The 140,931-nt window shown below is 54.9% G+C and overlaps 2 protein-coding genes and 6 long non-coding RNA genes across 9 annotated transcripts; 3 read left to right on the top strand and 5 right to left on the bottom strand.

Moving 5' to 3' along the window:
* Window positions 1–32,683: 32,683 nt before the first annotated feature.
* On the bottom strand, window positions 32,684–32,937 carry LOC135406436 (uncharacterized). Its single transcript, XR_010426249.1, has 2 exons — window positions 32,906–32,937; window positions 32,684–32,787 (listed from the first exon to the last, which is right to left on the bottom strand). It is a non-coding gene; the product is annotated as an uncharacterized LOC135406436 (long non-coding RNA).
* A 1,031-nt stretch (window positions 32,938–33,968) lies between these two features.
* LOC135406486 (uncharacterized) lies at window positions 33,969–36,180 on the bottom strand. Its single transcript, XR_010426287.1, has 3 exons — window positions 36,105–36,180; window positions 35,204–35,428; window positions 33,969–34,739 (listed from the first exon to the last, which is right to left on the bottom strand). It is a non-coding gene; the product is annotated as an uncharacterized LOC135406486 (long non-coding RNA).
* Window positions 36,181–37,274: 1,094 nt separating this feature from the next.
* LOC135405864 (uncharacterized) lies at window positions 37,275–41,657 on the bottom strand. Of its 2 annotated transcripts, XR_010426051.1 has the most exons (4): window positions 41,574–41,657; window positions 40,824–41,105; window positions 38,524–38,656; window positions 37,275–37,319 (listed from the first exon to the last, which is right to left on the bottom strand). It is a non-coding gene; the product is annotated as an uncharacterized LOC135405864 (long non-coding RNA). The 2 variants fall into 2 exon arrangements; XR_010426050.1 differs by lacking the exons at window positions 40,824–41,105; window positions 41,574–41,657 and adding an exon at window positions 40,330–40,467.
* A 161-nt stretch (window positions 41,658–41,818) lies between these two features.
* Window positions 41,819–44,179, bottom strand: LOC135405844 (ankyrin repeat domain-containing protein 7-like). Its single transcript, XM_064640431.1, has 6 exons — window positions 44,170–44,179; window positions 43,641–43,755; window positions 43,222–43,395; window positions 43,027–43,133; window positions 42,231–42,321; window positions 41,819–41,974 (listed from the first exon to the last, which is right to left on the bottom strand). Exons 1-6 carry the CDS (start codon window positions 44,172–44,174, stop codon window positions 41,834–41,836), a joined length of 633 nt encoding a protein of 210 aa, XP_064496501.1. The 5' UTR covers window positions 44,175–44,179; the 3' UTR covers window positions 41,819–41,833.
* Window positions 44,180–53,990: 9,811 nt separating this feature from the next.
* LOC135405843 (estradiol 17-beta-dehydrogenase 8-like) lies at window positions 53,991–123,376 on the top strand. Its single transcript, XM_064640430.1, has 9 exons — window positions 53,991–54,136; window positions 54,519–54,718; window positions 55,538–55,654; window positions 56,030–56,128; window positions 56,515–56,600; window positions 57,314–57,398; window positions 57,610–57,652; window positions 57,723–57,797; window positions 122,778–123,376. Exons 1-9 carry the CDS (start codon window positions 54,085–54,087, stop codon window positions 122,789–122,791), a joined length of 771 nt encoding a protein of 256 aa, XP_064496500.1. The 5' UTR covers window positions 53,991–54,084; the 3' UTR covers window positions 122,792–123,376.
* Window positions 62,821–63,536, bottom strand: LOC135405900 (uncharacterized). Its single transcript, XR_010426085.1, has 2 exons — window positions 63,354–63,536; window positions 62,821–62,961 (listed from the first exon to the last, which is right to left on the bottom strand). It is a non-coding gene; the product is annotated as an uncharacterized LOC135405900 (long non-coding RNA).
* On the top strand, window positions 71,746–72,474 carry LOC135405898 (uncharacterized). Its single transcript, XR_010426083.1, has 3 exons — window positions 71,746–71,775; window positions 72,172–72,241; window positions 72,334–72,474. It is a non-coding gene; the product is annotated as an uncharacterized LOC135405898 (long non-coding RNA).
* On the top strand, window positions 120,671–121,824 carry LOC135405894 (uncharacterized). The gene is made up of 3 exons (XR_010426079.1): window positions 120,671–120,810; window positions 121,492–121,524; window positions 121,643–121,824. It is a non-coding gene; the product is annotated as an uncharacterized LOC135405894 (long non-coding RNA).
* Window positions 123,377–140,931: the final 17,555 nt, after the last annotated feature.

The raw sequence follows: 140,931 nt of genomic DNA, 5'->3' as shown, positions 1-140,931 counted from the left end.
CGAAGCAAGAAAAAGCGTTCCAGGAATTGAAAAGAGCCCTCCAGGAAGCACCTGCCCTGGGACTGCCGGACCCAACCAAGGAATTTCAGCTCTATGTCTGCGAGAGACAACGAATGGCTTTAGGAGTCCTCACTCAGCGACTAGGATCCTGGAAGAGACCGGTTGGGTATTTCTCCAAACGGCTAGACGCAGTAAGTTGGGGATGGCCAGGGTGTCTCAGAGCTGTGGCAGCGACGGTCATTTTAATACAAGAAGCACGAAAATTGACTCTGGGAAAACACATGGTAGTGTACGTGCCCCACATGGTTATAACAGTTTTAGAACAAAAAGGGGGGCACTGGCTCTCATCTAGCCGTATGTTACAGTATCAAGCTTTATTAAGAGAACAAGATGATGTTGAATTGAAAATCACTAACCATCTCAACCCAGCAGAATTCCTTAGGTCTACACAGGAAGAAGAAGAAGGTATCCTGGAGCATGACTGTGTAGAGACCATTGAACAAGTCTACGCAAGCAGAAGAGACTTGAAGGACGAACCATTGACAGATCCTGACTGGGAGCTGTACACCGACGGATCTAGCTTTGTGGAGAATGGCACCAGGTATGCTGGGTATGCAGTGGTCACTGAACAAGAAGTGATAGAAGCAAAAGCACTACCCCCAGGTACGTCTGCACAAAAGGCCGAAATATGGGCATTGGTGAGAGCTTTAATATTAAGCCAAGGAAAGAGAGTTAACATATGGACTGACTCCAAATATGCTTTTGGGGTAGTTCATGTTCACGGAGCACTCTGGAAAGAGAGAGGACTTCTTACTTCTCAAGGGACAACGATTAAACATCGGGAAGAAATTTTACAATTGCTAGAGGCAATACACAAGCCCTCAGCAGTGGCAATAATGCATGTTAGAGGACATCAGAGAGATCCCGGACGAGAATTTCGAGGTAATCGACTGGCTGACCAAGCGGCTAAACAAGCCGCAAGAGAAGTATGGACTCAGATGGTTCTTTTGCCTGTTCGAAATAATCCAGCAATAGCATATATGGAAGAAAAACCACATTATTCACAGGAAGATGAGAAATTAGCTCAAATGACAAATGCAAGGAAAAATGTTAAAGGGTGGTATATTTCCCCCATAGGACAAGTGATTCTACCTGTCAGAATAATGAAAGCAGTGCTTGAAACAGAACACAATAAGTGCCACTGGGGTGCAGAAGCATTGGTAACATTTTTGAAAAATGAAGTTCTCTCAAACCAGATGTTGACACTGGCAAAAAGGGTAAATGCAATGTGTCCTATGTGTATAAAGAATAACCCAGTGGTCAGGAAGCAGGTGCAGATGGGAAAATTACAGATAGGTCAGTTACCGGGAGATTACTGGCAAGTAGATTTTGCTGAGTTACCTAAGGCCCAATCCTATAAGTATTTGTTAGTATATGTCTGCACCTTTTCAGGATGGCCTGAAGCTTTTCCTTGTAGGACTAATCAGGCAAAGGAAGTGGTAAAGACTCTCCTGAGGGAAATCATCCCAAGATTTGGAGTTCCTCTAGGGATGTCCTCTGATCGAGGACCGCACTTTATAGCAGGGATAGTCCAAGATGTGTCGGCTGTATTAGGAATAACATGGAATCTCCATACGCCATGGAGACCACAGTCTAGTGGACAAGTTGAAAGGATGAATCAGACATTGAAAGGTCAATTGAAGAAAATCTGTCAGGAAGCAAAGATTCCGTGGCCCCAAGCAGTATCCATTCCCCTGTTGAGAATTAGGATCAAACCGAGGGAGAGAATAGGAGTAAGTCCATACGAGATATTGTATGGCAAACCTTATCATGCAGCTACCTACCAAGGGGATCCTCATATAGTGGGTGATCAAGCAGTGTTTAATTATGTGTTATCTTTAAATAAGACTCTCACAGCCCTCAGAGGAGCGTTGCAGTGGAATCGACCTTTGCCCCTGGAGAATCCAGTGCATGACATTTCTCCGGGAGATCAAGTCTATGTGAGAAACTGGTCGGTGGAGCCGCTGAAAGAAACATGGGACGGTCCTCGCCAGGTGATAATGACGACCTACACGGCAGTAAAGGTCGAAGGAATCGACAGCTGGATCCATTATACCCGGGTCAAGAAAGTTCCAGTCTCGTGGTCAGTAGAACCTCTCTCAGCCACAAGGATGGTATTTCGAGCCAACCGTTGAGGATCGTAGTGTTCCTGGGGTTGATAAGTTTAGCAGAGACCACCGTGAGAATTGAGACCCCAGATCCTTATTTATTTGTACCAGAACACGCTGATGTAAATTTAACTTGTCTGTTTTCAGATGACCAGGGAGCTGAATTAAAGGATGTCCATGTCAAGTGGAGACGGAGAGGTCAAGATCAAATCATGACAGAAGGAGTGACAACAGTTTGGGATGCTACACAACAAAAAGGTTACACCGTTCTGCAGGTACCCAAAGTGTCCAAAGCTATGGAAGGGACATATATGTGTGTAGTTTGGATTTGAGAAAGTTTTGATTATGAACATATAGAAATACAGACAATAAACACAACTCAGAAAACGGTGACCAAAGTGCGAGTTTTACCCCCAGAAAACAATCAGACATGTGGGATGGTCCTCCCTTAAAAATCAATTGTACCTTCCAATTTGATGATTGTCGAAAATCAGTTAAAGTAAAGTGGTGGAAATTGAATATAGCAAATCAATCTTGGGAATCCCAAAGTCAAGGAGTTAGCTGGTGGTCAAATAGTAAGGGAGGCAAAGGATGGCTGAATATTTCTAATTCCAGAGTAGGAAAGACAGAAGGTACATTTCTTTGTGTGGTCTCATGTGAGGAAGAAAAAGATCACGGGATAAGGACAGCAGTAGCCGTACCACATCAAGGAGTAAGAGTCAGACCAGAACACAGTGTTTACCCGGCCCAGGAAGGAAGAGATCTGATTCTAAGTTGCAAAATCTCAGAAGAACAGTATTCTGAATATGGGTGGTGGTTTAAGGGGCAGAACTTGAAAGTTGGAAAGAGACATCAGATTGAAAAGAAGGCAGATACAATAGTTTTGAAGATCAAAGGAATTCAAAGAGGAGAAGATGAGGGCCAATATACTTGCTGGATAAGTAGAGATGACTGGTGGGATACTGGAATTACTGCTGTCCACGTGAGGACTGAAAGGATAACCCGACAAGTAAGTAACCTAGAGATTCCAGGTAGAGAAGTAGAACAAGAAAACCTAGTTGTAGGCCTAATTCGTGATTTTGGGAAAGTACAGAATGTCACAAAAATCACTGCATGTCTCCCTATGCCTCATGCTGCAGGAGACCCAATCCCATGGGGAATAATTCCAGTACCAGAAATCCCTAGAATGTTTAAGAATACTACATGGAATTGCAGATTTGTAACTAGAACATGGAAAGAAATGACAGATGCATGTTTATTGAGAGACAAAATGACTAAAAAACAATGTGAACAGATGCCTGGATATTTTAGTTGGGTGGAAAGTGGGAAAATTGGAAAGGTAGAAGGAAATTGTTTGATCTCAGGTCCAGTAACACACCCATGTTCTAAAGTACAAGTTCAAAGAAAACGAGAAAAACAAGAAGAAGTATGTCAAAATATTACTAGCTCTACAACCATGGAAGAGTGGCAAACAATTTGGGGACCCAGTCTATTAGAAACTTATAGTTATATTGGAAAAGTACAGTGGTGCATTCACTGGAAGGGGAAAAAGAATCAAACTTATTCTGCAGGAAATAGAGGAAATCATAATTGGAGGACAGAAACACGTGCAAAAGAGAATTGGAATTGTACTCGAGTATACACATGTGATACCCCAGGCGATGAAATAGGCTTAATGCCAGTTAAAACACTCTTGCAGTTAGGATGTGAATGTCGGGGATATAAACATACTATTAAAGGATCTGTGAAAAACATTGATTGCCATACCACCACAGTTAGGAGTCCAGGAAATTTGGTGTGGGTAATGGGACATGGTCAGTGGACCACCCACATGCCCATAGATGGCCCGGTTGTACCTGTCACACTAGGGATACCTACTCTCTGTCCATTCTGGAAGCAGGATAAGTTAACATCAGTAGAAATACAACCACGAAGGAAAAGAGAAATTAGTAAAGATATTGATGACCTGGGGTTGGGAGATTGGCATGAACCATCAGCAGGAGTTAAATTTGGATGGGCATTAGAGTCTCTGTTTACACCAATCTCAACATACCGGAACAGAGAAATGTTGTTTAAATTAATGGGACAAACTGAAAGGTTAGCAGCAGTCACCAAGAAGGGATTCAAAGATCTAAATTTACAATTACAAGCCACCTCTAGAATGACCATACAAAACCGCATGGCATTAGACCTAATATTACTTAAAGAACATGGAGTTTGCGGCTACCTGCATGCAAAGGACGAGCATTGTTGTGTACACATCCCAAATGTCACTCAGGAAGTAGAGAAAGATACTAGTCAATTAGAACAAATTGACGAGAATGTTCATGAACTGCAAAAAGAAGCAGAACACAATTGGATAGGACAATTATTCAGCTCCCTAGGTCTTCATGTGTCAGGATGGATATCTTCTGTTATCCAGTACGGAATATTGATTGTGATAATTATTGTCATAGCCATAACTGTTTACAAGTGTCTTTTAGGAATGATTGTAAAAGAAGGTCAACATACGAGACGCATCATGAAAGCTATAACAAGAAAAGAAGTAATTTCACCGCAAAATGGATCACCTCCTGCCCATCAAGAAACTGCAGCCTGAAGATTGCTGTATTTGAGCATCCTTGCAAGCAAAGCCTGAAGAATGCTCAAAAGGGGGGACTGTTGCAAAGCAATTTAAATTAGTAGTAGAATGGCTAAGGCTTAGTAGGAGAGTAGGCCTAGAAAGCAACACTCCAAAGTTAGCAACCTTGTTTGTGTGAGTGGAAACCATAATCAAAGGATCTAGTCAAGCATGTATATAACGATTTGTTACCTAGGATGTGGTAAAGGTCTGTTAAACAGTTTCTAGGGGTAAGACAACTTAAGCAGACTTATGATTGGAGTAGATGATTATTAATTGTTATTGGTATGAAGTATGAGCTTGTTTGTAACTGCACCTGGTTTGCTGTGGAAACTGTAACTGTTTTGCTGTGGAAACTGCACGTAAACTTGTTTGTGTATAAAAGCTGAACTGAGAATGAGGGTCTTCGGAATCCCGACTTGGGGCGTTAGCCCGCAGGTTCCCGGGGCCCCGAATAAAGCACCGCATAAACCGGCACTCTGTTGGTTTGTGTTTCTTTTGGATTACGGGCAACAGGATTTTTTCCCACCCTCTGGTTCCAAATGGATTTGGGGCCTGGCCGTTCTCCTCAGGCTGTGACCCGCAGGGAGGTGTTGTGGTGACTCCCAGAGGGAAAGGGGAGGAGAAAAGGGGGCCCTGTTCTCCCCACATTTACATCTCCCTTCCCAATTTCCTGGTGCCCTCGGCTTCCCAGAGTCCCTCAGTAGCTACACGAGGGGGAGGCAGGACCAGACTCAACAGGAGGTGTCTGTCCTGTTGTCCTGGTTTTGACTGGGATAATGGACTGGTTTACAGTCCCTGCCCACCACAGGGACTTGTCTCAGCACAGAATCCTGGAATCATGGACTGGTTTGGGTGGGAAGGGACCTTAAAGTTCATCCCGTACCACCATGTCCCTGCCATGGGCAGGGACACCTCCCACTAGCCCAGGTTACTCCAAGCCCCGTCCATCCTGGCCTTGGACACTTCCAGGGATGGGGCAACCACAGCTTCTCAGGGCAACCTGTGCCAGGGCCTCCCCCCTCACAGGGAAAACTTTCTTCCCAATATCCCCCTAAGCCTGCCCTCTGTCAGTGGGAAGCCATTCCCCCTTCTCCCATCCCTACAGGTCCTTGTCCAAAATCCCTCTGCAGCTCTCTGGGAGCCCCTCGAGGCACTGGAAGGGGCTCTAAGGCCTCTCTGGTGCCTTCTCTTCTCCAGACTGAGCAATCCCAATTGTCCCAGCCTGTCCCCAGAGCAGAGGGGCTCCAGCCCTCCGAGCATCTTTGTGACCTCCTCTGGATCCACTCCAACAGGTCCATTCCTCCTGATCTGGGCCCCCCGAGCTGGAGGCAGCACTGCAGGTGGGGTCTCACCTGAGGGCAGCAGAGGGGCACATTCCCCTCCTCCCCTGCCCCCGGGATGAGCCCCGCACACGGGGGGTTTCTGGGCTGGCTCGTGTCCCATTTGTCACCCACCAGCACCCCCAGAGCCCTCTCCAAGCAGGTTCTTCCATCCCTTCCTCCCCCAGCCTGCACCGATCCCGGGGGTTGCCCTGACCCGGCTGCACCACCTTGGTCTTGTCCAACCTCAGCAGATTCCCGTGTGTGCCGGGAAACGGGGGGAAGGGGAATTCACCCGACTCTTGGAGATTTGTTTGTCTGCTGGTGCCCCAGGGAAAAACAAAACCCTGTCAGTCCCATCTAGTCTGTCCCATATTCCATCAGGAACCCTCCACCAAACAGATCCACCAGGTGGGGGGAATTCCAGTGCCCTTTTTCGAGGACTGACACGTCACAACAAAAGGGAAAACCCCTCAGTGGATATTTCCACGAGTTACTCTGGAATCTCCCGTGACATCTCACCCTACCTCTATGACATCACATCCTCCCTGTGACATCACAGCTCCTCTATGAAGTCCCATCCATCATATGACATCATATCTCTCCTGTGACATCACATCCTCCACTGTGACATCACATCCTTCCCGTGACATCCCATCCTCCTCTGTGACATCACATCCATCACACAGCATAAAATTCTCATCTGTGACATCACATCCTCCCATGTGACATCTCATCCTTCCTCAGTGAAATCACATCTTCCTCTGTGACATCAGAGCTGGTCTATGTCATCACATCCATCGTATGACATCACCTCTCTCGTGACATCACATCCTGCACTGTGAATCACATCCTTCCTCTGACGTCATATCCTTCCCTGTGACATCACATCCTCCTCTGTGCCATCACATCCTCTTCTGTGTGATGCCGTGGAATGTTGGTGCTAAAGAAATTACTCAGGAGCAGTTAATTAGGGGTGAGATAAGCAAAGGGTTTAATTGTGCCAAGGCAATGGATGTTACAAGACAGGCGCCGCTGTGCTCGAGATGGTACATTTTATAATATTGTCTGTCCAATCCCAACTGTGTCCACCCCGTAACCTTTGCTCTGGTCCACCCTGGGTCCACCCCCTGAGAATTGAGTCTGGGGTGTATTTCAGGACCACCTCTTCATCATTCTCATCATCTTCAGAGCACAGAGGGTATATAGTCACCTAGTTCTTGACTCTCTTTTCTTGTTCAGGCCCTGATATGGCTGTTCTCTAAACAGCCTAGGCCTTGCCTTGACAAGACTAAACATTGCCACTGAAGTCAGGGGTAGATTTGATATGGGGAGCACAGAATGGGGTAAGAGGGTTAAGGAATGTGTAAACTACTTGTAATACAGGGAAAGGGAGTGAGGGATGCTGCTTTTCAAATCTACTTCTACTACTTATAAAACTAATAAAGCTTATAAAAATTAGAAAAATAAAAACTATACTAGGGGCTTAAGGCATCAGTTACATCACATCATTCCTGTGCCATCACATCCTCCTCTGTGACATCACATCCCTCATATGACATCACATCTCTGGGCCCAGCGCTGGCCCTCAGCAGGATGGCACCTTCCCGCCCCACTCTCCCTCCCTCCCCACCCGCCTCACAGGCCCCTCTGGGCTGGGACCCCCGTGGGCACAGATCAAGGACAGGCACTGAGCGGGGGCTCCCGGCACCTGCCACAGCCTCAGTTCTCCACTCACCTTTGCCCACATTTCTGCAACACCTTCCATCCTTACGGGCCCCTGACCACACACAAGAGACCATTGTGGGGCAGCTGGGAAAACATCTCAGCTGAATGACTTGACTATTTGCCTTGCATTTTCCCCAGGAGCCGACAGTGACCTGGAAGATTTTCCTTTTGCCCCTTTCTGCTTCGTGCCTCGTTTGTTGGATAATTGAGGAACGTTGACTGAGGAGGGGCCCAGGGGAGATGAAGCTGCTCAAGAAGGAGAAATTTACAGCCCCTGCACCCCAAGGGGATGTGATTGCCTCCAGCACAGGGAATTCCATCTCATCCTGGGCACCTCCTCCACTGGCAGTTTGCAAGATCTTTCTCAAAGCCATTCCCGTCCTTCCCTCTCTGCAGGAGACACCTCCAGAGGCTGAGGACTGCTGCCCCCTTCCCAATCCCGCTGTCCGTGCCCTTATCCCCAGCAAGGAATCCCCAGCTGGACTCCACACCCTCCAATTCCTCACTCCTGGCCCCAGTATCCGGCATCTTCCTTAATGATGGAGGCCAAGGGATGGAGGGCACCCTGAGCCCGTGACACTGAGCTGAGCAGGGCAGGTGACACACCTGAGGGACAGGATGGCATCCAGGGGGACCTGGACAAGCCAGAGAAATGGTCCCAGAGTGTGGAGAGAGAGATAAGGCTAAAAGTTAACCTAGAATAGGAATTAGAGAGGAAAACCAGCTGCTGCTTCCCGGACAGCAAAGAGACTCCAACTGCTGCTTCCCGGCTGGGATAAGGTCACGATGCCCCACAAAGCTCCCCAGGCACCCAGAAACAATTGTAGCACTTCTCAGTAGAAACCATCAAACTCCTCCTAAACCTAAAGAAAGAGCATAAAAGAGAGTTGGAAATGGGGAAAGAATTGAGGGAGATTTCCATTGAACCTGCTGGGATCAACGGAGGGGTTGAACCTGCCTTCCTCCCCCTCAGGGACGCCTGTGCTGGGTGGGAAGTGTCAGCTTTGCATGTTAGTCACTGCTTGGAAGGACTAGAGCTGGCTTTTGCTTCCTAATGTAGTTGTGGATTGGTTTGGTTTAGAGGTTGTGCTTTGCTTTGCTTTAACAACAATTTTGAGATTGTTCAAAGTGTGTTTTTGCAGCCAGACCCTGTCCCTGACCACCATGAACCTTTAACCTGTGCCAATTTGTATTAATAAAGAGTGTTATTCCTCAGACTGTTGGAGGGAGTAATTTACAAAGGTGCTGTCAGTTTTGTTGATGCTGGAGTAACTGGTGGAAATATCCACTGAGGGGTTTTCCTTTGGCTGTGACGTGTCAGTCCCCAAAAAGGGCACTGGAATTCCCCCCACCTGGTGGATGTGTTTGGTGGAGGGTTCCTGGGTGGAATATGGGACAGACTAGATGGGACTGACAGGGTTTTGTTTTTCCCTGGGGCACCAGCAGACAAACAAATCTCCAAGAGTTGGGTGAATTCCCCTTCCCCCCGTTTCCCGGCACACACGGGAATCTGCTGAGGTTGGACAAGACCAAGGTGGTGCAGCCGGGTCAGGGCAACCCCCGGGATCGGTGCAGGCTGGGGGAGGAAGGGATGGAAGTCCCTGCTGGGAGAGGGCTCTGGGGGTGCTGGTGGGTCCAGCTCTGGCCTGGGGACAATTGGGATTGTTCAACTTGGAGAAGAGAAGGCTCCAGAGAGGCCTTAGAGCCCCTTCCAGTGCCTCGAGGGGCTCCCAGAGAGCTGCAGAGGGATTTTGGACAAGGACCTGTAGGGATGGGAGAAGGGGGAATGGCTTCCCACTGACAGAGGGCAGGCTTAGGGGGATATTGGGAAGAAAGTTTTCCCTGTGAGGGGGGAGGCCCTGGCACAGGTTGCCCTGAGAAGCTGTGGCTGCCCCATCCTTGGAAGTGTCCAAGACCAGGCTGGACGGGGCTTGGAGCAACCTGGGCTAGTGGAAGGTGTCCCTGCCCATGGCAGGGGGTGGCACGGGATGAGTTTAAGGTCCCTTCCCACTCAAACCAGTCCATGATTCCAGGATTCTGTGCTGAGACAAGTCCCTGTTGTGGGCAGGGACTGTAAACCAGTCCATTATCCCAGTCAAAACCAGGACAACAGGACAGACACCTCCTGCTCAGTCTGGTCCCCCCCCTCTCGTGCAGCTACTGAGGGACTCTGGGAAGTCGAGGGCACCAGGAAATTGGGAAGGGAGACGTAAATGTGGGGAGAACAGGGCCCCCTTTTCTCCTCCCCTTTCCCTCTGGGAGTCACCACAACACCTCCCTGCGGGTCACGGCCTGAGGAGAACGGCCAGGCCCCAAATCCATTTGGAACCAGAGAGTGGGAAAAATCCCATCGAAGGGACTGCAGGAACAAGAGGAATTTCCCCAGGTGCTCCCAGCCCTGCTCAGGGGGAAGGAAGGAGACAGTCCAGGGGGGATCAGCTGCACCTCAGGCACCCTGCTCACGACTCTCGTCCATCTCTCTCTCAAACACCAAACTGGGGACATTTCCCTCTTCCAATGAGCTGCTGCTCCCACAGTTTGGATGGTCCAGAGTGGGACCTTTGGTGTTGAGGGACTGTAAATGCCTCCCTCTTGAGCAGCTTCACCTCCCCTGGGCCCCTCCTCAGTCAACGTTCCTTAATTATCCAACAAACGAGGCACGAAGCAGAAAAGGGCAAAAGGAAAATCTTCCAGGTCACTGCCGGCTCCTGGGGAAAATGCAAGGCAAATAGTCAAGTCATTGAGCTGAGATGTTTTCCCAGCTGCCCCACAATGGTCTCTTGTGTCTGGTCAGGGGCCCGTAAGGATGGAAGGTGTTGCGGAACTGTGGCCAAAGGTGAGTGGAGAATTGAGGCTGTGGCAGGTGCCGGGAGCCCCCGTTCAGTGCCTGTCCTTGATCTGTGCCCACGGGGGTCCCAGGCCAGAGGGGCCTGTGAGGCGGGTGGGGAGGGAGGGAGAGTGGGGCGGGAAGGTGCCATCCTGCTGAGGGCCAGCGCTGGGCCCAGAGACATATGATGTCATATGAGGGATGTGATGTCACAGGGAGGATGTGATGCCACAGAGGAGGATGTGATGTCACAGAAGAGGATGTGATGTCATATGCTGGATGTGATGTCACAGAGAAGGATGTGAAGGAAGATGATGGATGTGATAACACAGGAGGGATGTGATGTCACATGATGCAGACGATGCCACAGAGGGAGGATGTGATATCACAGAGGACTATGTGATGTTACAGAGGAGAATGTGATGTCACATGATGGATGTGAAGTCACAGAAGAGGATGTGATGTCATAATGTGGATGTGATGTCACTGGAGAGATATGATGTCATAGGTGCGATGTGATGTCATAGGTGAGATGTGATGTCATAGGTGAGATGTGATGTCATATGATGGATGTGATGTCACAGGGGAGATGTGATGTCATAGTAGAGATATGATGGCACAGAGGAGGATGTGATGTCACAGGAATAATGTGATTCCACCGAAGAATGATGTGATGTTACAGGAAGAATGTGATGTCACAGAAGAAGGATGAGATATCACAGGAAGGATGTGATGCCATCTGATGGATGTGATGTCTTAGAAAGGATGTGATGTCATGCAGAGGAGGATGTGATGCCACCAGAGAGATGTATGTGATGTCATATGATGGGTGTGATGTCACAGACAGAGGAAGTGATGTCACAGAGGAGGATGTGATGTCACAAGAACGATGTGATGTCACAGTGGCGGAAGGATGTGATGTCTCAGGAGAGATATGATGTCATATGATGGATGCGACGACATAGAGGAGCTGTGATATCACAGGGAGGATGTGATGTCCCAGGAAGGATGTTATGTCATATGATGGATGTGATGTCACAGAGGAGGATGCGATGTCATATGATGGATGTGATGTCATAGGAAGGATGTGATGTCACGGGGAGGATGTGATGTCACAAAGGAAGGATGAGATGTCATGCAGAGGATGTGTTCTCACAGGAAGGATGTGTTGTCAAAGGATAGATATAATGTCATATGATGGATGCAACATCCTAGAGGAACTGTGATGTAACAGAGGAAGGATGTGATGTCACAAGAAGGATGTGATGTCACAGAGAAGGATTTGATGACACAGAGGAAGGATGTGATGTCACAGGTGAGATGTGATGTCATACGATTGATGGGACGTCATAGAAAAGCTGTGATGTCACAGAGGAGGATGTGATGTCATATGATGGATGTGATGTCACAGAAGAAGGATGTGATATCACAGAGGAGGATGTGATGTCACGGGGAAGGATATGATGTCAGAGGAGAGATGTGATGTCATACGATGGATGTGATGTCACGAGGAGGATGTGATCTCACTGGAAGGATGTGATATGATATGACGGATGTGACATCATAACGAAGGTGTGATATCAAAGGCGGGATGTGATGTCACAGGAGAGATGTGACGTCATAAGATGGATGTGATGTCATAGAGGAGGATGTGATGTTATATGATGGATGTGATGTCACAGAGGAGGATGTGATGTCAAAGAGGAGGATGTGATGTCCCACAGGAGGGACTGCAGGAACAAGAGGAATTTCCCCAGGTGTTCCCAGCTCTGCTAAGGGGGAAGGAAGGACACAGTCCAGGGGGGATCAGCTGCACCTCAGGCACCCTGCTCACATCTCTCGTCCGTCTCTCTCAAACACCACACTGGGGACATTTCCCTCTTCCAATGAGCTGCTGCTCCCACAATTTGGATGGTCCAGAGTGGGACCTTTGGTGTTGAGGGACTGTAAATGACTCCCTCTTGAGAGACTTCACCTCCCCTGGGCCCCTCCTCAGTCAACATTCCTCAATTATCCAACAAAGGAGGCACGAAGCAGAAAAGGGCAAAAGGAAAATCTTCCAGGTCACTGCCGGCTCCTGGGGAAAATGCAAGGCAAACAGTCAAGTCATTGAGCTGAGATGTTTTCCCAGCTGCCCCACAATGGTCTCTTGTGTGTGGTCAGGGGCCCGTAAGGATGGAAGGTGTTGCGGAACTGTGGGCAAAGGTGAGTGGAGAATTGAGGCTGTGGCAGGTGCCGGGAGCCCCCGCTCAGTGCCTGTCCTTGATCTGTGCCCACGGGGGTCCCAGCCCAGAGGGGCCTGTGAGGCGGGTGGGGAGGGAGGGAGAGTGGGGCGGGAAGGTGCCATCCTGCTGAGGGCCAGCGCTGGGCCCAGGGCAGGGCAGGGCCATCCCTGGGGACAGGGGCACTGGGGCAGCTGTGTGCCAGGGCCAGCCCTGTGTGGAGCCAGAGCCCTGCTGGGCTGCCAGTGCCTGGCCCCCCCTGCCTGGGCCAGCTGAGCAGAGCGGGGCCCGGCTGATGCGGGAGGACACGGTGTGCCCAACTGGGACAGGGGCAGGGCCAGCAAAGGGCATCTGCCCCTCTGGGCTCTGCTCGGGGAGGCCGTGGCTGGGCCTGCACCACTTGGGGGCTGCAGTGCCCGCAAATGGGCTGGAGCCGGGCACTGCCACCACCCCAGCACTTCCCTGGGCCCAGCCCTTGTGTGCCAGGCCCAGCATTGCCCAGTGCTCCCCAGTGCCTGCCCACACTGGAGATCCCAGTCACCCGCCTGTGCCCATTGCCCGTCAGCCCCTTTATCTCCCAGCTCCCTGTTTCCCTGATCCCGGGGTCCTGGTGCCCCAAGAAGGGGGGCAGTGCCAGCCCCAGGTTCAGTCAAAGAGCTGGAGGGGGAACAGGGACAATTGTGCTCAGACACGCCGGGTTTGGGGCTGGGCTGAGCTCTGGGGTGTCCCAGAGGGAAAGCTCTGGGAAGGGACGGGCAGGAGGACATGGGTGGATCAGGCTTTGGGGGCTGTTGGAGGGTGGATTGTGTTGTGTGGGATTGTCCCCACAGGGTATGCAGCTGCTTTCAGCTCCCTGCCCACCCCCTTGGCACCCCCAGGGGCCTGGGCCCTTCCAGGAGCAGCTGCCCCATGCAGGAAGCTGGAGGGATGCCGGGGAAGGTGGCTGGATGGGTGCCGCAGGCGGGATGGACTCTGTGCCAGGGCTGGGCTTGTGGCCAGGGCTGGGGGCTGTGCCCAGCCGGGCTTTGCCCCGGGGGCTCTCGGGGAGGGGGCAGGGAGGAGTCCCGGCAGGGATAAATGTGCTCCTACCCTTGTGCAGCCTCAGCCAGCGCTGCCCAGGCCCAGAGGAAGATGAAGGTCGCTGTGCTCAGCGTGGCCCTGCTCTTCACCATCCTGCTGAGCCCCCCGGCAGATGCCAAGGTGAGGCCCCCATGCCACGGCCATGGGCTCAGGGATGGGCCCCTTCCCAATCCAGGGGCTCCCCCAGCACTCCCCAGCACCCACAGCCCCCGGCCAGGCCACTTTCTTCTGGCCACAATTCCCTCTCTCCTTCCCCTTCCCACAATTCAACTCCTGCTGCTGCAGCTCTGCTTCCTCACAGGATGCTTGCACCCGACTCCGTCCTGGCACAGTCCCAATGCTTCCTGCTCTTTCTGACCCCAAATCCCACCTTTTTGGGCCTCCCCATCCCATCCTCTTGGTCCCCTGGGGCATCTCCCCACCATCTCCTCTCTTTCCCAGCCAAGGTAAAGGCCCAACCCAAACTGGGTGGAACTGGGCCAAGCCCCACTGGAGTCCAAGGAGGACAAACAGGCCCAAGCTCCACCCTGGGCTCAAGTGGGACAAGGCCTGGCCAGGCTGAACTGGCACCAACTGGGAAATGCCCTGCCATGGCCCCTTCCCAGGGCCTTTCCTCCAGGCTCTGCCCTCAATGCCTTGCCTTTCCCCCTGCACTGGTGTCCCCAACTTGCCTGGGAGCCGCAATCCCAAAGAGCCCCGCTCAGCCCGGGGGGCAGCCGGGGCTGGAGGGGGTGGGGACACCCGTGTCCCTCCCAGCCCCACAAGGCCAACCCCAACCAAGCCTTTGCTCTCCTCCTGCAGCCCGTTCAGGCCGGTGGCGTCCAATGTGGGGAGGTAAGTCCGGGAGTTGGGGGGCACCCAGTGTGGGAAGTGGGGGGCACTTTGGGCCCCCCATCCCTTCCTGGCACTGGGGACACCCCAGTGACCAGTGACGTCTCCTTGTCTCTCTACAGGGAGGCGTCATCGGCGGCCCGGTGGGTACCAGGGCTTGTGCTGGGCCCAGACCCTCCCCTCTGGTGGCCAACACCCTCCTGGCCATCCCAGTGCTCCCCAGTCCACCCCAGGGTGCACCGGGGAGGCCCTTCCTCAGGGCACCCACTCTATTCCCACACACCCCAGTCCACCCCACCACACACACACAGGGCATCATTCCCACACCATTTCTTCCCTTCTTTCTCCTCTAATGCTTCCCCTTTCCCATTGCCCATGACACTCGTGTCCAGAAATCCCCTTCCTTGACCCCTCAGTCCCAAAGCCCCTCCCAATCCCTTCCAGTTTTCTCCCCTTCCCCATTTCTCCTGCCCCCACCCCTACCCTGCTTCATTCCCTGGGTCCCCTCCACTGCAATCCCTTCCTCCTCACCCGCATCCCCCACAGTCCCATCCCTTCCACACCCCAATGCCCATCCTGTGGGATCCCCAATTCCCCCCACTTCAACCTCTTTGGGTCCCCTCCTTCTCCCCCCACCCTCCTGCAGGCCCTGAATTCCCCTGGCTCTCCATGTCTCCATCCCCACCCTGGGCCCTGCAGGAACAGGGATCCCGGGGGAAACTGGGTGCAGTGGGGCTGGGGGGAGCAGAAGGGATTTTTCCCCTCAGACCAGGGGCCAACCATGGGCTGGGGGGTCTGGGGACACCCGTGTCCCTCCCCCAGCCCCACAGGGGCCAATCCTGCTCAAACCTTTGCTCTCCTTCCCCAGCCAATCTCGGGACAAGGAGGAGGTGGATGTGTCGGGGTAAGTCCTGGAGTTGGGATGTCCCCAGTGTGGGAAATGGGGGGAAATGTAGTCCCCCCATCCCTCCTGGGCCTGGGGACACCCCAGTGACACCTCCCGCTCTCTCTCCAGGGAGGCATGGATGTCCATCGAGTGAAGAGGTCTGAGGTGGGTACCTCGAGTTCTGCTGGGCCCAGACCCTCCCCTCTCATGGCCACGATCCTCCCCGGCATCCCAGTGTGTCCCAGTCCCCCCCAGTGTGTCCCAGTCCAGCCCAGTGTGTCCCAGTACAGCCCAGTGTGTCCCAGTTCACCCCAGTGTGTCCCAGTTCACCCCAGTGTGTCTCTAACCCTGCCTTTGTCCCCAGCCCCCCGTGGCTGACCAGGTGGAGCTGATGCGCCAGTGACGCTCGGCTGCCTCTCTGCATGTCCAGGTGAGAAATATGGGAGGCTCCTCAGCCCCCCAGAGGAGCCTGGCAGGGCCCTGGGGGGTCCCTGAGCCCTCTGCAGTGGGCAGAGCTTGGGGACAGCAGAGGGACACGCAGGGGGCTGTCCCTGCTCCGTGTCCCGGGGCAGCTGGACACAGCTGCCCCCAAGCCTTGCCTTGCACTGGGGGCTCTGCAGACCCCCAGGCTCACCGGGAGGGCAGGGAGGGGCTCGGGGAGGTGTCACAGCATCCCGGGCTCAGGGGCTCTGGGGGCCACATGGATCTCAGCATCCAATTCCCTTCTCCTGCCCCAGCTCCCTGCAGACAGATGGGGTGGGGACAAGGCCCCTGCCATGTCCCTGTGGACACCGGGGGTGACGTTTGGGGCTCTGTCTTTCAGGACTGGAAGTGGTGGTGACACCCGTGTCCTGGCCCCCTCCAGCGGCATGAGGAGATGATCATCCCTGGAGGACCCCCCTGATCCCCTGGGTGCCCTGGCAATTTCCCTGCAAGAATCAATAAACCCCTGCAGCAAAACAAATGCTCTGTGTCTGTCTGGGTGTGTGTGTTCCCACATCCACGGATGCCTTCCCGTGTCCATGTGTGTTCCCACGTCCCCTGGGGCACCCGGTGGTTTGGGGGCACAGCGGGAAACAGGGTCTGACTGGGGCTGTCCAAGCACCGTCCCCAAGGAGCACAGCTTGGTGTCGGGGCAGGGGAGGGTCAGGGACAATCAGTCAAGGCCCCTCAGTCCTTCCCTGTTGTACTCGGACGAAGTTGGGATGTTATTTTTTGGCCTGTGTTTGGCCCTAGCCACCTGCAGTTAGTTTATATTTTCTCCTGCGAAGTCTACTGATAAAGCAGTGAACTTGGCCTTGGAGGGAGAGCTTCTGTGTAAACTGTTTTAATTGGTCCGTTGTGATTGGTCAGTTGCTCGTCAGGGGCAGTTGGAGGACAAAGTGATGATGATGGTGCTGAAGGCCATCCCCCAGACTCAATTGGGAAGACCCCTCCCAAATCACTGCACCTGTGTGGGGGACTTTCCAAGGTGCTCACGCACGCGCAGGAGGGGTGCACTTACACAACAGAAGGGGTGGGGTTCAGAGCCCTGACGGGGCGGTGCTGGCCACACCTCTCCGGGGCAGGTGCTCTCAAAAAACTTTATAAAAGCAGAGACGCTTCTTGGCGGGTGGCCGGCTCTTCACGATGGACCAAGTTGTCTTCAGTGGGGATGCCTGCTTGAAGTGGGAGCCTGCCACCCCCCATGAACCCGCAGCTGCTGCAGAGGGACTTCATTATAGTTTAGAGTGGGTAAGACTTGTTTACAGGTGACACCTGGGTGAGTATGGGGGGGAAAGCCTTCTTCCTAGGGTCTTCTATGCACTTCTTCCTCCGCCCCAATCCTTTTCCCTCAGGCACCTGTTTTGTTTTCTCCCTTTTCCTTGTTTGCCACCTTTTCCTAAAAAATAGCTATTATTTTTGCCAACTAGCAACGATGTTTGGTTTATTCACGTTCCAGAATCTCGCGAACCTGTGTTTTTCCCTTTGGTTTAGTCCCTTCCCTGTTACACCTGTGCTCTGGGAGGGATGGGAAAGGGGTTCAAAGGAGCCAGCGGGTGTCAAATGCCCCCAGATCTCAAGGGCCAGGCTTGGGGCTGAAGGGATGGAGAGCAGCCCTGCATCCAAGGCCATGGGGATAGTGGGGGATGAAAAGCAGGATGGGAGCCAGCAATGGGAGCTCACAGCCCACAACCCCCCCATGTCCTGGGCTCATCCCACAGCGTGGGCAGCAGGGCAGGGGGGTTCTGCCCCTCTGCTCCGCTCAGCTGAGACCCCTCCTGCAGTGCTGCCTCCAGCTCTGGGCTCCTCTGGCTGTCTGCAACGCACCCGCCCGCAATGGCAATGGCTTGGGGGGATTCCCCTGCCAGCCCTGGCATCTCCTGCAGCTCCATGGGCTCCTCAGCACAGCAAAGACACGCACCTCTTGGGGCACTTCCAGAGGAGGCCACCAAGGGCATCCCAGGGCTGCAGCACCTCTCGCATGGAGACAGGCTGAGAGAGTGGGGGCTCTTCAGCCTGCAGAAGAAAAGGCTGTGGGGAGACCTCCTTGGGGCCTTCCAGTACTTCAAGGCAGCTTTTTAGTGACATGTGGGCAAAGGGTTCAGTAGGGCCTGTCAGAGTAGGACAGGCAGTGAGGGAGTTAAACTAAAAGAGGGGAGGTTCAAACTAGAGAGAGGGAAGAAACATTTGATGATGAGACTGAAACACTGGAACACATTTGCAGGGAGGTGGTGGATGCCCCATCCCTGCAAACATTCAAGGCCAGGTTGGATGGGGCTCTGAGCAAGGTGATCTAGGAAAGATGTCTCTGCTCCCCCTCCAGGGGATCCCCCACCCTGTGCTCTTGGCTACCAGAGTGATGGGCAGCTCTCAAAGGATGCAAGTGCCCAGAGAGCAGAGGGAACACACAGGACCTCTGTTAGCAGGGACATCTTCAGGTGAGATGGGAATAGTTTGGATCAACACGCTCAGGCTCCACTGTTTTTCACAGTACTTTTGGAAGTTCTGTGAAACTGTAGTTGCACACAATATTTGGGAGTCTGATAACCACGAGGTCCCACAGTGTCACAGGGTCCCCTTGGTGACAGGAAGTCCTCAAGTGTCCCATGCACTTGTGGGGGTAGAGTTTTTGGAGGTGTTCTCTGACCCAATCTTCCTTAAGGAAGGCAAGATCTTCCTTCCAACATTCCTATAGCCTGGTCTCCTGGGCCAGAGATCCCTGAGGGTTGGTCTTGTCAGTGCAAAGGTGTTCAGTAACTCTGCCTTCTCTGCATCCTTGCCATGAGCAGAGCGGCTCAGGGGGCTCCTGGGGGTCTCTGCACACAAGATTCCCCCCACACTCTTAAGGGAACTTCCCAGGCTCACCATTCCCAAGACTCCCTGGCAGTGACTCTCCCACCAGCCCAGACTGGCACTGCTGACACTCAGGCCCCTTCCCAGCAGCAGCAGCTCCAGTGACCCAACGGGTCCCCTGTGACTCCCCACACCCCCCACTCTCCAGTCAGACCAGGTTTCCTCACTGCTTCCACCCCAGGTTTCCCGTGGCCGAGTCTCTGATATCTTAAAAACAGTAAAACAATTTATTTCTTGTGAAGAAACACAGATACAGGCTGAGCTGGTGCCTCAAGGAGGGACCCCCAACAAAAAACTCTGTGGGGTTTTATCCCCTCACACTCCAAGCACACAAACTGCTCTTCCTGCTGAGTCCTGGGCTCCTGCCCTGTCTCCAAGTGTCCTCTCCCTTGGCTGCTCCAGGGTCAGCAGCTCACGGCCTTTGGGCTGAGGCCCCTCACCCAGAGCTCATCCCACAGCTCCAACTGCAGCTGCTCCCTGAGCCACCTGCACCCACGGGATTCCTCAACCCTGGGCACCACGAAGCTCCTGACAGTGTCCCAGGGTCCCTTTGGTTCCATGGGCCCCCACAGTGTCCCAGGGTCCCTTTGGTTCCATGAGCCCCCACAGTGTCCCAGGGTCCCTTTGGTTCCATGAGCCCCCACAGTGTCCCAGGGTCCCTTGGGTTCCATGAGGCCCTGTGGTGTCACAGTGACCCCTTGATTCCATGAGGTTCCACAGTGTCCCAGGGCTCTAAACTGGACATGATGGGGGAGGGGCACAAGATCAGGCTTGTTCCGGGAAATCTGTGGGATAACATTAAAAACTTAGAGGGACAAGGTACCCGTGAGGGCCCCTCTGAGGTGACTCTGAGATGGAACAGCCACACTGGAGCACAGCTGATGTCTTACAGAGATGAGCCAGGGACTCCTGGGGTAATGGAAGCCAACAGGGAACCATCAGAGAAATCTCCTTGTAGCAAAAGGAGGCTCAAGAGGGAACAAACACCTCAATCAAGAAATTTCCCACTTGTCATGGTTTGAGATAGTCCCAAAATCCAATCCCCTAGTTCCATCCCCCCTCCCACATCTCAACCCAATGTGAGATGGGCTTTTCCAGACAAAACACACCAGACTCAAAGTGGGGGAAAGGGAAATATATTACAATGACTGTACAAATAAATACCATATCACATTTTACACACGATCACAACTATCTCTACCATGACATATGTATTTACAATGATCAGATCTCTTCTCCCCTCCAAATAAAAGTCCAGGAGGGAAAGAAGGACAGATCCCTTCCAGTCTCTGAGCAGCAGCATCTTCTGAGGCAGCAGGGTTCTTTCTGTCTTCTCCACATGCAGCAGCTGATAGCTGGTTTTCTGCCAGCACTCAACGAGGGAGATATCCAACCTCCCTCGGCCCCATCGCCTCACAACCGAGGGGTCTTCTGTGGGCTTCGTAACCCCAGACAAGGTCGTATCACCACGTCATATCACGAAGACACAGGGGAGTCTTCGTGACGGTCTGGTATCTTCAGGAGACTCAGCTCCTTCTTGCAGGGCCTCTGTGCCCTGCCTCTCAGGCTGCCACCGTGGCAGCAGTGCAAGGGGGGGAGCCAAGGTCAACTCCCCCCGCATTCCATCTGGCCGTCCCGGTCCAGCTCCCTGGACGCTCTGAGCTTCTCAGCTCCTCTCTCTCTCCGGTGCTGCATGTCTAAAACTCTTCTCCTAAATAGGAGTCCATGTCCCTCTTCTCCAAGAGGGTCTCCAAGGGAGTTTTGGGGGATCTGTGGTACAGTCTTACCCCCAAGAACTCTGTAGCTCTCAGATGCTGGCTCTCCTTTTCCCGGCTCTCCTTCCAGGAGTCCTTTCTCTGGTGCTGCATGTTGCTTCTGCTGCTCCTCCAGTTCAGGTCTTATCTCCTGGCTCTTTGCCACCTTCTCCGGCCAGTGTCGGCTGCTGTCTGTGCCCATGGAGAAAAAAACATCTCCCGGCATAACTACAGGCACCTAGCCCAGCTTTATGCTGTTCCAGGTCCCTGCAGCCCCCCCGCTGGGGGCTGGGAGGGGGCCAGAGGCCCCAAGGGGCACAGAGCCCCTACCTCGTGGCTCACAACATGGCCACCTCTTCTACAACAACCAAAAACTACAACTCATCTCTTCCGGTCTGGTTGTGAGATGTTGACATTTCTGCAGGAGCGCCCATTGGGTAGAATTTCAAAACTTCTAAGGGTTTCCACCCCTTGGGGTCTACCACTTTTCTCAGCCTCTGGGGAAAAGCAAGGTCCAAACCACGACACACTTCAGTCAGCTTGGTGCCAAACTTGTTTTCACAGACAGTTACTGTCAGAGTTTGATCATTACTGAAACTTTAAGTTTTGCCAAACTGACCGTGAGAAGCTTCAATGAAGAAATCCTGGGGGAACTAAAATCTGGACACTTGGAATCCAGAATTTAGAGCCCTCCAAGGACATGTGAAGTAACCACAAGATAAAGAAGAGACTAACAAAGACAATTCATCCTGTGCTGGAAACTCCCTGCCTGGTGTAAGTAATAATAGGACTGTTCTTGCAAAACTTGTGCTACGGTCCTAATTGGTTTAGCAGTAGATAGAAAGTTACTGTTTATGCAGCCTTTGACCCCATTTTGAAGCAGCCTTTGACCCCCATTTTGAAGCATCTGTATAGTTTACTGAGGAACAAGAGAACCCAGCAGCTGCAAGGGATAGGGAAGCCCCTGCTTTGAAGTTTGGTGATCAACTCCCTTCATTTGTGGCCAGAATGGGACAGTTCATTGGGTTCCTGAGACTGTCCAGAGACAGGCGAGAGGGGAAGAAAGGGTAAGGAAATGTCATAATCTGGAAAGGAGTCCACAGGGAAAGACTGAGGAATCTCATCAGTGAGTCAATGTGGGAATGGGGGGAAGCAAAAGGAAAATGCCCAAGGGGGACAAAAGTTCAGTGCCCAAGAGGGGCAAAAATCCAGATAGGGGATGTGGCAAAAAGGGTGACAACTCTTATATTCCTCCAGATAGTCCCTGAGGTAAAACGTTGGAATTTTGTGGTGATGCGTGGTTCAAGCAAATTTCTTCCATAAAACTAGAACATATGAAAGAAGGAGAGAACCAAAGCAAGAATAAATAGGAAATGAACTCAACTCAAAAGAGAGATTATAAATCAGAATAACAATTTAATAAAATAATACAATAAGTACAATTATACAGACAAACAATTGGTTTTAACCCACAAAACCCAAATATATAACCCAGCACCTTGGGGCATGAACAGAGTGGTGTTCTTTGGGCCCCCTGAGTCCAAAGGAAAAGGTGAGGGGAAAACCTGTTGGTGAGAGTGCTGGTGCAGTCTGGTCAAGAGTGGTGATTGCAGTCCAGCTGAGGGTGGTGGTCTCAGTCTGGTTGAGAGCGGGGAGCTGCAGTCTTCCTCTGGATCCCACGAGTGGTAAAAAAGGTTCCAAAACTCCAAGTTTATATATTCTCCAGTTCAGGCAGGAATGCTCAGTCCTTCCCTCAGAGCGGGGTATTCCATAAAAGGGTGTGAGGACAGGAACATATTCCTATCTTGCAGGCCTCTTAATGCCTAGTTTATAGCCTGAGGAGTCAGGCTCTGTGTGCAGATGGTGTAAATGCTCTATTGATAACAGTTTCTGGGAAATGGCATGGAAGGCTATAGAATACACAGTTTTGGGTTACACCCATCCAGTGATGAACTGCTCTCAGCTGTCCTAACTAGGACATCGGGACACTGCAGAAACTCCTGAAAACAGAGGAACCTGAGACTGTGCAGAACCTGAGGGCAGAAAGGAGCCATCGGGACACTGCAAAACCTCGTGGAATGAAGGGGCCACTGCTTCACATCTGGGTCTCGTGGAATCAAAGGAAACCTGGGACACTGGGGAAACTCATGGAAGCAGGGAGACCCTGGGACACTGTGGGGCCTCATGGAATCGAGGGGCCATGGGGACACTGCAGGACCTTGTGGGGCCAAAGGAACCCTGGGCTGCTGCAGAACCTCACGGAGGTGGGAAGCTGCTGTGTGGGGCCCCCACGACGAGTGGCTGAGGCTGCTGAAGGAGAAGGTGAATGAAGCCAATTTGCAGAAGTGGAAGCCGTGGGCAACGCCACTGAGCCCCCTTGCCACGGTCAGTTACCATGGCAACCATCATACATTCCCATTGCTGTGCTTGGTTACCATGGCAACCATCACACATTCCATTGCTACAGTCTGTTACCATGGCAACCATCAAACATTCCCGTTGCTACAGTAGGTTACCATGGCAACTATTCTACTTCCAACTGCTACAGTCAGTGACCATGGCAAATCATCATCCACTCCCATTGCTACGGTCAGTTACCATGGCAACCATCGGACATTCCCATTGCTACAGTCTGTTACCATGGCAACCACCATACATTCCCATTGTTACCATCAGTTACCATGCAAACCATCACACATTCTTCTTTACCATGGTCAGCTACCATGGCAACCATCAGATATTCCCATACTACAGTCACTTACCATGGAACCATCATGCATTCCCATTGCTACGGTTGGTTACCATGGCAACTATCATGCATTCCCATTGCGATGGTCAGTTACCATGGCAACCGTCATACATACCAATTGCTATGGTCATTCACCATGGCACCCATCAAACATTCCCACTGCTACGGTCAGTTACCATAGCAACCATAACACATGCCAGTTGCTACAGTTGATTACCATGGCAACCATCAGACAGTCCCATTGCTAAGGTCAGTTATCATGACAAGCATCATACTTCCCACCGGCACAATCGGTTACCATGGCAACCATCAGACAGTCTCATTGCTACGGTCAGTTATTATGGCAACCATCAGACATTCCTGTCACTACAGTTGTTACCATGGCAACTATCACACTTCCCACTGCTATGGTCAGTTCCATGGCAAACATCAAACAGTCCCATTGCTACCGTCAGTTACCATGGCAACCATCAGACAGTCCCATTGCTATGGTCGGTTACCATGGCAACCATCAGACATTCCCATTGCTATGGTCGGTTACCATGGCAACCATCAGACATTCCCATTGCTATGGTCGGTTACCATGGCAACCATCAGACATTCCCATTGCTAGGGTCGGTTACCATGGCAACCATCAGACAGTCCCATTGCTATGGTCAGTTACCATGGCAACCATCACACATTCCCATTGCTATGGTCAGTCACCACAGTGTCCTGGTTAGGGAGCAGAGGGGGCAGTTTAGCGCTTTGTGGGTGTCACCAAGTTATTTATCCTGTACCATCCGTGCCATCCCTAGGGCTGTGCTTCCAGCAGGAAAAGCCGGGGCTCTGCACCGCAACTGCTCCATCCTGCCCCGCTCTCTGCAGGGCAGGGACTGGCAGCATCACTCCTGCGCTCCTCGTCCTCTGCCCTGCTGCTCCCCCTCATGTTTTCCCCGGATTGGGACGATGGACCTTTGGTGCTGAAAGGGGAAACCACGACGGGCCGTGGTGCTGAACCAAAGCTCTGAGCAGGACGGGGCGGTTGGGGGGCAGCCTCAGCTCCCTCAGCCCTCGGGTTGGGAGGAGAAGAGAGGAGCCAGCCCGGGACTGAGCCCAGGGAGCGGCTGCGCCACACGGCCGGGACGACCCAGCTCCTGGGGCTTGGCTTGTCCTTGGTTCTCCTTGTTGTTGGGCTGAGGGGTTGGACACGTTACCCTTGGGAGCTCCCCCACCGCATTGCCTTTGTCCGGGGGCACCGCACGGACACGTCGCTTGGGGAGCACCCAGCATCTTCTCTGTGTGCCCGGTGGTGACCCCTTTTGGGAGTGAAACACCTTCTCTTTCTGGATACTTTTGTTGGTGATATTGCTGTTGTGACTGTGCGTGTCTTATTCCATTGCTCTGTGCTTTTAGTGAATTGTTATCTCCACCCAGAGTCTCTCATTTTTTGTCCCTCCCTCACCAGAAGGGCCGTGGGAAAGGGAGTGACTTATGTGAATTTTAATTTCCTGATGGTGCTAAAACCACCACACCTGCCATGCACCAGGAAAGATGGAATGATGCAGTGGGTGCTGGGACCTGCCAACATTGGGATGCACATTTAGCAAAGGCCACCTGGTCACTCAGCACTGGGGGATGTGCCAATCGGGCTGGCCCTGTCCAGTCCAAGTTTTTACGTGCCATGGAAAGGGATAAAGTTCCTGTAGTGCACATTAAAAACATCCTGAGAAGACAGTCTGGGTTATTCCTGCTTCAGGCAAAGGGAAGTGCACCCGTGGGATTCACGTGTCTCAAGGACACGGATGCCCTTGGTGGGGAAGGAGGGAAAGATGGGAAATCCAGTGTGTGCCTTGAAGGGACTGGATTTTGGGTGAGAACAGCCAGGGAATTCAGTTGTAATATGGTGGTAACTCTCTAACACTGCATTCTCACTGCTGTGGCCACTCTTTGCCGTGTCGGGGGTATTACAGTGAAAATCACTGAGAGAAATGAACAATGAGCTTGGAGGAGACCAGACAAGCACAGCGGTGATGGAACAAGAACTGGCTGCAACAGGCAACAATCTCACAGCAGACAGCATTTTTCCTGCCCTGAAAGAGTATTTTGGCAGATGGAGCCTAAAATCCTGGACTAAATGAACTCAACAGACTTTCATAGACTAAGCAATGAGATCTGTGGGTTTCTATCAAATGATAGGAAAGGTGATGGTGGAATGTATTGGAAAGTGTGGGATCTGACATGGTGTAAATGGTGTGGAATAAGAGGTGGACACCAGCCTTGTCTTGGCTGTTCTTCCTAGGAGATAATCTTCCTATAGATTAACTAGAGATTAATTCTGAGATAGAGTTAATTTTCTTCCTAAGCAGAGAGTTAATTTTCTTCCTAATACCTGGTGCAGGGCTGTGGTTTGGATTCCATGAAAGAACAATGTTGATCACACACTGATGGTTTGGTTGTGCTTACCCTCATCAAGGACTTTCCAGCTTCCCGTGCTCTGCCGGGTGCACAAGAAGCTGGGAGGGAGCAGGGCCAGGACAGCCGACCTGGACATTCCAAAGGGATATTCCACACCACAGAACATCATTCCCAGTGGATCCATGAGGAGGGGTTGTGCAGGAGGGGTAGATCACTGCTTGGGGTGTGGGGCATTAGGCAGTGTGTGTGAGCAATCATGCTGAGCATCACTTGTTCCTCTGGGGTTTTATTCCTCTCTCTCTTTCTTCTGTCTCCCTTTTCAATACAGTTATTATTAGTTACTACACTTACTGTTATTTTCATACTTTACTTTGTTTCAGTTATTACATTTCTCTTATCTCAACGCAGGGGTTTTGTCTTTTCTTGATTCTCCTCCCCCTGTCAGTGCAGGGGGAGGTCGGGGGACTGAGTGAGCAGTTCTGTGGCACTTGGCTGCTCACTGGGGTTAAACCACACGAAAAGGGAATGCACAGGAGTGGAGACCCTGCTGGGATGTGCTTTGTATTCAGGAACTGCCCAGCACCAGCTGGATAGAGAAGGGCCAGACCTTATGTCCCTGCAGGGCTGGGATTCACTCCCTGCCCCAAAGGCACCCAATGTGTCTGAGGAGCCCTGGGTGGTGCCTGTCCCACAACTGCTGGGAATGGGGACGGGGTCCCTGCACAGGCCCTGTGCTGTCCAGGGCAGCTGCTGCACTTGTGCTGCAGAGCCCTGGCACCTCCCCTGGCACTACAGGCCCCTGTTTGGGTATGAAATTCAGGTTCAGCTGCCCTGAATTATGTTCAGCAAGGAAGGGATGTCCAGGAGACAACTGCCATTGTACTCTAAGGATGTGTAGAAAATACCCTGATAAAGAACAGGAGAGAGACCTCCCTCCCTGCATTTGGTCAGCTGAGCACCTCTGTGGGCTGCCCTGGACAGGAGGAACAGTGACAGGTTCCCCTGTCCTACATGTGGGCACCTTCTGCCACTGAAGTTGGCCAAAGCAATGTCCCAGCAGCCTCCAAGAAGATCCCACAGCTGCTGCCCTGTGCCTAGGAACTGCTGCACTGGAGCCTGCAGTTCCCAGCAGGAATCTCGGTCACCTCTGGCCCCTCAGAAGTGACCAGGGATTTGTGTCCCAGCAGGTCACTCCTGGCTTTGGTCTTCATTCATTCCAACGGGAGATGGGACAAGGAGTCTAAGACGGTTTAAATAATTGCATGATCCACTTTGTGGGTACAAAGCTGAATTTGACACAACTCTAGCTATATATAGGGTTCAGGGAAGGGGGGACATACATTGTATTCACATTTGAGGTTGAGGGTCCAGGAAGTGCAGGGAGATATTTTTCTTCAAACAGATAAACAGATATTTCTTTATCACAATTACAACAGGAGATGGGGTAAACAAGGTGGTAAAAGGATTTTCATGGAGACAGCAAGTCTGCTTAATTAAAAGATAGTATAAAAATATTAGGTGGTATATGTAAAGAAGCTTTCCTTGTCTGTCTTCAAATTCCATGGTTTCTGGCTAAGATAATTTCTTATCTCTGCAGTGTCATCTGCCCCAACAGGAGTCACCTGCAGGTGCCTGTTTTGGGCCCCCTGAACTGGGGCAGGAGGAATCCCACCCCATGGGGGCTGTGGAGGGAGCTGAGTGTCCTTCTGGCCCCAGGTCTGCAGAGCCACAAGGAGACACCTCTGTTGACTCAGCTGAGTCCCTTCCCTCAGTGGGGGTGAAGGAGATCCCTCCTGGGCACTGTCTGGGTTTCCTGTCTAATGATGGGACATGAAAAGGGGACTCTTGAACTTAACTCAGTGTCTGTTTGGAGAAATGACCCTGCTGAAAGAAGTGTCTGTGCCCAGCTGAGAGAAGGAACATCATTATTTCCTTCAGCTGTGTCCCAGCAGGGTCCCCTGGAGCCCCAGGGACACTTGGAGGGATCCCTGAAGGGCAGAAGTGCTGCCTGGGGCTGTTGCTGTGCTGCTGAGCTGGGCCAGGCTCCTGGCACACAGGGAGCTCCTGGGAAGCTCTGCCCAGGAGCAGCTCCTCTGCACAGCCCAGCAGGGCTGAGGGCACTGCCTGCAGCACCCAGGGCACAGGAGAGAAGGCAGAGAGATGAGAGGCAGCCTGGGCTGGGAGGTGACTGAGCTCTCACTGTGGGAGAAACCTTCACGGGATTTGAATGAATATTTCTCTGGCTGCAGGAAAGTTCAACTTCCCTTCCTGAAGGCATCTCCTAAAGCTGCCACATCCCACAGCTTCTAGGATCTTTCAGCAGGACTCTCCCAGTTGCTGCAGTGCAGGGGAAGTGGCCATATGGCAGAGCAGGGCAGGAGCTGCAGGCAGCAAGGGCAGAGAGGAGAAGGGAGCAGGAGGTTCAAGGGATCCTGGGGTGGGAGGACAGGGCAGAGCTGCTCAGGGGAGGAACCTTCCCAGCCCTTTGCCATGATCAGGCTCTGGCTGCAGAGCAGGGCAGGTGAGTTCCTGCAAGTGCCTCTCCCAGCTGCCAAATGCCACCAGTGCCAGGAGCTGCCAGGATGGCTCTGCTGGATTTCCTGGGGTGCAGCAGGAGAAGCTGCTGCAGAGCAGGACTTGCTGCTGCCCCATCAGAGGCCCAGGGCAAGAAGGTTCCCTGAGGCAGGGCTGGCTGTGGGGTGGGAAGGTGGGGGTGCAGCCAGGGGTGCCCAGGGCTGTGGTGCAGAGCAGGGTCCTGCCCCAGGGCTCTGTGTGCTGGGGCAGGGACTCTGCTGCCTGCCAGGGTCAGCTCTCAGCCCGGCCAAGGAGCTGCCACGGGGCTGGGGGAGAAGGGGTGGGTGGAAGGAGTGACCCCTCAGGGCCGGGCAGGGCAGGGCTGGGCAGGGCAGGGCAGGGCCCTTCAGCTGCAGGCTCAGGGCTCCTCACAGCTTCAGCTCCACCTCCTCCATTTCCAGGGGCCCTTCTCAGGAAGCACATCCCCCCAGAACACCTCCCCCTTCCCAGCCACCGCAGGGGTCTGGGATCTGCTCTGCAGCCCCTGCCCAGGCAGAGCTGCCCCTGGGCACTGGGCTGGGCATGGCTCTGGCAGCACTGGCAGGGAGCTGAGCTGGGCACAGGCAGGGGCTGCTGGCAGGAACAGCTCCTCACCCAGAGACAGGCAGGCAGGGACAGGGAGCTGCTGCCACAAGTGCTGGGCAGGGGGATGTGGGCCCCTCCCTGCTGTCCCTGTGGCACAGACCCCTTCCCTGAGCAGCTCCTCCCTGGGCTCCTTTCCCAGCCTAAGCAGAGCCTGTGCCCTCAGGCCATGGCCCCTGGGCTGTGCATTGCCCTGCAGCAGCCAGAGCCCAGGCAAGGACAAGGCCCCCATTTCCATCTCTCTCTGTGTGTCCCTCCTCCCTTGGCAGCTGCATTGTGGCATTTCCCTGCCATCCCCTATTGCCTGGGCTGTTCTTCTTCTCATCATTGGCTTTTCTCAGGCAGTGCAGGGGCTTTGGGGTGGCAGGTTCCTGTCCAGACACAAACCCTTTGGGTGCTGCTGTGGGGATGTCTGGGGGAGCAAAATGCCCAAGTGCCCTCCAGGCAACTTCAGGACATTCAGCTGCTTCCCCGGGTGTCCTGCAGGGTGTCCTCCAGAAGGGCACAGCTCTGCCATAGTATCTCTCTGCTGCCTGGGATCCCCATGGAGAGGACACCTCGATGGTAGAGCCATAGAAATGCTCTGGGCAGCTGCAATGATCCCTCTGTGCAGCAGTCTGGGAGAAGAAAGAGGAGATCCTAATCAGGCACCCTGAGAAAAGACAAGGAGTCTGTCAATCTGCCCTTTGAGCCCAGATTCCTCTGCTCCCAGAAAGGCCCTGTCTCTTTTTAAGGGAGCTCCTTAGTGTGATCCTCCCTCAGCTCCAAGCTGCCAGCGAGGGGCGGCTGAGAACAGGAGTGATGGCCAGCGTAGTTCTTCTCTCTGCACTGAGACCATCCCTTTGCCTCCCAGGACCCACGAGATTTCACTTGGAGAACATTAGAAATGTCAGGGATTTCAGCCATCCAAATTAACTCCTAAACGTGCCAAGTGAAACTGTAACAAAACTACAGCAAATCCCCTCAGCTCTGCTCTGCAGTTGGGCAAACTGTGAACAGCAGGGCTGGAAACGCTTTGATGTGTCACAGGCACATTTAATCTCGGATCACCCCGCGTTCCGAGTTGCCTCTCACAGCAAGGAGGATTCCTCGGGAGCCTGTCACAGGGTCCCTGCTCTCAAAGCCCCCATCAGCCAGCAAAACCCAGAGCTCAGGGGAGGGGGATGCAGAGAGGTCTTCCTAAAAAGAGAGACACATTTTGCCAATAGAGTCTGACCTGACTCAGTCCTGCCTCTTCCTCCTCAACAGAAAACCACACCCTGAGGCAGCCCCAGAGCTGGAGGCAGCACTGCAGGAGGGGTCTCAGCTGAGCGGAGCAGAGGGGCAGAACCCCCCTCCCCTGCTGCCCACGCTGTGGGATGAGCCCAGGACACGGGGGGTTGTGGGCTGTGAGCTCCCATTGCTGGCTCCCATCCTGCTTTTCATCCCCCACTATCCCCATGGCCTTGGATGCAGGGCTGCTCTCCATCCCTTCAGCCCCGAGCCTGGCCCTTGAGATCTGGGGGCATTTGACACCCGCTGGCTCCTTTGATCCCCTTTCCCATCCCTCCCAGAGCACAGGGGAGGTCCAGGTGCTCCAGGGGCTGCCCCGTGTGCCCCTTGCCTGTCCCAGCCCCCAGCAGGGACATTCCATGATGCCCCAACCTGCACTGCTCAGGATGCACATGGAGGGGGTGAAGGGGATCTCGTGTGCAGAGACCCCCAGGAGCCCCCTGAGCCTCTCTGCTCATGGCAGGGGAGCGGCCAGAGAGGCACTGGGTGTGCAGGGGCTGGAGAAGGAGGGGACAGGGACACGGGAACGCAGGCACGGAGATGGGAACACACACATGGAGAGGGGAAAACACCCATGGAGATGGGAACACACATGGAGATGGGAACACACCCATGGAGGTGGGAACACACACATATGGAGATGGGAACACACACATGGAGATGGGAACACACACATGGAGATGGAAACACACCCATGGAGATGGGAACTCACCCATAGAGATGGGAACACACACATGGAGATGGGAACACACCCATGGAGATGGGAACACACACATGGAGATGGGAACACACACATGGAGATGGGAACGTACACATTGAGTTGGGAACACACACATGGAGATGGGAACACACACATGGAGATGGGAACACACACATGGAGATGGGAACACACACACACAAGATCAAGCAGAGTAGCTTTGCTGAAGGGATTTATTGATCATTCTGGGGAAATGCCCCTGGGCTCTGAGGGAAAGCATGGGGTTCTTCCAGGGATGATCATCTCTTCATGGTGCTGGAGGGGGACAGGGCACAGGTGTCACCACCAGTCCTGAAAGACAGAGCCCCAAACGTCACCCCCAAAGTCCACTGCAACACGAGAGGGGCCTTGTCCTGACCCCTCTCCCTGCAGGCACTGCTCACCTCAGACATCCAGGGATGCAGCCACGCGTTTCTCACCAACAGGACCCAGCACCTTCTCCACCACAGGGGGCTGGGGACAAAGACAGGCTCAGAGACACACTGGGTGCAGTGGGATGTATTGGGAGCCTGGGGGAAAAAATGGGATCCTTGGGGAAGGTGCACTGGGGTATACTGGGGCAGACTGGGATGGATTGGGAGTGTCATGGCCATGTGAGGGGAGGACCCGACTCAGGCAGAACTCCTGGTACCCAACTGAGCCGTCTCCAGGATCCCAACGTCCACTAAATCAATCTGGAGAGAGACCAGGAGCCCTGGCTGGTCACTGGGATGTCCCCGGTGCCAGCGAGGGATGGGGGGACCAAAGTGTCCCCCAGTTCCCAGACTGGATGCCCTCCAGTCCCCCCGGCCCACTCACCTCCCGCAGTTCATTTTGGGTTCCTGCCAAGAGTGCCTGGGCAAGGAGAGCAAAGGGTTAAGCAGGATTGGCCCCTGTGGGGCTGGGGGAGGGACACGGGTGTCCCCAGCCCCCCAGCCCAGGGCTGCCCCCGTCTGAGGGGGAAAATCCCTTCTGCTCCCCCTGCTCCCACTGCACCCAGTTTCACCTCCAACCCCTGTGCCTGCAGGGCCCAGGGTGGGGATGGAGACAAGGAGAGCCAGGGGAATTCAGGGCCTGCAGGGAGGGTGGGGGGAGTAGGAGGGGACCCAAAGATGCTGAACTGGGGGGAACTGGGGAGCCCACGGGACTGGGATTGGGGTGTTGAAGGGGCCCTGTGTGGGATGCAGGAGAGGGGAAAGGAATTCAAGTGTAGGGACATGGGGACTGCAAGGGAGAGGCTTGGTGGGGACAGGAGGAGGAGGATGGAGGAGGACAAAAACGAGGGCACTGGGAGATGGTTGGGAGTGGAGAGGGAGTCAAGGAATGGACTTGGGAGGTACCAGGGCAGTGGCCTGGGTGAAAGGCAAAGGTCTGAGGGGAAAGATGGAAAGAAAAGCTTTGGGAATGATCAATGGGAGGATGTTTGGGGACCCTGGGTAGGACACAGAGCAGATCCTGGGGAGGAGATGCCTGAGGGGACCAAAAAGGATGGGATGGGAGGCCCAAGGCGTGGGATTTGGGAGCACCATTAAAAGAAAGAGGTGGGGGCCCTCCCAGCAATTGACAGTGGACCTCCCTTGTCAGGGATTGTTGAATGGCTTCCTGCTGTTGCATCTTTCATTTCTTATCAAAAATCACCCAAATAGTTTTCAAACAGTGCCTGCCAATGGAGCTTGAAGGCACTCGTTCCATCAAAGCCATACCTGTAATTCAGAGGCATAAATAGAGAATGTAGATTTGTCTCTTAAGGTGCTCTCTCATTTCTACTAGATGTCAATTAGCATCATGTAAAACATGATCATTAAAATTGAAAACTCTTACCCTTCTATTTCCCTTTGAAAAATAATTCTGCTCTTAAAACTCTCACTTCTGTTTGATTCATTAAAATCCAAATGAATGTGTGTACTAGTGGACACAGACAGGGCTCCCTCACAGAGAAGCCCATGAAGTATGGGCTGGATGAGCAGACAGCAGGCTGGTTGAAATCTGCTGGCCGGGGTGGTGATCAGGAGTGCAACATCCAGCTGGAGGCCAGTGATCAGCAATTCCTGGTGAACATCTTCATTGATGATCTGGATGATGGGATATAGTGCTCAAGTTTATTGGAGCTGATGAGTTTACATTCCGACTGCAAGGAACATGTTTTCACATCTGAAGCAGGGGATGGGAAATCAGAGACTCACTGTGAACACCAAATGATTTCCAGAGCCTTTCCAGAGCATTTCATTCCAATCTGGGAATTTTGGATTAAAAAATCACGGTGCTCCTCCATTACTCTGGAAAGGGACCCTGGTCTGTTGTGAGTGAGGACATTGCTGAATCTGAAAGCTGGAGAAGACAACAAGAAATGTGTGACCCTCCAGAGGATGAAAGCCCTGGATGAAGTTGTCAAGAAGTTCAGACCCAATGCCTTTCGAGTTTTACGGTTGTGTCTTAACATTTCTTGTAGTTTTTCCCTTGTTTGTCCCCTGAAATTGTTTGATGAAAACTCCCCTTGATGTCTGTATCCTTAGACCCCGCTCCCCGATTGGCCAAAGTTTGCTGCATTGAAGTATTTCCCTTTTGGCCACCCTTTCCCTAAAATGGATAAACCCTACCCCTTTTTCCCTTATCTAGTTACACTTTGCATGCTGGGGTACCATCTGGGGTGCCAAGAAGAGCTGTGCTTTGGTACCAATTACCTCTGCAGCTGCTCGTGTGCCTTCATAGGCTGCTAAGATTTCCTTCTCCTCAGGGGTGGAATTGGCCTCAGAACCTCTGTAGCTTCGGCTCCAGAAACCCAGTGGTCGCCCTCACGTCTCACCAGGCACCTTTGGCCAGAGGCTCCAGGAGGGACCTTTATCTGCAGCTGCAGAGTAGAGCACATTCTTTACCTCTGGTCCTGTCCTGACTGCTCCAACAGCCACGGCATGTGCAATCTCTTGCTTGATCTGCCTGAAAGCTTGTTGTTGTTCAGGACCCCACTGGAAATTGTTCTTTTCACAGGTCACAAAGTAAAGAGGGCTCACCATCTGGCTGTACTCTGGGATGTGCATCCTCCAGAAGCCAATGGCTCCCAGAAAAGCTTGGGTTTCTTTCTTGTTTGTGGGTGGAGCCATTGCTACAATCTTGTTGAGGACGTCTGTTGGTATCTGGTGTCGTCCATTTGCCATTTCACCCCTAGGAACTGGATCTCTTGGGCAGGTCCCTTGACCTTACTCTTCTTGATGGCAAAACAGGCCTCGAGGAGAATCTGGATGATCTTCTGTCCTTTCTCGAAAACTTCTTCTGCTGTGTCCCCCACACAATGATGTCATGGATGTACTGGATGGATGGATGGGGGTCACAGCATCTCGGTTCCTCTGATACTGTTGCCTGTGTACAGTTGTCGTGGCCGTTGGCACTTCTTGTCCCCAAAGCTCCAGCGATTCCTTTCGTACAACAAGGGGACCAATGCAGCACCACCTCTCCAATTTTAAGTAGCATTTTCGCTGCCTTCACCACTAGGATCATTGTCGTTGAACAATGTAGGGATGGGTTAGAGCTGATCTTGGAGTCTTTGCTACCAAACCTTGAAGGCCACCATTAAGGAAACTGGCTACTAGGCCGTGGATGTCGAAATTAAGGAAAGGAAGCAATTTGTTCCATCCATCTGAACGGTCCCTTACAGGATGTCCTGGGACAGGCACAAAACCAGCAAGAATCAGGAATAAAATTAGTAAAAAGGCCATTGTTATTATTTTTCTTTCTCCTTGTTCCTAAACAAAGCTATGTTTAGATAAACAAAATCCTCCTTGGCAGCTCTCCCAGGAGTGTCCCAAAACAATGGTGGATGTTGACAAACAAACCTGCTCTTGGCAGCTTTCCCAGACAACGTTCCCACAACAAAACCAAAGGAACCAAAACAATCCCACTTCTGACACCAAAACAATCTGTAGCTGGTTGGAGTTGGCTTCCTGCCAAACCCCACAGACTACAGAAGATTACTACGTGTAAATTTAGGGTAGAACTTAGGTGGGAGGTTCCTGTGCCACAGAGCTCTTTCCCACAGTTTCTCTTGGAAAAGAATGGAGTTCCACAGCTCATTGCTTCCATTTCAATCTTTTTGGCCTTTGACCACTCTGGAAAATCTGTACCAACCTGATGAGCAGAAGTCTTGGGCTTTACCACAGGTGTCTGGGTGGTGTTCTGAGAGCCAGACTTCTGCTCAGTCCCAAACTGATGCCAACATGTCCCAGGCCAGGTGAATCCAGAAGTGGACTTGCAGCCAGAACTCCGCTGACAGCGCTGCTTGGGACCACAGATCTGCTTCTGTGGCGCTCCAAAAAGAGCTTGGTGTTGGCCACTGCAAGTCTCTCAGTAGCTCTGAAACATTCACAAGCACACACAGAGTCATCTCTGGCAGGAAGGCTTTTGCAAAGTTCCCCTCCACAGCCTTGGCTACTACTCGACTTCTAAAAGCCAAGGGCATGACGAGCGTCCAAAACAAGCACATCCTTTGATCTGAGCTTGTTCACAGGGCCTGTTTCTAAGAAATCACACCAAGTGCAAGGAGCAGCCAGTGTCACCTCCAGAAGAACTCTGGCCTACCCTGGCCTTCTCAAGGAAAGCTCAACCCTCAGACCCGCTGCCAAAACAGAAGCCAAGAAAGAGTCGCCTTATTTTGGATTCACAGAATCCAACTCTCTTCTCCCACAGGCCTCTCCTTATTCAAACAGGAAAGGGCACAAGATTCATCTTCTCTGTCACCCACGGCATGAGGAGAGGAGAGACTGGCAAAAAGACTGCCTGCTAAAACAACCTCAACTTGAAAAGACACCAATAATGCCACAGTGGTGCTGCTGTGGGGTTACTGCTGGAACTCTAAAGAGAAAGGAAGACAGGTCTGAGGAAGGGAAGGCTCTGAAGGAACTTTCCCCACAAAGATGCCACGTTCTGCTTTCACACCTGATGCTGGCCAGATGCAGAAAAGGGATTTCCAAGGAAAATGCAGGAGGAAAAAGGAGTCTGTTCTTACCAGTCCAAAAAAGCAGGGACTTACCTTTCCAGTTTCTTGGCGAGGCTTTTTCTGGTTTTGGCTTCCACCAGATACAGCTCTTTGTACTTGTCCACTTCTGCCTGGGTGGATTCTTTCTGAAAAGGTCTTTCTGCTTGGTTGCTTTTTGTCCTTCCCAGTGCACGTTCCAGATCTCTAATTCTGTCTTCTAATTGTTTTTTCAGTGAGTCCACATGACTGGTTCTGATTTCTTCTAAGGTGTCCTGGTGGGCTGCCTGTGCCTGAAGGAGACAGTGCACCTTCAACCACCACAAGAAAAAGAGAGCTCTGCCCAGCACAAAATTGCACACACCCAGTTCCAAGGGCCCAGCCTTACTCAGAGAGGCGGCTCTGCCTCCTCACTCCCAGCAGCAATCAAGGCAGAACCCAGGAGCTGCCAGGGCAAACAATTCTTTGCATTGGGAAAGAAGCCCAAATGAGCACTCTGCTTCAAAGCTACTAATGAAGAGACACTGGGTCTGTAGGACAGGGCATGTCCAAAAGGATTCTTCAAAGACAAGAAGAGCTTCCACATCCACCTCCACCCCCTCACCCACACCACTGGAATTTCAGTGACTCCTTTTCTGAGCACTTTCACCCCCTACAAGGACAAAGCAGCACCTGTAGGTCGGGTCATGACAGCTGCAAGTTGCCAAACCCATTCAAGGATGAGCAGTGAGAAGCAGAGCAGCGCACAGAGATCCCCCCAAGCACTGCAAAGTGGGAATCTGCCTTGGGCAGCCTTTGGATTCAGGGACCTGCCGCCACATTCCACACCCATGACAGCACTCCTGCCCAACCAGATTGCCTTCTGCCACTGCCTTCAGCAAAGACAGAAGCTAACCCACAGAATATAGGAGCAAAAGAAAAAGACCAAACACCATGGCCACAAGAGAAGTTTACGTAGCACCTGTGGACACTGGGGAGAAATTCACTTACTTGCAAAAACTCATTGACTTCCTGGAGTTTTTGTCTTATTTCCTGGTCTGCTTGTTCTTCCACCTCTCTTTTGCACTGTTCGAGTTGGCAGCGATCCACCACGTTGGTCTCCAAATGATGGTGGAGTTTTGCCAGCTCTTCTTGCAGCTGGCATTTGTCCATGGCCAGGTTCTCACACTCCCCACGCAGGGCAGACAGCTCTTCTTGCAAAGCCTGATTTTTGGCTTCCAGCTGCGTGCACTGTTCATGCTCCCTGTCCAACTGCTGGGAAAGTTCAGCAACCTGCAGACAGAAAATAAAAAAAAGGAACTCAGCGTGGTTTAAAGGCAGTGAATTCTGGGAAAACCCCAAAAGGGGGTGCCCAGGGAGACTTTATTCATCATCTGCTGGCTCAGGACTAGACACAAACTGCAACCAGGCTTTTCTTTTCCAGCAAGAACAGCTTTCCCATCATTTGCCATAGGATTCCTCAGCTTCCCATCCTTTTGGAGTTCCTCATGCAAAAATGCTCCAAGCTTCTGGACTCCAAAGGAATGACTGCAAAGGCAGGAAGCCATTCTACAGGGATGCCTTCAAACCCAAGCGTGGCTCTGACAGACGCCGCTTTAGCAACGGATCCGAGTGACGAGCGGAGAAGGGATCAGAGGTTCTGTGCCACTGCTGCACAGGCACAGCAGCCTCAAAAGCACTGCTGGGAACAGTCCTTCTGGCTCCCCGCCACAGGATGGGCTGAAACAGCTCCCTGTGAGCAAGAAGGGACAGATTTTCCCCTGGGAGGCCCCTGTCCTCCTTGGGCCCTGGGCAGCAACAACACTGTGCAGAAAAGCCAAACCTCAAGTGCCTCCTGCTCAGCTCGTGCCTGAGACAGGGCTCAGGGGCTGATGGTGCCCTGCCAGTGACAGCGCTGTTCCTCCCCTCTCTGCCAGGGCAGCAATTCATCTGGCACACCCAGAGGACGCTGTCACAGCCTCCCTCCAGCTGCAGCCAGGCCTGAGCTGGGCCCCACTGCTCTCAGCCCATGCACGTGATGTCCTTCCAGGACGGCAGACCTGCCCATCCCTCAGGCCCAGCCGGGGGATCTGCACTCTTGGCTGACCCCGCTCACTCTCAGGGGACCTGTTCTGCTCTTCTTGCTCAGGGCCTGTGGGACGGCTCCCTGGCCCCTCAGCTCACGCACCCTGCCAGGCTGGCTGCCACTCCTGGCTTGCCCCTCCTCTGCAGGACAGCCTGGCCTCCATCAGCCCTTACACCTACTGCTTTGCCCTCAACATTTGCATCTTTCCCCAGAAGGAGAACTACCTCTGGATTAGTTCGAGTCATCTCCCACTGGAACAGCAGGAGGAGCATTAAGAAAAGCCCATCACATCCAAAATGCAGCCAAGGGAAAAAAAATCATCAACATGACAAGAAATAGAGGGAAAGCATCCCCCAGCTTTCCAAAGAAGGAACACCACAACCAAAGAGCCCCACCCAGAGCACAGCTCACCTCTCTTTGGAATCTATCAACTTCCTTGACCTTTTCAGAATATCTCTTCTTCATTTCTTCCAGCTGGGACTGACTTCCTTTCTCTTCATTAACCCGGAGTTTCCTCCTCTCTATCCTCAGAAGCTTTTCCAGCCTGCACAGCAAATTAGTGAAGAAACCCATGAAACACAGGAAGAACCAGCCTTTCCCCCACAGTCTCACAGAAACAGCACAGACAGCATCCAAGCCTAGAATGGCTTGGCTTGGCAGGGACCTTAAAGATCATCCAGTTCCAAGCCTCCTGCTCTGGGCAGGGACACCTTCCACCAGACCAGCTTGTTCACAACCCCATCCAACCTGGCCTTGAACACTTCCAGCCATGGGGCATCCACAGCTTCTCTGGGCAACCTGTTGCAGTTCCTCACCAGCCTCACAGCAACCAATTTCTTCCCAGGATCAAATCTAAACCTACTCTCCTTCCATTTGAAGCCATTCCCCCTTGTCCTCTCACTACCTGCTCTTTTAAATGCACTCTCTTCATCCTTCTTGTGGGCTCCCTTTACACCCCAAAAGGCCACAATTAGGTCACCCCAAAGCCTTCTCTTTTCCAGGCTGAAGGGTTGCAATTGTCCCAGCCTTTTCTCCTAGCAGAGGTGCTCCATCTTTCCAAGCACCTTGGTGGCCTCCTCTGGGCTCAGTCCAACAGCTGGAGGTCCTTGCTGTGCTGAGGAGCCCAGAGCTGGATGCAGCACTCCAGCTGGGCTCTCCCAAGGGCAGAGCAGAGAGGCAGAATGCCCTCCCTCCACCCGCTGGCCACGCTGCCTTGGACGCAGCCCAGGACACAATTGGCTCTCTGGGCTGCGAGCGCACATCGCCGGCTCATGTCCGGCCTCTCCTCCAGCCCAAGGGCTTCTCGGCAGGGCTGCTCTGCCCCTCTTCATCCCCCAGCCTGCACTGATACAGGGGCTGCCCTGAGCCACGGCCAGCAGCTTGCACTGGTTCTTGGTAAACCATCAGCAGATTGCCATGGGCCCACTTCTCCAGCTTGTCCAGGGCCCTCTGGATGGCATCAGCTGTGTCAAACACACCCCTCAGCTTGGTGTCCGCTGCAAATTTGCTAAGGGCGCACTCCAGCCCTTCCTCTGGATCATTAGTGAAGACATTAAAGAACACTGGGCCCAATCCAGACCCCTGAGGGACACCACTCGGCACTGATGGCCCTCAGCACTCTGAGCCATTGATCACCACCTCTGCATGGCACTGTTCACCCAATTTCTTATCCATCTAACAGTCCACACATCGAATCCTTCTCTCTCCACTTTGGAGAGAAGGATGTTGTGGGGGACTGTGTCAAAGGCTTCCCAGAATGACAGGGAGATGACATGGGTAGCCCTTGTCCACTGAGGCAGTCATTCCATCTTAGAAGGCCACCAGGTCGGTCAAGCAGCACTTGCCCTTGGTGAAGCTGTGCTGGTGCTTCCAATCACCTCCCTGTCATCCATGTGCCTTGACAGAGCTTCTAGAAGGATCTTTTCCATCACCTCACCAGGCACAGAGGGCAGGCTGACAGGTTGGCAGTTCCCAGGGCCCTCCTTTCTACCCCATTCAAAGATGGGCACAGTGGGGTTCCCTTTTTCCCCTCACCTGGGACTTCCCCTGACTGCCACGACTTTTCAAATATCAAGGAGAGTGTCTTGGCAACTCCATCAGACCCTGGTGGCCAATGGAGGGCAATAATGCTGGCCAGATGTAGAAGATGGATTTCCAAGGAAAATGCAGGAAGAAAAAGGAGTCTCTCATTTCCACTCCAAACAAGCATGGACTTACCTTTCCAGTTTCTTGGCAAGGCATCTTCTGGTTTTCACTTCCTCCACATACAGCTCTTTGTACATTTCCATCCCTCCCTGTGTTGCTTCTTTACGAGAAGCACTCTCTTGTTGGGTGTTTTTGATCCTGTCCAATTCACTTTCCAGATCTCTAATCCTTTCTTCCAACTGGATTCTCATGGATTCACAATGACTGTCTTCAATTTGTCCTAGTGGGGCCTGGTGGGCTGCCTGTGCCTGAAGGAGACAGTGCACCTTCAACCACCACAAGAAAAAGAGAGCTCTGCCCAGCACAAAATTGCACACACCCACTTTCAAGGGCCCAGCCTTACTCAGAGAGGCGGCTCTGCCTCCTCACTCCCAGCAGCAATCAAGGCACAACCCAGGAGCTACCAGGGCAAACAATTCTTTGCAGTGGGAAAGAAGCCCAAATGAGCACTCTGCTTCAAAGCTCCTAATGAAGAGCCTGTGGACACTGGGGAGAAATTCACTTACTTGCAAAACGAGGCTGACCTCTTGTAGCTTTGGACTTCTTTCCTGGTCAGCTCCTTCTGCCACCTCTCCTGTACACTGTTCTCTTTGGCTGCCATCCAGCACCAAAGTCTCCAAATGGTGGTGGAGTTTTGTCATCTCTTCTTGCAGCTGACATTTGCTCTTCTCCAGTTGTTCACACTTCCCAAGCAGAGTGGACAGCTCTTCTTGCAAAGCCTGGTTTAGGGCCTCGAGCTGCATGCCTGTTCCAGGCTCCATGTCCAGCTGCTGGGAAAGCTCACCACCCTGTGCACAGAAAAAAAAAGAAAAGGAAACTCAGTGTGATCTAAAGGCAGTGAATTCTGAGAAAATCTCTCAAGGGGGTGGCCATGGCAACTGTATTTATCATCTACTGGAAACCAGCCTAGAAAACACTTGAAAGATTCCCCCACAGAAAGAAGAAACTTTACACCTAAAAACTTAAGAATTTGGGAGACACTTCTGGCAACAATACTTCTGGGTCCCTTGGAGCTCATGATGAAACTCCTAATTTAGAATCTAAGAATTCCTCCAGTGTCCAGCACACCAAATACCCTCAGGGCTTTTGTAGCAGCTGGGGAAAGGACCAGGCTGCTTTCTGAGCAGCCTCTGCTGAGGAGAAGGCAGAAACTGAGCTCCCCAGGCTCTCCAGGAAAACTTCATCTGGCAATTGCCCCACAGAAATAGGCAACTAGGCTCAAGAGTCACAGAAAGGCAAACTTAGCACCAGCTTACTGAGGCAGAGGCTTGCAGGGCTCTCGGAAGGGCTTCAATGCTCTCGCTTGGCTGCTGGACAGTGCCTTCCAATCCGCTGTTCTCACTGGCAAAGCTTAAGAAGAAATACAGCTCTTATTACCAGAAAATCCAATGCCAGACAAACTGTGCTAAGGAACAGAAGCCACAGCAGAAGTGTCCTTCAAAATCCCACTGACTCTCCCCCTGTTTCCACCCAATCCCCCAAAGCCACAGACCCCTCGCTTCACTGGGTTACTCTCTTACTGTTGCGCGTCTTCTTCCAGGAGGTCCTGCAGTTTCTGGGAAGAAGTTAATGCCTCTCTTTTCTTGGCATCCAAGGCAGTCTTCAAGTCAGGAACACAATGCTCAGACTGAAGATGCTTTCCTTCCTCCTCCTGCAGCTGTAAAACCACGGGAAGAATCCACAGTTGTCAGGGGAGCTTTTCCAGAGAGGAGCCAGCTGCTGCTGAAGAACTCAGGTGCTGCATGTCTGTGTGCATCCCCTCTGCCCAAAGAACTGCAATCCATTCAAGTCCCTTCAAAGCTTCACTTCTACTCCCCAATGAACACAATGAACACTGGTTTGTCCGTTTTCAGGATGGAGAGGAAGCAACAGGCACCCCCAGGTTTCTCCCTGTGGGGACAGGCTTTCCATACCTCCGCGTCAGCCCTGTCCAGCTCCTCCTGCAAGCGCAGATTATCTTCCTCCAGGTGAGCCTCATGGCTTCCAGGAACCACAAGAGCAGTCCTAAAGCATGCAAAATTTCATCGGAAACATGTCTGATCCTGCATCAGTTTTCCCCTGCTTGCTCCCAAAACAGCTCTTCCCCCCTTTCCTACAAGCTCCATGAAAGCAAAGCCAAGTCCATGGAAGCACTGGAGAATTTCTCTTTCAAGGGGCCTCCCTAAAGCAGCCTCAACTACCAGCTCAGGCCGTGCTGTTCAGGTCTCCTTGCACTGCTCTTCAAAGTTCCCCCCGATGTGGCTGCACAAACTCCCAGGGCAAGCCCTTCGACCCCCTGACCATCTCCATGGCAGGAAGTTTTCTCCTTCTGTGCTCGGAGCCCCTCGTGTCCCCTGGGACAGTGTTGCTTCTCTTTCCCCCAACGCTTCCCTTCAGAGCACTGAACGCCCCAACTCTGCCGTGCCTCAAACCCCCCTGGCCTGCAGAGCAGCCACGCTGCTGAGCTACTGGCAAGTTTCCCCGGGGCTCTGGCTCTGGGTGTGGGGAGGGCACCACAGACAAGGCTTTCTTGCAGACCTCAGCGGGCAAAGGACGAGAGCCCCTGAGGTACGAGAGCAGCCAAGGGCAGACCTGCATTTACCAGTCCCACGGGGAACTGCTTCCACGGGGCTGCTCCTTCTTTTTCCCAGCTCATTGCCACGCCCCTCGCCTGGGTCACACTTGCAGACTACCCAGAACACCCGGGGGCTGTTTTGACAAAGCCCTCACCTTTCCCCCTGGGCTTGAGCAGGCCTGTCAGCTGCTTTGTTCACAAGGCACTCCAGAATCTCCTCGTGCTGTTGCAAGGCTGCAAGTTTCAAGGGGGTAAATCCCCACTAAAAGGAGAAAGAATCCCCATTAGAAAGACACAGACAAGCTCTGCAGCTGTTGGAAAGAGCAGCTTTAGCCACGTGCCAAGGTTACCTGGTTCTGAGCATCACTGTTGGCATGATGCTCCAGTAACAGCCCTGCTACAGCTGTGTTTTTAGAGAGCACAGCCAGGTGAAGGGCAGTGTTGCCGTCAGCGTCTGCCAGATTGGGGTCGGCACCGTGTTCCAGCAGAACAGCAACACATTCTTCCTGCTCCTGCTGGACTGCCTGGCAACAACACACCAAAAGGGAAAGGCTTCCAACTTTTCCATCCCCCTCTGTCACAACGCCCTCAGCTCCTGAGTGCTGCCATAGAAGACCACCTTCAAAGATCAGCTAACAGAGGCTGTGCCCTGCCCATTGCAATAGGCGTGTTTCTATGGCCCTGCCCTGCAAGGAATCCTGCCAGACACCTCCCCTTTAACACCCCAGCACTGAGCCCCACCTCCAAGCTCAGAAGGCATTCCACACACCTTCATCAGGGCCGTTCTCTTGAAGCTGTCAGCGAGGTTGGGCTGGCTGTTCTTTCTTAGCAGATATCTGACGACATCTGCATGGCCATTGGCTGAAGCCAGATGCAGAGGTGTCCTAAAAATTAAACAGACACTCTTAACCCAGACAGACAAAGGACGAGCCCAAGCTGTGTCTCTACCCAGCACCCTGGGGACCCTGCCCGGACTCTGCTCCTCCTGCTGCTGCTGCTGCTGCTGCAACCCTGCCCTGATGAGCCAGAGGGCAGAAGAGAACAGGTGAGGGCTGAGCAGCTGCAGAACAGCCCTGCAGAGAGAGCACGGCCAAGGGGCAGGTGGGCAACACGCGTTTGCAGCAGCGCTGGAGCCCGGCCGGCAGCTCCGAGCAGTGAAAAGCTCAAGAGTTCCCTGTCCCAGCTGACAGGGCAAATGTCACTTTTCAAGCCTTGTCCCTAAGAGAGGGCTGCCGAGGACTACTGCAGCTTGGCTCAGGAGCAGCCAAGGTGTGCCATCAGCGTGGCCCAGAACTCACCGCATCTCCTGGTCTGGCCTGTCGACGCCGACTACCTTGACGTACCAGCGCCAGCGCCTCAGCCAGCCCAGGTCACCGCGGGCGGCCGCGCGGTGCAGCCTGCCCAGCCCCTGCTCCCGGAGCTGGGAGGCGCTGCTGGAGCTGGTGGCAGCCCAGGGCTGCCCACTGGGGCTGCTGGAGGGCGACTGCTGTCGCTCCTTGGTCAGAAGCCACGGCATGGCCCTGCTTGGAGCTCCCAGCAGCAGGAAGGGCAAGAAGGCCCCGGCAGGCTGCCGGGAGCCAAGTGGGGATGAGGAATGGGACGGGGCGAGGTTTAGGGGGAGGGTGACAAAGGGGACGAGAATAAGGACGGGCAGAGGGTATGAAGCACAAGGCAGACGAGGTCGCCCTGCGCAGTGGTCGTGGCCTGCAGCTGCCAAGACGGCGATGCAGGCGCGCAATGCTCCCCGAGCGGGATGTGCTGCTGCTCCCCGAGAGGCTACAGCAGCTCTGGGCGCCGGCTGCGGGCACCAACAAAGCCGTGCCCGACTGGCGCCTGTGGCGTCACAATGGCTGGTGGAAGGCTCAGCACGTCAGCGTGGGGTGTGACAGAGGCCACGGGGCAGGGTGGGGCCGGGCGGGACAGGGCAGGGCGGGGCAGGTGTGAGGGCGGCCCTGCTGGGCCTTGTGGGAAGGAGGCGGCCTGGGCCTTGTGAGGGCGGCCGGCGGGAGTGGGCACTGCCCCGCCTCAGGGCGCCCCGGGGCAGGGCCCGGGACGCTCCCACCGGGCCGCAGGCTGCGGTAGGCGCTGGAGCAGCTCCCGCATCACCCGCTCTGGCTTTTTGCTTCAGCCTGGAGCCGGGCTGCCTCTGGACACACTGCCATCAAATGAGGCTCAGGACGAAGTGGGGCCACCACAGCTCTCAAGAAATGCCCACCCAGCGCTCCAAGCCCGCCAGGCCAGAGTTCCAGGACAATTCCCCAACTCCTTTGTCTTGTCCCTCTTGAAGAGCAGACACCTCACCCCCCTTCCCCTCACAACTGCTCTCTCCTGCTGCTTTGCCAGATGCCAACAGTGAATTTCTGCTCTGCTGCTCCACCAGCCAACGGGCAGCACACAGCAGGGCAGGAAGAAACTTTCAAACACATCTTGTCCCACTTTGTCTCGATGACAACACCAACTGAAAGATCAGAGGTTCTGCACCAGCTTTCTCAGCAGAGGGACACTACAATGGACCACAAACAGGCTGAAGAAATTTCCCTTTTTCTTTATGGGCTATAAACTGATCTGCTTCCCACGGGATCAGGGATTTGCCTGTGTTTTAAGGCTACCAGGAGCTCACCCACTATCTTCTGCCCAGAACACAAAGAGGAGGGCTCGAAAGCACTGCAAGAGTCTGGCAACTGAGTAGCAGCAATAGCTCACCTGGAGGCCATGATCTTAACACCACTGTGCTTCAAGCCTTCCCGGAGGAAGGGCACACATTTGCCTGGCCTCTGGGACAGGCTGAAGATGCAGCTGTGAGCAGAGCTGAAGGGAGCAGAGGACAGCTCTGGCTCAGCCTTCAGGCCTGGCTTCTCTTTCAGCCTTGAAGATGTCTGCCGGACTCATTTGCACTCAGACCAAGGGCAGAGAGAGTTGGACAGGTCCCCACCTGTCCCAGAGGCAAGCAGAGGGAAGAAGAGGGGACAGCCTTGGGATGGGGGAATGGGAGAAGCAAAGCCAGCAGGGGGAACAGAAGAAAACGAGGACACATCCTGGAGTCTTGATGGCGACTGCCGTTGGTTCTGGCGGAGGAGCCCCTCTATGCTGTGTGTGCTTTGGCACAGGCTGCACTGTGGGTATGGCCCTGCTCTGCTGGTGGCCACTGCTCACCCTCTGCATAGAATCACGGAAAGACTAAGGTGCTCTAGTCCAAGGCCTGTTCTGGAACAGGGTTTCCTAGAGTCAGTTTCCTAGAGTCCAGTTTTCCTGGAAAAACCAGGAAAGACGTAGGCAAAGAAGACATTCAGTATTTCTGCTTTTTTCCTGTCCTGTGGAACAAGCTCCCCCATCTTGTTGAGAGATGGGCCCACATTTTCCCTGCTTTTCCTTTTGTCAGCTACAGACTTAAAGAAGTCCTTCCTGTTGTCTCTGACATCACTGGCCTGATTCAGTTCCATTTGGGCTTTGGCTTTACCAACTTCATCCCTGCATGCCCAGATAATATTTCTGTTTTCTTTCTTTGCGTCCACTCTCTGTAGAGATGGGGGGAAATACATTGGGGGATTTGTTCCCCAGTGTCACGGGTTTACTTGTTCTGAAAAACCAAACGGGAATTTTCTTTCCCCTGCTGCCTGTGGGGGAGGGATGTTGAATGGGGAGGACAGTTTTCTGCCTTGGGTGATTACCTACCCAAAGGAGCTGGCTGGCAGAACTACTTCCAGCCTGACAGCTCTCCCTGGGGCTGGGGGGCACTCGTGAGGAGTTTTTTTCTCCCCTCCTCTCCTTGGAAAGTGGCACTTCACTTTTTGCCTTAATGGAGGCAAGGGGTGTGTGTGTTGGAAAAAGCTCTGAGGCCGTTTTGCTCTCGACCTGGTCATCTGGCTGCTCTCCAGCCTCGGATTGCCTGCACGCTGCTCTGTCTCCAGCCCCAATCTGCTCAGATTCCATCGGAGAGTTTTGTGCTCACCAACGAAAAAAGGGGAGTCCTGACCACAGCCAGGCACAGACAGCGTGAGTTTAGTGGGAAAGAAACCGCCCTTCTTTCCCCTTTTCCCCTTCCCCTCCTCGTTGGGGGAAAATCTCCATTTTTGGCTTTTGCTGCGATCCGGGGCCCAACAGCGCCCCCTGCTGGCCAACACCGAGCACTGCAGGCCCTGCCCCTCCAGGGATCCAACAGCGCCCCCTGCTGGCCAACACCCAGCACTGCAGGCCCCGCCCCTCCAGGGATCCAACAGTGCCCCCTGCTGGCCAACACCCAGCACTGCAGGCCCCGCCCCTCCAGGGATCCAACAGTGCCCCCTGCTGGCCAACACCCAGCACTGCAGGCCCCGCCCCTCCAGGGATCCAACGGCTCCTGCCAACCGGGATTGGAATTGCGCCAGAGCACAGGGAAGTATCAAACTGTTTCCTTTGTTTGAAGGGGACTTTTTGGGCACAGGATTATTGTTTAGTTGGTTTTGTGTTCTTTTGCTGGTTTTGCCAAGACACATATATCCTTTAATAAAGGGCTGTTATTTCTTCCTTTTTTCCATACTTCCTCGATTGGAGCCTCTTAATTTTGGATTTACAATTGCTGAGAGAGAGGAGTTCGGTCTACTTCATAACTCATCCTCCTTAGCAAAACATTCCAGTCTCTTTACACTCAGACAGGAGGGTAGTGAAGTGGTTTCAACAGGCCCCTGGCATCTGGCCAGGGTCAAACCACGACACAAGGGGAACCAGGAGGATGTGGAGACCCCGTCACGGGAGAGTGGAAGGCTCAGACTAAGTCTTAAAAAGCAAAGCCTTGCCAGAGAGTCTGGAGGTGCAGAAAGGACTCCCTGGCTTTCTGAACTCCTTCCCAGGGAAGGGTTTGGGTGTGGTTGAATCCTCTCTTAGCCCTGGACTCTGTTCACAGTTTAAATTTAAAGGAATTAAAGAGCTCTTAAGCCACTTTGTCCCACAGGTTTTAATGATGGCAAAACAAGAATATTTATATAAAATGAATAATGTACCTTATACAAATGATCAGACAAAAACCCTTAATCAGAACTATTTACTGCACAACAGAAACACTAAAACAATATAAACACTAAAATTCTACTAGTAGAGTCTAATACAGCGTAAAGCAGTACAGGGCACTGGAACAAAGCATTTATTGAAGCAGTTCTATAAAAGCTGGAAAACAGAAATAATTATTGAGATCTGATGTAACTCACCCAGACCAATGCCTGTGGGGAGATCTTCCTCTCAGCCTCAAGGAGTGACCTTGGAGGGCGTCCCCAGCCAAGGGAGGAATCTCCACACACACCCCAGGGAGGGTTTTGTCAGAAAGAACCCGACTGCATGAGAGGGGACTGGACTTTTTATAGGATAAAGTGATTGAGTGCCAGGTCCACCTTTCCAGGCCAGCTTTCAGCTTATCTGTCAACCCAGACTTCAACCAGCAGGGTGTGTGTTCAACGCTGGACCAACCAGGATGGTTTGAGCAGAGTTAACACCAAGACAACAGCCTGGCTCCAGCAGTTGATCTTGCATGACAGCTTGATTATGAGCTTGATTGGACCTTGGGTCTGGCCAGGCTGGGACTATCCTGCCACAGTCCACCAGCCAGGGGTCTTCCCAAGGTGGGTCACTGGGAATGTGGGTCACCAAGCCTGTTCCCAAGGTGAGTCCTCCGACAGGTGATGGAGTTGGAGCAGCAGATGAAGCTCTTCCCGCAGTCGAGGCACTCGTAGGGCTTCCCTTACTGGTGGGTCCGTTGGTGTGTGGTCAAGGCAGAGCTGTGGGTGAAGCTCTTCCCACACTCCGCACACTTGTAGGGCCTCTCCCCGCTGTGGATGCGCCGGTGGGTGATGAGGGTGCACTTCTGTTTGAAGCCCTTCCCACAGTCGGTGCAGCGGAAGGGCCTCTCATCCGTGTGTGTCCGCTGGTGCCTGAGGAGATCTGAGCTACTCCGAGACCTCTTCCCGCACTCCCCACACTCGTAGGGCTTCTCCCCCGTGTGCGTGCGCTGGTGGGTGACGAGGTCAGAATTGTATGTGAAGCTTTTCTTGCATTCCCCACATTTGTAGGGCCGAGGCCCCCGTTCCCCAGTGTGGATCTGCTGGTGACAGATCAGGCGGGAGCTGACGCTGAAGCCCTTCCCGCATTCCAAGCACTTGTAGGGCCGTTCCCCGTGTGCACCCGGCAGTGGGTGAGGAGGTGGGAGCTATAGAGGAAGGTCTTCCCACATTCCTCACACTCGTAGGGCCGTTCCCCAGTGTGGACACGCTGGTGGGCGAGGAGCTTGGAGCTGCTGTTGAAGCTCTTCCCACATTCCAAGCACCTGAAGGGCTTCTCCCTGCTGGGAGGCTGCTCAGGGACCACCAGCTCGGAGCTCTGGCTCAAGCTCCGGCCACCTTCCCAGCACAGGTTGAGTCTTTCCTCCACAGAGCACCCTGGGCTGGCTTTGGAGCCCCTCCTCCTGAGGGATCTCCTGCCCTTTTCCTCCCCGCTGCCTTCCTGTGCCGGGGAGCCCTTCAAAACGGCCTCTCCCACCAGGGTCTGCCAGGGGGATTTCTCCTCCGTGCTCTCCGTCCTCAGCTCGGGGCCTGGGGCAGGAGGGAAGGACAGGGAGGGGATTTGCCTCTGGCCCAGAGGGAAGGGGGAGGAGAAGGAAGATGGAGAGGAAGGAGGGTAGAGAAGAAAAAAGGAGAGGAAGGAATATGAAGGGAAAGAACAAGAAGAAAAAGAAACACAGAGAGGAAGGAAGAAGAAGAAGAAAGGAAGAAGAAAGGAAGAAGAAAGGAAGAAGAAAGGAAGAAGAAAGGAAGAAGAAAGGAAGAAGAAAGGAAGAAGAAAGGAAGAAGAAAGGAAGAAGGAAAAAAGAAGGAAGGAAGAAGGAAGGAAGAAGGAAGGAAGAAGGAAGGAAGAAGGAAGGAAGAAGGAAGGAAGAAGGAAGGAAGAAGGAAGGAAGAAGGAAGGAAGAAGGAAGGAAGAAGGAAGGAAGAAGGAAGGAAGGAAGCAAGAAGAAGGCCCAGAACTGGACACAGTACTCGAGGTGTGGCCTCACCAGTGCCAAGTACAGGGAAGAACCACTGCCCTGGTCCTGCTGGCCATGCTGGTCCTGAGAGAAGGAAGGAGCAAGGAGACAAGGAATGATGAATAGGAAGGAGAAGACAGAACAAAGAAAAAGGAGAAAGGAGAGAAAGGAAGGAGAAGGAAGGAGAAAAAGGAAAAAACATGAGGAAGGAGAGGAAGGAACAAGGAGAAGGAAGAAGAAGGAAAAGGAACAAGGAGTGGAAGGAAGAAGCTCAGGGAGGGGATTTGCCTCCGGCCCAGAGGGAAGGCCAAGGACATCCCCCCAAATCCGGCCCTGGCAGGACGGCGGCGGCAGCGGGGTTGTCCAGCAGCCGGGGGCGATGCTGGGCTGAGAGATACAGGACAAGACAGGGCAAAGGGGCACTGACTTCCTCCTCACCTGCTTGGAGGGCCCGTGGCATCTTCCTCTTCCTCGCAGCCTCCTTCATCTGGCCAAGCTTTGGGAAGGAGAAATCCTGCTGTGGGGGGAAAAACAAGAGGTGAGCACATTGGGTTGGGGGTTCCTCCCGCCCAAGTCCATCTCTAGAAGTCACTGGGCACCCTGTGTCCATAAAAACCTCCTAAACATCAAGTTGCAAAAAAAAAAAACCCAGACCTTCAAGGTTCAGACCAAAAACACCCTTCCAGGAGTTCCCCCTCTCAAGTTCTCCACTTTGGGGTTCTGGGGGTCCCCCCTCTTTCAGCTGCTGGGGGTCCCACATGTATTGGGAGTCCCCCCTCTCCAGGGTCCCGCCCTCTCTGGGCTGCTGAGGGTCCCAAGAATCCCAGGGGTCTTCCCACTTTGGTATTCTGAGGAACCCCCTTCTCTGGGCTGCTGGGGGTCCTGCAGTTTCCCCCTCTCCACAGTCCCCCTGCTTAGGGATGAGGGGGGTTTTGGAGGCCCCAGGGTCCCTTCTCCCCTGACTCTGCTTTGGGGTGCTGGGGCTCTCAGGAGTCCCACCTCTCTGGGGTCTCGCCCTCTCCACGGTGCTGTGGGTCCCAGAAATCCCGGGGGTCCCCCTTTTCTGGGCTCCCCTTTCTCTGGGGTCTCCCTGGCTGGGCTCACGGGGGTCCCAGCACTCTCCCTTCTCCAGGCTCCCCACTTCAGTGTCCCAGAGCTCCCAAATCTCCCTGTCTCTCCAGTTCCCCACTCCTGCCTTATCCTGCAGGGTGCTCCTGGAGTGTCCCAGGGACCCCCTGAACGCCTCATTCCTGGACACCAGATCCCCCCTGCACCCCCTTATCCAGACCAGGACCCCCTGCACCCAATTCCCTGGCTACAGAACCCCCTGCACCCCCTTTCCCGGTCACCCCACCTCTCCCAGACTCCCTTTTCCTTTACCCTGGCACTCCCTGGACCCCCATTCCTGCCCATCAGGACCCCCCTGCACCTCCTCTCCACCACTGGGACTCTCACCCCCTTCCTCAGCTCCAGGACCCCCCTGCACCCCCTTTCCCAGCCATCCCACCTCTCCAAGTCCCCACACCCTCCCTTCTCCTTCACCCTGCCACCCCCTCCACCCCCACTCCTGCCTTTCCCACTCCCCAACCCCTCCTTTCCTCAACACCCGGCACCCCCTGAACTGCCCTTCCTGCACATCCCGGCTCTCCCCACCCACTGAACCCCCTTTCCCTCACACTGGAGGCCCCTGCACCCTCCTTTCCTGGACACAAGGACCCGAGAGACCCCCTGGGCCTCCTCTCCCAGTCCCTACAGCCCCCCTTTTGCCTTCCCTCTGGGACACCCCCAAACCCCCATTCCTGGCCACAGGAACCCCCCCTGGCACCCCCTTATTCTGCACTAAGACCCCCCTGCAACCCCCTTTCCCGCCCAGCCCCCCTCTCCCAGCCCCCAGGCCCTGCTTTCCCTTCACACTGCTACCCCCTGCACCCCCAGGCCTGCCTTTTCCACAACCCACAGGACCCTTTTCTTTGGAACACGGGGGGACCCCCTGAACCCCGTTTTCTGGCCATTCTCCCGACCCCCAGGACCTCCCTTTCCCCCACACCGCCGACCCCTGGCCAGGGGATCTCCCTGGACCCCCCACCCCACCTCTCCAGAGCCCCGCACTCCCCTTTCCTCGGCCCTGGCATCCCCCAAAACCCCCTTCCCCAGCACTCTGCCCCCCGACAGCCCCAACACTCACCCCAAAAACACTCCCAGCCTTCCCCCTCTCCCATCTCCCCACTTTGGGGGGCGGGAATTGGGGAACTCCCGCCACTGTTGGGGACAATCAAAGAGTTCCCGACGCGTGGCCGGGGCCTTTGTTCGGCCTGCCGGGAATTCCCAACAAACATCCCGGCCCCCATCAGCCGCTGGGGCCCGGGGGTCCCTCCTCTCCAGGGATCGAGCTGTGGGGACACGAAGGGACCCCCACGGGAACCCCTTTGCCGCTCTCCCACCTCCCCTTCTTCCCCTCTCCCACCCTTTGCCCGTCGCCCCCCGCTGCTTTGGCAGTGACCCACCCCCTCTCTCGCTCACTTTGGGGCTCCCAGCCCCTCTTCTCCTTCCCCTCTGCCCCTTTGCCATCGGGGCCCCCAACTCACCTCGAGCTCCCGGCTCGGGGGATGGAGCGGGGGGAGGAGGAGCGGGCAGAGGCAAAGGAGGAGGAAGAGGAGGAGCATCGCCCCCCTGAGTGGGCGGGGAGGGGGAGCTCGGTGCGATGGGTTGGGGGTGTGCGGGGGGTTTTGGGGGGGATGTTTGGAGCTGAGCCGCAAATGGCCCTCGGGGGGACCTCGGGGGGTCCCCGGGAGGTGGTTTGGTTTTGTTGGGGGGGATCCCGGGGTGGGTTCCCGGCAGAGGCGGGAGGTGGGCGGGGGGATGCGGGGACCCCCCCGCGGTGGGGGTCGGTGTTGCGGGGTCAGGCCCCGCCGCCCCCATTGTCAGCCCGGTGCCGGCGGGGGGGACGCGACGAGCCCCTTTTTTAGGGCCCCCGGAGCGGGGAGAGCAGAGAGGGGCGACAGCGGAGCTGGGGGACCCCCGGCAGCCTGGGGGGGCGGGAGGGGAAGCGCGGAGAGGGGGAGCCCAGAGGGGTGGGGGGGCCGAGGACCCCCGGCCCCTGAAAGAGGGGGCTCCGAGAGGGGGGACCCCTGGGATTCCCGGCATCTGCAGCAGCCCGGAAAAGGCAGAACCCCGGAGAGGGGGCCCCCAAAACACGAGGGACCTGCAACAGCCTGAACGGGGGGACCCCCAGAACCCCAAAGTGCAGAGAGCAGAGGGAGTGAACTTCGGGGAGGGTTTTTTAGAGCCTTTTCCACGGGCCTGCCTCACCCGGCTGTGGTCTCCCTGTTTGTCAGCACTGTCAGGTTTGCCCACCTGAAGCCCCCCTCCATCTCCTCCCTGCTGCTGGAACTGCTGAGGTCAGTTCTGGACTCGGTGGTTCCAGTTTTCCCATGGGATCATCCCCTTGGGCATAGGATCCACAATTCCCAAAATCGTCCCTGAATCCCACCCCAAAGCCTCCCATTCCCGACCGCCTGGATCCCGGTGTTCCCCTGGGAGTGTCCCAGTATTCCCGCGGGAGCGTCCCGGGATCGTCCCGCCGGGAATGGGATCTGCAATTCCCGGCTTGGGACCCCAAAATCCCAGTTTTCCCGTGGGATCATCCCCTTGGAAATGAGATCCAGAATTCCCAAATTGAGACCCCCAAATCCTCCCTGATTCCCACCCCAAACACCTCTTTCTGGCCTCTTTTCCCATGCTATATCCCAATTTTCTCAAGGGATCATCCCCTCGGGAACGGGGTCTGCAATTCCCAACCTTCCCCTCCCCCCCCCAATTTGGGACCAAAAACGCGGCCTCACCCCCGTCCTAAAATCCGGCATGTGGGGTCTGGGTCGCCCCAAGAGGTTGGAGTGGGATCCACACGTGCGGATCGCGGAATTCCGGGAGAATTTTTGGAATTTCCGGGGTGTTTTTTTTCTTAATACTGTTATTCAGGGTTGTAGCAAACAATGCGGTTGGTGGATTAAAATGGAAACATTTGGAGGAGCCCAGAGGGTGAAATCCAGGACTTGGCGATGCCACGAGGGGATTCAGGTGTTTATGGGAGGGGAAAAATCAGGGAAAAGGGGGAAAAAAACCCGGGCAAAGCCGAAAAACTCCGGCTGGAGGACTGACCATAGAGTTGGTGCGGGCAGAGCGGCGCGGCGTGCGCACCTCCGTCTCGGTGTTCACTTCCGGCGCCGCCATGTTGGGGAGGTCGGTGGGGCGACTGGCGGGGGTCGTGGCGCTGGTCACGGGTGGGTTTTGGGGGGGATTTTGGGGAGTTTTGGGGGCGAGAGGGAAGGGGAGACCCCCAGAGGAGGAGTGGGGGGGAACTTAGGGCGGGGAGACCCCCGGGAGGGGCGCTGGGAGGAGTTAAAGGTGACACTGGTGATACTAGGAGGGTCACTGGTGATACTGGGATGGTCACAGACCCCTCTGGTGACACTGGGGGAGGTCACTGGTGACACTAGATCCCACTGGTGACACTGGGAGGACACTGGGAGGGGTCACTGGTTAAAGTGGTCCCCACTGGTGCCCTTGGGCAGTCATTGGTCCTCCGGGTCGCCAGGGGGCGCCAGGGGCGGTTCCCATACCCCTCGATGGCCCCGGTTATTCATTGGCCCTCCGAACCGCCAGGGGGCGCCAGCGGCATCGGCCGCGCCGTGAGCGGCCGCCTGGCCCGCGAGGGCGCGCGCGTGGCCGTGGCCGATCGCGACATGTCGGGGGCGGCGGCGACAGCGAAAGGGCTCCCCCGGAACTGCCCCCCCGACCACGGAGCTTTCCAGGTGGATGTGGCCGATCCCAAAAGCGTCGCCGGGATGGTGAGGGGGGTGCAGGTAATGTCGCCGCCACCTCCCCCCCACCGGTGACATGTCGCGATAGTGTCACACCCTCCCCAGTGTCCCGCAGTGTCCCTGAGTGACCCCCGATATCCGCAATGTCGCCCTCAAAATTCCCAAATCCACCCAAAATCACTCCCAGAATTCACAAATTCCCACAAATTCCTTCCTATTCCCACAAAATTCTTGGGAAATCGCAGCCAAACGGCCCCAAATTGCAGGAAAAGCCCCCCCAAATCCACCCAAAATCGACCCAAATCCTCCCCAATTCACCCCAAATCACCCCCAGAATTCCCAAATCCCCACAAATCCACCCAACCCAGACCCAAATCCACCCCAAATCACCTCCAGAACTCACAAATTCCCCCAAAACTTGCAAATTCCCACAAACTCCCCCAAAATTCCATCCGATTCCCACCAAATTCCTGGAAAATTGCAGCCAGCCGTCTCCAAATTGCAGGAAAACCTCCACAATTCCCTCCAAAATCGACCCAAATTCCCTCGCATTCCCCCCAGAATTCCCAAATCCCCAAAACTAGACCCAAATCCACCCCAAAATCACCCCCAAAGCTCCCAAATCCCCGTGATTTCCCCAAAACTCACAAATTTCCTCAAAATTCCATCCGATTCCTGCCAAATTCCTGGGAAATTCCAGCCAAATGCCCCCAAATTGCAGGAAAAAACCCCCACATCTGCCCTAAATTAACCCAAATCCACCCCAGGATTCCCAAATCCACCCAAATCCACCCAAAATGGACCCAAATCCTCCCCAATTCACCCCAAATGACCCCTCGATGTCCCCAAATGTCCCCCCAGGAGCACTTTGGGGTTCCCCCCCGTGTCCTGGTGTCCTGTGCCGGGATCACCCGCGACCGGATGTTCCTGGAGATGGGAGAGCGGGAATTTCGGGAAGTGCTGGGGGTGAACCTGGAGGTGAGAGGGGACACTGGGGACATTGGGGGGACATTGGGGGACATTGGGGGACATTGGGGACATTGGGGGGACATTGGGGACATTGGGGGGACATTGGGGACATTGAGGGACATTGGGGGGACATTGGGGGACATTGGGGACATTAGGGGACATTGGGGGGACATTGGGGGACATTGGGGGGACATTGGGGACATTGGGGGACATTGGAGGACATTGGGGGACATTGGGGACATTGGGGACACTGGGGGACATTGGAGGACATTGGGGGACATTGGGGGGACATTGGGGGACATTGGGGACATTGGGGACATTGGGGGGGTTGGGGGACATTGGGGGGGTTGTGCCACCCCCGATGTCCCCCTGCTGCCCCCCCAGGGGACGTTCCTGGTGACACAGGAGGTGACAAAGGCCCTGGTGACATCGGGGGACCCCGGGGGGGCCTCCCTGGTCCTCGTGGGCAGCGTGGTGGCCAAGGTGGGACCCCCACTTGTCACTGTCCCTGTCACTTGTCACTGTCATTGTCACTTGTCACTGTCCCTGTCACTTGTCACTGTCAGTGTCCCCGAAATGGGGGTAAAAGCCCTAAAAATGGGGATAAAGCCCCTGAAAACGCCAATTTTGGGGGAATTTGGGGACAGCGGGGGGGTTCTAGGGATGTCCCCTCCCCCCCTTTGTCATTGTCACTTGTCACTGTCCCCTCCCCCCTGCCCAAAACTGGGGATAAACCTCCCAAAATTGGGGATAAAACCCCCAGAAACACGAATTTTGGGGGGCTTTGGGGACACTGGGGGGGGGGTGTGGACACCGAGGGGGGTCCCAGGGGTGTCCCCTCCCCTTTGTCATTGTCCCCTCCCCCCCAGGTGGGGAATTTGGGCCAAACCAACTACGTGGCCTCCAAGGGGGGGGTGGAGGGGCTGACCCGGAGCGTGGCCAAGGAGGTGGCCAGGTGGGGACACTGGGGGACATTGGGGGACATCTGGGGACATTTGGGAGGGGACAAGGGAAAATGGAGGGGAAAGGGAGAAAATTGGGGGATTTGGGGGGAATTCGGGGGAAAAATTGGGGGGAAAGTGGGGAAATTTGGGGGGAAATGGGGAAAGTTGGGGGATTGGGGGGAAAATTTGGGGGATTTTGGGGGGAAATTGAGGGGATTTGGGGGAAAATTGGGGGATTTGGGGGGGAATTGGGGGGGAATGGGGAATTGGGGGGAAACTGGGGGAAAGGAAGAAGAAATGGGGGGAAATTGGGGGGAAATTGGGAAAATTTAAGGGGGAAATGGGGAAAAATTGGAGAGAAAAAGGGGAATTTGGGGGGAAATATGGAAAAATTGGGGAACTGGGGGGAAAAGGGGGAAGAACTGGGGAAAACTGGGGAGAAAATTGGGAAATGGGGAAAAATTGGGGGGGGGATTGGGGGAATTTGGAGGGAAATTGGGGGGAAAAGGGGAAGAAATGGGGAAAACTGGGGGGAAAATTGGGAAATGGAGAAAAAGGGGGGAAATTGGGGGAATTTGGAGGGAAATGGGGAAAAATTGGGGGGAAATCAGCGGGAAAACTGGATTGGGGGGTTTGGTGACCCAGGGGGGGGTTGGTGACACCCTGTGGGGGGGTGACACGGGTCAGGGGGACCCCTCTGACCCCCCCAAATCCCCTTCCCAAGGTTTGGGATCCGCTGCAATTCCGTCCTGCCGGGATTTATCGTCACCCCCATGACGGACAAAGTGCCCCCAAAAGTGCTGGACAAGGTGACAGCGGGGGGGTGGCACCTCCTGGGGACATTGAGGGGACACTGGGGGGACATTGGGGGGCATTGGGGGTCATTGGGGGTCATTGGGGACATTGGGGGGACATTGGGGACATTGGGGGTCATTGGGGACATGGGGGGACATTGGGGACATTGGGGAGGTGACACCAGAGGTGACCCTCGTGTGTGTGTGTGTCTCCCCCCCCTTCCAGTTCGCAGGGATGGTGCCACTGGGACGACTGGGGGACCCTGAGGGTGAGTTGGGGACACTTTGGGGACACTTTGGGGACACTTGGAGGTGCCACCACCCCCCGGTGTCCCCCAGACGTGGCAGACGTGGTGGCTTTCCTGGCGTCGGGGGACAGCGGCTACGTCACCGGGGCCACCCTGGAGGTGACAGGTGGGGACCCCCCATGTCCCCAGTGTGTCCCCAGTGTGTCCCCAGTGTGTCCCCAATGACCCCTCAATGTCCCCCCAATGTCCCCCCAGTGTCCCCCCAATGTCCCCCCTTTCCCTCTCTCATTCCAGGGGGTCTCTTCATGTGACGGATCCAGCCCCTCCCCCCAAGTGTCCCCCCAATGGGGGGGAGGGGCAGACCTCAAAATTTGGGGGGTTGGGATGGGGGGGAGGCCCCGAGTTTGGGGGGAGGGGACCCCAAAATTTGGGTGGGGGACAAAAGGGGGTCCCAAAAATCGGGGAGGGTCCCAAAACTGGGGAGGAGGGGCCTAAAGTAGGGGAGGGGCTCCCCTAAAATATGGGGGGGAACCCCAAAACTGGGGGGGTCGAGGGAGGGGGGTGGAAACCCCTCCAAAAAACCACCAGGAGCCGTTGCCATGGAGATGTTTATTGGCCACGCCCACCGAGACCATGCCCACCCCTCCCCTCCCTTAAATTTCTAAAACAACAAAAATAAACATTTTGGACCCCAAATTTGTTTTTATTTTGGGGTGGAGACCCCAAATTTTTGGGGTGGGGGTTTGGGAGGGGTCTCTTAAATTTGGGGGGGAGGTCAGATGTAGCCCTGCCCCCTCTTGACCCTGCCCCCCTTAAAACCTCCTCTAAAACGACAAAAATAAACATTTTGGGCCTCAAATTTTGGAGTTTTTTGAGGCAAACCCCCCCAGAAGTTTTGGGAGGTGTCCCCAAAATTCGGGAGGGGTGGAGTTAAGAGAGGGCGGAGCCAAATCCTCCATCTTTTCTGCCTTAAACCTCCTCTAAAACGACAAAAATAAACCTTCTGGATGCCAAATTTTGGAGTTTTTAGAGGCAAAATCCCCCAGAATTACCCCTAATTAGCACATGATGCCCGGGGTTCATGTTAATAATTAATTAGCCCATAATAGCTGTGGGTAAATCATTAACCCCTAATTAATCCATAATATCCGTGGGTTCCCATCAATCTCTAATTAATCCATAATATCCATGGGTTCCCATCAATCCCAAATTATCCCAAATGGTCCCAAACGGTCCCAAATTATTCCAAATAGTCCCAAATGATCCCAAATCCCAAATGGTCCCCAAACTCAAATCCCAAATCCCATGTGGTTCCAAATCCCAAATAAACCCCAAATCCCAAGTAAACCCTAAATCACCAATGATCCCCAATCCCATGTAGTTCCAAATCCCATGTAAAAGCAAATCCCAGATGTTCCCAGATAACCCCTAAATCCCGAATAATTCCCAATCCCATATATTCCCAAATCCCAAAGAAACCCCTAAATCCCCAATAATTCCTAAATCCCAAATAAACCCCCAATCCCCAAGAATTCCCAATCCCATATATTCCCATGTCCCAAATAATAGCAAATCCCAGATGTTCCCAAATCCCAAATAACCCCCAAATCCCCAGTACTTCCCAAACCCATGTAATCCCAAATGCCAAATAAACCCCAAATCCCAAATAATAACAAATCCCATTGAGGTGGTTTGAAGCTGGCTCCCTGCCAAGACTCCAAACCTCACCACAAGAGCTCCCCCCCCAAAACCAAGGGAGAAGAGAGAAAAAACCAAGAGAACTGAAACGAGAGAGAGAGACAGCTGAAGCAATATATATATAAATATAAATATATTTACACTTATATTACACTTATATACAATTGAAATATAGGTACAATTTCAAAAGGAAAGGGGAAAGGGAAGGGGAAGGAAAAAAAGGAACAAAAGCACAAAATATACACGATCACTATCCCAAGATCTAACAACTAAAAGAATTAGCAAAGGATATCCCACTGCTCTCCTTGGGACAACAGAAAGTGGCTCTGGAACGACCCCGGCACCCTCCGTCTGCCAAGGTGGGCAGGGCCTTACCAGGCCTCGCTCCCCAACCCGACAGACTCCACACAGGGAACCTGCACCTCCAAAGCTGGAAGGAAAGAGGGCAAAGGCCTCTCCTCCTTTCTTCTTATAGCCCAGCTTAGGTAAAAATGGTGGGGAATAGCGGGGAAATCTGGGCACTTCCTTGGTTACAGACTGGTCATGAAGGAAGGCCCAGACTAAAGTACCAGAGACATCACATCCCCCTCTGTGACATCACATCCTCCTCTGTGACATCACATCCCCCTCTGTGACATCACATCCTCCTCTGTGACATCACATCCCCCTCTGTGACATCACATCCTCCTCTGTGACATCACATCCCCCTCTGTGACATCACATCCTCCCCACGACATCACATCTCTCCTGTGACATCACATCCTCCTCTGTGACATCACATCTCTCCTGTGACATCACATCCCCCTCTGTGACATCACATCCCCCTCTGTGACATCACAGCTCCTCTATGATGTCACATCCCCCTCTGTGACACCACAACTCCCCTATGAGATTACATCCTTCCGGTGACATCACACCCTCCTCTGTGACATCACATCTCTCCTATGACATCACATCTATCCTGTGACATCAAACTCTCCTGTGATATCATATTGTCCCTGTGATGTCACGTCCTCCCCTGTGACATCACATCCTCCTCTGTGAAATCACAGCTCTCCTGTGACATCACATCCTCCCCATGATATCACATCTCTCCTATGACATCCCATCCTTCCTGTGACATCACATCCTCCTCTATGATGTCACATCCATCAGATGACATCACATCTCTCCTATTACATCACAGCTCCACTGTGACATCAGAGCTCCCCTATGACATCACATCCTTCCTGTGACATCACATATCTCCTATGACATCAGATCATTCCTGTGACATCACATCCTCCTCTGTGATGTCACATCCTCCTCTGTGATGTCACATCCTCCCCATGACATCACATCTCCTCTACAATGTCACATCCATCATATGACATCACATCCTTCCTGTGACATCACATCCCCCCACTGTGACATCACGTCCTCCCCTGTGACATCACATCCTGCTCTTTGACAACACAGCTCCCCTGTGACATCACGTCCCCCCGTGACATCACATCTTCTCTGTGACATCACATCCTTCATGTGACATCACATCTACCCTTATGACATCACAGCTTCCAGGTGACATCACATCCTTTCTGTGACATCACATTGTCCCTGTGATGTCATGTCCTGCACTGTGACATCACATTTCCTTGTGACAGCACACCCTCCTCTGTGACCTCACATCTCTCCTATGACATCACTTTCTTCCTATTACACGACATCTCCTCTATGACATCACATCCTCCTCTCTGACATCACATGCAACATAACAGCTCCTCTGTGACATCACATCCTTTATGTGACATCACATCCTCCCCGTGATGTCAATGGGATATGTGATATCACAGGGGAGGACATGATGTCAGAGGGATGATATGATATCACAGGAGAGGTTTGATGTCACAGGATGGATGTGATGTCACAGAGGAGGATGTGGCTGCTCCATCTCAGTCACCTCAGAGGGGCCCTCACGGGTACCTTGTCCCTCCACAGATTTCCCGGAACAAGCCTGATCTTGTGCCCCTCCCCCATCATGTCCTGTTTAGAACCCTGGGACACTGTGGAACCTCATGGAACCAAGGGGCCACTGGGACACCACAGGGCCTCATGGAACCCAAGGGACCCTGGGACACTGTGGGGGCTCATGGAACCCAAGGGACCCTGGGACACTGTGGGGGCTCATGGAACCAAAGGGACCCTGGGACACTGTGGGGGCTCATGGAACCAAAGGGACCCTGGGACACTGTGGGGGCTCATGGAACCCAAGGGACCCTGGGACACTGTCAGGAGCCTCATGGTGCCCAGGGCTGAGGAATCCCGTGGGTGCAGGTGGCTCAGGGAGCAGCTGCAGTTGGATCCAAACTATTCTCACCTGAAGATGTCCCTGCTAACAGAGGTCCTGTGTGTTCCCTCTGCTCTCTGGGCACTTGCATCCTTTGAGAGCTGCCCATCACTCTGGTAGCCAAGAGCACAGGGCGGGGGATCCCCTGGAGGGGGAGCAGAGACATCTTTCCTAGATCACCTTGCTCAGAGCCCCATGCAACCTGGCCTTGAATGTTTGCAGGGATGGGGCATCCACCACCTCCCTGCAAATGTATTCCTGTGTTTCATTCTCATCATCAAATGTTTCTTCCATCTCTCTAGTTTGAATCTCCCCTCTTTAACTCCCTCACCCCCTGTCCTATTGTGACAGGCCCTACTGAACCCTTTGCCCACATGTCTCTAAAAAGCTGCCTTGAAGCACTGGAAGGCCCCAAGGAGGTCTCCCCACAGGCTTTTCTTCTGCAGGCTGAAGAGCCCCCACTGTCTCAGCCTGTCTCCATTAGAGGTGCTGCAGCCCTGGGATGCCCTTGGTGGCCTCCTCTGGAAGTGCCCCAAGAGGTGCGTGTTTTTGCTGTGCTGAGGAGCCCATGGAGCTGCAGGAGATGCCAGGGCTGGCAGGACAATCCCCCCAAGCCATTGCCATTGCGGGCGGGTGCGTTGCAGACAGGCAGAGGAGCCCAGAGCTGGAGGCAGCACTGCAGGAGGGGTCTCAGCTGAGCGGAGCAGAGGGGCAGAACCCCCCTGCCCTGCTGCCCACGCTGTGGGATGAGCCCAGGACATGGGGGGTTGTGGGCTGTGAGCTCCCATTGCTGGCTCCCATCCTGCTTTTCATCCCCCACTATCCCCATGGCCTTGGATGCAGGGCTGCTCTCCATCCCTTCAGCCCCGAGCCTGGCCCTGGAGATCTGGGGGCATTTGACACCCGCTGGCTCCTTTGATCCCCTTTCCCATCCCTCCCAGAGCCCAGGGAAGGACTGAGGGGCCTTGGCTGATTGTCCCTGACCCTCCCCTGCCCCGACACCAAGCTGTGCTCCTTGGGGATGGTGCTTGGACAGCCCCAATCAGACCCTGTTTCCTGCTGTGCCCCCAAAGCAGTGGGTGCCCCAGGGGCCCTGGGAACACACATGGACACGGGAAGGCACCTGTGGATGTGGGAACACACCCACCCAGACAGACACAGAGCATTTGTTTTGCTGCAGGGGTTTATTGATTCTTGCAGGGAAATTGCCAGGGCACCCAGGGGATCAGGGGGGTCCTCCAGGGATGATCATCTCCTCATGCCACTGGAGGGGGCCAGGACACGGGTGTCACCACCACTTCCAGTCCTGAAAGACAGAGCCCCAAACGTCACCCCCGGTGTCCACAGGGACATGGCAGGGGCCTTGTCCCCACCCCGTCTGTCTGCAGGGAGCTGGGGCAGGAGAAGGGAATTGGATGCTGAGATCCATGTGGCCCCAGAGCCCCTCAGCCCGGGATGCTCTGAGACCTCCCCGAGCCCCTCCCTGCCCTCCCGGTGAGCCTGGGGGTCTGCAGAGCCCCCAGTGCAAGGCAAGGCTTGGGGGCAGCTGTGTCCAGCTGCCCCGGGACACGGAGCAGGGACAGCCCCCTGCGTGTCCCTCTGCTGTTCCCAAGCTCTGCCCACTGCAGAGGGCTCAGGGACCCCCCAGGGCCCTGCCAGGCTCCTTTGGGGGGCTGAGGAGCCTCCCATATTTCTCACCTGGACATGCAGAGAGGCAGCCGAGCGTCACTGGCGCAGCAGCTTCCCCAGGTCAACTTTGGGAGGCTGGGGACAAAGGCAGGGTTAGAGACACACTGGGGTGGACTGGGGCACACTGGGATGGACTGGGACACACTGGGATGCCGGGGGGGAGGTTGTGGCCATGAGAGCGGAGGGTGTGAGCCCAGCAGAACTCAGAGTACCCACCCTAGGCCTCCTCACTGGAGGGATATTGATGTCTCCCTGTAGAGAGAGTGTGAGGTGTCACTGGTCATTGGGGTGTCCCCAGGCCCAGGAGGGATGGGGGGACTATATTTCCCCCAGTTTCCCACACTGGGGACATCCCAGCTCCAGGACTTACCTGGACACATCCAGCTCCTCCTTGTCCCGCAGATGGCTGGGGAAGGAGAGCAAAGGTTGAAGCAGGATTGGCCCCTGTGGGGCTGGGGGAGGGATACGGGTGTCCCCAGATCCCCCAACCCATGGTTGGCCCCTGGTCTGAGGGGGAAAAGCCCTTCTGCTCCCCCAGCCCTACTGCACCCAGTTTCCCCCGGGATCCCTGTTCCTGCAGGGCCCAGGGTGGGGATGGAGACAAGGAGAGCCAGGGGAATTCAGGGCCTGCAGGGAGGGTGGGGGGGGAGGAGGAGGGGACCCAAAGAGGGTGAAGTGGGGGGAATTGGGGATCCCACAGGATGGGCATTGGGGTGTGGAAGGGATGGGACTGTGGGGGATGCGGGTGAGGAGGAAGGGATTGCAGTGGAGGGGGCCCAGGGAATGAAGCAGGGCAGGGGTGGGGGCAGGAGAAATGGGGAAGGGGAGAAAACTGGAAGGGACTGGGAGGGTCTTTGGGACTGAGGGGTCAAGGAAGGGGATTTCTGGACATGAGTGTCGTGGGCAATGGGAAAGGGGAAGGATTAGAGGAGAAAGAAGGGAAGAAATGGTGTGGAAATGATGCCCTGTGTGTGTGTGGTGGGGTGGACTGGGGTGTGTGGGAATAGAGTGGGGGCCCTGAGGAAGGCCCTCCCCGGTGCACACTGGGGTGGACTGGGGAGCACTGGGATGCCCTGGAGGGTGGTGGCCACCAGAGGGGAGGGTCTGGGCCCAGCACAAGCCCTGGTACCCACCGGGCCGCCGATGATGCCTGCCTGTAGAGAGACAAGGAGACGTCACTGGTCACTGGGGTGTCCCCAGTGCCAGGAAGGGATGGGGGGCCCAAAGTGCCCCCCACTTCCCACACTGGGTGCCCCCCAACTCCCAGACTTACCAACTCGCAGAGTTCACCACTGGCCTCAAAAATGGGCTGCAGGAGGAGAGCAAAGGCTTGGTTGGGGTTGGCCTTGTGGGGCTGGGGGGGGACACGGGTGTCCCCACCCCCTCCAGCCCCGGCTGCCCCCCGGGCTGAGCGGGGCTCTTTGGGATTGCGGCTCCCAGGCAAGTTGGGGACACCAGTGCAGGGGGAAAGGCAAGGCATTGAGGGCAAAGCCTGGAGGAAAGGCCCTGGGAATGGGCATGGCAGGGCATTTCCCAGTTGGTGCCAGTTCAGCCTGGCCAGGCCTTGTCCCACTTGAGCCCAGTGTGGAGCTTGGGCCTGTTTGTCCTCCTTGGACTCCAGTGGGGCTTGGCCCAGTTCCACCCAGTTTGGGTTGGGCCTTTGCCTTGGCTGGGAAAGAGAGGAGATGGTGGGGAGATGCCCCAGGGGACCAAGAGGATGGGATGGGGAGGCCCAAAAAGGTGGGATTTGGGGTCAGAAAGAGCAGGAAGCGTTGGGACTGTGCCAGGACGGAGCCGGGTGCAAGCATCCCGTGAGGAAGCGGAGCTGCAGCAGCAGGAGCTGAATTGTGGGAAGGGGAAGGAGAGAGGGAATTGTGGCCAGAAGAAAGTGGCCTGGCCCGGGGCTGGGGGTGCTGGGGAGTGCTGGGGAGCCCCTGGATTGGGAAGGGGCCCATCCCTGAGCCCATGGCCGTGGCATGGGGGCCTCACCTTGGCATCTGCCGGGGGGCTCAGCAGGATGGTGAAGAGCAGGGCCACGCTGAGCACAGCGACCTTCATCTTCCTCTGGGCCTGGGCAGCGCTGGCTGAGGCTGCACAAGGGCAGGAGCACATTTATCCCTGCCGGGACTCCTCCCTGCCCCCTCCCCGAGAGCCCCCGGGGCAAAGCCCGGCTGGGCACAGCCCCCAGCCCTGGCCACAAGCCCAGCCCTGGCACAGAGTCCATCCCGCCTGCGGCACCCATCCAGCCACCTTCCCCGGCATCCCTCCAGCTTCCTGCACAGGGCAGCTGCCCCTGGAAGGGCCCAGGCACCTGGGGGTGCCAAGGGGGTGGGCAGGGAGCTGAAAGCAGCTGCATACCCTGTGGGGACAATCCCACACAACACAATCCATCCTCCAACAGCCCCCAAAACCTGATCCACCCGTGTGCTCCTGCCCATCCCTTCCAGAGCTTTCCCTCTGGGACACCCCAGAGCTGACCCAGGCCCCAGATCAGCATGTCTGTCCACAATTGTCCCTGTTCCACTCCAGCCTTGTGGGGAAAGAAGGGGGCTGCCACTGAATATGATTTGAGAAAATTCCACCAACTTAGGTGGGAGAACAATGGGGGACTTGGGCAGTGGGAACAGCCCCGTGACTGGGATCTCCAGGCACTGGAGGCACTGGGGAGCACTGGGCAATGTTGGGCACCTGGAGACAAGGGGAAGGCTTGGGGAATTGCTCCGATGTGTCAGATCCCAGATCCAGCCCACCCCATTTCCCAGCACTGCAGGCCCCAAATGGGTCCAGTCTCCAGCCCCAGAGCAGAGCCCAGGGGGCAAGATTCTCTCTCCTGGCCCTCCCTGTTCCTCTGCAGGCCATTTCTCTTTCCCACTCTGCTCTCATGAGTCCCATTCCATGGTTCAGTCCTTTCAGGGGGCTGTGCCCCCAGAAGACGCTTTTCAAAGCCCAAGGGAGGGTTCCACTCCCCATCACACTCTTGCACTGGCCAGATGGGACTGCTAAAGGGCAAGTGAGCCTTCCTGAGCAATCCTTTGCTCTCCAGTCACTGACAGCTCATGGAAGGGAACCAGGAAGCCCTGGTGGGTGTGATATTGTCCTTGGCCATCTGTCAGAGTGGCAATTGGCACATTGGGTGCCCTTTGACCCGCAGCATCCCCACAAGGGAAGTCTCTTCTGAGGGCCCAGGCAAGGGAAACAGCTGTTGAATCTTCTCCCTTCTCCAGGCAGCTCTGCCAAGAGCCCACTGGTTCCATGAGGGGTCCCTGACAGACCCTCTCTGGAGTTGTTCTCTGCCAAGGATGAACGGAGCCTCCAGGCCAGTCCCAACAGGGAGCTTTGGCCACTCCTTCCCAGTCAGACCATCCTCAGCCTCCAACACAGACACTCCATGGGATCCTCCCGTCCCTCCAGAGAAAAAGATGGATTCTGCCCCTTTGTCACGGGCTGTTTCAGAGCTCACTCTGCACCAGTGCCCAGCAGAGATTTCTGTTCCCGTGGGGCTGATGTGCCAGGCCATTGATCCCACACATCCCAGGAACCCTCAGGGCCCCTTTCTGAGGCTGGGCTGACCTTGTTCCTGCTCAGGGGATTGATTTCTGGGGTTTGTTACTGCAAAGCAGAAGTACCTTGAGCAGGGTCAAAAGTCAGACCAGCCCTTCTCCTCTGCCCAACAGACACTGGAGCAGGAGTTCTCCTGCACAAATGCTTTTGGCCTTTGGTTTTCCTTCCAGTTTCTGGACCTGAGCTTCCAGTCTCCAGGGAGGTTCCCCCTCCCACTCCCTCCTGGCGAAGCCCCAGTCCCACAGACAGAACCTCGGGGTGACACTTGGGCTGTGCCACCAACAGCCTTTCCCTGGAGCAGGAAAAGGTCAGCTCTTCCTGGCTGAGACAGTGGTCAGCAGGAGAGGGGAAGACATCCTTAAACGCTGGGACATGTGCTGAGACACAGCCCCGAGGGAGGCAGTGGGGTTCCCACTCAGCTCCTGCAGCTGACTGGCCAACCCACCTGCCCTGGGAGCCTCCCAGCCTGCCCAGCTCGTTAACCCCAGGCTGTTGGCACATGTTCAGTTGGTGTCCAGTGCCATCCCCCTGACTGGCATCTCCAAGGCAGCCTGGGCCTCTCCTGCGTCAGTGTTCCTCAGTGATGACCCTGTGGGCAGTTCCTTCATTCCTGTCCAGATGAATTCAGCACACAAATGATGTCATGGCACATGTGCACCTGGGCAATAATCCCCCCTGGCACACTCTGGTCTCTAACAAATGGGGCACAAAGCAGAAACAGTCCAGAGGAAAATCTTCCCGGGCACTGCCGCCTCCTTGGGCAAGTTCCAGAGCAAATAGTCAAGGCAGTTGCCTGGAATGTTTTCCCAGCTGTCCCACAATAGATCTGTTCTGGCCCCACAGTGCCCCAGAAAGAGAGAAACCTTAACAAATGCCCCGGAAGGTCACACAACAATCAGCCATTGACAGTTCTCAGGAACCACTTCTCAGGGTGTTTTTACTTCTTTGAAGCCGTGACAGGCGTCTGTATCATCATGGGAACAAACCCAGGGACACCTGGGATTGCCTGTGGATCAGGCAAACCTTCCTCTGCCTTCAGAACCCAAAACAAGTTTTCACCACCAGACCCTTTGATCCCCAGCTCGGGACTCCTAAAAGTGCTTCTCACACCCTCGTAGGCAGAGCACTAAAACAGAGCGTTATTTTCCTGTCCCATGGGCTGCTGGATGGATTTGGAAGTGGATGGAGATTGGGAAGCACAGCTTGAATGACTGTGGCACATATCAGACAGAAGGAGTTTCCAGAGGAACCATGGCACCCTGTTTGAAGATCAGCAGGGGACTGGGAGACACAGGATCCACCTCAAGAAATGGGACACGGGTGTCTGAGCCAACCTGATTTCAACTAGGAAAGACATGGGAAGGGCAGAGTTCTGGAGACCAGCCAGGCACCAAGACAAGGCTCCAGTGGGGAAACTTCCAGGAAGGTCCAGCAGCCCAGGGAGCGGCCCCAAGGCCTGACAAGGGGGTGTCCTCTTGCAGCCCTCCTGGCAAACAGACCCTCTCCAACACCTCAGTGAAGTGCCTGGAGAGCAAAGCACAAGGTAGGGAAACAAACACAGAGATTTGGAGATCCTGTGCAGTTGGAGACCTGGATCTCCCAGAGAGATGGTGGGATGGCTCCAGGGTTGGAGTGTTGTCAAGAACGGCTCCAGGGGTTTTGGCAAAGCAGGCCAGGAAGGGGAGCGGTGGAGTCGCCCCTTCTGGAATAGAAAACCAGCCCTGAGGAATCTCTGACCCAGGAGAGCAGTGAAAAGAAATGGTGGAAGAAAGACTTTCCCGTGGTCAAGGGGGATCTGGGTTGAGATCTCCTGGGCAAACTTGGCATCCACAAGTCCCTGGGCCCTGTCAGATGCATTTGGGAGCACTGAGGGATCTGCTGGACACCACAGGGAGGCCATTGCTGATGATCTTTGAAAGGCTGTGTCAGTCAGGAGAGGGGCCTGAGGGCTGGATAAGAGCCAATGTCATCCCACTCTTCCAAAAGGGCAAGAAGGACCCAGGGAGCTGCAGGCCAGTCAGCCCCACCTCCATTCCTGGAATGGGCTGGAATGGCTCATCTGGAGGCCCTCTGAGCACGTGGATGACAGGAAGGGGATCAGGAGTGGTCAGCATGGATTCACCAAGGGTTGACCCACCTGATTGCCATCTAGGATGGCCCAGCTGGCTGGCAGGAGGAGAGCAGAGCTGTGGCTGTTGTGTGCCTGGAGCTCAGCAAGGCTTTGGGCGCTGCCCCCACCTCTGGGCTCCGGCCTGTCCTGAGGGCAGCAAGGGAGCCCCAGGGCTGTGGGGTGCCCCAGGACCTGCTCCTGCCCGTGCCCCCAGCTCTGCCCTGCTCTGCCAGGCCTGAGGGGAGCCCAGGTGTCCAGGCTGCCTTGACCTCCCCCATTCCCAGACTGCCCGGATCAGACAGGGCTGGAAAGCCCCGGGATTGCTGAATGGCTTCCTGCTGCCTCAGGCCATGGGCAAACAGGGCTTATCAGAGGTGCTGGGAGGGACAAACACCCCTCCTGCTGGCAGGGGAGCTCTGTTTGCCCAATTAGCTCCAAGTGGCTGCCTGGGGACAAGGGCCCCTTCAGGCTGTCCCTCTGCATGGCCACATCCTGCCCAGGGCCAGCACTGGCGTGGGCCCAGGGCCATGGACAGACACCGTGTGGGGACAAGGGCCTGTGGGGAGCTGTGGCCAAGTCCCAGCCAGGGACAGAGCTGGACACAGAGCCTTGTTGGGAATGGGGTCCCTTGGAACCCCCCCGTGTGGGGCAGCTCTGCAGAGCGGGACCCAGGTGATGTGGGTGGCCCCGGGTGTGACAAAGGCAGGACAAGGCAGGGGATCTTCCCCCCTGGGCTCTGCTCTGGGGCTGAAGACTGGACCCATTTGGGGCCTGCAGTGCTGGGAAATGGGGTGGGCTGGATCTGGGATCTGACACATCGGAGCAATTCCCCAAGCCTTCCCCTTGTCTCCAGGTGCCCAACATTGCCCAGTGCTCCCCAGTGCCTCCAGTGCCTGGAGATCCCAGTCACGGGGCTGTTCCCACTGCCCAAGTCCCCCATTGTTCTCCCACCTAAGTTGGTGGAATTTTCTCAAATCATATTCAGTGGCAGCCCCCTTCTTTCCCCACAAGGCTGGAGTGGAACAGGGACAATTGTGGACAGACATGCTGATCTGGGGCCTGGGTCAGCTCTGGGGTGTCCCAGAGGGAAAGCTCTGGGAAGGGATGGGCAGGAGCACACGGGTGGATCAGGGTTTGGGGGCTGTTGGAGGATGGATTGTGTTGTGTGGGATTGTCCCCACTGGGTATGCAGCTGCTTTCAGCTCCCTGCCCACCCCCTTGGCACCCCCAGGTGCCTGGGCCCTTCCAGGGGCAGCTGCCCCGTGCAGGAAGCTGGAGGGATGCTGGGGAAGGTGGCTGGATGGGTGCCGCAGGCGGGATGGACTCTGTGCCAGGGCTGGGCTTGTGGCCAGGGCTGGGGGCTGTGCCCAGCCGGGCTTTGCCCCGGGGGCTCTCGGGGAGGGGGCAGGGAGGAGTCCCGGCAGGGATAAATGTGCTCCCGCCCTTGTGCAGCCTCAGCCAGCGCTGCCCAGGCCCAGAGGAAGATGAAGGTCGCTGTGCTCAGCGTGGCCCTGCTCTTCACCATCCTGCTGAGCCCCCCGGCAGATGCCAAGGTGAGGCCCCCATGCCACGGCCATGGGCTCAGTGGTGGGGATGCTCCTGCCTGCAGGAGAGAAGCTCTACTGCAGGATGGAATCGTGGCTGTGATCCCAAAAATCCTTGCTCTGGCCTCTCCCTCTCCCAGTCCAGAGGATCCTCTGCTCTCCCTGACCTCCAGTGCTGGGCACTGCAGCTTCTCCCTCCCACTATTGCCTCTCTTCACTCCACTTCCACTGCAAATCTCCCTGTGCCCAGAGCCCCAGATGCTCAGGGAACCTGACCAGGGAGGTCCCTGACAAGGGAGGTCCACTGTCAATTGCTGGGAGGGCCCCCACCTCTTTCTTTTAATGGTGCTCCCAAATCCCACCTCTTGGGCCTCCCATCCCATTCTTTTTGGTCCCCTCAGGCATCTCCTCCCCAGGATCTGCTCTGTGTCCTACCCAGGGTCCCCAAACATCCTCCCACTGATCATTCCCAAAGCTTTTCTTTCCATCCTTCCCCTCAGACCTTTGCCTTTCACCCAGGCCACTGCCCTGGTACCTCCCAAGTCCATTCCTTGACTCCCTCTCCACTCCCAACCATCTCCCAGTCCCCTCGTTTTTGTCCTCCTCCATCCTCCTCCTCCTGTCCCCACCAAGCCTCTCCCTTGCAGTCCCCATGTCCCTACACTTGAATTCCTTTCCCCTCCCCTGCATCCCACACAGGGCCCCTTCAACACCCCAATCCCAGTCCCGTGGGCTCCCCAGTTCCCCCCAGTTCAGCATCTTTGGGTCCCCTCCTACTCCCCCCACCCTCCCTGCAGGCCCTGAATTCCCCTGGCTCTCCTTGTCTCCATCCCCACCCTGGGCCCTGCAGGCACAGGGGTTGGAGGTGAAACTGGGTGCAGTGGGAGCGGGGGGAGCAGAAGGGATTTTCCCCCTCAGACGGGGGCAGCCCTGGGCTGGGGGGGCTGGGGACACCCGTGTCCCTCCCCCAGCCCCACAGGGGCCAATCCTGCTTAACCCTTTGCTCTCCTTGCCCAGGCACTCTTGGCAGGAACCCAAAATGATCTGCGGGAGGTGAGTGGGCCGGGGGGACTGGAGGGCATCCAGTCTGGGAACTGGGGGACACTTTGGTCCCCCCATCCCTCGCTGGCACCGGGGACATCCCAGTGACCAGCCAGGGCTCCTGGTCTCTCTCCAGCTGCATTTAGTGGAAGCTGGGATCCTGAAGACGGCTCAGGTGGGTACCAGGAGTTCTGCCTGAGTCGGGTCCTCCCCTCACATGGCCATGACACTCCCAGCCATCCCAGTCTGACCCAGCACACTTCTGTGCACTCTACTGCCTCCCCAGAGAACACCCTGCCCCCCAGAATTTTCCCAGGAACCCACTTCCCGAGGGCCCCTGTTGCATTCCAATCCCTGACACCACAGGGCTCCCCCCAGATGCCCCAGGATCAGCCCCTCCCCAGCTGTGCCTCTTTGCCAGGACCCCCCAGTGCTCCTGGGCAGGACCACACAAGCTCCTGGACCCCGTTTCTGCCCAGAGGCACCTTCCCCAAGGACCCCATTGCTTGCCCCAGGCTCCCAGTACATCCCAGTTCAGCCCAGTGTGTCTCTAACCCTGCTTTGTCCCCAGCCCCCTGTGGTTGAGAAGGTGGTGGGGCTTGTTCGTGAGAAACGTGTGGCTGCATCCCTGGATGTCTGAGGTGAGCAGTGCCTGCAGGGAGAGGGGTCAGGACAAGGCCCCTCTTGAGTCCCATTGGACATCATGGGTGACATTTTGAGCTCTGTCTTTCAGGACTGGAAGTGGTGGTGACACCCGTGTCCTGGCCCCCTCCAGTGGCATGAGGAGATGATCATCCCTGGAGGACCCCCCTGATCCCCTGGGTGCCCTGGCAATTTCCCTGCAAGAATCAATAAACCCCTGCAGCAAAACAAATGCTCTGTGTCTGTCTGGGTGGGTGTGTTCCACATCCACGGGTGCCTTCCCGTGTCCATATGTGTTCCCACGTCCCCTGGGGCACCCGGTGGTTTGGGGGCACAGCGGGAAACAGGGTCTGACTGGGGCTGTCCAAGCACCGTCCCCAAGGAGCACAGCTTGGTGTCGGGGCAGGGGAGGGTCAGGGACAATCAGCCAAGGCCCCTCAGTCCTTCCCTGTGCTCTGGGAGGGATGGGAAAGGGGATCAAAGGAGCCAGCGGGTGTCAAATGCCCCCAGATCTCCAGGGCCAGGCTCGGGGCTGAAGGGATGGAGAGCAGCCCTGCATCCAAGGCCATGGGGATAGTGGGGGATGAAAAGCACGATGGGAGCCAGCAATGGGAGCCTTCCAGTACATCAAGGCAGCTTTTTAGAGACATGTGGGCAAAGGGTTCAGTAGGGCCTGTCACAATAGGACAGGGAGTGAGGGAGTTAAACTAAAAGAGGGGAGGTTCAAACTAGAGATAAGGAAGAAACATTTGATGATGAGAATGAAACACTGGAACACATTTGCAGGGAGGTGGTGGATACCCCATCCCTGCAAACATTCAAGGCCAGGTTGGATGGGGCTCTGAGCAAGGTGATCTAGGAAAGATGTCTCTGCTCCCCCTCCAGGGGATCCCCCGCCCTGTGCTCTTGGCTACCCCAGTGATGGGCAGCTCTCAAAGAATGCAAGTGCCCAGAGAGCAGAGGGAACACACAGGACCTCTGTTAGCAGGGACATCTTCAGGTGAGATGGGAATAGTTTGGATCAACACACTCAGGCTCCACTGTTTTGTCTCTTTGTGGTTGCACAGAACTGTCGGAAGAGACTGATAACCACGAGGTGCCCCAGTGTCACAGGGTGCCTTTGGGTCCCTGGGGCCCTGCATTGTCACAGGCTCCTCCTTGCTATCCTGAGACCAGGAAGTGTCAGAGGTGCCCCAGGGCACCAGGAGGTCCCGCAGGGTCAAGGGGCAGCCTTGATTCCATGTGTCCCTGGAGTGTCCCAATGTCCCCATGGCTCCAGGAGGCCCCACTGTGCCGCAGAGGAGCAGCATTGGGCCGATATCAAAGGACCCAAAAGCAATGTCACTGTGAACTCTTGAGGGCTGGAAGGAGCCGGGGAGACCCAAAGACCAAAAAGAGCCGGGCAGAGCCGAAGGCCGAGCCGTGCCCCGGAGCCAGGCAGAGCTGAGAAACAAAAGGAGCCGGGAAGACCTGGCAACACCATCCCGCCCCAGCCCCGCATTTCAGGATCAAGAAATAGGTTTGTCCAAAAGCAGGTGGGGTGGTGGGAAGGGGCAGAGGCAGCAGAGCCCAGCGCAAAGCGAGCGGCTCCAGGCACGGCTTCTCCCGCCCGCCGGGAGAGCGCAGGGGCAGGAGCCCTTTGCCGGGTCTGGCTCCCGGCGCTGCCGGCGCTCGGCGGCTTTGGGGTTTGGCTTTGGGGTGTGACGGGAGGAATTATTGCTGTGGTGATGGGTGGCAGAGGGGCTGAAGGACTGGGCACGAGAGGGATGCCTGTCCCCTCCAGGGACAAGTGCACAGACAGGGATCAGGTGTTCCCGCTGGGCTCAGACACCAGGTCTATCCAGCAGCACCCAGGGAAGGGAGGGAGGATCATCGTGCTCCGTTCCATCACTGTCACCAGGTCCAGTCACTGGGCACAGACAGCAGGTGGAGTGGGTTGGCCCTGCCTGGACACCTGGGACCCCCTAAAGCCACTCTCTCACTCCCCTCTGCAACTGGACAGAGGAGAGAAAAAAAACAGCCAAGGATTCATGAGCCAAGAGCTGGCAGAGGTCACTTCCTGATCACCTTCCCAGGCAAAACAGACTCCAGGGGGGGATATGATCTAATACAGAAAAACCTTGGAATAACAGAAGTGCTCAGAGACTTGGCATCTTTAAGCAGCAAGGTATTTGTTTCTTCAGCGCTGGGAGCAAGGCAGCTCCCTGACCTTCCTGGCCTTGTGGAAGACCCCTGTCTTCTGCAGGATCCAGGCTGGAGGTGGGGAGATTTGGGAGTCCCTGGTGGATGTTGGGGGTCCCAGGGTGTTGGGTGTGCCAGGAGAGGTTTGGGGATTCTGGGGGTGGTTTGGGGGTCCCAGGGGGGGTCGGGGGGATATTTTACGGGTTCCCTGACCATTCCAGGCTGGGCACTTGAGGCCATGGGCACAGGCAGGGAGGGGGGAGCGCCCAGGGGGATCCCCGTGACCCCCAGAGCCAGCGAGGAGCTCCACTGCGGGTTCAGGGTGTCGATCTGCACCTGGGTGATGTCACCGTGACGTCACCGTGACGCCATCGACAACCGCAGTGATGTCATTGACACACAGAGTGATGTCATCACACAGCTACCCCCAAACGTCAGCATGTTCCCCTGTGACGTCACTACATTCCCCATGACATCACCACATTCTCCTGTGACATCATTGCGTTCCCCTATGACATCACCGTGTTCCCCTGTGACATCATCGCATTCCCTGTGACATCACCAAGTTTCCTATGACATCTGTGTTCCCCTATGACATCCGCACAGTCCTCTATGACATCACCATGTCAATCTATGACATCACCATTTCCCCTATGACATCACCATGCTCTGCTTTGACATCACCATGCTCTGCTATGACATCACCACATTACCATATGACATCACCACCTTCCCTATGACATCACTAGGGCCCCTGTGACATCACCACGTTCCTCTCTTACATTACCATGCTCCTTGTGACATCACCACGCCCCCATGCCATCACCATGTTCTTCTATGACATCCCCATGCTCCCCCATGACATCACCACATTCCCCTGTGACATCACCAAGCCCCCATGACATCAACAAGTTCTTCTATGACATCCCTGTGCTCCTCCATGACATCACCACGGTCCTCTATGACATCACCATGTTCCCCTGTGACATCACCACGTTCCTCTATGACATCACTATGCTCCCTATGACATCGCCATGTTCCCCTATGACATCACCACATTCCCCTATGACATCACCATACTGCCCTATGACATCACCACATTCCCCTGTGACATCACCAGGTACGGGGAAGAGGCGGCCAGAGGGAGGGGCTGCCCCATGACCACCAGCCCCTGGCTGTAGCTGGAGAGTCTGGAGGCCGTTCTGTTCCCGTTGGACAGCAGGATGTTCTTCCCGTGGCACCCCAGGAACAGGGGGGGCCCTGGGGGGCACAGGGGGGCCATGAGGGGGGTCACAGGGGGGAGGGGCAGCAGGAGGTTCTTCCCATGGCACCTCAGGAAAGCTCACAGGGGGGTCACAGTTGGGGAGGGGTCCTCTCACTGCCCTCCCAGTGCCTCCCAGTCCCACTCAGTGCCCCCCCAGTCCTTCCCAGTGCCCCCCAATTGCTCTCCATCCCCTCCCAGTCAAACACGGGTCCTCCCAGTTTGTCCCACTCATTCCCTTTCCAGTCCACCTGTGGTGGGGGGAAACAGTTTTCCCCCTGAAGTTCTAAAATGGTAAAACCCCAGGGGGGGGTGACCATTGAAGTTTTACCCAATGAGCGCTTCTGCACAATATAAACATATCACAAGCAGACTGGAAAAGAAGTTAGTTGTAGTTGTTGTGGAAGAAGTAGCCATGTTCTGAGGCCACGAGGAAGGGGCTCGGAGCCCCTTGGAGCCTCTGGGTCCCCCCAGTCCCCAGCTGGGGGGGGCTGCAGGGACTTGGAACAGCGTCAGGCTGGGCTAAGTACCTGGTGCTGAAAGCTAAAGAAGTTTTCTCCACCGTGAGTGAGCAGAGACAGAGCAGCAGCAGAAGCAGTGTCCAGAGATTGTGGCTAAGAGCCAACAGATAAGAACTGAAGAAGCAACAAAACAGCATGCAGCCAAAGAGACACAGAATTGTCTGAGAGAGCCAAGGGAGAGACAGCAGCAGAGAGAGCAAACCTAAGCTCTACAGACAGAGTTCTTGGGGTAAGAACTGAACCAAAAGACCCCAAACTCCTTGGAGACCCCTCACCTCCTAGAAGGGAGGGGTGAAGTGCAACATGCACTGCAGAGGAGCTGAAAAGCTCAAAGCGTCCTGGAAAGCTGGACCGGGATGGAGGAAGAATGCGGAGAGGGTGACCTTGCCCCCCCCCCCCGCTTGAGACAGAGCACAGGAGCTCTGGTAGAACTCGAGGCAAAGACTTTCAGCTGAAAGCTGTTCTGACTCAGAGGTCCCCTGAGGAAGGGACTTTCACGAAGATGTCCCTGCATTTTGTGATAGGCCCCTGGTGAAGCGAGTCTTGTCCCTGCTGGCAGTCCACGGGTGAGACCTTCGCTTGGAGCCGAAGGGTGAGAGGGCTGAAAGGAGACCCCCTTGTGTGTATTGAAAGGAGATCCAGCGACAACAATCCAGTTACAACTGCTGCATGCAAGACAGAAGAGAGGCTGCTGCCCTAAATGTGGAAAGGATCTTTCCTTCTTCCCTTCTGGACTTTTATTTGGAGGGGAGAAGAGATTTGATCCATTGTAAATACTTATGTCATGGTAGAGATAATTAAGACTGTATATAATGTATTGTAGTATTTATTGGTACAGTCATTGCAATATATTCCCTTTCCCCCATTCTTGAGTCTCGTGTGATGTCTGGAAAAAACCATCTCCCATTGGGTTGAGATGTGAGAAGGGGCTTAGACTGAGACAGAGCACAGGAGCTCTGATGGACCGCTCGAGGCAAAGACTTTCAACTGAAAGCTGCCCTAACGTTCTGACTCGGGGAGCTTGAATCCTCTGAGGAAAGGGACCGTCACAAAGCCCCCTGCACTTCATGATATAACACGGTGAGCGAGCCTGTCCCTGCTGTCGCAGTCCAAGGAAGAGAGAGAGAGACCTTCGATTGGAGTCGAAGAGCCGAGAGGGGTGAGAGGAGACCCTCCTGGGGTCTATTGGAAAGAGATCCAGCTACAACAATCCAGCTACAGCTGCTGCATGGAAGAAGAGAGACACTGCTGCTCATGGGTGGAAAGGATCTTTTCCTTCTTCCCTTCGGAACTTTTATTGGAGAGAGAAGGGATTTGATCCAATGTAAATACTGATTTATCATAGGAGAGACAGTTAGGATTATGTATATGATGTATTATAATATTTATTTGTGTAGTAATATAATTCCCTTCATCCCATATTGAGTCTTGCGTTGTGTCTGGGAAATCCATCTCACACTGGGGTGAGATGTGGGAGGGGGGATTGGACCCGGGAATTGGATTTTAGGGGTCTCAAACCACAACAGTCATAGAAGAGGATGTGATGCCACAGAAAGAATGTGAAGGATGGGATGTCATAGAGGAGAATGTGATGTCACAGGGAGGACATGAAGTCACAGGGGAGCTGTGATTTCACAGGAGAGATGTGATGTCACAGGGGAGGATGTGATGTAACAGGAAGGATGTGAAGAGTGTGATGTGACAGAAAAGGATGTGATGTCACAGGGACGATGTGATGTCACAGAGGAGGATGTGATGTCAAAGGAAGTATGTGAAGGATGTGATGTAATAGAGGAGGATGTGATGTCACAGGTAGGATGTGATGCCACAGGGAGGATGTGATGTCACAGGGGAGCTGTGATGTCACAGCAGAAGATGTGATGTCACAGCAGAAGATGTGATGTCACCGGGACAATGTAATGTCTCAGGTAGGACGTGATGTCACAGAGGATGTGATGTCACAGAGGAGGATATGATGTCACAGAGGAGGATGCTCCCCAGTCTCTGCAGGCAAGGGGGACTAGCACTGACCCCCTTCTTGGGGCACCAGGACCCCGGGATCAGGAAAACAGGGAGCTGGGAGATAAAGGGGCTGACGGGCAATGGGCACAGCCCACTGGTGACTGGGATCTCCAGTCTGGGCAGGCCCTGGGGAGCACTGGGCAATGCTGGCCCTGGCACACAAGGGCTGGGCCCAGGGAAGTGCTGGGGTGGTGGCAGTGCCCGGCTCCAGCCCATTTGCGGGCACTGCAGCCCCCAAGTGGTGCAGGCCCAGCCACGGCCTCCCCGAGCAGAGCCCAGAGGGGCAGATGCCCTTTGCTGGCCCTGCCCCTGTCCCAGCTGGGCACACCGTGTCCTCCTGCATCAGCCGGGCCCCGCTCTGCTGAGCTGGCCCAGGCAGGGGGATCCAGGGACTGGCAGCCCAGCAGGGCTCTGGTTCTTTTGGGCCCAAACCTGTGCATGATTCCAGGATTCTGGGCTGAGACAAGGCCAGTCCCTGTTGTGGGCAGTGACTGTAAACCAGTCCATTATCCCAGTCAAAACCAGGACAACAGGACAGAGACCTCCTGCTGAGTCTGGTCCCTTCCTCGTGCAGCTACTGAGGGACTCTGGGAAGCCGAGGACATGAGGATGTCACAGAGGAGGATGTGATGTCACAGGAATGATGTGAAGGATGTGATGTCACAGAGGAGGATGTGATGTCACAGGAAGGATGTGAAGGATGTGATGTCAGACGGAGGATGTGATGTCACAGGAAGAATGTGATGCCACAAAGGAGGATGTGATGTCACAGGGATGATGTGACATCAGAGGGGAGGATGAGATGTCACAGGGAGGATGTGATGTCACAGAAGATGTGATGTCCCATGGAGGATATGAAGGATTTGATGTCACAGAGGATGGATGTGATGTCACAGGATGAATGTGATGTCACTTTGTAACGGGGAGGGGGAAGAGTTACTGTATCGGGGAAAAACAGGTTCGAGAGATTCTGGAACATGGAAAACTAGGCACCGTTGCTAGTTAACAAAGTAACCATTTATTATGAAAGGTGGCTTACAGGGGAGAAGGGAAAAAACAGACACGCAAGAGAACGGGATTAGGAAGGAGAAAAGTGAACCAAAAGAACCTAAAAGGAAGGTGCAACACCCTACTCACCCAGGTGTCACTTAAGAGAGTCTTACCCACTCTAACCACCTCTAAAGCCTCTCTGCAGCAGCTGCGTGTTCCGGAGGGCTGGCAGGCTCCCACTCCAGCAGGCGTCCCCGCTAAAGCAACTTGGTCCTTCGTGAAGAGCCCGCACCACCACGGAAAACATGTCAGCTTTTATACAGTACATTGAGAACTCCTGACCAGGGAAGGTGTGGCCAGCACCGCCCCGTCAGGGGTTCTCAATCCCACCCCCTTGGTTATGTCAGTGCCCCCCTCCTGCGTTTGCGTGAGAACTTTGGAAATCCCCTCACGCAGGCACAGTGAGTCCTGAGGGGTCTTTCCCAATTGAGTCTGGGGGAGAGCCTTCATCTTGTCATCGTCACTTTCTCCTCCAAATGCCCTTGACGAGCCATTGACCAATCACAAAAGACCAATTAAAACAGTTTATACAGAAGTTCTCCCTCCAAGGCCAAATTCACTGTTTTATCAGTGAACTTGGCAGGGAGAACTATAAACTTCTGCAGGTGGCTAAGGCCAAACACAGACCAAAAATATCATCCCAGCTTCGTCCCAATATACACTTGAAGGATGTGAGGTCTTAGAGGAGGATGTGATGTCACAGCAAGAATGTGAAGAATGTGATGTCTCAGGGAGGATATGAAGGATGTGATGTCACAGGGGAGAATGTGATGTCATAGTGGAGGATGTGATGTTACAGGAAGGATGTGAATAATGTGATGTCACAGAGAAGGATGTCATATGACAGATGTTACGTCATAGAGGACCCTTGATGTCACAAGAGGAGCTGTGAGGTCTTTGGGAGGATGTGATGTCACAGGAGAGATGTGATGTCACAGGAATGATGTGATGTCATAGAGGAGGATGTGATGACACAGGGACAATTTGATGTCATGGGAAGGATGAGAATGATGTGATGTCTTTGGGAGGATGTGATATCACAGGAGAGATGTGATGTCACAGGAAGGACGTGATGTCCTAGAGGAAGATGTGATGTCACTGGGCTGATGTAATGTCATAAGAAGGATGTGAATGATGTGATGTCAGAGAAGAGGATGTGATGTCACAGGGGAGAACATGATGTCACAGAGGAGGATGTGATATCACAGGAAGGATGTCACATGACAGATATTACGTCATAGCGGACCCTTGATGCCCCAAGACGAGCTGTGATGTCTTGGGGAGGATGTGATGTCACAGGAGAGATGTGACGTCACAGAGGAGGATGTGATGTCACAGGGATGATGTGATATCATAGGAAGGATGAGAATGATGTGATGTCAGAGAGGAGGATGTGATGTCACGGGGAGGACGCGACGTCACAGAGCAGGATGTGATATCATAGCAAGAATGTGAAGGAAGTGATGTCAGAGAGGAGGATGTGATGTCGCAGGAGGGTTTTGATGTCACAGGACGGATGTGATGTCACAGAGGATGATGTGATGTCACAGAGGAAGATTTTTTGTCACAGGGAGGATACGAAGGATGTGATTTCACAAAGAAGGATGTGATGTCATAGAGGAGGATGTGAAGGAGGTGATATCACAGAGGATGATGTGATGTCACAGTGGAGGATGTGATGTCACAGGAATTATATGATATCACAAAGAAGGATAGGATGTCACAGGGAGGATATAATGGATGTGATATCCGCTCAGTGCCTGTCCTTAATCTGTGCCCACGGGGGTCCCAGCCCAGAGGGGCCTGTGAGGCGGGTGGGGAGGGAGGGAGAGTGGGGCGGGAAGGTGCCATCCTGCTGAGGGCCAGCGCTGGGCCCAGGGCAGGGCAGGGCCATCCCTGGGGACAGGGGCACTGGGGCAGCTGTGTGCCAGGGCCAGCCCAGTGTGGAGCCAGAGCCCTGCTGGGCTGCCAGTCCCTGGCCCCCCCTGCCTGGGCCAGCTCAGCAGAGCGGGGCCCGGCTGATGCGGGAGGACACGGTGTGCCCAGCTGGGACAGGGGCAGGGCCAGCAAAGGGCATCTGCCCCTCTGGGCTCTGCTCGGGGAGGCCGTGGCTGGGCCTGCACCACTTGGGGGGCTGCAGTGCCCGCAAATGGGCTGGAGCCGGGCACTGCCACCACCCCAGCACTTCCCTGGGCCCTGCCCTTGTGTGCCAGGGCCAGCATTGCCCAGTGCTCCCCAGTGCCTGCCCAGACTGGAGATCCCAGTCACCTGGCTGTGCCCATTGCCCGTCAGCCCCTTTATCTCCCAGCTCCCTGTTTCCATGTGACATCACATCCTTCATATCCTTCCTGTGACATCACATCCTCCTCTCTGACCTCACATCCTCCCCGTGACATCCCTTCCTCCTCTGTGACATCACATCATCCCTCCGACATCCCAACCTCCTCTGCGACATCACATCCTCTCCTGTGACATCACATCCTTTCTCTGACATCCCACCCTCCTCTGGGACATCCCATCCTTTGCCACATCACGTCCTCCTCTGTGACATCACAGCCTTCCTGTGACATCACATCCTCCTCTGTCATCTCATCCTCCGCTGTGTCATCACATCCTCCTCTGTGACATCACATCCTTCCTTTGACATCACATCCTTCCTGTCAGTCTCATCCTCCGCTGTGACGTACTGTCCTCCCAGTGACATCACGTCCTTCTCTGTGATATCACGTCCTTCTATTTGACATCACATCCTACCTGTAACATCACATCCTCCATTGTGACATCACATCCGTAATGTCTCCTGTGACATCACATCCTCCTTTGTGATATCATATCATTCCTGAGACATCACATCCTCCTCTGTGACATCACATCTTCCTCTGTGACATCACATCTTTCACATCCTCCTCTATGACCTCACATCCTACTTTGTGACATCACATCCTTCACAACCTTCCTGTGACATCATATCCTCCCCTGTGACAGCACATCCTTCCCTGTGACATCACATCCTTCCTGTGACATCACATCCTCCATTGTGACATCACATCCTTCGTATCCTCCCTGTGACAAAAAATCCTCCTCTGTGACATCATATCATCCTCTGTGACATCACATCCCTCCTCTGACATCAAAACCCTCCGGCGACATCACATCCTCCTCTGTGACATCACATGCTTCACATTCTTGCTATGACATCACATCCTCCTTTGTGATGTCGCGTCCTCCCCATGACATCACATCCCCCTCTCTGACATCACATCATTCTCATCCTTCCTATGATATCACATCATCCCTGTGACATCATATCCTCCTCTGTGACATTACAACCTCCCCATAACAGCACAGCTCCTTTTGTGACATCAAGGGTCCTCTGTGACGTAACGTCTATCATATGACATCTGTGCTGGTTTAGGAGTTAACCAGCAGGGGTACTGAACCCAACTCAAAGGAGAGATTATAAGTCAGAATAACAATTTATTAAAATAATATAGTAAGTACAATCATACAAACAAACAATTGGTCTTAACCCACAAAACCCACACGTATAACCCGGTACCCTGGGGCATGAACAAAGTGGTGTTCCTTGGGCCCCGCTTGAGTCCAAAGTAAAGGGAGAGGGGAAAAAAAACCTGCTGGTGAGAGAGCTGTTGCAGTCTGGTCAGAAGCGGTGATTGCAGTCCAGCTGAGGTTGAGAGCGATGAGCTGCAGTCTTCCTCTGGATCCCACGAGTGGTTGAAAAGTTCTGAAACTCCAGGTTTATATATTCTCCAGTTCAGGCAGGAATGGTCAGTACTTCCCTCAGGGAGTTCCATAAAAGGTAAGAGCATTCTCCTATCTCACAGGCCTCTTAACACCTAGTTTATAGCCTGAGGAGTCAGGCTCTTATGGGCAGAGGGTACGAATAGTCTATTGACAACAGTTTCTGGGAAATGGCATGGAAGGCTATAGAATACACAGTTTTGGGTTACACCCATACCATGATGAACTCAGCTGTCCTAACTAGGACATTATCCACCCCTTATTCTATGCCATCCATGTCATGCCCAAATTAAACCCCCTTTTAAAAACTATATCCCTTTAAAACTATATACATCTATATATACAATGAAACATTACAGACCATTCTCACTCAAAATTAGGTCCCCTTGTGGTACACAACGTGTCTCCCCATCTTTTTGCATTACCCACCAGGTGGAACCAGGTCCTTGAGCAAAAACAATCCCACGGATGGGTTTGCCTTTGCTTGAGGTGGGACTAATCCAAACAGTCTTCCCTAACATTCCCCTCATATGTACCACGGGGACTTTATCTCCATCTACAGTATGCAAAAGTTCTGATTGGGCAGGGCCAGCTCGATTGATGGAGCCTCGGGTGTTGACCAACCAGGTGGCCTTTGCTAAATGCAGCTCCCAGTGTTTGAGAGTCTCCCCACACAGTGCCTTCAGGGTGGTTTTCAGCAGTCCGTTGCACCGCTCAACTTTTCCAGCAGCTGGTGCGTGGTAGGGGATATGATACACCCACTCAATGCCGTGCTCTCTGGCCCAGGTGTCCACGAGGCCATTCTTGAAATGGGTCCCATTATCAGACTCAATCCTCTCCGGGGTGCCGTGTCGCCACAGGACTTGTTTTTCAAGGCCCAGGATGGTATTCCGGGCAGTGGCATGAGGCACGGGATATGTCTCCAACTATCCAGTACTTCCTTCTACCATGGTCAGTACGTAGTGCTTGCCTTGGCGGGTTTTGGGGAGCGTGATGTAGTCAACTTGCCAGGCTTCCCCATACTTGTACTTCGACCACCGTCCACCATACCATAGAGGCTTCACCCGCTTGGCCTGCTTGATGGCAGCACATGTCTCACAGTCATGGATGACCCGTGAGACAATGTCCTTGGTTAAGTCCACCCCTCGGTCACGAGCCCATCTGTATGTTGCATCTCTCCCCTGGTGACCGGAGGCGTCATGGGCCCATTGAGCCAGAAATAATTCTCCTTTGTGCTGCCAATCCAGATCTACCTGAGAGACTTTAATCCTGGCAGCTCGGTCTGCCTGCTCGTTATTACGATGCTCCTCATTAGCCCGTTTCTTGCCTACATGAGCGTCTACGTGACGGACCTTCACACTGAGCTTCTCTACCCGGCCAGCAATGTCCTGCCACATCTCCGCCGCCCAGATGGGTTTCCCTTGGCGCTGCCAGTTGGCCTTTTTCCATCGCTCCAGCCATCCCCACAGAGCATTGGCCACCATCCATGAGTCAGTGTAGAGATAGAGTCTTGGCCACTTCTCTCGTTCAGCTATATCCAAAGCCAACTGAACGGCTTTAAGCTCTGCAAACTGACTTGACCCACCTTGTCCTTCCGTCGCTTCTGCAACTCGCCGTGTGGGACTCCATACAGCTGCCTTCCATTTTCGGTTTGTCCCTACAATGCGGCAGGAGCCATCCGTGAAGAGCACATATCGCCTTTCATCTGCTGGTAGCTTGTCATATGGTGGGGCCTCCTCAGCCCGTGTCACCTTCTCCTCCTCTTCTTCAGAGGATAGTCCGAAACTCTCACCTTCGGGCCAATTGGTGATAATTTCCAGAATCCCAGGGCGATTAGGATTCCCTATCCGGGTTCGCTGCGTGATCAGAGCGATCCACTTACTCCACGTGGCATCGGTGGCATGATGTGTGGAAGGAACTCTTCCCTTGAACATCCAGCCCAGCACTGGTAGTCGGGGTGCCAGGAGGAGCTGCGCTTCGGTGCCGATTACTTCTGAGGCAGCTCGAACTCCTTCATAGGCAACCAGGATCTCTTTCTCAGTTGGTGTATAGCTGGCTTCAGATCCCTTGTATCCCCGACTCCAGAATCCCAGCGGTCGTCCTCGGGTCTCCCCAGGCACTTTCTGCCAGAGGCTCCAAGAAGGGCCATTCTCCCTGGCTGCGGTGTAGAGCACGTTCTTCACGTCCTGTCCTGTCCTTACTGGCCCAAGGGCTACCGCATGGGCAATCTCCTGTTTAATTTGTTCGAAGGCTTGTTGTTGTTCGGAGCCCCACTGGAAATCATTTTTCTTCCGTGTCACAAGGTAGAGAGGGCTATATGCATCCTCCAAAAGCCCACAGCGCCTAGGAAAGCCTGTGTTTCCTTCTTGCTGGTTGGTGGGGACATGGCTGCTATTTTGTTAATCACCTCCGTTGGAATTAGGCGGCGTCCATCTTGCCACTTCACTCCTAGGAACTGAATTTCCTGGGCAGGTCCCTTGACCTTACTCCGTTTAATGGCAAAACCAGCTCTTAGGAGAATCTGGATTATCTTCTCTCCTTTCTCAAAGACTTCGCCCGCTGTGTTCCCCCATACAATGATGTCGTCAATGTACTGTAGGTGCTCTGGAGCCTCACCCTTTTCCAGTGCAGTCTGGATCAGTCCATGGCAAATGCTGGGACTGTGTTTCCACCCCTGGGGCAGTCGATTCCAGGTGTACTGCACACCTCTCCAAGTGAAAGCAAATTGTGGCCTGCACTCCGTTGCCAAAGGAATGGAGAAAAAGGCATTGGCAATGTCAATGGTGGCATACCACTTGGCTTCCTTGGACTCCAGCTCATACTGGAGCTCCAGCATGTCCGGCACAGCAGCACTCAGGGGTGGTGTGACTTCACTGAGTCCACGGTAATCCACCGTCAGCCTCCACTCTCCGCTGGACTTACGCACTGGCCATATAGGGCTATTAAAGGGTGAGCGAGTCTTGCTGACCACCCCCTGAGTCTCCAGTTCACGGATCATCTTATGTATAGGGGTCACAGAGTCTCGGTCGGTGCGGTATTGCCGACGGTGCACTGTTGCTGTGGCTATCGGTACCAATTGTTCTTCAACCTTCAGCAGTCTCACAGCAGAGGGATCCTCTGAGAGACCAGGCAAGGTGTTCAACTGTCTAATTTCCTCCGTCTCCACAACAGCTATGCCAAAAGCCCAACGAAGTCCTTTGGGGTCTTTGAAATACCCACTCCTCAGGTAATCTATGCCAAGGATGCACGGGGCCTCTGGGCCAGTCACGATGGGGTGTCTGTGCCATTCCTTCCCAGTCAGACTCACTTCAGCTTCCAGTACAGTCAGCTGTTGGGATCCTCCTGTCACCCCAGAAATGGAGATGGATTCTGCCTCTACATATCTTGATGGCATTAAAGTACATTGTGCGCCGGTGTCCACTAGGGCCTTATATCTTCGTGGCTCTGATGTGCCAGGCCACCGGATCCACACTGTCCAACAGACTCGATTGTCCCTCTCCTCTACCTGGCTAGAGGCAGGGCACCCCTAGTCCTGGTCATGGTACTCATTGTGCTCTTCTTGTGGGTATGACCTGGAGGTCCCTTCAAGAGGATCAGACGTATCGTCATTCCTGTACCGTCTGGAGTCTTGCCCACGAGAGACTGGAGCGACATTTACCCTTGAAGAATTCTTTACGGTATTTGTTCCTCTTTTCAGTTCACGTACCCGGGCTGCTAAGGAAGAGGTGGGTTTCCTATCCCACTTCCTCATATCTTCTCCATGCTCCTGGAGGTAAAACCATAGATCGCCACGTGGAGTGTACCTTTTCTCCTTAGCTGGGGAACGCTGGCTCCTAATAGCAGAGACTCTTGTTTGTCCTGGCGAGATATGGGAAATCCCTTCCTTAATTTCTTCTCTTAGCTTCTGGTGTCCCTCTTCAATTTTCTCTTCCAGGCTTCGGACATGTTCAACCAGTTTGGTTTCCACAGATGAGACGTGGGTTCATAGTGGGGCGGTGACAGTGTCTTCATAAATCCTGAGTTTACTAACCAATGCTCCCACCTTGTCCTCTCCTTCCCTCCATTGCAGCGTTGCTAAGTAGCAACAGAATACATTTCTGGCCCGAGTCGTGCAAACTTTAACCACATCTGGGAGGTGCACTGTACGCCATCTGGACTTTTAGGGAATCTTTCATCCTCTGAAAAGATTATCTCCAGTACAGCTAACTCCCTTAAGCACTGGATACCTTGTTCCATCGTGTTCCACTGTCCTTGCTGTACGTGGAGGTCCTCCTTGCAAAGGTATCTCTCCCTCACACTGTACAACAGTCGCCGCCAGAGGCTGAGAGTTTCCTGCCTCCTTCCAATCCCCTGATCAATGACTACATCTCGAGACAGGGATCCCAACTGTCTGGCTTCACTCTCATCTAGGATTGTATCGTTAGCTGCGGCATCCCAGATTCGGAGCAGCCAGGTCAGAATGGACTCGTTCGCCTGTCGTGTGAACTCTCTCCGGAGTTCACGTAGCTCACCCAGGGATAGGGACCGAGTGATTATTTCTGGCTCTGTCTCCTCCAGTCGATGTGAAGGTCCTGCCTCTTCGTCCTCATTTGCTATACGGACTGATTTAGTCTTTGATTTCCTTTTATGGACAGGGGCGACTGCTATTGGTTTCGTTTGTCCTTCTGGCTCCTCGATGGTTTGTGTGGACACGGTGCCGGTTGGTTTATTTCTTTCTCCCTCTGACTCAGCTGTGGTTTGGGTGGACGTGGTGCCTGCGGATTTGGTCCTTCTCTCCTCCCCCTGACAGTGCTGTACCATGTCAAGCAGTGTCCGGTAGGCAGTGGCCAGGGCCCAGCAGGTTGCTGTGAGCTGGCCATCTCTGGGGCTGCCAGAGCATTTTTCCTTCACCAATCTTATCAGGCTAACAGGATCCTGCAGTTGTTCAGGGGTGAATTTCCAGATCATTGGAGGAGAAAACTTCTCCAAATACTGGCTGATGTCTTCCCACTTCCCGTGCCACTCAGCATTATCTGTTCCCAGGGCAGGTGTCCAAACAACCTCCCTAGAAGGCCCTGTTCTGACCCTAAACATGGTGTATACAGTACAGAGCAGACAGAGCAACACTAACAATAACATTATACTGTCCTTAACATCAAAAGGGAACTCAGTATTTTCAAAAACTGTTGTAGCAGGTCTGAAAGGGAAGAAGGAGGTGAGAGGCTGGAAACAACTATCCCCCCCTGTTCCTCCAAAGGGTTGGGTGCGATTTTTAATAAGGCCCCAGAGGTAGCAACCCAAACCAGGACAGGCAAACAGGACTGAATACACATTTACAATGAAACTCATTGCTTCTGATGTTAGAATGACATAAACATAATATACTAATAAAGCAATTTGGATCCCTCTCCCTGGTCTTAAAGAGAGCATCAAAACAGGCAAATAGTTCCCCATCTGTAGAAATATGAACAGGCTCAAATACAACATCCATGTGAATGCATCGAACAACATGGTGATCAGGGAGTTTCTATATCCAAATGCTTAAAATGAAATTGTGATTCTGACTTCTCTCTCTCGGCCCCACGTTGGGCGCCAAAAATGTGCTGGTTTAAGAGTTAACCAGCAGGGGTAATGAACCCAACTCAAAGGAGAGATTATAAAATCAGAATAACAATTTATTAAAATAATACAGTAAGTACAATCATACAAACAAACAATTGGTCTTAACCCACAAAACCCAAATGTATAACCCAGTACCTTGGGGCATGAACAAAGTGGTGTTCCCTGGGCCCCGCTTGAGTCCAAAGTAAAGGGAGAGGGGAAAAACCTGCTGGTGGGAGAGCTGTTGCAGTCTGGTCAGAAGCGGTGATTGCAGTCCAGCTGAGGTTGAGAGCGATGAGCTGCAGTCTTCCTTCTGGATCGCACGAGTGGTTGAAAAGTTCTGAAACTCCAGGTTTATATATTCTCCAGTTCAGGCAGGAATGGTCAGTTCTTCCCTCAGGGAGTTCCATAAAAGGTAAGAGCATCCTCCTATCTCACAGGCCTCTTAACACCTAGTTTATAGCCTGAGGAGTCAGGCTCTTATGGGCAGAGGGTGCGAATAGTCTATTGCCATAAAAGGTAAGAGCATCCTCCTATCTCACAGGCCTCTTAACACCTAGTTTATAGCCTGAGGAGTCAGGCTCTTATGGGCAGAGGTGCTAATAGTCTATTGACAACAGTTTCTGGGAAATGGCAAGGAAGGCTATAGAATACACAGTTTTGGGTTACACCCATACCATGATGAACTCAGCTGTCCTAACTAGGACACGGGTGAAGTGGGGGGAATTGGGGATCCCACAGGATGGGCATTGGGGTGTGGAAGGGATGGGACTGTGGGGGATGTGGGTGAGGAAAAAGGGATTCCAGTGGAGGGGACCCAGGGAATGAATCAGGGCAGGGGTGGGGGCAGGAGAAATGGGGAAGGGGAGAGAACTGGAAGGGACTGGGACGGGGTTTTGGGACTGAGGGGTCAAGGAAGGGGATTTCTGGACACGAGTGTCATGGGCAATGGGAAAGGGGAAGGATTAGAGGAGAAAGAGGGAAGAAATGGTGTGGGAACGATGCCCTGTGTGTGTGGTGGGGTGGACTGGGGTGTGTGGGAATAGAGTGGGGGCCCTGAGGAAGGGCCTCCCCGGTGCACACTGGGGTGGACTGGGGAGCACTGGGATGGCCTGGAGGGTGGTGGCCACCAGAGGGGAGGGTCTGGGCCCAGCACAAGCCCTGGTACCCACCGGGCCGCCGATGACGCCTCCCTGTAGAGAGACAAGGAGACGTCACTGGTCACTGGGGTGTCCCCAGTGCCAGGAAGGGATGGGGGGCCCAAAGTGCCCCCCAGTTCACACACTGAGTGCCCCCCAACTCCCAGACTTACCTCCCCACATTGGACGCCGCCGGCCTGAACGGGCTGCAGGAGGAGAGCAAAGGCTTGGTTGGGGTTGGCCTTGTGGGGCTGGGGGGGACACGGGTGTCCCCACCCCCTCCAGCCCCTGCTGCCCCCCGGGCTGAGCGGGGCTCTTTGGGATTGCGGCTCCCAGGCAAGTTGGGGACACCAGTGCAGGGGGAAAGGCAAAGCATTGAGGGCAAAGCCTGGAGGAAAGGCCCTGGGAAGGGGCATGGCAGGGCATTTCCCAGTTGGTGCCAGTTCAGCCTGGCCAGGCCTTGTCCCACTTGAGCCCAGGACAGAGCCGGGTGCAAGCATCCCGTGAGGAAGCGGAGCTGCAGCAGCAGGAGTTGAATTGTGGGAAGGGGAAGGAGAGAGGGAATTGTGGCCAGAAGAAAGTGGCCTGGCCCGGGTCTGGGGGTGCTGGGGAGTGCTGGGGGAGCCCCTGGATCGGGAAGGGGCCCATCCCTGAGCCCATGACCGTGGCATGGGGGCCTCACCTTGGCATCTGCCGGGGGGCTCAGCAGGATGGTGAAGAGCAGGACCACGCTGAGCACAGCGACCTTCATCTTCCTCTGGGCCTGGGCAGCGCTGGCTGAGGCTGCACAAGGGCAGGAGCACATTTATCCCTGCCGGGACTCCTCCCTGCCCCCTCCCCGAGAGCCCCCGGGGAAAGCCCGGCTGGGCACAGCCCCCAGCCCTGGCCACAAGCCCAGCCCTGGCACAGAGTCCATCTCGCCTGTGGCACCGATCCAGCCACCTTCCCCGGCATCCCTCCAGCTTCCTGCATGGGGCAGCTGCCCCTGGAAGGGCCCAGGCACCTGGGGGTGCCAAGGGGGTAGGCAGGGAGCTGAAAGCAGCTGCATACCCTGTGGGGACAATCCCACACAACACAATCCATCCTCCAATAGCCCCCAAAATCTGATCCACTCATGTGCTCCTGCCCATCCCTTTCCCAGAGCTTTCCCTCTGGGACACCCCAGAGCTCAGCCCAGCCCCAAACCCGGCGTGTCTGAGCACAACTGTCCCTGTTACCACTCCAGCCCCTTGGCTGAACGCGGGGCTGGCACTGACCCCCTTCTTGGGGCACCAGGATCACCGGATCAGGGAAACAGGGAGCTGGGAGATAAAGGGGCTGATGGGCAATGGGCACAGCCGGGTGACTGGGATCTCCAGTCTGGGCAGGCACTGGGGAGCACTGGGCAATTCTGGCCCTGGCACACAAGGGCTGGACCCAGAGAAGTGCTGGGGTGGTGGCAGTGCCCGGCTCCAGCCCATTTGCGGGCACTGCAGCCCCCAAGTGGTGCAGGCCCAGCCACGGCCTCCCCGAGCAGAGCCCAGAGGGGCAGATGCCCTTTGCTGGCCCTGCCCCTGTCCCAGCTGGGCACACCGTGTCCTCCCGCATCAGCCGGGCCCCGCTCTGCTCAGCTGGCCCAGGCAGGGGGGGCCAGGCACTGGCAGCCCAGCAGGGCTCTGGCTCTTTTGGGCCCAAACCTGTGCATGATTCCAGGATTGTGTGCTGAGACAAGGCCAGTCCCTGTGGTGGGCAGTGACTGTAAACCAGTCCATTATCCCAGTCAAAACCAGGACAACAGGAGAGAGATGTCCTGCTGAATCTCGTTCCCTCCAACCTCGTGTAGCTACTGAGGGACTCTGGGATGCCGAGGACATCAGGATGTCACAGAGGAGGATGTGATGTCACAGGAAGGATGTGATGTCAGAGGGGAGGATAAGATGTCACAGGGAGGATGTGATGTCAGAGCAGAGAATGTGATGTCACATGGAGGATATGAAGGATGTGATGTCACAGAGGAGAATGTGGTGTCATAGAGGATGGATGTGATATCACAGGATGAATGTGATGTCACTTGAAGGATGCGATATCTTAGAGGAGGATGTGATGTCACAGAGGAGGATGTGACGTCACAGAGGAGGATGTGATGTCCCAGCAAGAATGTGAAGAATGTGATGTATCTGGGAGGATATGAAGGATGTGACGTCACAGGGGAGGATGTGATGTCACAGAAGGGGATTTGAAGGATGTGATGTGACAGAGAAGAACGTGATGTCACGGGTAGGATGTCATATGATAGATGTTACGTCACAGAGGACCCTTGATGTCACAAAAGGAGCTGTGCTGTTATGGGGAGGTTGTAATGCCACAGAGGAGGATATGATGTCACAGGGATGATGTGATATCATAGGAAGGATGAGAATGATGTGATGTCAGAGAGGAGGATGTGATGTCATGGGGAGGACGCGACATCACAGAGGAGGATGTGATGTCATAGCAAGAATGTGAAGCATGTGATGTCACAGAGGAGGATGTGTTGTCACTGGAAGGTTGTGAAGGATGTGATGTCACAAAGTAGGATGTGAGGTCATAGAGGAGGATGTGAAAGATGTGATGTCACAGAGGAAGATGTGATGTCACAGAGGAGGATATGATGTCACAGGAATGATATGATATCACAAAGGAGGATGTGATGTCACAGGAGACATTATGGATGTGATGTCACAATGGAGGATGTGATGTTACAGGTAGGATGTGATGTCAAATAGAAGGACGTGATATCACAGAGAGGGACATGATGTCACTGGGAGGACAGTACGTCACAGCGGAGGATGAGACTGACAGGAAGGATGTGATTTCAGAAACGAGGATGTGATGTCAAAGAAAGGATGTGATGTCACAGAGGAGGATGTGATGACACAGAGGAGGATGAGATGACAGAGGAGGATGTGATGTCAAAGAAAGGATGTGATGTCACAGGAAGGCTGTGATGTCACAGAGGAGGACGTGATGTGGCAAAGAAGGATGGGATGTTCCAGAGGAGGGTGGGATGTCAGAGAGAGGATGTGGTGTCACAAGAAGGATGTGAAGGCTGTGATGTCAGAGAACGGATGTGATGTCACAGGAGAGGATGTGATGTCGCAGAGGAGGTTGGGATGTCGGAGGGACGATGTGATGTCACAGAGGAGGAAGGGATGTCACGGGGAGGATGTGAGGTCAGAGAGGAGGATGTGATGTCACAGGAAGGATATGAAGGATGTGATGTCACATGGAAACAGGGAGCTGGGAGATAAAGGGGCTGACGGGCAATGGGCACAGCCCATTGGTGACTGGGATCTCCAGTCTGGGCAGGCCCTGGGGAGCACTGGGCAATGCTGGCCCTGGCACACAAGGGCTGGGCCCAGGGAAGTGCTGGGGTGGTGGCAGTGCCCGGCTCCAGCCCATTTGCGGGCACTGCAGCCCCCAAGTGGTGCAGGCCCAGCCACGGCCTCCCTGAGCAGAGCCCAGAGGGGCAGATGCCCTTTGCTGGCCCTGCCCCTGTCCCAGCTGGGCACACCGTGTCCTCCCGCATCAACCGGGCCCCGCTCTGCTGAGCTGTCCCAGGCAGGGGGGGCCAGGGACTGGCAGCCCAGCAGGGCTCTGGCTCCACACTTGGCTGGCCCTGGCACACAGCTGCCCCAGTGCCCCTGTCCCCAGGGATGGCCCTGCCCTGCCCTGGGCCCAGTGCTGGCCCTCAGCAGGATGGCACCTTCCTGCCCCACTCTCCCTCCCTCCCCACCCGCCTCAGAGGCCCCTCTGGGCTGGGACCCCCGTGGGCACAGATCAAGGACAGGCACTGAGCGGATATCACATCCATTATATCCTCCCTGTGACATCCTATCCTTCTTTGTGATATCATATAATTCCTGTGACATCACATCCTCCACTGTGACATCACATCATCCTCTGTGATATCACCTCCTTCACATCCTCCTCTATGACATCACATCCTTCTTTGTGAAATCACATCCTTCGTATCCTCCCTGTGCCAAAAAATCTTCCTCTGTGACATCACATCATCCTCTGTGACATCACATCCGTCCTGTGACATCAAAACCCTCTGGCGACATGACATCCTTCTCTATGACATCACATCCTTCACATTCTCACTATGATATCACATCCTGCTCTGTGACGTCGCGTCCTCCCCATGACATCACTTCCTCCTCTCTGACATCACATCATTCTCATCCTTCCTATGATATCACATCATCCCTGTGACATCACATCCTCCTCTGTGACGTCACATCCTTCCTGTGACATCACTTCTCTCCTGTGACGTTACAACCTCCCCATAACAGCACAGCTCCTCTTGTGACCTCAAGGGTCCTGTCTGACGTAACATCTATCATATGACATCCTACCTGTGACTTCACTTTCTTCTCTGTCACATCACATCCTTCACATCCCCTTCTGTGACATCACATCCTCCTCTGTGACGTCACATCCTCCTGGTGACCTCACATCGTCCCTGTGACATCAGATCCTTCCTGTGACATCACATCGTCCCTGTGACATCAGATCCTTCCTGTGACATCACATTGTCCCTGTGACAACATATATCTCCTATGACATCCCAGCTCCCCTGTGACATCATGTCTTGGTCTTTGACATCACATCCTTCACAACCTTCCTGCGACATCACATCCTCCTCTGTGACATCTCATCCTTCACATTCTTGCTGTGACATCACATCCCCCTCTGTGTCATCACATCTCTCCTGTGACATCACATCCTCCCCAAGACATCACAGCTCGTCTTGGGGCATCAAGGGTCCGCTATGACGTAATATCTGTCATGTGACATCCTTCCTGTGATATCACATCCTCCTCTGTGACATCATGTTCTCCCCTGTGACATCACATCCTCTTCTCTGACATCACATCATTCACATCCTTCTTATGACATTACATCAGCCCAGTGACATCACATCTTCCTCTAGGACATCACGTCCTTCCTGTGACATCACATCTCTCCTGTGATATCACATCCTCCCAAAGACATCACATCATTCTCATCCTTCCCATGACATCAAATTGTCCCTGTGTCATCACATCCTCCTCTATGACATCACATCATTCCTGTGACATCACATCTCTCCTGTGACATCACATCCTCCCAAAGACCTCACAGCTCCTCTTGTGACATCAAGGGTCCTCTATGACGTAACATCTGTCATATGACATCCTTCTCTGTGACATCACATTATTCACATCCTTCCTGTAACATCACATCCTCCACTGTGACATCACATCCTCCTCTAAGACCTCACATCCTTCAAGTGTGTATTGGGACGGAGTTGGGATGATATTTTTGGTCTGTGTTTGGCCTTAACCACCTGCAGAAGTTTATAGTTCTCCCTACCAAGTTCACTGATAAAACAGTGAATTTGGCCTTGGAGGGAGAACTTCTGTATAAACTGTTTTAATTGGTCTTTTGTGATTGGTCAATGGCTCGTCAAGGGCATTTGGAGGAGAAAGTGACGATGACATGATGAAGGCTCTCCCCCAGACTCAATTGGGAAAGACCCCTCAGGACTCACTGCGCCTGCGTGAGGGGATTTCCAAAGTTCTCACGCAAACGCAGGAGGGAGGCACTGACATAACCAAGGAGGTGGGATTGAGAACCCCTGACGGGGCGGTGCTGGCCACACCTTCCCTGGTCAGGAGTTCTCAATGTACTGTATAAAAGCTGACATGTTTTCCGTGGTGGTGCCGGGCTCTTCACGAAGGACCAAGTTGCTTTAGCGGGGACACCTGCTGGAGTGGGAGCCTGCCAGCCCTCCGGAACACGCAGCTGCTGCAGAGAGGCTTTAGAGGTGGTTAGAGTGGGTAAGACTTTCTTATAAGTGACACCTGGGTGAGTAGGGTGTTGCGCCTTCCTTTTAGGTTCTTTTGGTTCACTTTTCTCCTTCCTTATCCCGTTCTCTTGCGTGTCTGTTTTTTCCCTTCTCCCCTGTAAGCCACCTTTCATAATAAATGGTTACTTTGTTAACTAGCAACGGTGCCTAGTTTTCCATGTTCCAGAATCTCTTGAACCTGTTTTTCCCTGATACAGTAACTCTTCCCCCTCCCCGTTACAAAGTGACATCACATTCATCCTGTGACATCACATCCATCCTCTGTGACATCAAATCCTTCATATCCTCCATGGAACATCACATCTTCTGTGACATCACATCCTCCACTGTGACATCACATTTCCGCTGTGACATCACATCCTCCCTGTGACATCTAATCCTCCCCTCTGATGTCATATCATCCCTGTGACATCACATCCTCCTTTGTGGCATCACATTCTTCCTGTGACATCACATCCTCCTCTGTGACATCCTCATGTCCTCGGCTTCCCAGAGTCCCTCAGTAGCTGCACGAGGAGGGGACCAGACTCAGCAGGAGGTCTCTGTCCTGTTGTCCTGGTTTTGACTGGGATAATGGACTGGTTTACTGCCCACAACAGGGACTGGCCTTGTCTCAGCACACAATCCTGGAATCATGCACTGGTTTGGGCCCAAATGAGACAGAGCCCTGCTGGGCTGCCAGTGCCTGGCCCCCCCTGCCTGGGCCAGCTGAGCAGAGCGGGGCCCGGCTGATGCGGGAGGACACGGTGTGCCCAGCTGGGACAGGGGCAGGGCCAGCAAAGGGCATCTGCCCCTCTGGGCTCTGCTCGGGGAGGCCGTGGCTGGGCCTGCACCACTTGGGGGCTGCAGTGCCCGCAAATGGGCTGGAGCCGGGCACTGCCACCACCCCAGCACTTCCCTGGGCCCAGCCCTTGTGTGCCAGGGCCAGCATTGCCCAGTGCTCCCCAGTGCCTGCCCAGACTGGAGATCCCAGTCACCAATGGGCTGTGCTCATTGCCCGTCAGCCCCTTTATCTCCCAGCTCCCTGTTTCCCTGATCCCAGGGTCCTGGTGCCCCAAGAAGGGGGGCAGTGCTAGTCCCCCTTGCCTGCAGAGACTGGGGAGCATCCTCCTCTGTGACATCATATCCTCCTCTGTGACCTCATATCCTCCTCTGTGACATCACATCCTCTGTGACATCACGTCCTACCTGAGGCATTACATTGTCCCGGTGACATCACATCTTCTGCTGTGACATCACATCTTCTGCTGTGACATCACAGCTCCCCTGTGACATCACATCCTCCCTGTGGCATCACATCCTACCTGTGACATCACATCCTCCTCTATTACATCACATCCTTCACATACTTCCTTTGACATCACATCCTCCTCTGTGACATCACATCGTCCCTGTGACATCACATCCTTTTCTGTCACATCACACTCTTCACATCCTTCCTGTTACATCACATCCTCCCCTGTGACATCACATCTCTCCTGTGAAATCACAGCTCCCCTGTGACTTCATGTCCTCCCTGTGACATCACATTCTCCTCTATGACATCCCATCCTTCACATTCTTTCTGTGGCATCACATCCTCCTCTATGACTGTTGTGGTTTGAGACCCCTAAAATCCAATTCCCGGGTCCAATCCCCCCTCCCACATCTCACCCCAGTGTGAGATGGATTTCCCAGACACTACGCAAGACTTAATATGGGATGAAGGGAATTATATTACTACACAAATAAATATTATAATACATCATATACATAATCCTAACTGTCTCTCCTATGATAAATCAGTATTTACATTGGATCAAATCCCTTCTCTCTCCAATAAAAGTTCCGAAGGGAAGAAGGAAAAGGTCTTTTCCACTTATGAGCAGCAGTGTCTCTCTTCTTCCATGCAGCAGCTGTAGCTGGATTGTTGTAGCTGGATCTCTTTCCAATAGACACCAGGAGGGTCTCCTCTCACCCCTCTCGGCTCTTCGACTCCAATCGAAGGTCTCTCTCTCTCTTCCTTGGACTGCGACAGCAGGGACAGGCTCGCTCACCGTGTTATATCATGAAGTGCAGGGGGCTTTGTGACGGTCCCTTTCCTCAGAGGATTCAAGCTCCCCTGAGTCAGAACGTTAGGGCAGCTTTCAGTTGAAAGTCTTTGCCTCGAGCGGTCCATCAGAGCTCCTGTGCTCTGTCTCAGGCTGCCAGCCGGGCAGCAGCGGGGGCGAGGCCCTCCTCCGCATTCCTTCTGCCCGTCCCGCTCCAGCTCCGGGACGTCTCCGAGCTCTCAGTTCCTCTCTCTCCGGTGCTGCTGCATTCCAAGACTCCCCTCAAGTGGGAGTCCACCGCCTCCTCCTCTCTGGGAGGTCTCAGAGGGGTTTTGGGGAATTTTGGATTCAGTTCTTACCCCCAACTCTGCCTCTGTCGAGCTTAGTCTTGCTCTGTTGCCGGCTCTGTCTCTCCTTCAGACACCTCTCTGTCTCTCTGCTCAGCTGCATGCTTGTTTCTGATCTCCTTGGCTTTCTGCCATAGCCTCTGCTCAGTGCTGTCTCTGCCGCCGCCTTTCCGTCTTCTGCTGCCCACTCCCAGTGGAGAAGACTCCCAGCTTCTCAGTCACAGACCTCGGTCAGTTTAACACTGTTTCTCTGACCCCAGCCAGGGGAAGGGGGGCTGTGACCCCCCATTGGAGCTCCTGCCCCCTCTCCTCATGGCTTCAGAACATGGCCACTTCTTCTCCAACAACTCCATCATCCTCCTTTTCTGGTCTGATGCGATATGTTTAATTTTGCAGGAGTGCTGATTGGGTCAACACCAAGAGAGACACCACCCCCTCGGGGGTTACCATTTCTTTAACTCCAGAGGAAAACTTCTTTTCTCCCACCACAGTGACATCACATCCTACACATTCTTGCTGTGACATCACATCCTCCTCTGTGACATCACATCCTCCCTGTGTCATCACATCCTCGTCTGTGACATCACATCGTTCCTGTGACACCACATCCTCCTCTGTGACATCACATCGTTCCTGTGACATCACATCCTTTCTGTGACATTAGAGCTCCCCTGTGACATCACATCCTCCCTGTGACATCACATCCTTCAAATACTTCTTGTGACATCACATCCTCCCTGTGACATCACATCCTCCTCTGTGACATCACATTCATCAGATGACATCGCATCCTTCCTGTGATATTATATCATCCCTCTTATGTCACGTCCTTGTTGTGACATCACATCTTTCCTATGACATCACATCCTCCCCTGTGACATCAAAGCTCCCCTGTGACGTCACATCCATCACTGTGGGGACTGGGGGGACTGGGAGGGATGATGAGGGACTGGGGAACCTGGGAGGGGATTGGGAGCAACTGGGGGGAACTGGGAGGGACTGGGGGGAGATTGGGAAGGACTGGGGCGGTGTCATGGTTTGAGAGCCCCAAAAATCTAATTCCCTGGTCTAAGCCCCTTCTCACATGTCAACCCAATGTGAGATGGTTTTTTCCAGACATCACACGAGACTCAAGAATGGGGGAAAGGGAATATATTGCAATGACTGTACCAATAAATACTACAATACATTATATACAGTCTTAATTATCTCTACCATGACATAAGTATTTACAATGGATCAAATCTCTTCTCCCCTCCAAATAAAAGTCCAGAAGGGAAGAAGGAAAGATCCTTTCCACATTTAGGGCAGCAGCCTCTCTTCTGTCTTGCATGCAGCAGTTGTAACTGGATTGTTGTCGCTGGATCTCCTTTCAATACACACAAGGGGGTCTCCTTTCAGCCCTCTCGCCCTTCGGCTCCAAGCGAAGGTCTCACCCGTGGACTGCCAGCAGGGACAAGACTCGCTTCACCAGGGGCCTATCACAAAATGCAGGGACATCTTCGTGAAAGTCCCTTCCTCAGGGGACTTCTGAGTCAGAACAGCTTTCAGCTGAAAGTCTTTGCCTCAAGAGTTCTACCAGAGCTCCTGTGCTCTGTCTCAAGCAGCGGGGGGGGGGGGGGGGGGCAAGGTCACCCTCTCCGCATTCTTCCTCCGTCCCAGTCCAGCTTTCCAGGACGCTTTGAGCTTTTCAGCTCCTCTGCAGTGCATGTTGCACTTCACCCCTCCCTTCTAGGAGGTGAGGGGTCTCCAAGGAGTTTGGGGTCTTTTGGTTCAGTTCTTACCCCAAGAACTCTGTCTGTAGAGCTTAGGTTTGCTCTCTCTGCTGCTGTCTCTCCCTTGGCTCTCTCAGACAATTCTGTGTCTCTTTGGCTGCATGCTGTTTTGTTGCTTCTTCAGTTCTTATCTGTTGGCTCTTAGCCACAATCTCTGGACACTGCTTCTGCTGCTGCTCTGTCTCTGCTCACTCATGGTGGAGAAAACTTCTTTAGCTTTCAGCACCAGGTACTTAGCCCAGCCTGACGCCCTGACGCTGTTCCAAGTCCCTGCAGCCCCCCCAGCCGGGGACTGAGCCCCTTCCTCGTGGCCTCAGAACATGGCTACTTCTTCCACAACAACTACAACTAACTTCTTTTCCGGTCTGCTTGTGATATGTTTATATTGTGCAGAAGCGCTCATTGGGTAAAACTTCAATGGTCACCCCCCTGGGGTTTTACCATTTTAGAACTTCAGGGGGAAAACTGTTTCCCCCCACCACAGGTGAACTGGAAAGGGAATGAGTGGGACAAACTGGGAGGACCCGTGTTTGACTGGGAGGGGATGGAGAGCAATTGGGGGGCACTGGGAAGGACTGGGGGGGGACTGAGTGGGACTGGGAGGCACTGGGAGGGCAGTGAGAGGACCCCTCCCCAACTGTGACCCCCCTGTGAGCTTTCCTGAGGTGCCATGGGAAGAACCTCCTGCTGCCCCTCCCCCCTGTGACCTCCCTCATGGCCCCCCTGTGCCCCCCAGGGCCCCCCCTGTTCCTGGGGTGCCACGGGAAGAACATCCTGCTGTCCAACGGGAACAGAACGGCCTCCAGACTCTCCAGCTACAGCCAGGGGCTGGTGGTCGTGGGGCAGCCCCTCCCTCTGGCCGCCTCTTCCCCGTACCTGGTGATGTCACAGGGGAATGTGGTGATGTCATAGGGCAGTATGGTGATGTCATAGGGGAATGTGGTGATGTCATAGGGGAACATGGCGATGTCATAGGGAGCATAGTGATGTCATAGAGGAACGTGGTGATGTCATGGAGGAGCATAGGGATGTCATAGAAGAACTTGGGGATGTCATGGGGGCTTGGTGATGTCACAGGGGAATGTGGTGATGTCATGGGGGAGCATGGGGATGCCATAGAAGAACATGGTGATGCCATGGGGGCGCGGTGATGTCACAAGGAGCGTGGTAATGTAAGAGAGGAACGTGGTGATGTCACAGGGGCCCTAGTGATGTCATAGGGAAGGTGGTGATGTCATATGGTAATGTGGTGATGTCATAGCAGAGCATGGTGATGTCATAGGGGAAATGGTGATGTCATAGATTGACATGGTGATGTCATAGAGGACTGTGCAGATGTCATTGGGGAACGTGGGGATGTCATAGGGGAACACAGATGTCATAGGAAACTTGGTGATGTCACAGGGAATGCGATGATGTCACAGGGGAACACGGTGATGTCATAGGGGAACGCAATGATGTCACAGGAGAATGTGGTGATGTCATGGGGAATGTAGTGACGTCACAGGGGAACATGCTGACGTTTGGGGGTAGCTGTGTGATGACATCACTCTGTGTGTCAACGACATCACCGCGGTTGTCGATGGCGTCACGGTGACGTCACAGGGACAGCACCCAGGTGCAGATCGACACCCTGAACCCGCAGTGGAGCTCCTCACTGGCTCTGGGGGTCACGGGGATCACCCTGGGCGCTCCCCCCTCCCAGCCTGTGCCCACAGCCTCAAGTGCCTGGTCTGGAATGTTCAGGGAACCCGTAAAATATCCCCCCGACCCCCCCTGGGACCCCCAAACCACCCCCAGAATCCCCAAACCTCTCCTGGCACACCCAACACACTGGGACCCCCAACATCCACCAGGGACTCCCAAATCTCCCCACCTCCAGCCTGGATCCTGCAGAAGACAGGGGTCTTCCACAAGGCCAGGAAGGTCAGGGAGCTGCCTTGCTCCCAGCGCTGAAGAAACAAATACCTTGCTGCTTAAAGATGCCAAGTCTCTGAGCACTTCTGTTATTCCAAGGTTTTTCTGCATCACTTCATATCCCCCCTTGGAGTCTGTTTTGCCTGGGAAGGTGATCAGGAAGTGACCTCTGTCAGCTCTTGGCTCATGAATGACTCCTTGGCTGTTTTTTTTCTCTCCTCTGTCCAGTGGCAGAGGGGAGTGAGAGAGCAGCTTTAGGGGGTCCCTGGTGTCCAGGCAGGGCCAACCCACTCCACCTGCTGTCTGTGCCCTGTGACTGGACCTGGTGACAGTGATGGAACGGAGCACGATGATCCTCCCTCCCTTCCCTGGGTGCTGCTGGACAGACCTGGTGTCTGAGCCCAGCGGGAACACCTGATCCCTGTCTGTGCACTTGTCCCTGGAGGGGACAGGCATCCCTCTCGTGCCCAGTCCTTCAGCCCCTCTGCCACCCACCACCACAGCAATAATTCCTCCCGTCACACCCCAAAGCCAAACCCCAAAGCCGCCGAGCGCCGGCAGTGCTGGGAGCCAGACCCGGCAAAGGGCTCCTGCCCCTGCGCTCTCCCGGCAGGCGGGAGAAGCCGTGCCTGGAGCCGCTCGCTTTGCGCTGGGCTCTGCTGCCTCTGCCCCTTCCCACCACCCCATCTGCTTTTGGACAAACCTATTTCTTGATCCTGAAATGCAGGGCCGGGGCGGGATGGTGTTGCCAGGTCTTCCCGGCTCCTTTTGTTTCTCAGCTCTGCCTGGCTCCGGAGCACGGCTCGGCCTTCGGCTCTGCCCGGCTCTTTTTGGCCTTCGGGTCTCCTTGACTCCTTCCAGCCCTCAAGAGTTCACAGTGACATTGCTTTTGGGTCCTTTGATATCGGCCCAAGGCTGCTCCTCTGAGGCACAGCGGGGCCTCCTGGAGCCATGGGGACATTGGGACACTCCAGGGACACATGGAATCAAGGCTGCCCCTTGACCCTGCGGCACCTCCTGGTGCCCTGGGGCACCTCGGACACTTCCTGGCCTCTGGATGGCAAGGAGGAGCCTGTGACAATGCAGGGCCCCAGGGACCCAAAGGCACCCTGTGACACTGGGGCACCTCGTGGTTATCGGTCTCTTCTGACAGTTCTGTGCAACCACAGAGAGGCAAAACAGTGGAGCCTGAGCGTGTTGATCCAAACTATTCCCATCTCACCTGAAGATGTCCCTGCTAACAGAGGTCCTGTGTGTTCCCTCTGCTCTCTGGGCACTTGCATCCTTTGAGAGCTGCCCATCACTGGAGTAGCCAAGAGCACAGGGCGGGGGATCCCCTGGAGGGGGAGCAGCGACATCTTTCCTAGATCACCTTGCTCAGAGCCCCATCCAAGCTGGCCTTGAATGTTTGCAGGGATGGGGCATCCACCACCTCCCTGCAAATGTCTTCCTGTGTTTCATTCTCATCATCAAATATTTCTTCCCTCTCTGTAGTTTGAACCTCCCCTCTTTTAGTTTAACTCCCTCACCTCCTGTCCTATTGTGACAGGCCCTACTGAACCCTTTGCCCACATGTTTCTAAAAAGCTGCCTTGAAGTACTGGAAGGCCCCAAGGAGGTCTCCCCACAGCCTTTTCTTCTGCAGGCTGAAGAGCCCCCACTCTCTCAGCCTGTCTCCATGAGAGAGGTGCTGCAGCCCTGTGATGCCCTTGGTGGCCTCCTCCGAAAGTGCCCCAAGAGGTGCGTGTCTTTGCTGTGCTGAGGAGCCCATGGAGCTGCAGGAGATGCCAGGGCTGGCAGGGGAATCCCCCCAAGCCATTGCCATTGCGGGCGGGTGCGTTGCAGACAGCCAGAGGAGCCCAGAGCTGGAGGCAGCACTGCAGGAGGGGTCTCAGCTGAGAGGAGCACAGGGACAGAACCCCCCTCCCCTGCTGCCCCCGCTGTGGGATGAGCCCAGGACACGGGGGGTTGTGGGCTGTGAGCTCCCATTGCTGGCTCCCATCCTCCTTTTCATCCCCCACTATCCCCATGGCCTTGGATGCAGGGCTGCTCTCCATCCCTTCAGCCCCGAGCCTGGCCCTTGAGATCTGGGGGCATTTGACACCCGCTGGCTCCTTTGATCCCCTTTCCCATCCCTCCCAGAGCACAGGGAAGGACTGAGGGGCCTTGGCTGATTGTCCCTGACCCTCCCCTGCCCCGACACCAAGCTGTGCTCCTTGGGGACGGTGCTTGGACAGCCCCAGTCAGACCCTGTTTCCCGCTGTGCCCCCAAACCACCGGGTGCCCCAGGGGACGTGGGAACACACATGGACACGGGAAGGCACCCGTGGATGTGGGAACACACCCACCCAGACAGACACAGAGCATTTGTTTTGCTGCAGGGGTTTATTGATTCTTGCAGGGGAATTGCCAGGGCACCCAGGGGATCAGGGGGGTCCTCCAGGGATGATCATCTCCTCATGCCGCTGGAGGGGGCCAGGACACGGGTGTCACCACCACTTCCAGTCCTGAAAGACAGAGCCCCAAACGTCACCCCCGGTGTCCACACGGACATGGCAGGGGCCTTGTCCCCACCCCATCTGTCTGCAGGGAGCTGGGGCAGGAGAAGGGAATTGGATGCTGAGATCCATGTGGCCCCCAGAGCCCCTGAGCCCGGGATGCTCTGACACCTCCCCGAGCCCCTCCCTGCCCTCCCGGTGAGCCTGGGGGTCTGCAGAGCCCCCGTGCAAGGCAAGGCTTGGGGGCAGCTCTGTCCAGCTGCCCCGGGACACGGAGCAGGGACAGCCCCCTGCGTGTCCCTCTGCTGTGCCCAAGCTCTGCCCACTGCAGAGGGCTCAGGGACCCCCCAGGGCCCTGCCAGGCTCCTTTGGGGGGCTGAGGAGCCTCCCATATTTCTCACCTGGACATGCAGAGAGGCAGCCGAGCGTCACTCGCGCAGTAGTTCTACCAGGTCAACTATGGGGGGCTGGGGACAAAGGTAGAGTTAGAGACACACTGGGGTGGACTAGGAGACACTGGGCTGGAGTGGGACACACTGGGATGGACTGGGACACACTGGGATGCTGGGGGGTGGTCGTGGCCATGAGAGGGGAGGGTCTGGGCCCAGCAGGAGTTGGGGCACCCACCTCAGACCTCTTCACTCGACTGCTACTGATATCTCCCTGTAGAGAGAGTGTGAGGTGTCACTGGTCACTGGGGTGTCCCAAGGCCCAGGACGGATGGGGAGACTACATTTCCCCCCATTTCCCACACTGGGGACATCCCAACTCCAGGACTTACCCCAATACATCCACCTCCTCCTATGTCCCCGAGTGGCTGGGGAAGGAGAGCAAAGGTTTAAGCAGGATTGGCCCTGTGGGGCTGGGGGAGGGACACGGGTGTCCCCAGACCCCCCCAGCCCATGGTTGGCCCCTGGTCTGAGGGGAAAATCCCTTCTGCTCCACCCACCCCCACTGCACCCAGTTTCCCCCGGGATCCCTGTTCCTGCAGGGCCCAGGGTGGGGATGGAGACAAGGAGAGCCAGGGGAATTCAGGGCCTGCAGGGAGGGTAGAGGGGGAGGAGCAGGGGACCCAAAGATGGTGAGGTGGGGGGAATTGGGGACCCCAGAGGATGGGCATTGGGGTGTGGAAGGGATGGGACTGTGGGGGATGCGGGGGAGGAGGAAGGGATTCCAAAGGAGGGGACCCAGGGAATGAAGCAGGGCAGGGGTGGGGGCAGGAGAAATGGGGAAGGGGAGAAAACTGGAAGGGATTGGGAGGGAGTTTGGGACTGAGGGGTCAAGGAAAGGGATTTCTGGACATGAATGTCATGGGCAATGGGAAAGGGGAAGGATAAGAGGAGAAAGAGGGGAAGAAATGGTGTGGGAATGATGGTCTGTGTGTGTGTGGTGGGGTGGACTGGGGTGTGTGGGAATAGAGTGGGGACCCTAGGAAGGACCTCCCCGGTGCACACTGGGGTGGACTGGGGAGCACTGGGATGGTCTGGAGGGTGGTGGCCACCAGAGGGGAGGGTCTGGGCCCAGTACAAGCCCTGGTACTCACGCCGTCCAGCTCTCCCTGTAGAGAGACAAGGAGACGTCACTGGTCACTGGGGTGTCCCCAGTGCCAGGAAGGGATGGGGGGCCCAAAGTGCCCCCCACTTCCCACACTGGGTGCCCCCCAACTCCCAGACTTACCTCCCCGCAGAGTTCGCCACTGGCCTCAAAGGGCTGCAGGAGGAGAGCAAAGGCTTGGTTGGGGTTGGCCTTGTGGGGCTGGGGGGGACACGGGTGTCCCCACCCCCTCCAGCCCCGGCTGCCCCCCGGGCTGAGCGGGGCTCTTTGGGATTGCGGCTCCCAGGCAAGTTGGGGGCACCAGTGCAGGGGGAAAGGCAAGGCATTGAGGGCAGAGCCTGGAGGAAAGGCCCTGGGAAGGGGCCATGGCAGGGCATTTCCCAGTTGGTGCCAGTTCAGCCTGGCCAGGCCTTGTCCCACTTGAGCCCAGTGTGGAGCTTGGGCCTGTTTGTCCTCCTTGGACTCCAGTGGGGCTTGGCCCAGTTCCACCCAGTTTGGGTTGGGTCTTGGCCTTGGCTGGGAAAGAGAGGAGATGGTGGGAAGATGCCCCAGGGGACCAAGAGGATGGGATGGGGAGGCCCAAAAAGGTGGGATTTGGGGTCAGAAAGAGCAGGAAGCGGTGGGACTGTGCCAGGACGGAGCCGGGTGCAAGCATCCCGTGAGGAAGTGGAGCTGCAGCAACAGGAGTTGAATTGTGGGAAGGGGAAGGAGAGAGGGAATTGTGGGCGGAAGAAAGTGGCCTGGCCCGGATCTGGGGGTGCTGGGGAGTGCTGGGGGAGCCCCTGGATTGGGAAGGGGCCCATCCCTGAGCCCATGGCCGTGGCATGGGGGCCTCACCTTGGCATCTGCCGGGGGGCTCAGCAGGATGGTGAAGAGCAGGGCCACGCTGAGCACAGCGACCTTCATCTTCCTCTGGGCCTGGGCAGCGCTGGCTGAGGCTGCACAAGGGCAGGAGCACATTTATCCCTGCCGGGACTCCTCCCTGCCCCCTTCCCCAAGAGCCCCCGGGGCAAAGCCCGGCTGGGCACAGCCCCCAGCCCTGGCCACAAGCCCAGCCCTGGCACAGAGTCCATCCCGCCTGCGGCACCCATCCAGCCACCTTCCCCGGCATCCCTCCAGCTTCCTGCACGGGGCAGCTGCCCCTGGAAGGGCCCAGGCCCCTGGGGGTGCCAAGGGGGTGGGCAGGGAGTTGAAAGCAGCTGCATGTCCTGTGGGGACAATCCCACACAACACAATCCGTCCTCCAACAGCCCCCAAAGTCTGATCCACCCATGTGCTCCTGCCCATCCCTTCCAGAGCTTTCCCTCTGGGACACCACAGAGCTCAACCCAGCCTCAAACCCGGCGTGTCTGAGCACAATTGTCCCTGTTCCCACTGCAGCCCCTTGGCTGAACGCAGGGTTGGCACTGACCCCCTTCTTGGGGCGCCAGGACCCTGGGATCAGGGAAACAGGGAGCTGGGAGATAAAGGGGCTGATGGGCAATGGGCACAGGCAGGTGACTGGGATCTCCAGTCTGGGCAGGCACTGGGGAGCACTGGGCAATGCTGGCCCTGGCACACAAGGGCTGGGCCCAGGGAAGTGCTGGGGTGGTGGCAGTGCCCGGCTCCAGCCCATTTGCGGGCACTGCAGCCCCCAAGTGGTGCAGGCCCAGCCACGGCCTCCCCGAGCAGAGCCCAGAGGGGCAGATGCCCTTTGCTGGCCCTGCCCCTGTCCCAGCTGGGCACACCGTGTCCTCCCGCATCAGCCGGGCCCCGCTCTGCTGAGCTGGCCCAGGCAGGGGGGGCCAGGGACTGGCAGCCCAGCAGGGCTCTGGCTCCACACTGGGCTGGCCCTGGCACACAGCTGCCCCAGTGCCCCTGTCCCCAGGGATGGCCCTGCCCTGCCCTGGGCCCAGCGCTGGCCCTCAGCAGGATGGCACCTTCCCGCCCCACTCTCCCTCCCTCCCCACCCACCTCACAGGCCCCTCTGGGCTGGGACCCCCGTGGCCAGAGATCAAGGACAGGCACTGAGCGGGGGCTCCCGGCACCTGCCACAGCCTCAATTCTCCACTCACCTTTGGTCACATTTCCGCAACACCTTCCATCCTTACGGGCCCCTGACCAGACACAAGAGACCATTGTGGGGCAGCTGGGAAAACATCTCAGCTGAATGACTTGACTATTTGCCTTGGATTTTCCCCAGGAGCCGGCAGTGACCTGGAAGATTTTCCTTTTACCTGTTTCTGCTTCGTGCCTCATTTGTTGGATAATTGAGAAAAGTTGACTGAGGAGTGGCCCAGGGGAGGTGAAGACGCTCAAGAAGGAGACATTTACAGCCCCTCAACACCAAAGCTCCCTCTCTGGACCATCCAAATTGTGGGAGCAGCAGCGCATTGGAAGAGGGAAATGTCCCCAGTTTTGTGTTTGAGAGAGAGATGGACGAGAGACGTGAGCAGGGTGCATGAGGTGCAGTTGATCCCCCCTGGACTGTCTCCTTCCTTCCCCCTGAGCGGGGCTGGGAGCACCTGGGGAAATTCCTCTTGTTCCTGCAGTCCCTGCTGTGGGATTTTTCCCACCCTCTGGTTAAAAATGGATTTGGGGCCTGGCCGTTCTCCTCAGGCTGTGACCCGCAGGGAGGTGTTGCAGTGACTCCCAGAGGGAAAGGGGAGGAGAAAAGGGGTCCTGTTCTTCCCACATTTACGTCTCTCTTCCCAATTTCCTGATGCCCTCGGCTTCCCAGAGTCCCTCAGTAGCTGCATGAGGAGGGGGACCAGACTCAGCAGGAGGTCTCTGTCCTGTTGTCCTGGTTTTGACTGGGATAATGGACTGGTTTACAGTCTCTGCCCACCACAGGGACTGGCCTTGTCTCAGCACAGAATCCTGGAATCATGGACTGGTTTGGGTAGGAAGGGACCTTAAAGCTCATCCCGTGCCACCCCCTTCCATGGGCAGGGACAACTTCCACTAGCCCAGGTTGCTCCAAACCCCGTCCATCCTGGCCTTTGACACTTCCAGGGATGGGGTAGCCACAGCTTCTCAGGGCAACCTGTACCACGGACTTCCCCCCTCACAGGGAAAACTTTCTTCCCAATACCCTCCTAAGCCTGCCCTCTGTCAGTGGGAAGCCATTCCCCCTTCTCCCATCACTACAGGTCCTTGGCCAAAATCCCTCTGCAGCTCTCTGGGAGCCCCTCGAGGCACTGGAAGGGTCTCTAAGGCCTCTCTGGAGCCTTCTCTTCTCCTGGCTAAACAATCCCAATTGTCCCAGCCTGTCCCCAGAGCAGAGGGGCTCCAGCCCTCTGAGCATCTTTGTGGCCTCCTCTGGATCCACTCCAACAGGTCCATTCCTCCTGATCTGGGCCCCCCGAGCTGGAGGCAGCACTGCAGGTGGGGTCTCACCTGAGGGCAGCAGAGGGGCACATTCCCCTCCTCCCCTGCCCCCGGGATGAGCCCGCACACGGGGGGTTTCCGGGCTGGCTCGTGTCCCATTTGTCACCCACCAGCACCCCCAGAGCCCTCTCCCAGCAGGGACTTCCATCCCTTCCTCCCCCAGCCTGCACCGATCCCGGGGGTTGCCCTGACCCGGCTGCACCACCTTGGTCTTGTCCAACCTCAGCAGATTCCCGTGTGTGCCGGGAAACGGGGGGGAAGGGGAATTCACCTGACTCTTGGAGATTTGTTTGTCTGCTGGTGCCCCAGGGAAAAACAAAACCCTGTCAGTCCCATCGAGTCTGTCCCATATTCCACCCAGGAACCCTCCACCAAAGAGATCCACCAGGTGGGGGGAATTCCAGGGCCCTTTTTCAGGGACTGACACGTCACAGTAAAACAGAAAACCCTCCAGTGAATTTTTCCGGAAGCACTTTATAAAGGACTCCCTCCCACAGTCTGTGGAATAACACTCTTTATTAATACAAATTTGCACAGGTTAAAGGTTTGTGGTGGTCAGGGACAGGGTCTGGCTGCAAAAACACACTTTGAACAATGTCAAAATTGTTGTTAAAGCAAAGCAAAGCACAGCCTCTAAACCAAACCAATCCACAAATACATTAGGAAGCAAAAGCCAGCTCTAGTCCTTCCAAGCAGTGACTAACACGCAAAGCTGACACTTCCCACCCAGCACAGGTGTTCCTGAAAGGGAGGAAGGCAGGTTCAACCCCACCATTGATCCCAGCAGTTTCAAGGGAAATCTCCCTCAATTCTTTCCCCATTTCCAACTCTCTTTTATGCTCTTTCTTCAGGTTTAGGAGGAGTTTGATGGCTTCTACTGAGAAGTGCTACAATTGTTTCTGGGTGTCTGGGGAGCTTTGTGGGGCATCGTGACCTTATCCCAGCCAGGAAGCAGCAGCTGGAGTCTCTTTGCTGTCCGGGAAGCAGCAGCTGGTTTTCCTCTCTAATTCCTATTCTATGTTAACTTTTAGCCTTATCTCTCTCTCCACACTCTGGGACCATTTCTCTGGCTTGTCCAGGTCCCCCTGGATGCCATCCCATCCCTCAGGTGTGTCACCTGCCCCACTCAGCTCAGTGTCACAGGCTCAGGGTGCCCTCCATCCCTTGGCCTCCATCACTAAGGAAGATGCCGGATACAGGGGCCAGGAGTGAGGAATTGGAGGGTGTGGAGTCCAGCTGGGGATTCCTTGCTGGGGATAAGGGCACGGACAGCGGGATTGGGAAGGGGGCAGCAGTCCTCAGCCTCTGGAGGTGTCTCCTGCAGAGAGGTAAGGACGGGAATGGCTTTGAGAAAGATCTTGCAAACTCCCAGTGGAGGAGGTGCCCAGGATGAGATGGAATTCCCTATGGTGGAGGCAATCACATGCCCTTGGGTGCAGGGGCTGTAAATGCCCCCTCTGAGCCGTTTCAGCTCCCCTGGGCCCCTCCTCAGTCAACGTTCCTCAATTATCCAACAAACGAGGCACGAAGCAGAAAGGGGCAAAAGAAAAATCTTTCAGGTCACTGCCGGCTCCTTGGGAAAATCCAAGGCAAACAGTCAAGTCATTGAGCTGAGATGTTTTCCCAGCTGCCCCACAATGGTCTCTTGTGTCTGGTCAGGGGCCCGTAAGGATGGAAGGTGTTGCGGAAATGTGGGCAAAGGTGAGTGGAGAATTGAGGCTGTGGCAGGTGCCAGGAGCCCCCGCTCAGTGCCTGTCCTTGATCTGTGCCCACGGGGGTCCCAGCCCAGAGGGGCCTGTGAGGCGGGTGGGGAGGGAGGGAGAGTGGGGCGGGAAGGTGCCATCCTGCTGAGGGCCAGCGCTGGGCCCAGAGATGTGATGTCATATGAGGGATGTGATGTCGCAGAGGAAGATGTGATGGCACAGGAATGATGTGATGTAACTGATGCCTTAAGCCCCCAGTATAGTTTTTATTTTTCTGATTTTTATAAGCTTTTTAAGTTTTATAAGTAGTAGAAGTAGATTTGAAAAGCAGCATCCCTCACTCCCTTTTCCTGCATTACAAGTAGTTTACACATTCCTTAACCCTCTTACCCCATTCTATGCTCCCCATATCAAATCTACCCCTGAATTCAGTGGCAATGTTTAGTCTCTTGTCAAGTCAAGGCCTAGGCTGTTTAGAGAACAGCCATATCAGGGCCTGAACAAGAAAAGAGAGTCAAGAACTAGGTGACTATACACCCTCTGTGCTCTGAAGATGATGAAACTGATGAAGAGATGGTCCCAAAATACACCCCAGACTCAATTCCCAGGGGGTGGACCTGGGGTGGACCAGAGCAAAGGCTACAGTGTGGCCACACTTGGGATTGGACAGACAATATTATAAAATGTACCATCTCGAGCACAACGGCGCCTGTCTTGTAACATCCATTGCCTTGGCACAATTAAACCCTTTCCTTATCTCACTCCTAATTAACTGCTCCTGAGTAATTTCTTTAGCACCAACATTCCACGGCATCACACAGAAGAGGAGGTGATGTCACAGAGGAGGATGTGATGTCACAGGAAAGATGTGATGACACAGGGGAGATGTGATATCATATGACAGATGTGACAACATAGAGGAGGTGTGATGTCACAGAGGAGGTTGTGATGTCACAGGGAAGGATATGACGTCAGAGGAAGGATGTGATTCACAGTGGAGGATGTGATGTCACAAGAGAGGTGATGTCATATGATGGATGTGACGACATAGACCAGCTGTGATGTCACAGAGGAGGATGTGATTTCACTGAGGAAGGATGAGATGTCATGTGGGAGGATGTGATGTCACAGAAAGAATGTGATGTTGTGTGATGGATGTGACGTCACAGAGGAGGATGGGATGTCACAGGAAGGATGTGATGTCACAGTGCAGGATGTGATGTCACAGGAGAGATATGATGTCATATGATGGATGGGACTTCAAAGAGGAGCTGTGATGTCACAGGGAGAATGTGATGTCACAGAGGTAGGATGAGATGTCACAGGGGATTCCAGAGTAACTCGTGGAAATATCCACTGAGGGGTTTTCCCTTTTGCTGTGACGTGTCAGTGCCCAAAAAATGGCCCTGGAATTCCCCCCCACCTGGTGGATCTGTTTGGTGGAGGGTTCCTGGGTGGAATATGGGACAGACTAGATGGGACTGACAGGGTTTTGTTTTTCCCTGGGGCACCAGCAGACAAACAAATCTCCAAGAGTCGGGTGAATTCCCCTTCCCCCCGTTTCCCAGCACACACGGGAATCTGCTGAGGTTGGACAAGACCAAGGTGGTGCAGCCGGGTCAGGGCAACCCCCGGGATCGGTGCAGGCTGGGGGAGGAAGGGATGGAAGTCCCTGCTGGGAGAGGGCTCTGGGGGTGCTGGTGGGTGACAAATGGGACACGAGCCAGCCCAGAAACCCCCCGTGTGCGGGCTCATCCCAGGGGCAGGGGAGGAGGGGAATGTGCCCCTCTGCTGCCCTCAGGTGAGACCCCACCTGCAGTGCTGCCTCCAGCTCAGGGGGCCCTGATCAGGAGGAATGGACCTGTTGGAGTGAATCCAGAGGAGGGCACAAAGGTGTTCTGAGGGCTGGAGCCCCTCTGCTCTGGGGACAGGCTGGGACAATTGGGATTGTTCAGCCTGGAGAAGAGAAGGCTCCAGAGAGGCCTTAGAGCCCCTTCCAGTGCCTCGAGGGGCTCCCAGAGAGCTGCAGAAGGATTTTGGACAAGGAGCTGTAGGGATGGGAGAAGGGGGAATGGCTTCCCACTGACAGAGGGCAGGCTTAGGGGGATATTGGGAAGAAAGTTTTCCCTGTGAGGGGGAGGCCCTGGCACAGGTTGCCTTGAGAAGCTGTGGCTGCTCCATCCCTGGAAATGTCCAAGGCCAGGATGGACGGGGCTTGGAGCAACCTGGGCTAGTGGAAGGTGTCCCTGCCCATGGCAGGGGGTGGCACAGGATGAGCTTTAAGGTCCCTTCCCACCCAAACCAGTCCATGATTCCAGGATTCTGTGCTGAGAAAAGGCCAGTCCCTGTGGTGGGCATTGACTGTAGACCAGTCAATTATCCCAGTCAAAATCAGGACAACAGGACAGACACCTCCTGCTGAGTCTGATTTCCCCCCACCCCGCCCCCCCCCCACCCCGTGCAGCTACTGAGGGACTCTTGGAAGCCGAGGGCACCAGGAAATTGGGAAGTGAGACGTAAATCTGGGGAGAACAGGGCCCCCTTTTCTCCTCCCCTTTCCCTCTGTGACTCAGCTCAACACCTCCCTGCGTGTCACGGCCTGAGGGGAACGGCCAGGCCCCAAATCCATTTGGAACCAGAGGGTGGGAAAAATCCCACTGAATGGACTACAGGAAGAAGAGGAATTTCCCCAGGTGCTCCCAGCCCTGCTCAGGGGGAAGGAAGGAGACAGTCCAGGGGGGATCAGCTGCACCTCAGGCACCCTGCTCACGTCTCTCGTCCATCTCTCTCTCAAACACCAAATTGGGGACATTTCCCTCTTCCAATGAGCTCCTGATTCTATACTTTGCATAGTCCAGAGTGAGTCTGGACCACCCCTTTGGTGTTGAGGGGCTGTAAATGCCTCCTTCTTGAGCGGTTTCACCTCCCCGGAGCCCCTCCTCTGTCAACGTTCCTCAATTCTCCAACAAAGGAGGCATGAAGCAGAAAGGGACAAAAGGAAAATCTTCCAGGTCCCTGCTATCGCCGTCCACGGAAGAAAGAGAGAGAGAGACCTTCGATTGGAGTCGAAGAGCCGAGAGGAGACCCCCCTGGTGTCTATTGGAAAGAGATCCAGCTACAACAATCCAGCTACAGCTGCTGCATGGAAGAAGAGAGACACTGCTGCTCATAAGTGGAAAAGACCTTTTCCTTCTTCCCTTCGGAACTTTTATTGGAGGGAGAAGAGGTTTGATCCAATGAAAATACTGATTTATCATAGGAGAGATAGTTAGGGTTATGTATATGATGTATTATAATATTTATTTGTGTAGTGATTGTAATATAATTCCCTTCATCCCATATTGAGTCTTGCATTGTGTCTGGAAAACAAGTCGCACACTGGGGTGAGATGTGGGAGGGGGCTAGGACTCGGGAATTGGATTTTAGGGGTCTCAGACTCACAGAGGAGGATGTGATGTCACAGGTGAGCTGCGATTTCATAGGGGAGCTGCGATGTCACAGCAAGGATGTGAAGGATGTGATGTCACAGAGGAGGATGTGATGTCACAGAGGACTATGTGATGTCATAGGAGAGATATGATGTCACATGATGGATGCAGCATCATATGGGAGCTGTGATGTCACAGAGAGGATATGATGTCACAGAGGAAGGATGAGATGTCACGATGTCATATGACGGATGTGATGTCACAGAGGAGGGTGTGATGTCACAGAGGAGGATGTGATGTCACAGAGGAGGATGTGATGTCACAAGAAGGATGTGATGTCACAGAAGAGGATGTGGCGTCACAGAGGGATGTGATGTCATAGGAGAGATATGATGTCATGATGGATGCGACGTCATAGACGAACCAATATGTCACAGAAAGAATGTGATGTCACAGGAGGGATTTGATGTCTCCAAAGAAGATGTGATGTCACAGAGGAGGATGTGATGTCACAGTGGATGATCTGATGTCAGAGGAGGATGTGATGTCACAGAAAAGATGTGACGCAACAGACGAGGATGTGATGGCACAGGGATGATGTGATGGCCCTGCCCCTGTCCCAGCTGGGCACACCGTGTCCCCCCGCATCAGCCGGGCCCCGCTCTGCTCAGCTGGCCCAGGCAGGGGGGGCCAGGCACTGGCAGCCCAGCAGGGCTCTGGCTCCACACTGGGCTGGCCCTGGCACACAGCTGCCCCAGTGCCCCTGTCCCCAGGGATGGCCCTGCCCTGCCCTGGGCCCAGCGCTGGCCCTCAGCAGGATGGCACCTTCCCGCCCCACTCTCCCTCCCTCCCCACCCGCCTCACAGGCCCCTCTGGGCTGGGACCCCCGTGGGCACAGATCAAGGACAGGCACTGAGCGGGGGCTCCCGGCACCTGCCACAGCCTCAATTCTCCACTCACCTTTGCCCACATTTCCGCAACACCTTCCATCCTTACGGGCCCCTGACCAGACACAAGAGACCATTGTGGGGCAGCTGGGAAAACATCTCAGCTGAATGACTTGACTATTTGCCTTGCATTTTCCCCAGGAGCCGGCAGTGACCTGGAAGATTTTCCTTTTGCTCTTTTCTGCTTCCTGCCTCGTTTGTTGGATAATTGAGGAATGTTGACTGAGGAGGGGCCCAGGGGAAGTGAAGCTGCTCAAGAAGGAGGCATTTACAGCCCCTCAATACCAAAGGTCCCACTCTGGACCATCCAAATTGTGGGAGCAGCAGCTCATTGGAAGAGGGAAATGTCCCCAGTTTGGTGTTTGAGAGAGAGATGGACGAGAGACGTGAGCAGGGTGCCTGAGGTGCAGCTGATCCCCCCTGGACTGTCTCCTTCCTTCCCCCTGAGCAGGGCTGGGAGCACCTGGGGAAATTCCTCTTGTTCCTGCAGTCCCTGCTGTGGGATTTTTCCCACCCTCTGGTTCCAAATGGATTTGGGGCCTGGCTGTTCTCCTCAGGCCGTGACCCGCAGGGAGGTGTTGCAGTGACTCACAGAGGGAAAGGGGGGGAGAAAAGGGGGCCTTGTTCTCCCCACATTTAAGTCTCTCTTCCCAATTTCCTGGTGCCCTTGTATTTCCAGAGGCCCTCAGTAGATGCACGAGGAGGGGGGGGGGATCAGACTCAGCAGGAGGTCTCTGTCCTGTTGTCCTGGTTTTGACTTGGATAATGGACTGGTTTACAGTCACTGCCCACCACAGGGACTTGTCTCAGCACAGAATCCTGGAATCATGGATTGGTTTGGGTGGGAAGGGACCTTAAAGCTCATCCTGTGCCACCCACTGCCATGGGCAGGGACACCTTCCACTAGCCCAGGTTGCTCCAAGCCCCGTCCATCCTGGCCTTGGACACTTCCAAGGATGGGGCAGCCACAGCTTCTCAGGGCAACCTGTGCCAGGGCCTCCCCCTCACAGGGAAAACTTTCTTCCCAATACCCCTCAAAGCCTGCCCTCTGTCAGTGGGAAGCCATTCCCCCTTCTCCCATCCCTACAGCTCCTTGTCCAAAATCCTTCTGCAGCTCTCTGGGAGCCCCTCGAGGCACTGGAAGGGTCTCTAAGGCCTCTCTGGAGCCTTCCCTTCTCCAGGCTGAACAATCCCAATTGTCCCAGCCTGTCCCCAGAGCAGAGGGGCTCCAGCCCTCTGAGCATCTTTGTGGCCTCCTCTGGATCCACTCCAACAGGTCCATTCCTCCTGATCAGGGCCCCCGAGCTGGAGGCAGCACTGCAGGTGGGGTCTCACCTGAGGGCAGCAGAGGGGCACATTCCCCTCCTCCCCTGCCCCCGGGATGAGCCCTGCACACGGGGGGTTTCCGGGCTGGCTCATGTCCCATTTGTCACCCACCAGAACCCCCAGAGCCCTCTCCCAGCAGGGACTTCCATCCCTTCCTTCCCCAGCCTGCACCGATCCCGGGGGTTGCCCTGACCCGGCTGCACCACCTTGGTCTTGTCCAACCTCAGCAGATTCCCGTGTGTGCCGGGAAACGGGGGGAAGGGGAATTCAACCGACTCTTGGAGATTTGTTTGTCTGGTGGTGCCCCAGGGAAAAACAACACCCTGTCAGTCCCATCTAGTCTGTCCCATATTCCACCCAGGAACCCTCCACCAAACAGATCCACCAGGTGGGGGGAATTCCAGGGCCCTTTTTCGGGCACTGACACGTCACAGCACAAGGAAAACCCCTCAGTGGATATTTCCACCTGTTACTCCAGCTTTGACAAAAGGACTCCCTCCAACACTCTGCAGAATAACACTATTAATACAAATTGGCACAGGTTAAAGGTTCATGGTGGTCAGGGACAGGGTCTGGCTGCAAAACCACACTTTGAACAGCGTCAAAATTGTTGTTAAAGGAACGCAAAGCACAACCTCTACACCAATCCAATCCACAACTACATTAGGAAGCAAAAGCCAGCTCTAGTCCTTCCAAGCAGTGACTAACACACAGAGCTGACACTTCCTACCCAGCACAGGCCTCCCTGAGGGGGAGGAAGGCAGGTTCAACCCCTCCGTTGATCCCAGAAATTTCACTGGAAATCTCTCTCCCGTTCTTTCCCCATTTCCGACTATCTCTTATGCTCTTTCTTCGGGTTTAGGAGGAGTTTGAGGGTTTCTAATGAGAAGTGCTACAATTGTTTCTGGGTGCCTGGGGAGCTTTGTGGGGCATCGTGACCTTATCCCAGCCAGGAAGCAGCAGCTGGAGTCTCTTTGCTGTCCGGGAAGCAGCAGCTGGTTTTCCTCTCTAATTCCTATTCTATGTTAACTTTTAGCCTTATCTCTCTCTCCACACTCTGGGACCATTTCTCTGGCTTGTCCAGGTCCCCCTGGATGCCATCCCATCCCTCAGGTGTGTCACCTGCCCCGCTCAGCTCAGTGTCACGGGCTCAGGGTGCCCTCCATCCCTTGGCCTCCATCATTAAGGAAGATGCCGGACACTGGGGCCAGGAGTGAGGAATTGGAGGGTGTGGAGTCCAGCTGGGGATTCCTTGCTGGGGATAAGGGCACGGACAGCGGGATTGGGAAGGGGGCAGCAGTCCTCAGCCTCTGGAGGTGTCTCCTGCAGAGAGGGAAGCACAGGAATGGCTTTAAGAAAGATCTTGCAAACTCCCAGTGAAGGAGGTGCCCAGGATGAGATGGAATTCCCTGTGCTGGAGGCAATCACATCCCCTTGGGGTGCAGGGGCTGTAAATTTCTCCTTCTTGAGCAGCTTCACCTCCCCTGGGCCCCTCCTCAGTCAACGTTCCTCAATTATCCAACAAATGAGGCACGAAGCAGAAAGGGGCAAAAGGAAAATCTTCCAGGTCACTGCTGGCTCCTGGGGAAAATGCAAGGCAAACAGTCAAGTCATTGAGCTGAGATGTTTTCCCAGCTGCCCCACAATGGTCTCTTGTGTCTGGTCAGGGACCCGTAAGGATGGAAGGTGTTGCAGAACTGTGGGCAAAGGTGAGTGGAGAATTGAGACTGTGGCAGGTGCCGGGAGCCCCCGCTCAGTGCCTGTCCTTGATCTGTGCCCACGGGGGTCCCAGTCCAGAGGGGCCTGTGAGGCGGGTGGGGAGGGAGGGAGAGTGGGGTGGGAAGGTGCCATCCTGCTGAGGGCCAGCGCTGGGCCCAGAGATGTGATGTCATATGAGGGATGTGATGTCACAGAGGAGGATGTGATGTCATATGATGGATGTGATGTCACTGGAGAGATGTGATGTCATAGGTGAGATGTGATGTTATATGATGGATGTGATATCACAGAAAGAATGTGATGTCACAGGGGAGATGTGATGTCATAGGAGAGATCTGATGGTACAGAGGAGGATGTGATGTCACAGAAGAAGGAGGAGATATCATAGGAAGGATGTGATGTCATCTGATGAATGTGATGTCATAGGAAGGATGTGATGTCACAGAAGAGGATGTGATGTCACTGGAGAGATATGATGTCACATGATGGATGGGACTTCATAGAAGAGCTGTGATGTCACAGGGAGGATGTGATGACACAGGAAGGATGTTATATCATATGATGGATGTGATGTCATATAAAGGACATGATGTCACGGGGAGGATGTGATATCACGTGGAGGATGTGATGTCACAAAGGAAGGATGTCATGCACAGGATGTGTTCTCACAGGAAGGATATGTTGTCAAAGGATAGATATAATGTCATATGATGGATGCAACATCCTAGAGGAGCTGTGATGTAACAGAGGAAGGATGTGATGTCACAGAGAAGGATGTGATGTCACAGAGGAAGGATGTGATGTCACAGGTGAGATGTGATGCCATACTATTGATGGGACGTCATAGAAAAGCTGTGATGTCACAGAGGAGGATGTGATGTCACAGAGGAGGATGTGATGTCACGGGGAAGGATATGATGTCAGAGGAAAGATGTGATGTCACAGATGAAGGATATGATGTCATAAGGGAGATGTGATGACATACGATGACTGTGATGTCACGAGGAGGATGTGATCTCACTGGAAGGATGTGATGTGATATGACAGATGCGACATCATAGAGAAGGTGTGATATCAAAAGTAGGATGTGATGTCAGAGGAGAGATGTGATGTCATATGATGGATGTGATGTCATAGAGGAGGATGTGATGTTATATGATGGATGTGATGTCACAGAAAAGGTTGTGATGTCAGAGAGGAGGATGTGATGTCCCACAGGAGGGACTGCAGGAACAAGAGGAATTTCCCCAGGTGTTCCCAGCCCTGCTCAGGGGGAAGGAAGGAGACAGTCCAGGGGGGATCAGCTGCACCTCAGGCACCCTGGTCTCGTTTCTCATCCATCTCTCTCTCAAACACCAAACTGGGGACATTTCCCTCTTCCAATGAGCTGCTGATGCCACAATTTGGATGGTCCAGAGTGGGACCTTTGGTGTTGAGGGGCTGTAAATGTCTCCTTCTTGAGCAGCTTCACCTCCCCTGGGCCCCTCCTCAGTCAACGTTCCTCAATTATCCAACAAACGAGGCACAAAGCAGAAAGGGGCAAAAGGAAAATCTTCCAGGTCACTGCCGGCTCCTGGGGAAAATGCAAGGCAAATAGTCAAGTCATTGAGCTGAGATGTTTTCCCAGCTGGCCCACAATGGTCTCTTGTGTCTGGTCAGGGGCCCGTAAGGATGGAAGGTGTTGTGGAAATGTGGGCAAAGGTGAGTGGAGAATTGAGGCTGTGGCAGGTGCCGGGAGCCCCCGTTCAGTGCCTGTCCTTGATCTGTGCCAACGGGGGTCCCAGCCCAGAGGGGCCTGTGAGGTGGGTGGGGAGGGAGGGAGAGTGGGGCGGGAAGGTGCCATCCTGCTGAGGGCCAGCGCTGGGCCCAGGGCAGGGCAGGGCCATCCCTGGGGACAGGGGCACTGGGGCTGTGCCCATTGCCCGTCAGCCCCTTTATCTCCCAGCTCCCTGTTTCCCTGATCCCGGGGTCCTGGTGCCCCAAGAAGGGGGTCACTGCCAGCCCTGCGTTCAGCCAAGGGGTTGGAGTGGGAACAGGGACAACTGTGCTCAGAAACACCGCGTTTGGGGCTGGGCTGAGCTCTGGGGTGTCCCAGAGGGAAAGCTCTGGGAAGGGATGGGCAGGAGGACATGGGTGGATCAGGGTTTGGGGGCCGTTGGTGGATGGATTGTGTTGTGTGGGATTGTCCCCACAGGGTATGCAGCTGCTTTCAGCTCCCTGTCCACCCCCTTGGCACCCCCAGGGGCCTGGGCCCTTCCAGGGGCAGCTGCCCCATGCAGGAAGCTGGAGGGATGCCGGGGAAGGTGGCTGGATGGGTGCCGCAGGCGGGATGGACTCTGTGCCAGGGCTGGGCTTGTGGCCAGGGCTGGGGGCTGTGCCCAGCCGGGCTTTGCCCCGGGGGCTCTTGGGGAAGGGGGCAGGGAGGAGTCCCGGCAGGGATAAATGTGCTCCTGCCCTTGTGCAGCCTCAGCCAGCGCTGCCCAGGCCCAGAGGAAGATGAAGGTCGCTGTGCTCAGCGTGGCCCTGCTCTTCACCATCCTGCTGAGCCCCCCGGCAGATGCCAAGGTGAGGCCCCCATGCCACGGCCATGGGCTCAGGGATGGGCCCCTTCCCAATCCAGGGGCTCCCCCAGAACTCCCAAGCACCCCCAGTCCCGGGTCAGGCCACTTTCTTCTGGCCACAATTCCCTCTCTCCTTCCCCTTCCCACAATTCAGCTCCTGCTGCTGCAGCTCCGCTTCCTCACGGGATGCTTGCACCCGGCTCCGTCCTGGCACAGTCCCAACGCTTCCTGCTCTTTCTGACCCCAAATCCCACCTTTTTGGGCCTCCCCATCCCATCCTCTTGGTCCCCTGGGGCATATCCCCACCATCTCCTCTCTTTTCCAGCCAAGGCAAAGGCCCAACCCAAACTGGGTGGAACTGGGCCAAGCCCCACTGGAGTCCAAGGAAAACAAACAGGCCCAAGCTCCACCCTGGGCTCAAGTGGGACAAGGCCTGGCCAGGCTGAAGTGGCACCAACTGGGAAATGCCCTGCCATGGCCCCTTCCCAGGGCCTTTCCTCCAGGCTCTGCCCTCAATGCCTTGCCTTTCCCCCTGCACTGGTGTCCCCAACTTGCCTGGGAGCCGCAATCCCAAAGAGCCCCGCTCAGCCCGGGGGGCAGCCGGGGCTGGAGGGGGTGGGGACACCTGTGTCCCCCCCAGCCCCACAAGGCCAACCCCAACCAAGCCTTTGCTCTCCTCCTGCAGCCCATTGAGGTCGACGGCGTCCAATGTGGGGAGGTAAGTCTGGGAGTTGGGGGGCACCCAGTGTGGGAAGTGGGGGCACTTTGGGCCCCCCATCCCTTCCTGGCACTGGGGACACCGCAGTGACCAGTGACGTCTCCTTGTCTCTCTACAGGCAGGCGGGATCGGCGGCCCGGTGGGTACCAGGGCTTGTGCTGGGCCCAGACCCTCCCCTCTGGTGGCCACCACCCTCCAGGCCATCCCAGTGCTCCCCAGTCCACCCCAGTGTGCACCGGGGAGGCCCTTCCTCAGGGCCCCCACTCTATTCCCACACACCCCAGTCCACCCCACCACACACACACACAGGCCATCATTCCCACACCATTTCTTCCCTTCTTTCTCCTCTAATCCTTTCCCTTTCCCATTTGCCATGACACTCGTGTCCAGAAATCCCCTTCCTTGACACCTCAGTCCCAAACCCCCTCCCAGTCCCTTCCAGTTTTCTCCCCTTCCCCATTTCTCCTGCCCCCACCCCTGCCCTGCTTCATTCCCTGTTTCCCCTCCACTGGAATCCCTTTCTCCTTCCCTGCATCCCCCACAGTCCCATCCCTTCCACACCCCAATGCCCATCCTGTGGGATCCCAAATTCCCCCCACTTCACCCTCTTTGGGTCCCCTCCTCCTCCACCCTCCCTGCAGGCCCTGAATTCCCCTGGCTCTCCTTGTCTCCATCCTCACCCTGGGCCCTGCAGGAACAGGGATCCCAATGGGAAACTGGGTGCAGTGGGGCTGGGGGAGCAGAAGGGCTTTTCCCCCTCAGACCAGGGGCCAACCATGGGCTGGGGGGTCTGGGGACACCCATGTCCCTCCCCCAGCCCCACAGGGGCCAATCCTGCTTAAACCTTTGCTCTCCTTCCCCAGCCAATCTCGGGACAAGGAGGAGGTGGATGTGTTGGGGTAAGTTCTGGAGTTGAGATGTCCCCAGTGTGGGAAATGGGTGGAAATGTAGTCCCCCCATCCCTCCTTGGCCTGGGGACACCCCAGTGACCGGTGACACCTCACACTCTCTCTCCAGGGAGGCATGAGCATCGGTCGAGTGAAGAGGTCTGAGGTGGGTACCCCGAGTTCTGCTGGGCCCAGACCCTCCCCTCTCATGGCCACGACCCTCCCCAGAATCCCAATGTGTCCCAGTCCGGCCCAGTGTGCCCCAGTACATCCCAGTGTGTCCCAGTCCAGCCCAGTGTGTCCCAGTACAGCCCAGTGTCTCTCAGAACCAGCCCAGTGTGTCTCTAACCCTGTCTTTGTCCCCAGCCCCCCGTGGCTGACCAGGTGGAGCTGATGCGCCAGTGACGCTCGGCTGCCTCTCTGCATGTCCAGGTGAGAAATATGGGAGGCTCCTCAGCCCCCCAAAGGAGCCTGGCAGGGCCCTGGGGGGTCCCTGAGCCCTCTGCAGTGGGCAGAGCTTGGGGACAGCAGAGGGACACGCAGGGGGCTGTCCCTGCTCCGTGTCCCGGGGCAGCTGGACAGAGCTGCCCCCAAGCCTTGCCTTGCACTGGGGGCTCTGCAGACCCCCAGGCTCACCGGGAGGGCAGGGAGGGGCTCGGGGAGGTGTCAGAGCATCCCGGGCTCAGGGGCTCTGGGGCCACATGGATCTCAGCATCCAATTCCCTTCTCCTGCCCCAGCTCCCTGCAGACAGATGGGGTGGGGACAAGGCCCCTGCCATGTCCCTGTGGACACCGGGGGTGACGTTTGGGGCTCTGTCTTTCAGGACTGGAAGTGGTGGTGACACCCGTGTCCTGGCCCCCTCCAGCGGCATGAGGAGATGATCATCCCTGGAGGACCCCCCTGATCCCCTGGGTGCCCTGGCAATTCCCCTGCAAGAATCAATAAACCCCTGCAGCAAAACAAATGCTCTGTGTCTGTCTGTGGGTGTGTTCCCACATCCATGGGAGCCTTCCCGTGTCCATGTGTGTTCCCAGGGCCCCTGGGGCACCCAGTGGTTTGGGGGCACAGCAGGAAACAGGGTCTGACTGGGGCTGTCCAAGCACCGTCCCCAAGGAGCACAGCTTGGTGTTGGGGCAGGGGAGGGTCAGGGACAATCAGCCAAGGCCCCTCAGTCCTTCCCTGTGCTCTGGGAGGGATGGGAAAGGGGATCAAAGGAGCCAGCGGGTGTCAAATGCCCCCAGATGTCAAGGGCCAGGCTCGGGGCTGAAGGGATGGAGAGCAGCCCTGCATCCAAGGCCATGGGGATAGTGGGGGATGAAAAGCAGGATGGGAGCCAGCAATGGGAGCTCACAGCCCACAACCCCCCGTGTCCTGGGCTCATCCCACAGCGTGGGCAGCAGGGCAGGGGGGTTCTGCACCTCTGCTCCGCTCAGCTGAGACCCCCCTGCAGTGCTGCCTCCAGCTCTGGGCTCCTCTGGCTGTCTGCAACGCACCAGCCCGCAATGGCAATGGCTTGGGGGGATTCCCCTGCCAGCCCTGGCATCTCCTGCAGCTCCATGGGCTCCTCAGCACAGCAAAGACACGCACCTCTTGGGGCACTTCCAGAGGAGGCCACCAAGGGCATCACAGGGCTGCAGCACCTCTCGCATGGAGACAGGCTGAGAGAGTGGGGGCTCTTCAGCCTGCAGAAGAAAAGGCTGTGGGGAGACCTCCTTGGGGCCTTCCAGTACTTCAAGGCAGCTTTTTAGAGACATGTGGGCAAAGGGTTCAGTAGGGCCTGTCACAGTAGGACAGGCAGTGAGGGAATTAAACTAAAAGAGGGGAGGTTCAAACTAGAGAGAGGGAAGAAACATTTGATGATGAGAATGAAACACTGGAACACATTTGCAGGGAGGTGGTGGATGCCCCATCCCTGCAAACATTCAAGGCCAGGTTGGATGGGGCTCTGAGCAAGGTGATCTTGGAAAGATGTCTCTGCTCCCCCTCCAGGAGATCCCCCGCCCTGTGCTCTTGGCTACCAGAGTTATGGGCAGCTCTCAAAGGATGCAAGTGCCCAGAGAGCAGAGGGAACACACAGGACCTCTGTTAGCAGGGACATCTTCAGGTGAGATGGGAATAGTTTGGATCAACACGCTCAGGCTCTGCTGTTTTGCCTCTCTGTGGTTGCACAGAACTGTGGGAAGAGACCGATAACCACGAGGTGCCCCAGTGTCACAGGGTGCCTTTGGGTCCCTGGGGCCCTGCATTGTCACAGCTCCTCCTTGCCATCAAGAGGCCAGGAAGTGTCCGAGGTGCCCCGGGGCACCAGGAGGTCCCGCAGGGTCAAGGGGCAGCCTTGATTCCATGTGTCCCTGGAGTGTCCCAATGTCCCCATGGCTCCAGGAGGCCCCGCTGTGCCACAGAGGAGCAGCCTTGGGCCGATATCAAAGGACCCCAAAGCGATGTCGCTGTGAACTCTTGAGGGCTGGAAGGAGCCGGGGAGACCCGAAGGCCAAAAAGAGCCGGGCAGAGCCGAAGGCCAAGCCGTGCCCCGGAGCCAGGCAGAGCTGAGAAACAAAAGGAGCCGGGAAGACCTGGCAACACCATCCCGCCCCGGCCCCGCATTTCAGGATCAAGAAATAGGTTTGTCCAAAAGCAGGTGGGGTGGTGGGAAGGGGCAGAGGCAGCAGAGCCCAGCGCAAAGCGAGCAGCTCCAGGCACGGCTTCTCCCGCCCGCCGGGAGAGCGCAGGGGCAGGAGCCCTTTGCCGGGTCTGGCTCCCGGCGCTGCCGGCGCTCGGCGGCTTTGGGGTTTGGCTTTGGGGTGTGACGGGAGGAATTATTGCTGTGGTGGTGGGTGGCAGAGGGGCTGAAGGACTGGGCACGAGAGGGATGCCTGTCCCCTCCAGGGCCAAGTGCACAGACAGGGATCAGGTGTTCCCGCTGGGCTCAGACACCAGGTCTGTCCAGCAGCACCCAGGGAAGGGAGGGAGGATCATCGTGCTCCGTTCCATCACTGTCACCAGGTCCAGTCACAGGGCACAGACAGCAGGTGTGGTGGGTTGGCCCTGCCTGGACACCAGGGACCTCCTAAAGCCGCTCTCTCACTCCCCTCTGCAACTGGACAGAGAAGAGAAAAAATCAGCCATGGATTCATTCATGAGCCAAGAGCTGGCAGAGGTCACTTCCTGATCACCTTCACGGGCAAAACAGACTCCAAGGGGGGATATGAACTGATGCAGAAAAACCTTGGAATAACAGAACTGCTCAGAGACTTGGCATCTTTAAGCAGCAAGGTATTTGTTTCTTCAGCATTGGGAGCAAGGCAGCTCCCTGACCTTCCTGGCGTTGTGGAAGACCCCCCTCCTCTGCAGGATCCAGGCTGGGGGTGGGGGGGTTTGGGAGGGCTGAGGGATCTCGGGAGGGGGGAGGGGTGGGGGTCCCAGCGGTGGTTTTTGGGTCCCAGGGGTGGTTGGGGGGTCCTGGGGGTTGTTTGGGGGATATTTTGGGGGTCCCCCTGAGCTTTCTGGTGTTGTGGAAGACCCCCCTCCTCTGCAGGATCCAGGCTGGAGGTGGGGGGGTTTGGGGGTCCCTGGTGGATGTTGGGGGTCCCAGGGGGATCAGGTTAGTTTGAGGGTCCCAGGGGTGGTTTGGGGCTCCTGGGGGAGTTCAGGGGGTGTTTTTGGTGGTCCTCCTGACCTTCCTGGCATTGTGTAAGACCCCCCTTCTCTGAAGGATACAAGATGAGGGTGGAGGTGACTGGGGGTCCCTGGTGGATGTTGGGGGTCCCGGGGGGGTTGGGGGTCCCAGGAGAGGTTTGGGCATGCCGGGGGCAGTTTGGGGGTCCCAAGGGGGGTTTGGGGGGATATTTTTGGGGTTCCCTGACCATTCCAGGCTGGGCACTTTTAACCGTGGCACAGGCGGGGAGGGGGGAGCGCCGAGGGGGGTCCCCGTAACCCCCCAGGGCCAGCGAGGAGCTCTACTGCGGGTTCAGGGTGTCGATCTGCACCTGGGTGATGTCACCGTGACGTCACCGTGATGCCACTGACAACCATGGTGATGTCATTGACACACGGAGTGATGTCATCACACAGCTACCCCCCAAAGTCAGTGCATTCCCCTGTGATGTCACTATGTTCCCCTGTGACATCAGCACATTCTCCTGTGACATCACCATGTTCCCCTGTGACATCACCAAGTTTCCTATGACATCTGTGTTCCCCTATGACATCACCACATTCCCCCATGACATCGCCACCTTCCCCATGGCATCACTATGCCCCCTGTGACATCACCATGGTCCCCTGTGACATCCCCACAGTCCCCTATGACATCGCTACAGTCCCTATGACACCACCACATTCCCCTGTGACATCACCATGGTCCCCTGTGATGTCACCATGTTCCTCTAGGACATCACCATGGTCCCCAATGACATCATCCTGCCCCTATGACATCACTGTGCCTCCTATGGCATCACTACGTTTCCCTATGGCATCACCACATCCTCTATGACATCACCATGCTCCCTATGACATCACCATGTTCCCCTATGACATCAGTGCGTTTCTCTATGATATCACCATGCATCTATGACCTCACCATGGCCCCATGACATCACCACATTCCCCTGTGACATCACCACATGCCCTATGACATCACCACGCTCCCCTGTGACATCACCATGCTCCCCTGTGACGTCACCAGGGAGGGGTACGTGGAAGAGGCGGTTGGGGGGAGGGGCTGCCCCATGACCACCAGCCCGTGGTTGTAGCTGGAAAGCCTGGAGGCCGTTCTGTTCCCGTTGGACAGCAGGATGTTCTTCCCGTGGCACCCCAGGAACGTGGGGGGGCACAGCGGAGGTCACGGGGGGGTCACAGTTGGCGAGGGGTCCACTCACTGCCCTCCCAGTTCCTCCCAGTGCCTCCCAGTCCCACTCAGTGCCCCCCAGTCCCTCACAGTGCCCCCCAATTGCTCCCAGTCCCCTCCCAATCAAACACGGGTCCTCCCAGTTTGTCCCACTCATTCCCTTCCCAGTCTGCCCCAGTCCTTCCCAATCTTCCCCCAGTCCCTCCCAGTTCCCCCCAGTTGCTCCCAATCCCCTCCCAGTCCCCCTCAGTTCCTCTTCATCCCTCCCAGTCCCTCCCAATCCTCCCCAGTTTCCTCTAGTCTCACCCAGGCCCTTCAAGTCACTTCCCAGTCCCTCCATATCTCTCCCAGTCTCCCCAATCCCCCCCAGTCCCTCTCAGAGCAACCCAGTCCCCCACAGTCCCCACAGTGATGAATGTGATGTCACAGGGGAGCTTTGATGTCACAGGGGGGGATGTGATGTCACGGGAAGGATGTCACAGGAGAGAGCTGATGTCACAACAAGGACGTGACATAAGAGGGATGATGTAATATCACAGGAAGGATGTGATGTCAAAGAGGAGGATTTGATGTCACAGGGGAGCTGTGATGTCACAGGGGAGGTATGATGTAATGTGATGGATGCGACATCACAGAGGAGGTGTGATGTCACAGGGAGGATGTCACATCACAGGAAGGTTGTGATGTCACAAGGGAGCTGTCATGTCATAGCAGAGATGTGATGTCACAGAAAGGATGTGACTTCACAGAGGAGGATGTGATGTCACAGCAAGAATGTGAAGGATGTGATGTCACTGTGGTGGGGGAAAAAAAGATTTTCCCTCTGGAGTTAAAAAAATGGTAACCCCCGAGGGGGTGGTGTCTCTCTTGGTGTTGACCCAATCAGCACTCCTGCAAAATTAAACATATCCCATCAGACTGCAAAAGAAGGGTGATGTTGTTGTTGGAGAAGAAGTGGCCATGTTCTGAAGCCATGAGGAGAGGGGGCAGGAGCCCCGATGGGGGGCCATGGCCCCCCAGCCCCCAGCTGGGGTCAGAGAAACTCGGAAACAGTGTTTAACTGACCCAGGTCTGTGACTGAGAAGCTGGGAGTCTTTCTCCACTGGAAGTGGGCAGCAGAAGACGGAAAGGCGGCGGCAGAGACAGCACTGAGCAGAGGCTATGGCAGAAAGCCCAAGAGATCAGAAACAAGCATGCAGCTGAGCAGAGAGACAGAGAGATGTCTGAGGGGGAGACAGAGCCGGCAACAAAGCAAGACTAAGCTCGACAGAGACAGAGTCTGGGGTAAGAACTGAATCCAAAATTCCCCAAAACCCCTCTGAGACCTCCCAGAGAGGAGGAGGAGGTGGACTCCCACTTGAGGGGAGTCTTGGAATGCAGCAGCACCGGGGAGAGAGGAACTGAGAGCTCGGAGACGTCCCGGAGCTGGAGCGGGACGGGCAGAAGGAATGCGGAGGAGGGCCTCGCCCCCGCTGCTGCCCGGCTGGCAGCCTGAGACAGAGCACAGGAGCTCTGATGGACCGCTCGAGGCAAAGACTTTCAACTGAAAGCTGCCCTAACGTTCTGACTCAGGGGAGCTTGAATCCCCTGAGGAAAGGGACCGTCACAAAGCCCCCTGCACTTCATGATATAACACGGTGAGGCGAGCCTGTCCCTGCTATCGCAGTCCATGGAAGAGAGAGAGAGACCTTTGATTGGAGTCGAAGAGCCGAGAGGGGTGAGAGCAGACCCCTCTGGGGTCTGATGTAACAGGGGAGCTGTGATGTCACAGGAAAGATGTGATGTCACAGGGGAGGATGTGATGTCAAAGGATGTGAAAGATGTGATTCACAGTGGAGGATGTGATGTCACAGCAGAAGATGTGATGTCACCGGGACAATGTGATGTCATGGGTAGGACGTGATGTCACAGAGGAGGATGTGATGTCACAGAGGAGGATGCTCCTCAGTCTCTGCAGGCAAGGGGGGCTGGCACTGCACCCCTTCTTGGGGCACCAGGACCCCGGGATGAGGGAAACAGGGAGCTGGGAGATAAAGGGGCTGACGGGCAATGGGCACAGGCGGGTGACTGGGATCTCCAGTCTGGGCAGGCATTGGGGAGCACTGGGCAATGCTGGCCCTGGCACACAAGGGCTGGGCCCAGGGAAGTGCTGGGGTGGTGGCAGTGCCCGGCTCCAGCCCATTTGTGGGCACTGCAGCCCCCAAGTGGTGCAGGCCCAGCCACGGCCTCCCCGAGCAGAGCCCAGAGGGGCAGATGCCCTTTGCTGGCCCTGCCCCTGTCCCAGCTGGGCACACCGTGTCCTCCCGCATCAGCCGGGCCCCGCTCTGCTCAGCTGGCCCAGGCAGGGGGGGCCAGGCACTGGCAGCCCAGCAGGGCTCTGGCTCCACACTGGGCTGGCCCTGGCACACAGCTGCCCCAGTGCCCCTGTCCCCAGGGATGGCCCTGCCCTGCCCTGGGCCCAGCGCTGGCCCTCAGCAGGATGGCACCTTCCCGCCCCACTCTCCCTCCCTCCCCACCCGCCTCACAGGCCCCTCTGGGCTGGGACCCCCGTGGGCACAGATCAAGGACAGGCACTGAGCGGGGGCTCCTGGCACCTACCACAGCCTCAATTCTCCACTCACCTTTGGCCACATTTCCGCAACACCTTCCATCCCTACGGGCCCCTGACCAGACACAAGAGACCATTGTGGGGCAGCTGGGAAAACATCTCAGCTGAATGACTTGACTGTTTGCCTTGCATTTTCCCCAGGAGCCGGCAGTGACCTGGAAGATTTTCCTTTTGCCCCTTTCTGCTTCGTGCCTCGTTTGTTGGATAATTGAGGAACGTTGACTGAGGAGCTCCCAGGGGAGGTGAAGCCGGTCAAGAACGAGGCATTTACAGTCCCTCAACACCAAAGGTCCCACTCTGGACTATCCAAATTGTGGCATCAGCAGCTCATTGGAAGAGGGAAATGTCCCCAGTTTGGTGTTTGAGAGAGAGATGGACGAGAGACGTGAGCAGGGTGCCTGAGGTGCAGCTGATCCCCCCTGGACTGTCTCCTTCCTTCCCCCTGAGCAGGGCTGGGAGCACCTGGGGAAATTCCTCTTGTTGCTGCAGTCCCTCCTGTGGGACATCACATCCTCCTCTTTGACATCACATCCTCCTCCATGACATCCCATCCATCATATGACATCACATCTCTCCTCTATGACATCACATCCATCATATAACATCACATCCTCCTCTATGACATCACATCCATCATATGACATCACATCTCTCCTCTGACATCATATCCTTCCCCGTGATATCACATCCTCCTCTGTGACATCACAGCTTTTCTATGACGTCCCATCAATTGTATGACATCACATCTCACCTGTGACATCACATCCTTCCTCTGTGTCATCAAATCCTTCTCTGTGACATCACATCCTTCTTGTGACATCACATCCTTCCTCTGTTACATCACAGCTCCTCTATGATGTTGCATCCATCACATGACATTATATCTATCCTTTGACAACACATCCTTCCTGTGAGAACACATCCTCTGCATGACATCTCATCCTTCCTTTGTGACATCACATCCTCCCCGTGACATCACATCCTTCCTATGACATCACATCCATCATATGACATCGCGTCCTCCTCTGTGACATCACATCCATCATATGACATAACATCCTTCCTGGGACATCACATCCTCCCTGTGATATCACAGCTCCTCTATGTCATCGCATCCATCATATGACATCATATCTCTCCTGAGACATCACATCCTTCCTCCACTGTGACATCACATCCTTCTGTGTAACATCACATCCTCCTCTGTGACATCACTTCCTCTGTCTGTGACATCACACCCATCATATGACATCCCATACATCTCTCTGGTGACATCACATCCTCCTCTACATGACATCACATCCTTCCTAAGACATCACATCCATCAGATGACATCACATCCTTCCTGTGATATCTCATCCTTCTTCTGTGACATCACATTCTTCCTGTAACATCACATCATTCTTCTGTGGAATCACATTATTCCTGTGACATCACATCCTCCTCTGTGCCATCAAATCTCTACTATGACATCACATCTCCCCTGTGATATTACATCCATCATATGACATCACATCGCACCTATGACGTCATATCTCTCCAGTGACATCTCATCCACATTATGAGGTTGGACAAGACCAAGGTGGTGCAGCCGGGTCAGGGCAATCCCCGGGATCGGTGTAGGCTGGGGGAGGAAGGGATGGAAGAACCTGCTGGGAGAGGGCTCTGGGGGTGCTGGTGGGTGACAAATGGGACACGAGCCAGCCCGGAAACCCCCCGTGTGCGGGGCTCATCCCGGGGGCAGGGGAGGAGGGGAATGTGCCCCTCTGCTGCCCTCAGGTGAGACCCCACCTGCAGTGCTGCCTCCAGCTCTGCGGGCCCAGATCAGGAGGAATGGACCTGTTGGAGTGGATCCAGAGGAGGCCACAAAGATGCTCGGAGGGCTGGAGCCCCTCTGCTCTGGGGACAGGCTGGGACAATTGGGATGGTTCAGCCTGGAGAAGAGAAGGCTCCAGAGAGGCCTTAGAGCCCCTTCCAGTGCCCAGAGGGGCTCCCAGAGAGCTGCAGAGGGATTTTGGCCAAGGCTTAGAGGGATATTGGGAAGAAAGTTTTCCCTGTGAGGGGGAGGCCCTGGCACAGGTTGCCCTGAGAAGCTGTGGCTGCCCCATCCCTGGAAGTGTCCAAGGCCAGGATGGACGGGGCTTGGAGCAACCTGGGCTAGTGGAAGGTGTCCCTGCCCATGGCAGGGGGTGGCACAGGATGAGCTTTAAGGTCCCTGCCCACCCAAACCAATCCATGATTCCAGGATTCTGTGCTGAGACAAGTCCCTGTGGTGGGCAATGACTGTAAACCAGTCCATTATCCAAGTCAAAACCAGGACAACAGGACAGACACCTCCTGTTGAGTCTGGTCCTGCCCCCCCCTCCTGCAGCTACTGAGGGACTCTGGGAATCTGAGGGCACCAGGAAATTGGGAAGGGAGATGTAAATGTGGGGAGAACAGGGCCCCCTTTTCTCCTCCCCTTTCCCTCTGTGAGTCACCACGACACCTCCCTGCGGGTCACGACCTGAGGAGAACGGCCAGGCCTAAAATCCATTTGGAACCAGAGAGTGGGAAAAATCCCACAGGAGGGACTGCAGCAACAAGAGGAATTTCCCCAGGTGCTCCCAGCCCTGCTCAGGAGGAAGGAAGGAGACAGTCCAGGGGGGATCAGCTGCACCTCAGGCACCCTGCTCACATCTCTTGTCCATCTCTCTCTCAAACACCAAACTGGGGACATTTCCCTCTTCCAATGAGTTGCTGATACCACAATTTGGATGGTCCAGAGTGGGACCTTGGGTGTTGAGGGGCTGTAAATGCCTCCTTCTTGAGCAGTTTTACCTCCCCTGGGCCCCTCCTCAGTCAACGTTCCTCAATTATGCAACAAACGAGGCACGAAGCAAAAAAGGGCAAAAGGAAAATCTTCCAGGTCACTGCCGGCTCCTGGGGAAAATGCAAGGCAAATAGTCAAGTCATTCAGCTGAGATGTTTTCCCAGCTGTCCCACAATGGTCTCTTGTGTCTGGTCAGGGGCCCGTAAGGATGGAAGGTGTTGCGGAAATGTGGCCAAAGGTGAGTGGAGAATTGAGGCTGTGGCAGGTGCCAGGAGCCCCCGCTCAGTGCCTGTCCTTGATCTGTACCAACGGGGGTCCCAGCCCAGAGGGGTCTGTGAGGCGGGTGGGGAGGGAGGGAGAGTGGGGCGGGAAGGTGCCATCCTGCTGAGGGCCAGCACTGGGCCCAGGGCAGGGCAGGGCCATCCCTGGGGACAGGGGCACTGGGGCAGCTGTGTGCCAGGGCCAGCCCAGTGTGGAGCCAGAGCCCTGCTGGGCTGCCAGTGCCTGGCCCCCCCTGCCTGGGCCAGCTGAGCAGAGCAGGGCCCGGCTGATGCGGGAGGACACGGTGTGCCCAGCTGGGACAGGGGCAGGGCCAGCAAAGGGCATCTGCCCCTCTGGGCTCTGCTTGGGGAGGCCGTGGCTGGGCCTGCACCACTTGGGGGTTGCAGTGCCCGCAAATGGGCTGGAGCCGGGCACTGCCACCACCCCAGCACTTCCCTGGGCCCAGCCCTTGTGTGCCAGGGCCAGCATTGCCCAGTGCTCCCCAGGGCCTGCCCAGACTGGAGATCCCAGTCACCCGCCTGTGCCCATTGCCCGTCAGCCCCTTTATCTCCCAGCTTCCTGTTTCCTTGACCCTGGGGTCTTGGTGCCACATCCTGCTCTGTGACATCACATCAGTCCTATGACATCACATATCTCTTATGATATCACATCCTCCTCTGTGACATCACACCCTTTCTGTGAAATCACATCCTCCTTTGTGACATCACATCTGTCCTATGACATCACATCATCATGGCCAGGTTTCACGAACGAAGATTTGGGAAAGGCTCTATCCACGTTTGTTACAAGCACGCTGGTGGTTTATAAGGTCAATATGTGACGGGCATGTCCCATTCCAAAAGGCACAGCAGAAAGATTCCTTAGGTGGTATATTCTGCAAGACACCGTTCTTTCTGTGCTGTCTTTTCTCCTCGAGAGTGACCCTGCGTGCTTTCTCAAAGGAAGCAGCAGTGTTAGAGATGGTGTGTCTCCAGGCCTCCTGATTTGAGGACTTTGCCAGCAATGGAGAGCAGAGTGATACCACGGTAGTTTGAACAGTCTGATTTAACTCCTTTCTTCTTACACAAAGTGATGATGACTGCATCTCGAAGGTCTGATGGGAGTTCGCCTAGTTCCCAACAGCACACCACAAACTCGTGGAATTTAGCATGGAGTGCAAGGCCCCCATGTTTCCAGATTTCAGGTGGAATTCTGTCAACCCCAGCTGCCTTGCCAGTTTTCACCTGCTGTATGGCCTTAAGGGTTTCTCCCAACGTGGGGGCAATATCCAAATCATTCTTCACCGGTTGTTGTGAGATGGACTGAATTGTTGAGTCTTGAACTACATGGTTGGTACTGAAGAGAGTCTGAAAGTGTTCAGACCAATGATTCAGAATGGAGGTTTTATCTGTCAGAAGTGTTTGACCATCAGCGCTGAGTAGGGGGCTTTGGACCTGGTATGTAGGCCCGTATGCTGTTTTCAAGGTCTCATAGAATCCTCTGTGATCACCTGTATCTGCGCATAATTGGGTTTTCTCAGTTAGATTGATCCACCACTTGTTCTGGATGTCACGGAGTTTCTGTTGGAGCTTGCTGCATGCAAGACAAAAGGCTGTTTTTCTTACATGACAGGATGGCAGTGCAAGGTGTGCTTGGTGAATAGTTCTCTTCTTCCTCAACAAGTCCTGGATCTCTTGATTGTTTTCATCAAACCAGTCCTTGTTCTTCTTGAAGGAGAACCCCAAGGTTTCTTCAGAGGACTGCTGGATGCTGTTTTTAATATGGTGCCAAATTGTTTCATGGAATGGTTTTCGAGCCTAGTTTGAAGGTTTGCCTGGAATCTGTCTCTCACTGTGGCTGATTGGAGATTGTTAACTTGGAGTCTCTTCCTTGGGATACTGCCCCTTTTTGGTTTGAACTTAAGATTGAAGTTAAGTTTGCAGCGCACAAGCCGATGGTCTGTTTGGCATTCTGCACTAGGCATCACGTGGGTGTGATGGACATCACGGACATCTCTCCGTCGCACCAAGACATAATCAGTGAGGTGCCAATGCTTAGATCTAGGATGCATCCAGGTTGTCTTCAGACTATTTTTCTGTTGAAAGATAGTATTAGTGATGGTGAGTTGTTGCTCCGCACAGAATTCTAGCAGAAGTCGACCATTATCGTTGCAGTTTCCAACACCATGCTTGCCTAATAACCCTTTCCAGGCTTCAAAGTTCTTTCCTACTCTGGCGTTGAAATCACCAAGGATAATGATCTTATCATCTGCAGGAACCTTTTGGGTAAGGCGGCGCAGGTTGGTGTAAAATTTATCTTTTTCAGCAGGGTCAGCTTGGAGAGTTGGGGCATATGTGCTAAAGAGGACGATGTGTTGTGTAGTGGAAGGCATAGGGAGATAATGCGGTCAGAGTGACCTGTCAGCAGATTTTCGAGTTTAGGAACAATAGAGTTTTTGATCATGAAGCCAGCTCCTGAGAGATGCCTTTCAGTTCTGGGTTTACCTGACCAAAGGAGTGTGTAACCGGCACCATGTTCTCTAAGGCTGCCTTCCTTGTGAAGGCGAACTTCACTGAGAGCGGCAATGTCGATGTTGAGACACGATAGTTCGTGGGCGATTAGGGCAGAGCGATGCTCAGGATGTCCACTATCCACAGTATCAAGCATGGTTCTGATGTTCCAACATGCTAGAGTTAATTTAGGTACACCTTTGGAGGCAGGTGCATGCCTTTGTCTTTTATCTTTGTGCGACCGCACTGGAAGAAGATGCTCGTCGGCTGTGGTTAACTAACCGGGTGAAGGTGGAGATGAGCTTTGGTTAGGCCACCTTTTCTAGGCCCCTCTCCGAGTGGAGCAAGCAGTGCTGTCCTTGGAAAGGCTGCTTGGTCGTTCAGGGTGCTGCCCCAAGAGACTGTCATCTCTGGTCAGTCTCAAATGACCAATATCCTGAACCGCCTGCATGCAGGGTTGGGTCTGTGGCTTCCAGTGCACCTTTCACCTGCCATTTCGACCCTCGCCCGTCGCTACAGGGCTTTTCAAATGTGGGTAAAAGCCTACAAGCCTGCGCAGTGGATTTTTTAGGTGAGACGCAGTATGTGCGGAACTGGGCGCACCCTTTAATCCTGAGGTTCATCTGCCAGGGCCGAGCGAGCCTGGACGGTGGCAGTGAGGTCCTCAGGATGTAGGTTTGATTAGAGTGACCTTCTCTTAGATGGATGGCCTTACAGGGCTAAGCGAGCTCCATCTGCCTGGGTTTGGAACTAGAGTTGTCCTTCTCCTAGGATGACTGCCAGAAGGCTAATGAGCTCATCCTGCCCAAGGATGTATTGTATCTGACCCTACAGATTTGACCTGTCTGGCATGGGAGACCCCACCGAATGCATGTGCCATTGCCAGCATAGCTCGCAACTGCGTAGGGGTACACAGGCTTCTTTCCCACTGAAACGGGTTGGGCAAGCCTTTCACTCCCTACTTTTCTGCCACCCATCTATATTCAATCCCAAGGAAATACCCAGGAACATCCCTTTGTCCTGACCACCCTTCCAGGACGCGATAAATATATCCAAAACATACCGAACCTGGTCAGTAGCCGCAGGTGAGCCAAAACCAAACCGTACCGGTCCCCGCAGCCACTTGGGGCTCGGGTACCTCTCAAGGCCCCAGCCCGGCCGAGACCCTCAACTCCCCAGAAGAACCCATTATCCACCCTGACCTTATCCTCCCCCCACCGTGTTACCTCATATCTTCCCACGCACCGCTCAGCTGCGACACTTCATGCAGGGCTGCCCTGCCCACCCTCCTGCCAGTCCGAGGACCCCCACGGCCCGCCCGACACCCTTCTCTTCCCCCAAACCGGATCAGCAAACCTCTGTGTGCTCCGAAGCTCCCCCTCTCCTCTCCCACGAGGGCAAAACCACTCCGGCGAAGCTCCCCCTTTCTTTTCCCCCGCTGGGGGTGGCCCTGCACAGATCCGGGGGGCGGCCCCAGGGCCGTGCAGATCGGGGGGGAAAGCATTTCAAAGGTACATACACTATCTTCAGTATCTAAGCATAAATCTTCATTTTCTGCCACAGCATTTCCACAGATATATCCTAATTGTCCCTTAGGAATACATGCCTTAGTGCTGATTGACTGCCATTTGCCCTTGGTGCCATCATAACTTGCCCAAACCTTCTGGCCTGTAGGTCTGACAATAACGTTCTGGTGTATAGCTCCTAATGGCAAAACAGGAAAGATGGTCTTTTCCTTGGCTGCACTGATGGTGAGTACGTAAGCTTCAATTTGTTCCTGTTGTGAATTGTAAGTGAAGTTCACTAACTGCCACCACGCCTGGTGATTTTTCTCAAATTGTGTAGTGGAACTGTTTCTGGCTATTATTTCTCTTATCTCTTGGGACAGTATTCCTGAAGTTCCTTCCCATAGTATTCCTGCAGCTACAGATTGTACCCACTGCTGAGCCTGGATGCATTGAACGGCAAGTGCAAACCTTCTGCTAATGCTGCCAGTGTAGTCGGCAAACTTGGTAAATCCTCTGCAGTGTGGTTGGCTACTAATGTCAACAACCCGACTGCCAATGATTGTGTTTCTGCCACAGTGAGCAAAATGATCTTAAAGGGACTTTGAGTTTTCCCAAATCAGAAGTGGCGGCACTAAGTTTATTCACTGACACTTCTTGGTCTGTGGTGTTTAGTACACCTAATCCAGTGCCAAACCATCCAGCTGCATCTCTTCAAACTCTGGTACGATGGGATCTGGCTGCCAGCCAATGAGTTCCAGCCTTTGAGGCTCTGCTGAATATAGGGCTGACAATCTTTTTGTATGTGAGACATGTTTGCTTGGATGTTTATTTGGACTCTTTTAAGTGAATATGTGGGATCTAACAGTAACTTCTGCTCATTTGATTGTCTAATTACGTAGGGTGCAGCAAAGGTTAAGTTGTGGACACTCTCACAGCTTAAAGAGGGGGTTGTAGAACTTGTGGTGGTCCTAGTTGATGATCTAAGTAGGAGATTTGGTAGTCAGAGTACTTGATGTATTTCGTATAAATCTCCTTGTTATATTCCCTTCCTTGAAGATCCATTTACAAACTACAGAAACTGGCTTATCCAGGGTAAAGGCGTGCCAACATTGATCAGATTCACGTGCACGCTTACTGATTATGTTCCCATAGTCATGCGGGAAGGGAACGCATATGACTAAAGAATCTCGCACAGTACTGTCAATTCTGGGTGGCCAGTTGGTTTGTGAGGGTGACTTGTGTGTTCTACATCCAACTGAAGTTTGTACTCCAATCTTTCCTACTGAAACACTTGCGGTTTTTGATTCACCAGGATTTTGCCAGTCAGTCAGGACCCTTGTTCCTTGGGAGGCTATAATAGATGTATTTATTTATTTGAGCTCATACGTCAGCTGCTGGTTCTAAATATTAAGTCAATTGCTTAAAATAGTACCTTAGACCAAAGGTTGCATCATAAGCCTGAGAGCATAAGGAGTTTTGGGCAGAAGTTTGATCTAACACCAATAATCTGTCCAAAGATCAGCGTTGGGAAGGTTTGAGAGTAGATGGTTCCTGTTCTGAGGTCCATGCTTTCTCAGGAGCCCTCTTAACTCAAGAGTAGTGGAGCCACGTGGGCTTCTCTTTCACCCGGATCGCTGTGAAGGTGGTCATCAGCACCTAGTAGGGTCCATCCCACTTCTCTTGTAGTGGTTCTCCTGAAAGATTCTTAGCATATACCCAATCACCAGGACTGAATGAATGTAATTTACCATCAGGTTGTTTGGGCTGGTGTTCTAACACCACAGTAGCATTTTTCTGCAGTTGTTTTCCTATAGCCATAACATAACAATACACATACTGATTACCTATTTGATCAAAGACTTCACTATTTACAATTTGCATCATGTAGGGCCTGCCAAACAAAATTTCAAATGGACTCACTTTTTCTTTTGATCTTGGCTTGACCCTTAGTCTGATTAAAGCAATAGGTAAAGCTTGGTACCAAGCCCACATGAGGGTGCCCAAGGGGGTCCTGACCTCTCAGGATTCCACAGCCAGGTGGAGAAGTTATTGTCATGCCGCAGGTCACTAAATGAATCCGAAAAATCCGGTTAAAAGAACTACTCAGAGACTTTTGGATCTTTTGAGCATCAAAGGTATTTCTTTGCCGACGTCGGGAGCAAGCGTGGTTCGCACCACAGAGAACTTACTCAAAGGTTTCACACAAAATCAGGGATTTTTATACATTTTTTCATATATGATTAAATGCATATTCATATGATTACAACATCTATCTATACATATGAAAAGCAGGCGGAGAGTTGGCAGAGCTCAAGCGGAGCTTGGGGCGGTGCTTCTCTTGGCACTCAATTCTGGTAGGAGTTTAGGTCTTCCTCCCACGAGTCTGGGGTCTTTCCTCCTCTTCATTAACCTTGAACTCTTTACCTTTCCTCTAGCATTCTTCTAAGTTTTGGTCTGGTTAAAAAAAACAGAACTAACTGTGGTGACACGGACCCATTAGATGTTAGGGGGCTTTTTAGCAGGCCTAGATCTCAGTTAACTCTCTGGGCCGAGCTTCTTGTTTCACCTGGGGCCCCTCAGACACTTCCCAACCTGATGTCAACAAGAGGGAGCCTGTGACACTGAGGAGCCTCAGGGACCCAAAGGCACCCTGTGACACTGGGGCACCCCATGGTTATCGGTCTCTTCCCATAGTTCTGTGCAACCACAGAGAGGCAAAACAGTGGAGCCTGAACATGTTGATCCAAACTATTCTGATCTCACCTGAAGATGTCCCTGCTAACAGAGGTCCTGTGTGTTCCCTCTGCTCTCTGGGCACTTGCATCCTTTGAGAGCTGCCCATCACTCTGGTAGCCAAGAGCACAGGGCGGGGGATCCCCTGGAGGGGGAGCAGAGACATCTTTCCTAGATCACCTTGCTCAGAGCCCCATCCAACTTGGCCTTGAATGTTTGCAGGGATGGGGCATCCACCACCTCCCTGCAAATGTGTTCCAGTGTTTCAGCATTCTCACTCTAAAATATTTCTTCTTTTTCTCTGGTCTGGGAGGACCTGGGGAAATTCCTCTTGTTCCTGCAGTCCCTGCTGTGGGATTTTTCCCACTCTCTGCTTACAAATGGATTTTAGGCCTGGCCGTTCTCCTCAGGTCGTGACCCGCAGGGAGGTGTTGTGGCGACTCCCAGAGGGAAAGGGAGGAGAAAAGGGGGCCCTGTTCTCCCCACATTAACGTCTCCCTTCCCAATTTCCTGGTGCCCTCAGATTCCCAGAGTCCCTCAGTAGCTGCACGAGAGGGGACACCAGACTCATCAGGAGGTGTCTGTCCTGTTGTCCTGGTTTTGACTGGGATAATGGACTGGTTTACAGTCCCTGCCCACAACAGGGACTTGTCTCAGCACAGAATCCTGGAATCATGGATTGGTTTGGGTGGGCAGGGACCTTAAAGCTCATCCCGTGCCACCATGTCCCTGCCATGGGCAGGGACACCTTCCACTAGCCCAGGTTACTCCAAGCCCCGTCCATCCTGGCCTTGGACACTTCCAGGGATGGGGCAGCCACAGCTTCTCAGGGCAACCTGTGCCAGGGCCTCCCCCTCACAGGGAAAACTTTCTTCCCAATATCCCTCTAAGCCTTGGCCAAAATCCCTCTGCAGCTCTCTGGGAGCCCCTCTGGGCACTGGAAGGGGCTCTAAGGCCTCTCTGGAGCTTTCTCTTCTCCAGACTGAACAATCCCAATTGTCCCAACCTGTCCCCAGAGCAGAGGGGCTCCAGCCCTCAGAGCATCTTTGTGGTCTCTGCTGGATCCACTCCAACAGGTCCATTCCTCCTGATCTGGGCCCCCCGAGCTGGAGGCAGCACTGCAGGTGGGGTCTCACCTGAGGGCAGCAGAGGGGCACATTCCCCTCCTCCCCTGCCCCCGGGATGAGTCCCGCACACGGGGGGTTTCCGGGCTGGCTCGTGTCCCATTTGTCACCCACCAG

Source organism: Pseudopipra pipra, chromosome W (assembly GCF_036250125.1).
Source record: "Pseudopipra pipra isolate bDixPip1 chromosome W, bDixPip1.hap1, whole genome shotgun sequence".
Taxonomy (NCBI): domain Eukaryota; kingdom Metazoa; phylum Chordata; class Aves; order Passeriformes; family Pipridae; genus Pseudopipra; species Pseudopipra pipra.
The sequence above is the reverse complement of the archived record's forward strand: the minus strand, read 5'-3'. Positions and strand labels throughout refer to the sequence as shown.

Bases quoted from the DNA above. Each gene is read 5' to 3' on its own strand.
- LOC135405843 (XM_064640430.1), top strand. From the start codon at position 54,085: ATGTTGGGGAGGTCGGTGGGGCGACTGGCGGGGGTCGTGGCGCTGGTC. The intron at 54,137-54,518 runs GTGGGTTTTGGG...CCGAACCGCCAG, and splicing joins GGTCGTGGCGCTGGTCACGG to GGGGCGCCAGCGGCATCGGC. The intron at 56,129-56,514 runs GTGGGACCCCCA...CCTCCCCCCCAG, and splicing joins TGGGCAGCGTGGTGGCCAAG to GTGGGGAATTTGGGCCAAAC.
- LOC135405844 (XM_064640431.1), bottom strand. The intron at 43,396-43,640 runs GTGTGTGGAATG...TGTTGTTGCCAG, and splicing joins AGAGAACGGCCCTGATGAAG to GCAGTCCAGCAGGAGCAGGA. The intron at 41,975-42,230 runs GTATGGAAAGCC...GTGGTTTTACAG, and splicing joins TGGACAGGGCTGACGCGGAG to CTGCAGGAGGAGGAAGGAAA.